Genomic DNA, 144179 nt, shown 5'->3' on the forward strand with positions numbered 1-144179 from the left:
CCTCTTTCCCCTCACTCACCTCCTCTTTCTCCTCACCCACTCTCCCCCTCCCTCACCCACTCTCCCCCTCCCTCACCCCACCTCCCCCTCCCTCACTCCACTCTCCCTCTCCTCAACCCACTCTCCCTCTTTCTCCTCACCCTCTCCCCCTCCCCACTCACTCCACTCTCATCTTCACTCTCTTCCCTTTCTCCTCCCTCACCCTCCACCCCACACCCTCTTCCCCACACCCACTTCCCTCTTCCACATCCACTCTCCATCTTTCTCCTCACCCACTCCCCCTCCCTCCCTCACCCTCACCCTACCCTCACTCACTCTCCCCCTCCCTCTTTCTCCTCACCCAATCTCCCCTCCCTCACCCACCCCTCCCTCACTCCCTCTCCCTCTTTCTCCTCACCCACTCTCCCTCTTTCTCCTCACCCTCTCCCCCTCCCTCACTCACTCTCCACTCTCACTCACTTTCCCTTCTCCTCCCTCACTCTCCCCCTCCCTCCCTCCCTCACCCACTCTTCCCCTCACTCACTCTCCCTCTTCTCCTCACCCACTCTCCCCCTCCCTCACCACTCTCCCCCTCCCTCACCCACTCCCTCCCTCACCCTCTTTCTCCTCACCCACTCTCCCTCTTCCTCCACACCCTCTCCCCCTCCCTCACTCACCCTCTTTCCCCTCACTCACTCTCCACTCTTCTCCTCACCCACTCTCCCTCTTTCTCCTCACCCACTCTCCCCCTCCCTCACCCACTCTCCCCCTCCCTCACCCACTCTCCCCCTCCCTCACTCACTCCCTCTCCCTCTTTCTCCTCACCCACTCTCCCTCTTTCTCCTCCCCTCTCCCCCTCCCTCACTCACTCTCCCTCTCTCACTCACTTTCCCTTTCTCCTCCCTCACTCTCCCCCTCCCTCACTCACTCTCCCTCTTTTTCCTCACCCACTCTCCTTTCTCCTCACCCTCTTTCCCCTCTCCCACTTTCCTCTTTCTCCTCATCCACTCTCCATCTTTCTCCTCACCCTCTCCCCCTCCCTCCCTCACCCTCTCTCCCTACCCTCACTCACTCTCCCCCTCCCTCTTTCTCCTCACCCACTCTCCCCCTCCCTCACCCACTCCCTCCCTCACTCCCTCTCCCTCTTTCTCCTCACCCACTCTCCCTCTTTCTCCTCACCCTCTCCCTCACTCACTCTCCCTCTCTCACTCACTTTCCTTTCTCCTCCCTCACTCTCCCCCTCCCTCCCTCACTCACCCTCTTCCCCTCACTCACTCTCCCTCTTTCTCCTCACCCACTCTCCCCCTCCCTCACCCACTCCCTCCCTCACCCTCTTTCTCCTCACCCACTCTCCCTCTTTCTCCTCACCCTCTCCCCTCTCTCACTCACTCTCCCTCTCTCACTCACTTTCCCTTCTCCTCCCTCACTCTCCCCCTCCCTCCCTCTCCCCCTCTCCCTCCCTCACTCTCCCCCTCCCTCCCTCACTCACCCTCTTTCCCCTCACTCACTCTCCCTCTTTCTCCTCACCCACTCTCCCCCTCCCTCACCCACTCCCTCCCTCACCCTCTTTCTCCTCACCACTCTCCCTCTTTCTCCTCACCCTCTCCCCCTCCCTCACTCACTCTCTCTCACTCACTTTCCCTTTCTCCTCCCTCACTCTCCCCCTCCCTCCCCCTCCTCACCCCCTCCCTCCTCACTCTCCCCCTCCCTCCCTCACTCACCCTCTTTCCCCTCACTCACTCTCCCTCTTTCTCCTCACCCACTCTCCCCTCCTCACCCACTCTCCCCCTCCCTCACCCACTCCCTCCCTCACCCTCTTTCTCCCTCCCTCCCTCCCTCTCCCCCTCTCCCTCCCTCACTCTCCCCCTCCCTCCCTCACTCTCCCCCTCCCTCCCTCACTCTCCCCCTCCCTCCCTCACTCTCCCCCTCCCTCACTCTCCCCCTCCCTCACTCACTCTCCCCCTCCCTCCCTCACTCTCCCCCTCCCTCCCTCACTCACCCTCTTTCCCCTCACTCACTCTCCCTCTTTCTCCTCACCCACACTCCCCCTCCTCACCCACTCCCTCCCTCACCCACTCCCTCCCTCCCGCACCCTCTTTCTCCCTCCCTCCCTCCCTCTCCCCCTCTCCCTCCCTCTCCCCCTCTCCTCCCTCACTCTCCCCCTCTCCCTCCCCACTCACTCTCCCCCTCTCCCTCCCTCACTCTCCCCCTCCCTCCCTCACTCTCCCCCTCCCTCCCTCACTCTCCCCCTCCCTCCCTCACTCTCCCCTCACTCTCTCACCCTCTTTCCCCTCACTCACACTCCCTCTTTCTCCTCACCCTCTCTCCCCCCCCACGTGTTCCCGGGGCGATGATGTCACAGAGGGGTGCGTGCTGTGCGTGATGGCGTGTTTCCGGTGTGTGTGTGCGGGCGGGTGGGGTTGAGGGCGGACTGTGAGCGGGTGCGAGCGCTGCCGAGAGCGAGAGAGAGGGAGAGCCGAGCCGAGCCGAGCGGAGCGGAGCGGCGGCAGAGAGAACGGAGCTGGGTCCTGCGGCGGAGAGAGTGCGGTGTGGAGCCGACCTAACGACACAGAGTGAGTGAGCTCCGGGCTCCGGGCTCCGGGCGGGGGGGCCGCGGTCCGAGACCCGCCACAGCCGTTGGTTTGATGGCGACATCCGGGCACCTGCGCTCCCGCCGCATTGTGAGCAGCGGCCGCGAGGGCGGGGCGGGCCCTGTGGGGCACGTGACCCCGCCCGCTCACAGGCCCCGCCCACCGACCACAGGCCCCTCCCCTTCCTGAAACCCCGCCCCCTCCCCTTCCTGAAACCCCGCCCCCCTCCCCCCCCCCCCCCCTCCCCCCCCCCCCACTGCTCTCTCTCCCCCCCCCCACTGCTCTCTCTCCCCCCCCCCCACTGCTCTCTCTCTCTCCCCCCCCCCCACTGCTCTCTCCCCCCCCCCCCCCACTGCTCTCTCCCCCCCCCCCCCCACTGCTCTCTCCCCCCCCCCCCACTGCTCTCTCTCCCCCCCCCCCCCACTGCTCTCTCTCCCCCCCCCCCCACTGCTCTCTCCCCCCCCCCCCACTGCTCTCTCTCTCTCCCCCCCCCCACTGCTCTCTCCCCCCCCCCCCCACTGCTCTCTCCCCCCCCCCCCCACTGCTCTCTCCCCCCCCCCCCCCCACTGCTCTCTCTCCCCCCCCCCCCCCCACTGCTCTCTCTCCCCCCCCCCCCCACTGCTCTCTCTCCCCCCCCCCCCACTGCTCTCTCTCCCCCCCCCCCCCCACTGCTCTCTCTCCCCCCCCCCACTGCTCTCTCTCCCCCCCCCCCACTGCTCTCTCTCTCCCCCCCCCCCACTGCTCTCTCTCTCCCCCCCCCCCCCACTGCTCTCTCTCCCCCCCCCCCCCACTGCTCTCTCTCCCCCCCCCCCCCCACTGCTCTCTCTCCCCCCCCCCCCCACTGCTCTCTCTCCCCCCCCCCCCCACTGCTCTCTCTCCCCCCCCCCCCCTGCTCTCTCTCCCCCCCCCCCCCCCACTGCTCTCTCTCTCTCTCCCCCCCCCCCACTGCTCTCTCTCTCCCCCCCCCCCCACTGCTCTCTCTCTCCCCCCCCCCCCACTGCTCTCTCTCTCCCCCCCCCCCCACTGCTCTCTCTCTCTCCCCCCCCCCACTGCTCTCTCTCTCCCCCCCCCCACTGCTCTCTCTCTCTCCCCCCCCCCCCCACTGCTCTCTCTCTCTCCCCCCCCCCACTGCTCTCTCTCTCTCCCCCCCCCACTGCTCCTCTCTCTCCCCCCCCCCCCACTGCTCTCTCTCTCTCCCCCCCCCCCACTGCTCTCCCCCCCCCCCCCCACTGCTCTCCCCCCCCCCCCCCCACTGCTCTCCCCCCCCCCCCCCACTGCTCTCTCTCTCCCCCCCCCCCCACTGCTCTCTCTCTCTCCCCCGCCCCCCCACTGCTCTCTCTCCCCCCCCCCCCACTGCTCTCTCTCCCCCCCCCCCCCCCACTGCTCTCTCTCTCTCCCCCCCCCCCCACTGCTCTCTCTCCCCCTCCCCCCCACTGCTCTCTCTCCCCCCCCCCCACTGCTCTCTCTCCCCCCCCCCCACTGCTCTCTCTCCCCCCCCCCACTGCTCTCTCTCCCCCCCCCCCCCACTGCTCTCTCCCCCCCCCCCCACTGCTCTCTCCCCCCCCCCCCCCCCCCCACTGCTCTCTCCCTCCCCCCCCCCACTGCTCTCTCCCTCCCCCCCCCCACTGCTCTCTCTCTCCCCCCCCCCACTGCTCTCTCTCCCCCCCCCACTGCTCTCTCTCCCCCCCCCACTGCTCTCTCTCCCCCCCCCACTGCTCTCTCTCCCCCCCCCACTGCTCTCTCTCTCCCCCCCCCCCACTGCTCTCTCTCCCCCCCCCCCACTGCTCTCTCTCCCCCCCCCCCCCACTGCTCTCTCTCCCCCCCCCCCCCACTGCTCTCTCTCCCCCCCCCCCCACTGCTCTCTCTCCCCCCCCCCCCCACTGCTCTCTCTCCCCCCCCCCACTGCTCTCTCTCCCCCCCCCCCCACTTCTCTCTCCCCCCCCCCCCACTGCTCTCTCTCCCCCCCCCCACTGCTCTCTCTCCCCCCCCCCACTGCTCTCTCTCCCCCCCCCCCCACTGCTCTCTCTCCCCCCCCCCCCACTGCTCTCTCTCCCCCCCCCCCCCACTGCTCTCTCTCCCCCCCCCCCCCCACTGCTCTCTCTCCCCCCCCCCCCCACTGCTCTCTCTCCCCCCCCCCCCCACTGCTCTCTCTCCCCCCCCCCCCACTGCTCTCTCTCCCCCCCCCCCCACTGCTCTCTCTCCCCCCCCCCCCACTGCTCTCTCTCCCCCCCCCCACTGCTCTCTCTCCCCCCCCCCCACTGCTCTCTCTCCCCCCCCCCCACTGCTCTCTCCCCCCCCCCCCACTGCTCTCTCCCCCCCCCCCACTGCTCTCTCTCTCTCCCCCCCCCCCACTGCTCTCTCTCTCCCCCCCCCCCACTGCTCTCTCTCCCCCCCCCCCCCCACTGCTCTCTCTCCCCCCCCCCCACTGCTCTCTCTCTCTCTCCCCCCCCCCCACTGCTCTCTCTCTCCCCCCCCCCCCACTGCTCTCTCTCCCCCCCCCCCCCACTGCTCTCTCTCCCCCCCCCCCCACTGCTCTCTCTCCCCCCCCCCCCCCACTGCTCTCTCTCCCTCCCCCCCCACTGCTCTCTCTCCCCCCCCCCACTGCTCTCTCTCCCCCCCCCCACTGCTCTCTCTCCCCCCCCCCCCACTGCTCTCTCCCCCCCCCCCCCACTGCTCTCTCTCTCTCCCCCCCCCCACTGCTCTCTCTCTCCCCCCCCCCACTGCTCTCTCTCCCCCCCCCCCCCACTGCTCTCTCTCCCCCCCCCCCCCACTGCTCTCTCTCTCTCTCCCCCCCCCCACTGCTCTCTCTCTCCCCCCCCCCCCACTGCTCTCTCTCCCCCCCCCCCCCACTGCTCTCTCTCCCCCCCCCCCCCCCCCCACTGCTCTCTCTCTCTCCCCCCCCCCCCCCACTGCTCTCTCTCCCCCCCCCCCCACTGCTCTCTCTCTCCCCCCCCCCACTGCTCTCTCTCTCCCCCCCCCCCCCCACTGCTCTCTCTCTCTCTCCCCCCCCCCCCCACTGCTCTCTCTCCCCCCCCCCCCACTGCTCTCTCTCTCTCTCCCCCCCCACTGCTCTCTCTCTCTCTCCCCCCCCCACTGCTCTCTCTCCCCCCCCCCCCCACTGCTCTCTCTCCCCCCCCCCCCCACTGCTCTCTCTCTCTCTCCCCCCCCACTGCTCTCTCTCCCCCCCCCCCCCCACTGCTCTCTCTCCCCCCCCCCCCCACTGCTCTCTCTCTCTCCCCCCCCCCCCACTGCTCTCTCCTCTCCCCCCCCCCCCCACTGCTCTCTCTCTCTCCCCCCCCCCCCACTGCTCTCTCTCTCCCCCCCCCCCCACTGCTCTCTCTCTCCCCCCCCCCCCCACTGCTCTCTCTCTCCCCCCCCCCCCACTGCTCTCTCTCTCCCCCCCCCCCCACTGCTCTCTCTCTCCCCCCCCCCACTGCTCTCTCTCTCCCCCCCCCCACTGCTCTCTCTCTCCCCCCCCCCCCCACTGCTCTCTCTCCCCCCCCCCCACTGCTCTCTCTCCCCCCCCCCCACTGCTCTCTCTCTCCCCCCCCCCCCACTGCTCTCTCTCTCCCCCCCCCCCCACTGCTCTCTCTCCCCCCCCCCCCACTGCTCTCTCTCCCCCCCCCCCCCACTGCTCTCTCTCCCCCCCCCCCCACTGCTCTCTCTCCCCCCCCCCCCACTGCTCTCTCTCCTCCCCCCCCCCACTGCTCTCTCTCCCCCCCCACTGCTCTCTCTCCCCCCCCCCCCACTGCTCTCTCTCTCCGCCCCCCCCCCACTGCTCTCTCTCTCCCCCCCCCCCCCACTGCTCTCTCTCTCCCCCCCCCCCCCACTGCTCTCTCTCTCCCCCCCCCCCCCCCACTGCTCTCTCCCCCCCCCCCCACTGCTCTCTCCCCCCCCCCCCACTGCTCTCTCCCCCCCCCCCCACTGCTCTCTCTCCCCCCCCCCACTGCTCTCTCTCTTCCCCCCCCCCTTCCCCCCCCATCCCCCCCCCTTCCCCCCCCATCCCCCCCCCACTGCTCTCTCTCTCCCCTCCCCCCACTGCTCTCTCTCTCCCCCCCCCCCCCCCCACTGCTCTCTCTCTCCCCCCCCCCCCCACTGCTCTCTCTCTCCCCCCCCCCCCCCCACTGCTCTCTCCCCCCCCCCCCCACTGCTCTCTCTCTTCCCCCCCCCTTCCCCCCCCATCCCCCCCCTTCCCCCCCCATCCCCCCCCCACTGCTCTCTCTCTTCCCCCCCCCCCCCCCACTGCTCTCTCTCTCCCCCCCCCCCACTGCTCTCTCTCTCCCCCCCCCCCCCCCCACTGCTCTCTCTCTCCCCCCCCCCCACTGCTCTCTCTCCCCCTCCCCCACTGCTCTCTCTCCCCCCCCCCCCCCACTGCTCTCTCTCCCCCCCCCCCCCCACTGCTCTCTCTCTCTCTCCCCCCCCACTGCTCTCTCTCTCTCCCCCCCCCACTGCTCTCTCTCTCCCCCCCCCCCCCCCCCCACTGCTCTCTCTCTCTCCCCCCCCCCCCACTGCTCTCTCTCTCCCCCCCCCCCCCACTGCTCTCTCTCTCCCCCCCCCCCACTGCTCTCTCTCTCCCCCCCCCCACTGCTCTCTCTCTCCCCCCCCCCACTGCTCTCTCTCTCCCCCCCCCCCCACTGCTCTCTCTCCCCCCCCCCCACTGCTCTCTCTCCCCCCCCCCCACTGCTCTCTCTCCCCCCCCCCACTGCTCTCTCCCTCCCCCCCCCCCCACTGCTCTCTCTCTTCCCCCCCCCCCACTGCTCTCTCTCCCCCCCCCCCCACTGCTCTCTCTCCCCCCCCCCCACTGCTCTCTCTCCCCCCCCCCCCCACTGCTCTCTCTCCCCCCCCCCCCCACTGCTCTCTCTCCCCCCCCCCCCCACTGCTCTCTCTCCCCCCCCCCACTGCTCTCTCTCCCCCCCCCCCCTGCTCTCTCTCCCCCCCCCCCCCCACTGCTCTCTCTCCCCCCCCCCCACTGCTCTCTCTCTCCCCCCCCCCCCCACTGCTCTCTCTCTCCCCCCCCCCCCCCCCACTGCTCTCTCCCCCCCCCCCCCACTGCTCTCTCTCTTCCCCCCCCCCTTCCCCCCCCATCCCCCCCCCACTGCTCTCTCTCCCCCCCCCCCACTGCTCTCTCTCCCCCCCCCCCCCACTGCTCTCTCTCCCCCCCCCCCCACTGCTCTCTCTCTCCCCCCCCCCCCCACTGCTCTCTCTCTCCCCCCCCCCCCACTGCTCTCCCCCCCCCCCCCCACTGCTCTCCCCCCCCCCCCCCACTGCTCTCTCCCCCCCCCCCCCACTGCTCTCTCCCCCCCCCCCCCACTGCTCTCTCCCCCCCCCCCCCACTGCTCTCTCTCCCCCCCCCCCCCCCACTGCTCTCTCCCCCCCCCCCCCCACTGCTCTCTCTCCCCCCCCCCCCCCACTGCTCTCTCCCCCCCCCCCCCCACTGCTCTCTCCCCCCCCCCCCCACTGCTCTCTCCCCCCCCCCCCCACTGCTCTCTCTCCCCCCCCCCCCACTGCTCTCTCTCTCCCCCCCCCCCCACTGCTCTCTCCCCCCCCCCCCCCCCACTGCTCTCTCTCTTCCCCCCCCCCTTCCCCCCCCCATCCCCCCCCCACTGCTCTCTCTCTCCCCCCCCCCCCCACCCCACTGCTCTCTCTCTCCCCCCCCCCCCCACTGCTCTCTCTCTCCCCCCCCCCCCCCACTGCTCTCTCTCTCCCCCCCCCCCACTGCTCTCTCTCTCCCCCCCCCCCCCCCCACTGCTCTCTCTCTCCCCCCCCCCCCCCACTGCTCTCTCTCTCCCCCCCCCCCCCCACTGCTCTCTCTCTCCCCCCCCCCCCCCCACTGCTCTCTCTCTCCCCCCCCCCCCCCACTGCTCTCTCTCTCCCCCCCCCCCCCCCACTGCTCTCTCTCTCCCCCCCCCCCCCCCCCCCACTGCTCTCTCTCTCCCCCCCCCCCCACTGCTCTCTCTCTCCCCCCCCCCCCACTGCTCTCTCTCTCCCCCCCCCCCCCACTGCTCTCTCTCCCCCCCCCCCCCCCCACTGCTCTCTCTCCCCCCCCCCCACTGCTCTCTCTCTCCCCCCCCCCCCCCCACTGCTCTCTCTCTTCCCCCCCCCCCACTGCTCTCTCTCTCCCCCCCCCCCCCACTGCTCTCTCTCTCCCCCCCCCCACTGCTCTCTCTCTCCCCCCCCCCCCACTGCTCTCTCTCTCCCCCCCCCCCCCCTGTTCTCTCTCTCCCCCCCCCCCACTGCTCTCTCTCTCCCCCCCCCCCCACTGCTCTCTCTCTCCCCCCCCCCCCACTGCTCCTCTCTCTCCCCCCCCCCCACTGCGCTCTCCCCCCCACTGCGCGCCCCCCCCCCCACTGCGCCCCCACTGCGCCCCCCCCCCCCACTGCGCCCCCCCCCCACTGCGCCCCCCCCCCCACTGCTCTCCCACTGCTCTCCCCCCCCCCCCACTGCTCTCCCCCCCCCCCCCCACTGCTCTCCCCCCCCCCCCACTGCTCTCCCCCCCCCCCCCCCACTGCTCTCCCCCCCCCCCCCCCCCCCACTGCTCTCCCCCCCCCCCCCCCCCCACTGCTCTCCCCCCCCCCCCCCCCCACTGCTCTCCCCCCCCCCCCCCCACTGCTCTCCCCCCCCCCCCCCCCCACTGCTCTCCCCCCCCCCCCCCCCCCCCCCCCCCCCACTGCTCTCCCCCCCCCCCCCCCCCCCCACTGCTCTCCCCCCCCCCCCACTGCTCTCCCCCCCCCCCACCGCTCTCCCCCCCCCCCCCCACTGCTCTCCCCCCCCCCCCCCACTGCTCTCTCCCCCCCCCCCCCACTGCTCGTCCCCCCCCCCCACTGCTCTTCCCCCCCCCCCACTGCTCTCCCCCCCCCCCCCCCACTGCTCTCCCCCCCCCCCCCCCCACTGCTCTCCCCCCCCCCCCCCCCCCCACTGCTCTCCCCCCCCCCCCCCCCCCACTGCTCTCCCCCCCCCCCCCCCCACTGCTCTCCCCCCCCCCCCCCCCCCACTGCTCTCCCCCCCCCCCCCCCCCCACTGCTCTCCCCCCCCCCCCCACTGCTCTCCCCCCCCCCCCCCCCCCACTGCTCTCTCCCCCCCCCCCCCCACTGCTCTCCCCCCCCCCCACTGCTCTCCCCCCCCCCCCCCCCACTGCTCTCCCCCCCCCCCCCCCCCACTGCTCTCCCCCCCCCCCCCACTGCTCTCCCCCCCCCCCCCCACTGCTCTCCCCCCCCCCCCCCCCCACTGCTCTCCCCCCCCCCCCCCCACTGCTCTCCCCCCCCCCCCCCCCACTGCTCCCCCCCCCACTGCTCTCCCCCCCCCCCCACTGCTCTCCCCCCCCCCACTGCTCTCCCCCCCCCCCACTGCTCTCCCCCCCCCCCCCCCCACTGCTCTTCCCCCCCCCCCCACTGCTCTTCCCCCCCCCCACTGCTCTTCCCCCCCCCCCACTGCTCTTCCCCCCCCCCCACTGCTCTTCCCCCCCCCCCACTGCTCTTCCCCCCCCCCCCACTGCTCTTCCCCCCCCCCCCCACTGCTCTTCCCCCCCCCCCACTGCTCTTCCCCCCCCCCCCCCACTGCTCTTCCCCCCCCCCCCCACTGCTCTTCCCCCCCCCACCCCACTGCTCTTCCCCACCCCACTGCGCTCTCCCCCCCCCACTGCGCTCTCCCCCCCCCACTGCGCTCTCCCCCCCCACTGCGCTCTCCCCCCCCCACTGCGCTCTCCCCCCCCCACTGCGCTCTCCCCCCCCCCACTGCGCTCTCCCCCCCCCCCCCCCCCCACTGCGCTCTGCCTCCCCCCCCCCCCCCCCACTGCTCTCCCCCCCCCCCCCCCCCCCGACTGCTCTCCCCCCCCCCCCCCCCCCGACTGCTCTCCCCCCCCCCCCCCCCCCACTGCTCTCCCCCCCCCCCCCCCCACTGCTCTCCCCCCCCCCCCCACTGCTCTTCCCCCCCCCCCCCACTGCTCTTCCCCCCCCCCCCACTGCTCTCCCCCCCCCCCCACTGCTCTCCCCCCCCCCCCCCCCCCCCACTGCTCTCCCCCCCCCCCCACTGCTCTCCCCCCCCCCCCCACTGCTCTCCCCCCCCCCCCACTGCTCCCCCCCCCCCACTGCTCTCCCCCCCCCCCCCCCCCACTGCTCTCCCCCCCCCCCCCCCACTGCGCTCCCCCCCGCCCCCCCACTGCGCTCCCCCCCCGCCCCCCCACTGCGCTCCCCCCCCCGCCCCCCCCACTGCGCTCTCCCCCCCCGCCCCCCCACTGCGCCCTCCCCCCCCCCCCCCCGACTGCTCTCCCCCCCCCCCCCCCCCCCGACTGCTCTCCCCCCCCCCCCCCCCCCCCGACTGCTCTCCCCCCCCCCCCCCCCGACTGCTCTCCCCCCCCCCCCCCCACTGCTCTCCCCCCCCCCCCCCCACTGCTCCTCCCCCCCCCCCCCCCACTGCTCTCCCCCCCCCCCCCCCACTGCGCTCCCCCCCCAGGTCTCTATCCCCCCCCCCCAGGTCTCTATCCCCCCCCCCCCAGGTCTCTATCCCCCCCCCCCCAGGTCTCTATCCCCCCCCCCCCAGGTCTCTATCCCCCCCCCCCCCCAGGTCTCTTTCCCCCCCCCCCCCCCGCGTTCTCCACTCCCCCCCCCCCCCCCTCTCTTTTCTCTCCCCCCCCCCCCCCCCCCCAGGTCTCTTACTCCCCCCCCCCCCTGGTCTCTTCTCCCCCCCCCCCCCCCCCAGGTCTCTTTTCCCCCCCCCCCCTCCAGGTCTCTTTTCCCCCCCCCCCCCTCCAGGTCTCTTTTCCCCCCCCCCCTCCAGGTCTCTTTCCCCCCCCCCTCCAGGTCTCTTTCCCCCCCCCCCCCCCTCCAGGTCTCTTTCCCCCCCCCCCCCCTCTCCAGGTCTCTTCCCACCCCCCCACCCAGGCCTCTTCCCCCCCCCCCCCCCCCCACCCCAGGTCTCTCCCCCCCCCCCCCCCCCAGGTCTCTCTCCCCCCCCCCCCCCCCCGGTCTCTCCTCCCCCCCCCCCCAGGTCTCTTCCCCCCCCCCCCCAGGTCTCTTCCCCCCCCACTGCGCTCTCCCCCCCCCCCCCCCACTGCGCTCTCCCCCCCCCCCCCCCCACTGCACCCCCCCCCCCCCACTGCGCCCCCCCCCCACTGCGCCCCCCCCCCCCACTGCGCCCCCCCCCCCACTGCACCCCCCCCCCCCCCACTGCGCCCCCCCCCCCACTGCGCCCCCCCCCCACTGCGCCCCCCCCCCCACTGCGCCCCCCCCCCACTGCGCCCCCCCCCCCCACTGCGCCCCCCCCCCCCACTGCGCCCCCCCCCCCACTGCGCCCCCCCCCCCCACTGCGCCCCCCCCCCCACTGCGCCCCCCCCCCCACTGCGCCCCCCCCCCCACTGCGCCCCCCCCCCACTGCGCCCCCCCCACTGCGCCCCCCCCCACTGCGCCCCCCCCCCACTGCGCCCCCCCCCCACTGCGCCCCCCCCCACTGCGCCCCCCCCCCACTGCGCCCCCCCCCCACTGCGCCCCCCCCCCCACTGCGCCCCCCCCCCACTGCGCCCCCCCCCCACTGCGCCCCCCCCCCACTGCGCCCCCCCCCCACTGCGCCCCCCCCCCCACTGCGCCCCCCCCCCCACTGCGCCCCCCCCCCCCACTGCGCCCCCCCCCCCCCCACTGCGCCCCCCCCCCACTGCGCCCCCCCCCCACTGCGCCCCCCCCCCCACTGCGCCCCCCCCCCACTGCGCCCCCCCCCCACTGCGCCCCCCCCCACTGCGCCCCCCCCCCAGGTCTCTTTCTCCCCCCCCCCCCCCCCCAGGTCTCTTTCTCCCCCCCCCCCCCCCCCCAGGTCTCTTTCTCCTTCTCCCCCCCCCCCCCCCCAGGTCTCTTTCTCCTTCTCCCCCCCCCCCCCTGGTCTCTTTCTCCTTCTCCCCCCCCCCCCCAGGTCTCTTCCTCCCCCCCCCCCCCCAGGTCTCTTCCTCCCCCCCCCCCCCCCAGGTCTCTTCCTCCCCCCCCCCCCCCCCAGGTCTCTTCCCCCCCCCCCCCCCCCCCCCCAGGTCTCTTCCCCCTCCCCTCCCCCCCTCAGACACCCCCCCCCCCCCCCCCACCGAGCAGTGTGCTTGTCCTTGATCAGTTCCAGAATTGTGAATGTGACGCTGGGCTCGGAGAATGATGGCGTGCTGGGATTTACTGGCCCCTCCTCTGGAGGGAGAGCATGCTGATGCCTGTGTGATATTGTTGTTTTGTTTCCTTGTGTTTTTCAATCCTATCACTTTTGTGTATTATCATTCATTCCATTCAGACTTCTGTCCTTCAGTATGAGGGTGTTACTACTTTCTCCCTCCCCACTCTCCCCTGTGGCTCATTTAGCAGATATTCTGTGGCAGTGGAAGTTATGCTAAACGCTGGTTAGGCCTCAGCTGGAGGATTGAGTCCAGTTCCGGGCACCACACTTTAGGAAAGATGTGAAGGCCTTAGAGAGGGTGCAGAAGAGATTTACTAGAATGATTCCAGGGATGAGGGACTTCAGTTATGTGGGGAGACTGGATGGAGAGAAATTTGTTGAGTGTATTCAGGAGGAATTTCTCATTCAGTGTGTGGATGGCCTGACTAGAGAGGGGCAAAACTTGACCTCCTCTTGGGAAATAAGGAAGGGCAGGTGACAGAAGTGTTAGTGAGGGATCACTTTGGGACCAGTGATCATAATTCCATTAGTTTTAAGATAGCTATGGAGAAGGATAGGTCTGGCCCAAAAGTTAAAATTCTGAATTGGAAAAAGGCCAATTTTGATGGTATTAGACAGGAACTTTCAGAAGTTGATTGGGAGAGTCTGTTGGCAGGCAAAGGGACGTCTGGTAAGTGGGAGGCTTTCAATAGTGTGTTAACCAGGGTTCAGGGTAAGCACATTCCTTATAAAGTGAAGGGCAAGGCTGGTAGAAGTAGGGAACCTTGGATGACTCGGGAGATTGAGGCACTAGTCAAAAAGAAGAAGGAGGCATATTTTTTTTTTTTATTCGTTCACGGGATGTGGGCGTCGCTGGCAAGGCCGGCATTTATTGCCCATCCCTAATTGCCCTCGAGAAGCTGGTGGTGAGCCGCCTTCTTGAACCGCTGCAGTCCGTGTGGTGACGGTTCTCCCACAGTGCTGTTAGGAAGGGAGTTCCAGGATTTTGACCCAGCGACAATGAAGGAACGGCGATATATTTCCAAGTCGGGATGGTGTGTGACTTGGAGGGGAACGTGCAGGTGGTGTTGTTCCCATGCGCCTGCTGCCCTTGTCCTTCTAGGTGGTAGAGGTCGCGGGTTTGGGAGGTGCTGTCGAAGAAGCCTTGGCGAGTTGCTGCAGTGCATCCTGTGGATGGTGCACACTGCAGCCACAGTGCGCCAGTGGTGAAGGGAGTGAATGTTTAGGGTGGTGGATGGGGTGCCAATCAAGCGGGCTGCTTTATCTTGGATGGTGTCGAGCTTCTTGAGTGTTGTTGGAGCTGCACTCATCCAGGCAAGTGGAGAGTATTCCATCACACTCCTGACTTGTGCCTTGTAGATGGTGGAAAGGCTTTGGGGAGTCAGGAGGTGAGTCACTCGCCGCAGAATACCCAGCCTCTGACCTGCTCTCGTAGCCACGGTATTTATATGCTGGTCCAGTTAAGTTTCTGGTCAATGGTGACCCCCCAGGATGTTGATGGTGGGGAATTCTGCGATGGTGATGCCGTTGAATGTCAAGGGGAGGTGGTTAGACTCTCTCTTGTTGGAGATGGTCATTGCCTGGCACTTGTCTGGCGCAAACCTTACTTGTCACTTATCAACCCAAGCCTGAATGTTGTCCAGATTTTGCTGCATGCGGGCTCGGACTGCTTCATTATCTGAGGGTTGCGAATGGAACTGAACACTGTGCAATCATCAGCGAACATCCCCATTTCTCACGTTATGATGAAGGAAAGGTCATTGATGAAGCAGCTGAAGATGGTTGGGCCGAGGACACTGCCCTGAGGAACTCATAGAGTCATAGAGTTATACAGCACGGATAGAGGCCCTTCGGCCCATCGTGTCCGCGCCGGCCATCAGCCCTGTCTACTCTAATCCCATACTCCAGCATTTGGTCCGTAGCCTTGTATGCTATGGCATTTCAAGTGCTCATCCAAATGCTTCTTAAATGTTGTGAGGGTTCCTGCCTCCACAACCCTTTCAGGCAGTGAGTTCCAGACTCCAACCACCCTCTGGGTGAAAACGTTCTTTCTCAAATCCCCTCTAAACCTCCCGCCTTTTACCTTGAATCTATGTCCCCTTGTTATAGAACCCTCAACGAAGGGAAAAAGCTCCTTAGTATCCATCCTATCTGTGCCCCTCATAATTTTGTACACCTCAATCATGTCCCCCCTCAGCCTCCTCTGCTCCAAGGAAAACAAACCCAATCTTCCCAGTCTCTCTTCATAGCTGAAGCGCTCCAGCCCTGGTAACATCCTGGTGAATCTCCTCTGCACCCTCTCCAAAGCGATCACATCCTTCCTGTAGTGTGGCGACCAGAACTGCACACAGTACTCCAGCTGTGGCCTAACCAGTGTTTTATACAGCTCCATCATAACCTCCTTGCTCTTTATATTCTATGCCTCAGCTAATAAGGCAAGTATCCCATATGCCTTCTTTACCACCTTATCTACCTGTTCCGCCGCCTTCAGGGATCTGTGAACTTGCACACCAAGATCCCTCTGACCCTCTGTCTTGCCTAGGGTCCTCCCATTCATTGTGTATTCCCTTGCCTTGTTAGTCCCTCCAAAGTGCATCACCTCGCACTTTTCCGGGTTAAATTCCATTTGCCACTGTTCCGCCCATCTGACCAACCCATCTATATCGTCCTGCAGACTGAGGCTATCCTCCTCGCTATTTACCACCCTACCAATTTTTGTATCATCAGCGAACTTACTGATCATACCTTTTACATTCATATCCAAGTCATTAATGTAGACCACAAACAGCAAGGGACCCAGCACCGATGCCTGTGGTACCCCACTGGCCACAGGCTTCCAGTCACAAAACTGGAAGCCTGTGGCCAGTGGGGTACCACACCCTCTGCCTTCTGCCACTAAGCCAGTTTTGTATCCAAAGTGCCAAGGCACCCTGGATTCCATGGGCTCGTACTTTCTTGACCAGTCTCCTGTGAGGGACTTTATCGAAGGCCTTACTGAAATCCATGTATACCACATCCACTGCGTTACCCTCATCCACACGCCTAGTCACCCCCTCAAAAAATTCAATCAAATTAGTCAGACATGATCTTCCCTTGACAAAGCCATGCTGACTATCCCTGATTAATCCTTGCTTCTCCAAGTGGAGACTAATTTTGTCCTTCAGAATTTTTTCCAATAATTTTCCTACCACTGATGTTAGGCTCACTGGCCTGTAGTTCCCCGGTTTTTCCCTCCTCCCCTTCTTGAATAATGGTACTACATTAGCGGTTCTCCAGTCCTCTGGCACATCCCCTGTGGCCAGAGAGGTTCTGAATATATGTGTCAGAGCCCCCGCAATCTCCTCCTTTGCCTCACACAGTAGCCTGGGATACATTTCGTCCGGGCCTGGGGATTTATCCATTTTTAGGCCTGCTAAAACCGCCAATACCTCCTCCCGCTCGATGTTAATATGTTCGAGTATATCACAGTCCCCCTGCCGTATTTCTATGTCTACATCGTCCTTCTCCATAGTGAAAACAGATGCAAAAAAGTCATTAAGAACCCCTCCTACATCTGCCGGCTCCACACACAGATTGCCATTTTTGTCCCTAATGGGCCCTATTTTTCCCTAGTCATTCTCTTACCCTTAATATACTTATAAAACATCTTAGGATTTTCCTTTATTTTGCCCCTCCTTGATCTCCTAATTCTTTTTTAAGTATCCCCCTGCACTTTTTGTACTCCTCTAGGGCTTCCTCCGTCTTTAGCCTTTTGTATCTGCCAAAAACTCCTGCAGCAATGTCCTGGGGCTGAGATGATTGGGCTCCAACAACCACTACCATCTTCCTTTGTGCTGGGTATGGCTCCAGCCACTGGAGAGTTTTCCCCCTGATTCCCATTGACTTCAATTTTACTTGGGCTCCTGGGTGCCATACTCGGTCAAATGCTGCCCTGATGTCAAGAGCAGTCACTCTCACCTCACCTCTGGAATTCAGCTCTTTTGTCCATGTTTGGATCAAGGCTGTAATGAGGTCTGGAGCCGAGTGGTCCTGGCGGAACCCAAACTGAGCATCGGTGAGCAGGTTATTGGTGAGTAAGTGCTGCTTGATAGCACTGTCGACGACACCTTCCATCACTTTGCTGATGATTGAGAGTAGACTGATGGGGCGGTAATTGGCCGGATTGGATTTGTCCTGCTTTTTGTGAACAGGACATACCTGGGCAATTTTCCACATTGTCGGGTAGATGCCAGTTTTGTAGCTGTACTGGAACAGCTTGGCTAGAGGCGCGGCTAGTTCTGGAGCACAAGTCTTCAGCACTACAGCCGGGATGTTGTCGGGGCCCATAGCCCTTGTTATATCCAGTGCACTGAGCCATTTCTTGATATCACGTTAACTGAGTGGCTTGCTCGGCCATTTCAGAAGGCGATTAAGAATCAACCACATTGCCGTGGGACTGGAGTCACATAGATAGGCCAGACCGGATAAGGACGGCGGGTTTCCTTCCCTGAAGGACATTCGTGAACCAGATGGGTTTTTACGATGGGCTGCATCTGAACAGGAAGGAAGCTAATGATCAGTCAGGAAGTGGATAATGACTTAAACTAGGAAGTAGCGAAAAATAAAAACAATCGGAGCAAGGGGAGAAGATAGAAATTGAGGAGGTAAATATACAAATAGAAAAGAATTTAGCAAAAAGGATAGCATGCAAAAGGAATAAAGGGAGAAGAGGAGGAAAGTCAAACTGACCAGTCAATGGCAGGGAACAGACTGGATAAAACAGAGTTCATTGTACAAAAACCAAATCAAGGGAAAAGGAGTAGTTTAAATATAAACAAAATAAAGATAACGCCTGTATTCCAGAGCTCAGGGTGTGGGAAATACACCAGGCAATTAGAAGCAATTATGTCTTGGGAAGATATCGATTTAATAGAAACCTGGCCACAAACTGGACAGGGGGAGAAGTGAACATATCGAGTTGTAATATGTTTAGGAGGGACAGAATAGGTCAGAGGAGGATGAGGTGTGGCCGTATTGGTGAATGAGGGAATGTGCTGTAGAAAGGAATGATGGACAGCTTCAGGCATAGTCAGTATGGATAAAGATCAAAAATAAAAGAGGATTGTTCCACTCGTGGGGCTGTACTGCAGGTTCCCTAACTCTGGAAGGGAAAGGGAAGAGAGGAAATCTCTGGGCCGATCAGTGAGACAAGGAGGAATAACAGAATGATTGTCCAAGGAGATTTTAATGACCAGTCGTTGATGGGAGGAAATGGAGAAAAGGGAATGGAATTCCTAACGTATGTAGGATTCATTCCTCGAGCAGTGTGTTATTTGGCCTACAACAGGAGAAGCAGTGCTAGATCTGGTTCTGAGTAATGAAATAGGTCATATAGATGGGTTAAATGTGGGAGAACATCTCTTTCTTTGCATCCTACAACTATCCAATAGTCCCATTATCCCCTCTCCCCATCCCATCCCTATCCAATAGTCCCATTATCCCCTCTCCCCATCCCATCCCTATCCAATAGTCCCATTATCCCCTCTCCCCATCCCATCCCTATCCAATAGTCCCATTATCCCCTCTCCCCATCCCATCCCTATCCAATAGTCCCATTATCCCCTCCCCCCATCCCATCCCATCCCTATCTGGCATCTTGTTATTCCATTGGATTCTAGCCCTTGAGCCTGTAGCTCCCTGAGTTATTTGTTTGCCCCTTTTATTAAAGATTTGGCCTGCGTTAGGCCCGCTCCGATCCTCGGGCACTGATTCTTGAAAGGTAGTGAGGGATCTCTCTATCCATTTCAGTAAGTCCCCTGTTTCATGCCAATCCGGACTTAGTGTCGAGTGTTCCTGTCACCGCCACACCCTGTCAGTGATGGTTTCATCCATTTCCCAGTCCATCCACACTCCCCCCTTCTTTCACTCCAAGTTCTTGGTCCAGCTCCTCTCCTGGCTGGGGGTTCGTGGCAGACACCCGCAGTCAGTGCCCCCTCCCCTCCCACCCGCAGTCAGTGCCCCCTCCCCTCCCACCCGCAGTCAGTGCCCCCTCCCCTCCCACCCGCAGTCAGTGCCCCCTCCCCTCCCACCCGCAGTCAGTGCCCCCTCCCCTCCCACCCGCAGTCAGTGCCCCCTCCCCTCCCACCCGCAGTCAGTGCCCCCTCCCCTCCCACCCGCAGTCAGTGCCCCCTCCCCTCCCACCCGCAGTCAGTGCCCCCTCCCCTCCCACCCGCAGTCAGTGCCCCCTCCCCTCCCACCCGCAGTCAGTGCCCCCTCCCCTCCCACCCGCAGTCAGTGCCCCCTCCCCTCCCACCCGCAGTCAGTGCCCCCTCCCCTCCCACCCGCAGTCAGTGCCCCCTCCCCTCCCACCCGCAGTCAGTGCCCCCTCCCCTCCCACCCGCAGTCAGTGCCCCCTCCCCTCCCACCCGCAGTCAGTGCCCCCTCCCCTCCCACCCGCAGTCAGTGCCCCCTCCCCTCCCACCCGCAGTCAGTGCCCCCTCCCCTCCCACCCGCAGTCAGTGCCCCCTCCCCTCCCACCCGCAGTCAGTGCCCCCTCCCCTCCCACCCGCAGTCAGTGCCCCCTCCCCTCCCACCCGCAGTCAGTGCCCCCTCCCCTCCCACCCGCAGTCAGTGCCCCCTCCCCTCCCACCCGCAGTCAGTGCCCCCTCCCCTCCCACCCGCAGTCAGTGCCCCCTCCCCTCCCACCCGCAGTCAGTGCCCCCTCCCACCCGCAGTCAGTGCCCCCTCCCACCCGCAGTCAGTGCCCCCTCCCACCCGCAGTCAGTGCCCCCTCCCACCCGCAGTCAGTGCCCCCTCCCACCCGCAGTCAGTGCCCCCTCCCACCCGCAGTCAGTGCCCCCTCCCACCCGCAGTCAGTGCCCCCTCCCACCCGCAGTCAGTGCCCCCTCCCACCCGCAGTCAGTGCCCCCTCCCACCCGCAGTCAGTGCCCCCTCCCACCCGCAGTCAGTGCCCCCTCCCACCCGCAGTCAGTGCCCCCTCCCACCCGCAGTCAGTGCCCCCTCCCACCCGCAGTCAGTGCCCCCTCCCACCCGCAGTCAGTGCCCCCTCCCACCCGCAGTCAGTGCCCCCTCCCACCCGCAGTCAGTGCCCCCTCCCACCCGCAGTCAGTGCCCCCTCCCACCCGCAGTCAGTGCCCCCTCCCCTCATTGTTTCTCCGCTCCATCCACATGCTTCCACCTGATCTGCACCCTGACTTCTAATCAACCAGTCTTTTGCATGAATGGGATTCAGGATTATTAGAAATGCAGCAAGGGAATACTGTGGATAGGTTGGCTAGATGGGCTGAAGGGAATACTGTGAGTAAGTGGGCTGAAGGTATCTTGCTTGAAACTCTTGCTATATTTCCGATTAAAGGTTTGCCCTTTGCCCGGTCTCTGAATGAGCCCCCCCCATTGTTGAACACGCTCCGTCTCTGAGATTGTAACCTTCAGGTCTCCTCTTTTATTTCAAAGACTCCAGTATTCAATCATTTCCCCCAGTGCCGAGACTGGTGTGTTATTTTGTACTTCGCCCCTCCCTCCTGTGGTCATTTCCAGCTACTGAGGCACTCCTGGGCTGGGAGCCCTCTCCCTTACCCCCCCCACCCCCTCTCCCCACGCGCCCGCCCCCCGGCGCCCTCGCTCCACCTCCCCCGCACTCGTGTTGTAGCGACCGATTTTTGTCTCCACTGTGTCTGGGCTGAACAGTTGCCTGCGCTACACGACTTCTGTGTGGGAGGAGTTACAGCCCGGCATCCAGCTGAGCAGCACTGACCTGCTGAGTAAGAGAAGGGTAATGGTGTATAGGAGGCAGCAACTGTGGTGTGCAGGAGGGGTGACCTGTCTCCTCAGTCCTGCCCGTGCCCAGTCAACGTGATGGATTTACTGCGTTGACCTTCGATTGGAGCGGTCTTGTTTTGCCCTGTGATGTGAACAATTGCGGCACCATTCTGAGCTCTTGTGCAGCTTTCTGAGGAGGACGTTGAACAGACAGCTGCCTGTGAGCCCCCAGGGGAGCGCTGTCTCTCTAATACCTGCTCACAGAGCCTGAGGGATCACCAGGAGGCGTTGTGTTGCGTATCCCTCGTGAGCAAACGAGCTGCATCTCATGAGACTGTATCTGTGCCGAATGGTCAATGGGCTACAAGCTGCCAACAGGAGTGGGCCAGGGGCCCTGTATTAATGCCAGGAATACCCTGGGCTGTACTCGCACCCTTCACAGGCCTCCTCCCGATATCTCCACCATCACAGAAGCCAGTCTTCAGCCAATTCGATTCACTCCACGTGATATCAAGAAACGGCTGAGTGCACTGGATATAACAAGGGCTATGGGCCCCAACAACATCCTGGCTGTATGCTGAAGACGTGTGGTCCAGAACTAGCTGCACCTCGAGTCAGACTGTTCCAGTACGGCTACAACTTTGGCATCTGTCCGACAATGTGGAAAATTGCTCAGGTATGTCCTGTCCACAAAAAGCAGGACAAATCCAATCCGGCCAATTACCGCCCCATCAGTCTACTCTCAAATCATCAGCAAGGTGATGGAAGGTGTCGTCGACAGTGCTATCAAGCGGCACTTACTCACCAATAACCTACTCACCGATGCTCAGTTTGGGTTCCGCCAGGACCACTTTGCTCCAGACCTCATTACAGCCTTGGTCCAAACATGGACAAAAGAGCTGAATTCCAGAGGCGAGCTGAGAGTGACTGCCCTTGACATCAAGGCAGCATTTGACCAAGTGTGGCACCAAGGTGCCCTAGTAAAATTGAAGTCAATGGGAATCAGGGGGAAAACTCTCCAGTGGCTGGAGTCATACCTAGCACAAAGGAAGATGGTATTGGTTGTTGGAGGCCAATCATCTCAGCCCCAGGATATCGCTGCAGGAGTTCCTCAGGGCAGTGTCCAAGGCCCATCCGTCTTCAGCTGCTTCATCAATGACCTTCCCTCCATCATAAGGTCAGAAATGGGGATGTTCGCTGATGATCGCACAGTGTTCAGTTCCATTCGCAACCCCTCAAATAATGAAGCAGTCCGAGCCCGCATGCAGCAAGACCTGGACAACATCCAGGCTTGGGCTGATGAGTGGCAAGTAACTTTCGCGCCAGACAAGTGCCAGGCAATGACCATCTCCAACAAGAGAGAGTCTAACCACCTCCCCTTGACGTTCAACGGCATTACCATCGCCGAATCCCCCACCGTCAACATCCTGGGGGTCACAATTGACCAGAAACTTAACTGGACCAGCCATATAAATATTGTGGCTACAAGAGCAGGTCAGAGGCTGCGTATTCTGCAGCGAGTGACTCACCTCCTGACTCCCCAAAGCCTTTCCACCATCTACAAGGCACAAGTCAGGAGTGTGATGGAATACTCTCCACTTGCCTGGATGAGTGCAGCTCCAACAACACTCGAGAAGCTCGACACCATCCAGGACAAAGCAGCCTGAACATTCACTCTCTTCACCACCGGCGCACTGTGGCTGCAGTGTGTACCATCCACAGGATGCACTGCAGCAACTCGCCAAGGCTTCTTTGACAGCACCTCCCAAACCTGCGACCTCTCCCACCTAGAAGGACAAGAGCAGCAGGCACAAGGGAACAACACCACCTGCACGTTCCCCTCCAAGTCACACACCATCCCGACTTGGAAATATATCGCTGTTCCTTCATCGTCGCTGGGTCAAAATCCTGGAACTCCCTTCCTAACAGCACTGTGGGAGAACCTTCACCACACGGACTGCACCGGTTCAAGAAGGCGGCTCACCACCACCTTCTCAAGGGCAATTAGGGATGGGCGATAAATGCCGGCCTCGCCAGCGGCGCCCACATCCCATGGACGAATTTTTAAAAAAATCTCCGAATAGACTGGAACTAGCACTGACCGACAGCCAGCTCCCTAGTTGTAGCAGGTGTGCTGGCGATGGAGGACAAGTTGTAATGTGAGCAGACCCAGGAGGGGCCTGCATGGGTTCCTGGTGCATGCTTACCATTCCTGTGAATCAGGTCGGTCTCCAGCCACTGCGGAGTTTTTCCATTGACCCCAGTTTTACTTGGTGCCGTGCTCGATCACATTCTGCAGCTATTCCCACCTCTCTATTGAGTTATCGGCAACTTACAATCCCACTGAAAAAAATGACAAATCTTTATCAAGCTCTAGGGATTGCAGGATGATCCTTGCTGTTATTACTGGTAATCGATGGAACTGGTATGAAGTGTATCGAAGGTGCTTTAACTTGCACAGCTTATCTGATGTTGCCCAGCTGATGGCCTAAAGTAGGAGCGGGTTGGATGGGGTCAGTCAGTGTTCTCAGAAAGTGGTCAGAATTTTGCACAGCAGCGTTAATTTTGTACTTTGAGCGAGCAGTTGATGTCTGGGATTGGACTGTAAGTTTTCCGTGTGTTTTTCTGTTTAAATAGGTAGCAAAAATGAAAGACCCAAGTCAGAGCAATAAGGTTGCGAGCATCAACAGTGACGAAGTGGTCCTGAACGGTCACTCACATGATGAGGATAATCCTTTTGCTGAGTACATGTGGATGGAAAATGAAGAGGAATTCAATAGACAGGTGAGAGCCAAAGGGGCTCTTTCTAAATTCTTTATTCCATTGTTACAGTTCAGACTTTCACACATTGCTTTCTTGGCCTGACCTTTCCATAGATGGACCAAACTCCTGATCAGCTAAAATCGGTTTCTTTTTCTTTGTTTTACAGAAGTAACATAAGCCAGCTCCAGCAGTTAATCTTGATTGGGTGTTAGAATTGACACTGTGCATAGTTCTGTCACAGTGTGGAAATTTCATACACTCACCCAGATTGCTAAATGCTAAAATGACTCAACAAATTAATGTACACTCTAACATACACGTAAGTAAAGATATTGGCTACGTACTATACATGACCGGGATTTTACAATATGTTCATCTCAAAGCCCACTGAGACACTAATTCTCACCGTCCTGTTTAATAGTCTTTTGCTGTATTGCTGCAGTCTTTAGTCTGAACATCAGCATTTATACAAACCTGAGGACAAATTTCCTGCACTTGTCACATTCTTTCTCAACCTGTCTGCAGCCTTTGACACGGTTGACCACACCATCCTCCTCCAGTGCCTCTATTTCATTGTCCAGCTGGGTGGGACTGCGCTCACCTGGTTCCATTCTTATCCCTTCAGTTGTAGCCAGAGAATTTCCTGCAATGGCTTCTCTTGATTCTTCTATGATTCTTCCCACTCCTGTTACCTCTGGAGTCCCCCGAGGATCTATCCTTGGCCCCCTCCTATTTCTCATCTACATGCTGCCCCTCGGCGACATCATCCAAAAACACGTCAGGTTCCACATGTACACTGATGACACCCAGCTCTACCTCACCACCACCTCTCTCGACCCCTCCACTGTCTCTCATTTGTCACACTGCTTCTCCGACATCCAGTATTGGATGAGCAGAAATTTCCTCCAGTTAAAAATTGGGCAGACCGAAGCCATTGTCATTGGTCCCCGCCACGAACTCTGTTCCCTAGGCCACCGACTCCATCCCTCTCCTTGGCCACTGACTGAGGCTGAATCAGACCGTTCCACAACCTTGGTGTCCTATTTGACCCTGAGATGAGCTTCCGACCACATATCCTCTCCATCACCAAGATCGCCTACTTCCACCTCCGTAACATCGCCCGTCTCCGCCCCGCCTCAGCTCATCTGCTGCAGAAACCCTCATCCATGCCTTTGTTACCTCCAGACTGGACCATTCCAATGGTCTCCTGGCCGGCCTCCCGTCTTCCACCCTCCCTAAACTTCAGCTCATCCAAAACTCTGCTGCTCGTATCCTGTTCACCCATCACCCCTGTGCTCACCGACCTACTTTGGCTCCAGGTCTGGGAACACCTCAATTTTAAAATTCTCATCCTTGTTTTCAAATCCCTCCATGGCCTCGTCCCTCCCTATCTCTGTAACCTCCTCCAGCCCTACAACTCTCTGAGATCTCTGCACTCCTCCAATTCTTGCCTCTTGTGCATCCCCGATTTTAATCATTCCACCATTGGTGGCCGTTCCTTCAGCTGCCTCGGCCCAAAGCTCTGGAATTCCCTCCCCAAACCTTTCCTCCCTCTACTTCTCTCCTCTCCTTTAAGATGCTCCTTAAAACCTACCTTTTTGACCAAGCTTTTGGTCACCTGTCCTAATACCACTTTCTCAGGCTCAGTGTCAGTTTTTGACTGATTACTCTCCTGTGAAGTGCCTTAGGATGTTTCCGATGTTAAAGGTGCTATATAAATGCAGATTGATTGTTGCCCCTGTCTGATACCAACCGGTAACATTGTGTATTGTTACAAATCTTGCACAGGGCTTGTATTTCCTGTCTGTAAACCTTCTTATTTTCATGCATTTGTGTCAACATTTCAGCTGCTATGTCAACAAGCTGTGACTTTGGAGGGAGCTTCTGCAATCTCAATTCTGTTGTCATCTTGGACAGATAAAGCTTCTATTAATCACTTCATTAGTATCTATAAACTGAACTCCAGATGCAGCCCACTGTCAGCCATGATAGGATACACCATTTCACTCTGTTGAGGACCATTCAAAGAGCTTTCTTTAACTAATTGGTCACGAGGGGAAGGCAGTTGATCCCTTCTCAGATATGGGTTCATTCAGTCATTGAAAGCTCAGAACAAACCCTTTTCATAAACCCCTGACTAGGCACTGCTGACCATTTCATACTGTATTTATTATTTATTAAATTTGATACATGGGGCATGCATCCCGTTGAAAGCTCATCTTAAGTCCCTGTTACCCCAGTAGGTTGATCTTTAATAGGTATTTTCAGTGCTAAAGGTGTCACACTGTGTGACACACAATAAAGTTAGTGCAATCTCCTGCCAATGTACACTATTTGGCCACAGGGTTCCCCTAAATCGTTTAAAATGCTTTCTGAATTTTTTTTTTGGCCACCGCAGTAACTGAAATTTCTAATGCCCAAAATAAGGGATTAAAAACTTTTTTAAAAAAATACATATTTCACAAAAAACAGATTAAATTTATCGTTGAAGTGTTGTTTATATCTTTTAATGCATTCTGAACATTTTTACTTTAGGCCTCAGCCTCTCTCAAGTGATATTTTCCTACTTTTGCCCAGAGCTTCTGGCGCTGTGACTGTGGCGCTGTGACTGTGGCGCTGTGACTGTGGCGCTGTGACTGTGGCGCTGTGACTGTGGCGCTGTGACTGTGGCGCTGTGACTGTGGCGCTGTGACTGTGGCGCTGTGACTGTGGCGCTGTGACTGTGGCGCTGTGACTGTGGCGCTGTGACTGTGGCGCTGTGACTGTGGCGCTGTGACTGTGGCGCTGTGACTGTGGCGCTGTGACTGTGGCGCTGTGACTGTGGCGCTGTGACTGTGGCGCTGTGACTGTGGCGCTGTGACTGTGGCGCTGTGACTGTGGCGCTGTGACTGTGGCGCTGTGACTGTGGCGCTGTGACTGTGGCGCTGTGACTGTGGCGCTGTGACTGTGGCGCTGTGACTGTGGCGCTGTGACTGTGGCGCTGTGACTGTGGCGCTGTGACTGTGGCGCTGTGACTGTGGCGCTGTGACTGTGGCGCTGTGACTGTGGCGCTGTGACTGTGGCGCTGTGACTGTGGCGCTGTGACTGTGGCGCTGTGACTGTGGCGCTGTGACTGTGGCGCTGTGACTGTGGCGCTGTGACTGTGGCGCTGTGACTGTGGCGCTGTGACTGTGGCGCTGTGACTGTGGCGCTGTGACTGTGGCGCTGTGACTGTGGCGCTGTGACTGTGGCGCTGTGACTGTGGCGCTGTGACTGTGGCGCTGTGACTGTGGCGCTGTGACTGTGGCGCTGTGACTGTGGCGCTGTGACTGTGGCGCTGTGACTGTGGCGCTGTGACTGTGGCGCTGTGACTGTGGCGCTGTGACTGTGGCGCTGTGACTGTGGCGCTGTGACTGTGGCGCTGTGACTGTGGCGCTGTGACTGTGGCGCTGTGACTGTGGCGCTGTGACTGTGGCGCTGTGACTGTGGCGCTGTGACTGTGGCGCTGTGACTGTGGCGCTGTGACTGTGGCGCTGTGACTGTGGCGCTGTGACTGTGGCGCTGTGACTGTGGCGCTGTGACTGTGGCGCTGTGACTGTGGCGCTGTGACTGTGGCGCTGTGACTGTGGCGCTGTGACTGTGGCGCTGTGACTGTGGCGCTGTGACTGTGGCGCTGTGACTGTGGCGCTGTGACTGTGGCGCTGTGACTGTGGCGCTGTGACTGTGGCGCTGTGACTGTGGCGCTGTGACTGTGGCGCTGTGACTGTGGCGCTGTGACTGTGGCGCTGTGACTGTGGCGCTGTGACTGTGGCGCTGTGACTGTGGCGCTGTGACTGTGGCGCTGTGACTGTGGCGCTGTGACTGTGGCGCTGTGACTGTGGCGCTGTGACTGTGGCGCTGTGACTGTGGCGCTGTGACTGTGGCGCTGTGACTGTGGCGCTGTGACTGTGGCGCTGTGACTGTGGCGCTGTGACTGTGGCGCTGTGACTGTGGCGCTGTGACTGTGGCGCTGTGACTGTGGCGCTGTGACTGTGGCGCTGTGACTGTGGCGCTGTGACTGTGGCGCTGTGACTGTGGCGCTGTGACTGTGGCGCTGTGACTGTGGCGCTGTGACTGTGGCGCTGTGACTGTGGCGCTGTGACTGTGGCGCTGTGACTGTGGCGCTGTGACTGTGGCGCTGTGACTGTGGCGCTGTGACTGTGGCGCTGTGACTGTGGCGCTGTGACTGTGGCGCTGTGACTGTGGCGCTGTGACTGTGGCGCTGTGACTGTGGCGCTGTGACTGTGGCGCTGTGACTGTGGCGCTGTGACTGTGGCGCTGTGACTGTGGCGCTGTGACTGTGGCGCTGTGACTGTGGCGCTGTGACTGTGGCGCTGTGACTGTGGCGCTGTGACTGTGGCGCTGTGACTGTGGCGCTGTGACTGTGGCGCTGTGACTGTGGCGCTGTGACTGTGGCGCTGTGACTGTGGCGCTGTGACTGTGGCGCTGTGACTGTGGCGCTGTGACTGTGGCGCTGTGACTGTGGCGCTGTGACTGTGGCGCTGTGACTGTGGCGCTGTGACTGTGGCGCTGTGACTGTGGCGCTGTGACTGTGGCGCTGTGACTGTGGCGCTGTGACTGTGGCGCTGTGACTGTGGCGCTGTGACTGTGGCGCTGTGACTGTGGCGCTGTGACTGTGGCGCTGTGACTGTGGCGCTGTGACTGTGGCGCTGTGACTGTGGCGCTGTGACTGTGGCGCTGTGACTGTGGCGCTGTGACTGTGGCGCTGTGACTGTGGCGCTGTGACTGTGGCGCTGTGACTGTGGCGCTGTGACTGTGGCGCTGTGACTGTGGCGCTGTGACTGTGGCGCTGTGACTGTGGCGCTGTGACTGTGGCGCTGTGACTGTGGCGCTGTGACTGTGGCGCTGTGACTGTGGCGCTGTGACTGTGGCGCTGTGACTGTGGCGCTGTGACTGTGGCGCTGTGACTGTGGCGCTGTGACTGTGGCGCTGTGACTGTGGCGCTGTGACTGTGGCGCTGTGACTGTGGCGCTGTGACTGTGGCGCTGTGACTGTGGCGCTGTGACTGTGGCGCTGTGACTGTGGCGCTGTGACTATACCTAATTTCCAAAAAGGCACAGCACCATCCAGTCAGCTGTACTGCTGGGATATTTTTCTCTGCTTATTAGCACTTTTCTGCCCTGCAGCTTTTCTTCAAATAATTTTGACAAGAGGGGACAAATATCATGAGCTTGATTGAGCTAAATCTGGCATTGAGTGTGCTTTTTAAAAACATGTGAGAAAAGAGCAACAGTGTTGTCATTATACACCTCTTGTAGATTTTACTTTGTGTCCTATAAACTTCAAAAAGTGTATTAAACTGAGGGTGGAGATGTTGAGAGACGGGTGTGTGTGACAAAGAGATGGAACAGAGAGAGGAGAGGGGCGGGGGCGGAGGAGAGGAGAGGGGCGGGGCAGGGGAGGGAAGAGAAGAGGAGCGGACGGAGGAGAGAGGAGCGTGCAGGTGAGAGAACGATGGGATGGAGAGGAAGGGAGAGACAGAATGTGTCTTAATGTTATTTCAATTTGTAAATAAGAAGCAGTTGAATTTTGAAGCAAATTCAATATCTCCACCTGTGTTTTGTTGATAGAAAAGGTCTGTGCTCACTGCATACACCTGTGATGGAGAGGCATGGTGGACGGTGGATGGATGGATGTAGACAGACAGTGTTTTGTCCTCATTCTAATTTGACTTTTTTTTTAAAAAGTTGCAATTTGAAAGCGTACATGGCCTCAGAGGGAAGGATAGAGGAGGGCTGGAAGGAACCTGGTTGTGGGGGCCTCTTGTCTCTTGGTACCCACCCTTGGGGAGTGAATGGGAGGTGTTAGTGGATGGAGAGTTCAGGATGAGATGGAGATTCAAAGGGGAAAAGTTTGGGGTAGGAACAGGAGTGAGGGAGTGGTAGGAAGGGGAATGGGTATTGGGAGGATGAAGGGAAGCTCCTCACAGGCACCACCCCACGTGCAGCCTGTAGCTGGGGGCAGAGCTCTCCCCACAGGCACCACCCCACGTGCAGCCTGTAGCTGGGGGCAGAGCTCTCCTCACAGGCACCACCCCACGTGCAGCCTGTAGCTGGGGGCAGAGCTCTCCCCACAGGCACCACCCCACGTGCAGCCTGTAGCTGGGGGTAGTGGCTCCATTCACCATCAAACCATGTAACCCTCCACCTGCCAACCAAAAGGAGAGTTAAGAGAGGGAGGTGCGGCAGAGAGAATCAGTGACATCAATGCAGTGAGACAGTAGGAGACTGTGCAAATTGTCTGACTTGCCTCTGGCCTCCCATGGTGGGGGATCAACTGGTAATCTTCTGAAAATTAAATCGTACAAATGAAGAGTGGTGACATCGCCTTGCCTTCTGGCAAACATGTTTGCGTATGTGAGCGGCACTGGCAAGAACTTAGACAAATCCAATCCGGCCAATTACCGCCCCATCAGTCTACTCTCAATCATCAGCAAAGTGATGGAAGGTGTCATCGACAGTGCTATCAAGCGGCACTTACTCACCAATAACCTGCTCACCGATGCTCAGTTTGGGTTCCGCCAGGACCACTCGGCTCCAGACCTCATTACAGCCTTGGTCCAAACATGGACAAAAGAGCTGAATTCCAGAGGTGAGGTGAGAGTGACTGCCCTTGACATCAAAGTTTGTGGAGGATGGTTTGTGAATGAATGAATCGAGGTTCATTCTCTGGGGTAGGGAAGCGATATTGCAGAGGTGGAAGGAAGCAATCTTGATGATGGTTCGAAGCTCAACACTGCGTTGAACAGGACGCAGGTTTTGCATCGTCAGATTGACCGCAGGAGAATGTCTGGGGAGGGGATGGAATGTGAGGCAAGGGAGGGGATGGAATGCGTGGCTCGGGAGCAGATTTCATGTTGACTTGTCGAACAGGCAGTGTGACAGGACGCAGGGGGAATGGGTTGCAAGTACTTGGTAGCGAGGGAGTGCTGGGTACCATCAGTGTGCGTATGGAAGCTGACGCTGTGAATGTGGACCATGTCACCGCTGGGCAGGGTGGAGATGAGGAAGAGCAGGTGCTCGTTGGGAGATGACAGTGTGTGGTGGGGAGAAGGAGAAGCCAGCACTGGAGATACACTGGCTGTGTTTGGACAGATTGGGGTGGTAATCCAAAAGGGGAGTGGCAGGGAGCTGGGTAACAGCGGAGAGATGGTGTGAGGCAGATGCATCAGTTGACGATATCAGGATGTGCACAGTATGGTCCCAGTTATATAAGATCCATTCAAGTCGTCGGGTAGTACAGTCTCAGTACTATCAGCAAGGCAGCAGCTGATTGGAAGGATTCAGGCAGGGAGTTCTGGGAGGTGAGAATATGTTCAAAGATCATGGAAAGGAAACAGAGACATGGGGAGTAATTGGAGGGGACGATGGGGAATGGGGTGTGAAGGGATCAGGGTGTTATTGATGTGGGGAAGGAGTTGGTGTGAGTGAGGGGGGATCAGGATGTTTTTGGGGGGAAGGAGTTGGTGTGAGTGAGGGGGGGATCAGGATGTTTTTGGGGGGAAGGAGTTGGTGTGAGTGAGGGGGGGATCAGGATGTTTTTGGGGGGAAGGAGTTGGTGTGAGTGAGGGGGGGATCAGGATGTTTTTGGGGGGAAGGAGTTGGTGTGAGTGAGGGGGGATCAGGATGTTTTTGGGGGGAAGGAGTTGGTGTGAGTGAGGGGGGGATCAGGATGTTTTTGGGGGGAAGGAGTTGGTGTGAGTGAGGGGGGGATCAGGATGTTTTTGGGGGGAAGGAGTTGGTGTGAGTGAGGGGGGGATCAGGATGTTTTTGGGGGGAAGGAGTTGGTGTGAGTGAGGGGGGGATCAGGATGTTTTTGGGGGGAAGGAGTTGGTGTGAATGAGGGGGGGATCAGGATGTTTTTGGGGGAAGGAGTTGGTGTGAGTGAGGGGGGATCAGGATGTTTTTGGGGGGAAGGAGTTGGTGTGAGTGAGGGGGGGATCAGGATGTTTTTGGGGGGAAGGAGTTGGTGTGAGTGAGGGGGGGTCAGGATGTTTTTGGGGGGAAGGAGTTGGTGTGAGTGAGGGGGGGATCAGGATGTTTTTGGGGGAAGGAGTTGGTGTGAGTGAGGGGGGGATCAGGATGTTTTTGGGGGGAAGGAGTTGGTGTGAGTGAGGGGGGGATCAGGATGTTTTTGATGGGGGGAAGGAGTTGGTGTGAGTGAGGGGGGGATCAGGATGTTTTTGGGGGGAAGGAGTTGGTGTGAGTGAGGGGGGATCAGGATGTTTTTGGGGGGAAGGAGTTGGTGTGAGTGAGGGGGGATCAGGATGTTTTTGGGGGGAAGGAGTTGGTGTGAGTGAGGGGGGATCAGGATGTTTTTGGGGGGAAGGAGTTGGTGTGAGTGAGGGGGGGATCAGGATGTTTTTGGGGGGAGGAGTTGGTGTGAGTGAGGGGGGGATCAGGATGTTTTTGGGGGGAAGGAGTTGGTGTGAGTGAGGGGGGATCAGGATGTTTTTGATGGGGGGAAGGAGTTGGTGTGAGTGAGGGGGGATCAGGATGTTTTTGGGGGGAAGGAGTTGGTGTGAGTGAGGGGGGGATCAGGATGTTTTTGGGGGGAAGGAGTTGGTGTGAGTGAGGGGGGGATCAGGATGTTTTTGGGGGGAAGGAGTTGGTGTGAGTGAGGGGGGGATCAGGATGTTTTTGGGGGGAAGGAGTTGGTGTGAGTGAGGGGGGATCAGGATGTTTTTGGGGGGAAGGAGTTGGTGTGAGTGAGGGGGGGATCAGGATGTTTTTGGGGGGAAGGAGTTGGTGTGAGTGAGGGGGGGATCAGGATGTTTTTGGGGGGAAGGAGTTGGTGTGAGTGAGGGGGGATCAGGATGTTTTTGGGGGGAAGGAGTTGGTGTGAGTGAGGGGGGGATCAGGATGTTTTTGGGGGGAAGGAGTTGGTGTGAGTGAGGGGGGATCAGGATGTTTTTGGGGGGAAGGAGTTGGTGTGAGTGAGGCGGGGATCAGGATGTTTTTGGGGGGAAGGAGTTGGTGTGAGTGAGGGGGGGATCAGGGTGTTTTGGGGGGAAGGAGTTGGTGTGAGTGAGGGGGGGATCAGGATGTTTTTGGGGGGAAGGAGTTGGTGTGAGTGAGGGGGGATCAGGATGTTTTGGGGGGAAGGAGTTGGTGTGAGTGAGGGGGGGATCAGGATGTTTTTGGGGGGAAGGAGTTGGTGTGAGTGAGGGGGGGATCAGGATGTTTTTGGGGGAAGGAGTTGGTGTGAGTGAGGGGGGGATCAGGATGTTTTTGGGGGGAAGGAGTTGGTGTGAGTGAGGGGGGGATCAGGATGTTTTTGGGGGGAAGGAGTTGGTGTGAGTGAGGGGGGGGGTCAGGATGTTTTTGGGGGGAAGGAGTTGGTGTGAGTGAGGGGGGATCAGGATGTTTTTGGGGAGAAGGAGTTGGTGTGAGTGAGGGGGGGATCAGGATGTTTTTGGGGAGAAGGAGTTGGTGTGAGTGAGGGGGGATCAGGATGTTTTTGGGGAGAAGGAGTTGGTGTGAGTGAGGGGGGGATCAGGATGTTTTTGGGGGCAAGGATGTTTTTGGGGGGAAGGAGTTGGTGTGAGTGAGGGGGGGATCAGGATGTTTTTGGGGGGAAGGAGTTGGTGTGAGCGAGGGGGGGATCAGGATGTTTTTGGGGGGAAGGAGTTGGTGTGAGTGAGGGGGGGATCAGGATGTTTTTGGGGGCAAGGAGTTGGTGTGAGTGAGGGGGGGATCAGGATGTTTTTGGGGGGAAGGAGTTGGTGTGAGCGAGGGGGGGATCAGGATGTTTTTGGGGGGAAGGAGTTGGTGTGAGTGAGGGGGGGATCAGGATGTTTTTGGGGGGAAGGAGTTGGTGTGAGTGAGGGGGGGATCAGGATGATTTTGATGGGGGAAGGAGTTGGTGTGAGTGAGGGGGGGATCAGGATGTTTTTGGGGGGAAGGAGTTGGTGTGAGTGAGGGGGGGATCAGGATGTTTTTGGGGGGAAGGAGTTGGTGTGAGTGAGGGGGGGATCAGGATGTTTTTGGGGGGAAGGAGTTGGTGTGAGTGAGGGGGGGATCAGGATGTTTTTGGGGGGAAGGAGTTGGTGTGAGTGAGGGGGGGATCAGGATGTTTTTGGGGGGAAGGAGTTGGTGTGAGTGAGGGGGGGATCAGGGTGTTTTTGGGGGGAAGGAGTTGGTGTGAGTGAGGGGGGGATCAGGATGTTTTTGGGGGGAAGGAGTTGGTGTGAGTGAGGGGGGGATCAGGATGTTTTTGGGGAGAAGGAGTTGGTGTGAGTGAGGGGGGGTTCAGGATGTTTTTGGGGGGAAGGAGTTGGTGTGAGTGAGGGGGGGATCAGGATGTTTTTGGGGGGAAGGAGTTGGTGTGAGTGAGGGGGGGATCAGGATGTTTTTGGGGAGAAGGAGTTGGTGTGAGTGAGGGGGGGTTCAGGATGTTTTTGGGGGAAAGGAGTTGGTGTGAGTGAGGGGGGATCAGTGTGTTTTTGATGGGGGGAAGGAGTTGGTGTGAGTGAGGGGGGGGTCAGGATGTTTTTGGGGGGAAGGAGTTGGTGTGAGTGAGGGGGAGATCAGGATGTTTTTGGGGGGAAGGAGTTGGTGTGAGTGAGGGGGGATCAGGATGTTTTTGGGGAGAAGGAGTTGGTGTGAGTGAGGGGGGGATCAGGATGTTTTTGGGGAGAAGGAGTTGGTGTGAGTGAGGGGGGATCAGGATGTTTTTGGGGAGAAGGAGTTGGTGTGAGTGAGGGGGGGTTCAGGATGTTTTTGGGGGGAAGGAGTTGGTGTGAGTGAGGGGGGTTCAGGATGTTTTTGGGGGGAAGGAGTTGGTGTGAGTGAGGGGGGATCAGGATGTTTTTGGGGAGAAGGAGTTGGTGTGAGTGAGGGGGGGATCAGGATGTTTTTGGGGGGAAGGAGTTGGTGTGAGTGAGGGGGGGATCAGGATGTTTTTGGGGGGAAGGAGTTGGTGTGAGTGAGGGGGGGATCAGGATGTTTTTGGGGGAAGGAGTTGGTGTGAGTGAGGGGGGGATCAGGATGTTTTTGGGGGGAAGGAGTTGGTGTGAGTGAGGGGGGATCAGGATGTTTTTGGGGGGAAGGAGTTGGTGTGAGTGAGGGGGGGATCAGGATGTTTTTGGGGGGAAGGAGTTGGTGTGAGTGAGGGGGGGATCAGGATGTTTTTGGGGGGAAGGAGTTGGTGTGAGTGAGGGGGGGATCAGGATGTTTTTGGGGGGAAGGAGTTGGTGTGAGTGAGGGGGGGATCAGGATGTTTTTGGGGGAAGGAGTTGGTGTGAGTGAGGGGGGGATCAGGATGTTTTTGGGGAGAAGGAGTTGGTGTGAGTGAGGGGGGTTCAGGATGTTTTTGGGGGAAAGGAGTTGGTGTGAGTGAGGGGGGGATCAGTGTGTTTTTGATGGGGGGAAGGAGTTGGTGTGAGTGAGGGGGGGATCAGGATGTTTTTGGGGGGAAGGAGTTGATGTGAGTGAGGGGGGGATCAGGATGTTTTTGGGGGGAAGGAGTTGGTGTGAGTGAGGGGGGGTTCAGGATGTTTTTGGGGGGAAGGAGTTGGTGTGAGTGAGGGGGGGTTCAGGATGTTTTTGGGGGGAAGGAGTTGGTGTGAGTGAGGGGGGGATCAGGATGTTTTTGGGGGGAAGGAGTTGGTGTGAGTGAGGGGGGGATCAGGATGTTTTTGGGGGGAAGGAGTTGGTGTGAGTGAGGGGGGGATCAGGATGTTTTTGGGGGGAAGGAGTTGGTGTGAGTGAGGGGGGGATCAGGATGTTTTTGGGGGGAAGGAGTTGGTGTGAGTGAGGGGGGGGATCAGGATGTTTTTGGGGGGAAGGAGTTGGTGTGAGTGAGGGGGGGATCAGGATGTTTTGGGGGGAAGGAGTTGGTGTGAGTGAGGGGGGATCAGCATGTTTTTGGGGGGAAGGAGTTGGTGTGAGTGAGGGGGGGATCAGGATGTTTTGGGGGAAGGAGTTGGTGTGAGTGAGGGGGGATCAGGATGTTTTTGGGGGGAAGGAGTTGGTGTGAGTGAGGGCGGATCAGGATGTTTTTGGGGGGAAGGAGTTGGTGTGAGTGAGGGGGGGTTCAGGATGTTTTTGATGGGGGGAAGGAGTTGGTGTGAGTGAGGGGGGGATCAGGATGTTTTTGGGGGGAAGGAGTTGGTGTGAGTGAGGGCGGATCAGGATGTTTTTGGGGGGATGGAGTTGGTGTGAGTGAGGGGGGGATCAGGATGTTTTTGGGGGGAAGGAGTTGGTGTGAGTGAGGGGGGGGGATCAGGATGTTTTTGGGGGGAAGGAGTTGGTGTGAGTGAGGGGGGAATCGGGATGTTTTTGGGGGGAAGGAGTTGGTGTGAGTGAGGGGGGATCAGGATGTTTTTGGGGGGAAGGAGTTGGTGTGAGTGAGGGGGGGATCAGGATGTTTTTGGGGGGAAGGAGTTGGTGTGAGTGAGGGGGGGATCAGGATGTTTTTGGGGGGAGGAGTTGGTGTGAGTGAGGGGGGATCAGGATGTTTTTGGGGGGAAGGAGTTGGTGTGAGTGAGGGGGGGATCAGGATGTTTTTGGGGGGAAGGAGTTGGTGTGAGTGAGGGGGGATCAGGATGTTTTTGGGGGGAAGGAGTTGGTGTGAGTGAGGGGGGGATCAGGATGTTTTTGATGGGGGGAAGGAGTTGGTGTGAGTGAGGGGGGGATCAGGATGTTTTTGGGGGGAAGGAGTTGGTGTGAGTGAGGGGGGGATCAGGATGTTTTTGGGGGGAAGGAGTTGGTGTGAGTGAGGGGGGGATCAGGATGTTTTTGGGGGGAAGGAGTTGGTGTGAGTGAGGGGGGTTCAGGATGTTTTTGGGGGGAAGGAGTTGGTGTGAGTGAGGGGGGGATCAGGATGTTTTTGATGGGGGGAAGGAGTTGGTGTGAGTGAGGGGGGTGATCAGGATGTTTTTGGGGGGAAGGAGTTGGTGTGAGTGAGGGGGGATCAGGATGTTTTTGGGGGGAAGGAGTTGGTGTGAGTGAGGGGGGATCAGGATGTTTTTGGGGGGAAGGAGTTGGTGTGAGTGAGGGGGGGATCAGGATGTTTTTGGGGGGAAGGAGTTGGTGTGAGTGAGGGGGGGATCAGGATGTTTTTGGGGGGAAGGAGTTGGTGTGAGTGAGGGGGGGATCAGGATGTTTTTGATGGGGGGAAGGAGTTGGTGTGAGTGAGGGGGGATCAGGATGTTTTTGGGGGGAAGGAGTTGGTGTGAGTGAGGGGGGGATCAGGATGTTTTTGGGGGGAAGGAGTTGGTGTGAGTGAGGGGGGGGATCAGGATGTTTTTGGGGGGAAGGAGTTGGTGTGAGTGAGGGGGGGATCAGGATGTTTTTGATGGGGGGAAGGAGTTGGTGTGAGTGAGGGGGGATCAGGATGTTTTTGGGGGGAAGGAGTTGGTGTGAGTGAGGGGGGGATCAGGATGTTTTTGGGGGGAAGGAGTTGGTGTGAGTGAGGGGGGGATCAGGATGTTTTTTGGGGGAAGGAGTTGGTGTGAGTGAGGGGGGTTCAGGATGTTTTTGGGGGGAAGGAGTTGGTGTGAGTGAGGGGGGATCAGGATGTTTTTTGGGGGAAGGAGTTGGTGTGAGTGAGGGGGGGATCAGGATGTTTTTGGGGGGAAGGAGTTGGTGTGAGTGAGGGGGGGATCAGGATGTTTTTGGGGGGAAGGAGTTGGTGTGAGTGAGGGGGGGATCAGGATGTTTTTGATGGGGGAAGGAGTTGGTGTGAGTGAGGGGGGTGATCAGGATGTTTTTGGGGGGAAGGAGTTGGTGTGAGTGAGGGGGGATCAGGATGTTTTTGGGGGGAAGGAGTTGGTGTGAGTGAGGGGGGGATCAGGATGTTTTTGGGGGAAGGAGTTGGTGTGAGTGAGGGGGGTTCAGGATGTTTTTGGGGGGAAGGAGTTGGTGTGAGTGAGGGGGGGATCAGGATGTTTTTGATGGGGGGAAGGAGTTGGTGTGAGTGAGGGGGTGATCAGGATGTTTTTGGGGGGAAGGAGTTGGTGTGAGTGAGGGGGGATCAGGATGTTTTTGGGGGGAAGGAGTTGGTGTGAGTGAGGGGGGATCAGGATGTTTTTGGGGGGAAGGAGTTGGTGTGAGTGAGGGGGGGATCAGGATGTTTTTGGGGGGAAGGAGTTGGTGTGAGTGAGGGGGGGATCAGGATGTTTTTGGGGGGAAGGAGTTGGTGTGAGTGAGGGGGGGATCAGGATGTTTTTGATGGGGGGAAGGAGTTGGTGTGAGTGAGGGGGGGATCAGGATGTTTTTGGGGGAAGGAGTTGGTGTGAGTGAGGGGGGATCAGGATGTTTTTGGGGGGAGGAGTTGGTGTGAGTGAGGGGGGGATCAGGATGTTTTTGGGGGGAGGAGTTGGTGTGAGTGAGGGGGGGATCAGGATGTTTTTGGGGGGAAGGAGTTGGTGTGAGTGAGGGGGGGATCAGGATGTTTTTGATGGGGGAAGGAGTTGGTGTGAGTGAGGGGGGGATCAGGATGTTTTTGGGGGGAAGGAGTTGGTGTGAGTGAGGGGGGGATCAGGATGTTTTTGGGGGGAAGGAGTTGGTGTGAGTGAGGGGGGGATCAGGATGTTTTTGGGGGGAAGGAGTTGGTGTGAGTGAGGGGGGGATCAGGATGTTTTTGGGGGAAGGAGTTGGTGTGAGTGAGGGGGGGATCAGGATGTTTTTGGGGGGAAGGAGTTGGTGTGAGTGAGGGGGGATCAGGATGTTTTTGGGGGGAAGGAGTTGGTGTGAGTGAGGGGGGGATCAGGATGTTTTTGGGGGTAGGAGTTGGTGTGAGTGAGGGGGGATCAGGATGTTTTTGGGGGGAAGGAGTTGGTGTGAGTGAGGGGGGGATCAGGATGTTTTTGGGGGGAAGGAGTTGGTGTGAGTGAGGGGGGGGGTCAGGATGTTTTTGGGGGGAAGGAGTTGGTGTGAGTGAGGGGGGGATCAGGATGTTTTTGATGGGGGGAAGGAGTTGGTGTGAGTGAGGGGGGGATCAGGATGTTTTTGATGGGGGGAAGGAGTTGGTGTGAGTGAGGGGGGGATCAGGATGTTTTTGGGGGAAGGAGTTGGTGTGAGTGAGGGGGGGATCAGGGTGTTTTTGGGGGGAAGGAGTTGGTGTGAGTGAGGGGGGGATCAGGATGTTTTTGGGGGGAAGGAGTTGGTGTGGGTGAGGGGGGATCAGGATGTTTTTGATGGGGGGAAGGAGTTGGTGTGAGTGAGGGGGGGATCAGGATGTTTTTGGGGGGAAGGAGTTGGTGTGAGTGAGGGGGGATCAGGATGTTTTTGGGGGGAAGGAGTTGGTGTGAGTGAGGGGGGGATCAGGATGTTTTTGATGGGGGGAAGGAGTTGGTGTGAGTGAGGGGGGGATCAGGATGTTTTTGATGGGGGGAAGGAGTTGGTGTGAGTGAGGGGGGATCAGGATGTTTTTGGGGGGATGGAGTTGGTGTGAGTGAGGGGGGGATCAGGATGTTTTTGGGGGGAAGGAGTTGGTGTGAGTGAGGGGGGGATCAGGATGTTTTTGGGGGGATGGAGTTGGTGTGAGTGAGGGGGGATCAGGATGTTTTTGGGGGGATGGAGTTGGTGTGAGTGAGGGGGGATCAGGATGTTTTTGGGGGGATGGAGTTGGTGTGAGTGAGGGGGGATCAGGATGTTTTTGGGGGGATGGAGTTGGTGTGAGTGAGGGGGGATCAGGATGTTTTGGGGGGAAGGAGTTGGTGTGAGTGAGGGGGGATCAGGATGTTTTTGGGGGGATGGAGTTGGTGTGAGTGAGGGGGGGATCAGGATGTTTTTGGGGAGAAGGAGTTGGTGTGAGTGAGGGGGGATCAGGATGTTTTGGGGGGAAGGAGTTGGTGTGAGTGAGGGGGGGATCAGGATGTTTTTGATGGGGGGAAGGAGTTGGTGTGAGTGAGGGGGGGATCAGGATGTTTTTGCTGGGGGGAAGGAGTTGGTGTGAGTGAGGGGGGATCAGGATGTTTTTGGGGGGAAGGAGTTGGTGTGAGTGAGGGGGGGATCAGGATGTTTTTGGGGAGAAGGAGTTGGTGTGAGTGAGGGGGGGATCAGGATGTTTTGGGGGGAAGGAGTTGGTGTGAGTGAGGGGGGGATCAGGATGTTTTTGATGGGGGGAAGGAGTTGGTGTGAGTGAGGGGGGGATCAGGATGTTTTTGGGGGGATGGAGTTGGTGTGAGTGAGGGGGGATCAGGATGTTTTGGGGGGAAGGAGTTGGTGTGAGTGAGGGGGGGATCAGGATGTTTTTGGGGGGAAGGAGTTGGTGTGAGTGAGGGGGGGATCAGGATGTTTTGGGGGGAAGGAGTTGGTGTGAGTGAGGGGGGGATCAGGATGTTTTTGGGGGGAAGGAGTTGGTGTGAGTGAGGGGGGATCAGGATGTTTTTGGGGCGAAGGAGTTGGTGTGAGTGAGGGGGGGATCAGGATGTTTTTGGGGCGAAGGAGTTGGTGTGAGTGAGGGGGGGATCAGGATGTTTTTGGGGGGAAGGAGTTGGTGTGAGTGAGGGGGGGATCAGGATGTTTTTGATGGGGGGAAGGAGTTGGTGTGAGTGAGGGGGGGATCAGGATGTTTTTGGGGGGAAGGAGTTGGTGTGAGTGAGGGGGGGATCAGGATGTTTTTGGGGGGAAGGAGTTGGTGTGAGTGAGGGGGGGATCAGGATGTTTTTGGGGGGAAGGAGTTGGTGTGAGTGAGGGGGGGATCAGGATGTTTTTGGGGGGAAGGAGTTGGTGTGAGTGAGGGGGGATCAGGATGTTTTTGGGGGGAAGGAGTTGGTGTGAGTGAGGGGGGGATCAGGATGATTTTGGGGGGAAGGAGTTGGTGTGAGTGAGGGGGGGATCAGGATGTTTTTGATGGGGGGAAGGAGTTGGTGTGAGTGAGGGGGGGATCAGGATGTTTTTGGGGGGAAGGAGTTGGTTTGAGTGAGGGGGGATCAGGGTGTTTTTGGGGGGAAGGAGTTGGTGTGAGTGAGGGGGGATCAGGATGTTTTTGGGGGGAAGGAGTTGGTGTGAGTGAGGGGGGATCAGGATGTTTTTGGGGGGAGGAGTTGGTGTGAGTGAGGGGGGGATCAGGATGTTTTTGGGGGGAAGGAGTTGGTGTGAGTGAGGGGGGGATCAGGATGTTTTTGGGGGGAAGGAGTTGGTGTGAGTGAGGGGGGGATCAGGATGTTTTTGATGGGGGGAAGGAGTTGGTGTGAGTGAGGGGGGGATCAGGATGTTTTTGGGGGGAAGGAGTTGGTGTGAGTGAGGGGGGGATCAGGATGTTTTTGGGGGGAAGGAGTTGGTGTGAGTGAGGGGGGGATCAGGATGTTTTTGGGGGGAAGGAGTTGGTGTGAGTGAGGGGGGATCAGGATGTTTTTGGGGGGAAGGAGTTGGTGTGAGTGAGGGGGGGATCAGGATGTTTTTGATGGGGGAAGGAGTTGGTGTGAGTGAGGGGGGTCAGGATGTTTTTGGGGGGAAGGAGTTGGTGTGAGTGAGGGGGGGATCAGGATGTTTTTGGGGGGAAGGAGTTGGTGTGAGTGAGGGGGGATCAGGATGTTTTTGATGGGGGGAAGGAGTTGGTGTGAGTGAGGGGGGATCAGGATGTTTTTGGGGGAAGGAGTTGGTGTGAGTGAGGGGGGGATCAGGATGTTTTTGATGGGGGAAGGAGTTGGTGTGAGTGAGGGGGGGATCAGGATGTTTTTGATGGGTGAAGGAGTTGGTGTGAGTGAGGGGGGGATCAGGATGTTTTTGATGGGGGGAAGGAGTTGGTGTGAGTGAGGGGGGATCAGGATGTTTTTGGGGGGAAGGAGTTGGTGTGAGTGAGGGGGGATCAGGATGTTTTTGGGGGGATGGAGTTGGTGTGAGTGAGGGGGGATCAGGATGTTTTTGGGGGGATCAGGTTGTTTTTTATGGGGGTAAGGAGTTGGTGTGAGTGAAGGGGGATCAGGTTGTTTTTTATGGGGGTAAGGAGTTGGTGTGAGTGAGGGTGGGATCAGGATGTTTTTGGGGGGATGGAGTTGGTGTGAGTCAAGGGGGATCAGGTTGTTTTTTATGGGGGTAAGGAGTTGGTGTGAGTGAAGGGGGATCAGGTTGTTTTTTATGGGGGTTAGGAGTTGGTGTGAGTGAGGGGGGATCAGGATGTTTTTGGGGGGATGGAGTTGGTGTGAGTGAAGGGGGATCAGGTTGTTTTTTATGGGGGTAAGGAGTTGGTGTGAGTGAAGGGGGATCAGGTTGTTTTTGATGGGGGAAGGAGTTGGTGTGAGTGAAGGGGGATCAGGTTGTTTTTTATGGGGGTAAGGAGTTGGTGTGAGTGAGGAGGGATCAGGAGTTGGGCCTTGTATTCGCGATGAGCTTGTCAAAAGGTTTGGTGAGAGAGAAGCTGCAGGGTGAATCGGGATTTGATTCAGAATGTGTTGGAAAGGGCCAAATTTGGCATGAGGAAGGGGAGGTGCGACAGAGGGAGCTCTGCCGATGGTCCTAATCTCAGATGCAAGAAAGCGGATGAGCTTTTCGCTCTTGGTGTTGGTGGTTGGGGTAGAGGGGTTGGGTCATGGTGTTGCTCTGGAGAGTTGAAGCGCAGAGACATCCTTGCTGTTGAGGATGTCTCTGCGCTACAGGAAAGATAGAGCAGGAGGTAAGAGAGGAGGGGGAGTTGCGTTCTTGATTTGGGAGAACATCACGGCAGTCGTGAGAGGGGATATATCCGAGGGTTCGCCCACTGAGTCGATATGGGTAGAACTGAAAAATAAGAAGGGAGAGATCACTTTGATAGGATTGTACTCCAGACCCCCAAATAGTCAACGGGAAATTGAGGAGCAAATATGTAAGGAGATTACAGACAGCTGCAAGAAAAATAGGGTGGTAATAGTAGGGGACTTTAACTTTCCCAACATTGACTGGGACAGCCATAGCATTCGGGGCTTGGATGGAGAGAAATTTGTTGAGTGTATTCAGGAGGAATTTCTCATTCAGTATGTGGATGGCCTGACTAGAGAGGGGGCAAAACTTGACCTCCTCTTGGGAAATAAGGAAGGGCAGGTGACAGAAGTGTGAGTGAGGGATCACTTTGGGCCAGTGATCATAATTCCATTAGTTTTAAGATAGCTATGGAGAAGGATAGGTCTGGCCCAAAAGTTAAAATTCTAAATTGGGGAAAGGCCAATTTTGATGGTATTAGACAGGAACTTTCAGAAGTTGATTGGGAGAGTCTGTTGGCAGGCAAAGGGACGTCTGGTAAGTGGGAGGCTTTCAAAAGTGTGTTAACCAGGGTTCAGGGTAAGCACATTCCTTATAAAGTGAAGGGCAAGGCTGGTAGAAGTAGGGAACCTTGGATGACTCGGGAGATTGAGGCACTAGTCAAAAAGAAGAAGGAGGCATATGACATGCATAGGCAGCTGGGATCAAGTGGATCCCTTGAAGAGTGTAGAGATTGCCGGAGTAGAGTTAAGAGAGAAATCAGGAGGGCAAAAAGGGGATATGAGATTGCTTTGGCAGATCAGGCAAAGGTGAATCCAAAGAGCTTCTACAAATACATAAAGGGCAAAAGGGTAACCAGGGAGAGAGTAGGGCCTCTTAAGGATCAACAAGGTCATCTATGTGCGGAACCACAAGAGATGGGTGAGATCCTAAATGAATATTTCACATCGGTATTTACGGTTGAGAAAGGCATGGATGTTAGGGAACTTGGGGAAATAAATAGTGATGTCTTGAGGAGTGTACATATTACAGAGAGGGAGGTGCTGGAAGTCTTAACGCGCATCAAGGTAAATAAATCTCCGGGACCTGATGAAATGTATCCCAGGACGTTATGGGAGGTTAGGGAGGAAATTGCGGGTCCCCTAGCAGAGATATTTGAATCATCCACCGCTACAGGTGAGGTGCCTGAAGATTGGAGGGTAGCAAATGTTGTGCCTTTGTTTAAGAAGGGCGGCAGGGAAAAGCCTGGGAACTACAGACCGATGAGCCTGACATCTGTAGTGGGTAAGTTGTTAGAGGGTATTCTGAGGGACAGGATCTACAGGCATTTGGAGAGGCAGGGACTGATTAGGAACAGTCAGCATGGTTTTGTGAGAGGAAAATCATGTCTCACGAATTTGATTGAGTTTTTTGAAGGGCTAACCAAGAAGATAGATGAGGGCTGTGCAGTAGACGTGGTCTACATGGACTTCAGCAAAGCATTTGACAAGGTACCGCATGGTAGGTTGTTACATAAGGTTAAATCTCATGGGATCCAAGGTGAGGTAGCCAATTGGATACAAAATTGGCTTGACGACAGAAGACAGAGGGTGGTTGTAGAGGGTTGTTTTTCAAACTGGAGGCCTGTGTCCAGCGGTGTGCCTCAGGGATCGGTGCTGGGTCCGCTGTTATTTGTTATTTATATTAATGATTTGGATGAGAATTTAGGAGGCATGGTTAGTAAGTTTGCAGATGACACCAAGATTGGTGGCATTGTGGACAGTGAAGAAGGTTATCTAGGATTGCAACGGGATCTTGATAAATTGGGCCAGTGGGCCGATGAATGGCAGATGGAGTTTAATTTAGATAAATGTGAGGTGATGCATTTTGGTAGATCGAATCGGGCCAGGACCTACTCCGTTAATGGTAGGGCGTTGGGGAGAGTTATAGAACAAAGAGATCTGGGAGTACAGATTCATAGCTCCTTGAAAGTGGAGTCACAGGTGGATAGGGTGGTGAAGAAGGCATTCGGCATGCTTGGTTTCATTGGTCAGAACATTGAATGCAGGAGTTGGGATGTCTTGTTGAAGTTGTACAAGGCATTGGTGAGGCCACACTTGGAGTACTGTGTGCAGTTCTGGTCACCCTATTATAGAAAGGATATTATTAAACTAGAAAGAGTGCAGAAAAGATTTACTAGGATGCTACCGGGACTTGATGGTTTGACTTACAGGGAGAGGTTAGACAGACTGGGACTTTTTTCCCTGGAGAGTAGGAGGTTAAGGGGTGATCTTATAGAAGTCTATAAAATAATGAGGGGCATAGATAAGGTAGATAGTCAAAATCTTTTCCCAAAGGTAGGGGAGTCTATAACGAGGGGGCACAGATTTAAGGTGAGAGGGGAGAGATACAAAAGGGTCCAGAGGGGCAATTTTTTCACTCAAAGGGTGGTGAGTGTCTGGAACGAGCTGCCAGAGGCAGTAGTAGAGGCGGGTACAATTTTGTCTTTTAAAAAGCATTTGGACAGTTACATGGGTAAGATGGGTATAGAGGGATATGGGCCAAGTGCAGGCAATTGGGACTAGCTTAATGGTATAAACTGGGCGACATGGACATGTTGGGCCGAAGGGCCTGTTTCCATGTTGTAACTTCTATGATTCTATGATGTTCCGTGACTGGTTGGAGGATTTGGTTGAGGGGAATGAATCTGTCACTGAAGATCTCTCCCAGTTCTGCGGCAGGTTCTGATCTTGGACTTACAGGAATGATGATGGAGAGTGTACCAGGGACCAGCAGGGGTGGGAGGCAGAGAGGTGTCACAGAAGGAGTTTAGCAGCAGAATTGTGATGGGTTGGATGACCAGATGGAGGGAGTTGAGAGTTTGAGAATGAACTGGTGATGGAGCTGCACAGCTGTGAGAATTTTTTGAGGAATGGATGGTGAGGGCTGTGAGGTTATGGGATTGTGGGGGGATGTTGGCAGTGAGGGAAATGAGGAGAGTGGTCAGAGATCACCTTGTTGGTGTTGAAGTCCTTGGAGGGGGATTGGCCTGAGAAATGGTGAGGCCAACTGGCTGGACATGATGTGGGTGGTTGTGGGTTCTGTGACAGGTGAGATTCATTGAGGAGAGGAGGGGGCTTGGGGACTATTATCTCTGAATTGAGCCTGTCCTGTAGTTCTGTGTGTGGTCCTGCACACATTACAAGTCCAGAACATGGGTGTTGTCTAACTGGTGTCTGTTGGGCACCTGCTGCCCTGTGTGACAGCGACCGTAAGTATTGCAATAACTGAGAGCTCTTTCTGTTCAGCTGCCAGTCATTTAGATGGAGCAGTCCTCATCTCCTTTGCTTGCTCCACCTCCCCTTCTTTCTCTTTCTTCCCCCTCCCCCTCTCATTCAAGAACTTGGTTCATTCTCAGACATTAAATCCTTAGGGTGGCTTGTCCTCATGGCTGCCTCCTCCTCCTTCCAAGTTTAGGCAGTAGCTGAATACTTTTACCAATCAAATGTTGCTTGTACCATATCATTGGCTGCCAGAAGGTAAGTACCTTCTCATTGGGCCTGTATATTCCCTCACAGATCCTTGCCCTACCTGGTACTCGTAACCTCACACTGCAGTTATACCAGGGCTTATGTGTCTGCCGTGTGCTCCAAACTCTTCTGTGTCTGTTCTGCTGCACCATAGAAATTTACGGAACAGAAGTAGGCCATTTGGCCCAACTTGTCTGCGCCAGCTGTTTGCCAATTCCCTTTCCCCACAGCTCCTATCTTCCTCTGCTTCATTTATTTATCCAATTCTTCCTTCAAGGATGCCTGTGGCAAAGTATTCCATGTTCCAACCCTCTGTGTAACGAAATTTCTCCCAACCTCTCTCCTCACTCTCTGTGACAATTTTAAATTGACGACCTGTCATCACTGACTCCCAAACCAGAGGAAAGAGTTTTTCTCGATTCACCCTATTATAGAAAGGTTACATCACAGAAGGAAGACATTCGCCAAGCCCATGCTGGCTTTCTGCAAGAGCAATCCAACTAGTCCCACTCCCCCGCCCTTTCCCCGTAGCCCTGCAAATTTTTTCCTTTCAAGTACTTATCCAGTTCCCTTTTGAAGGCCATGATTGAATCTGCCTCCACCACCCCCTCGGGCAGTGCATTCCAAATCCTAAACACTTGCTGTGTAAAAAAAAGTTTTTCCTCATGTCACTTTTGGTTCTTTTGCCAATCACCTTAAATCTATGTCCTCTGGTCCTTGACCCTTCCACCAATGGGAACAGTTTCTCTATCTACTCTGTCTAGACCCTTAATGATTTTGAATACCTCTATCAAATCTCCTCGCAACCGTCTCTGTTCCAAGGAGAACAAGCCCAGCTTCTCCAGTCTATCCACGTAACTAAAGTCCCTCATCCCTGGAACCATTCTAGTAAATCTCTTCTGCATCCTCTTGAAGGTCTTCACATCTTTCCTAAAGTGCGGTGCCCAGAACTGGACACAATACTCCAGTTGTGGCCGGACCAGTGTTTTATAACGGTTCTTCATAACATCCTTGCTTTGGTACTCTATGCCTCTATTAAACCCCTCCTAATTTTAAAAAGCTGCATTAAATCTCCCCTTGTCCTCCTCTGCTCCAATGAGAACAGTCCCAGTATCTCGAGTAGTGTTCATGTCTGTGATCCGGAGAGAGCAGCCACGCACTTGTTCTGTGGATTTCTCTGACCAGGCCCCTCTCTCCGACACTACATCCTCTATATCTGTGAAGCAATTCGAATGGTGAGTCCTGTCGAATCCTGCAGTCTCTCTCTAGAACCGAATAAAAGGCAAGGTGACTTGTGATGCCCAGTGATGGGAATTCTGCTCATCGTGGTTATCATTAAACCCTCCCATCAGTCCAGTGATAGGTACATGGTGCATGGTGGTGGCAAGCTGTTTTGTGTAGTCCTGCTGAATGTGTGTGACCAACTGGGACATAAAACTCATCCCCTGATCTGACTGAGTTGCCCTGGGAACCTACCCCGGGAGCCGACTGCCCCCAATTAATCCGTGCCACCCCTTTCAACGGGCTTGTTAATGGGTTCGATGATTTGGTTCATGAGCTCCTTTTAATGCCTTACAGCTGAGCTGGGGCAGCACGAGCAATTGCAGTCTTTCTGCTTCATTATGGCTTTGAGTGGTTACATGACCGCTCCATCCTGTGGGTTTGGATTGTGCGTTGAGTTCGTGCTGTCAGCCTGATTTGTCACAATGTGCTGAGCCTCAAATGCTTGACCCGGGCCCCCAGGACAGCTGACTTTGGGGATTTACATCTCTCCCCGCACTTCTTGTGGTGAGTTACTCCAGTGGCTCTTCAGCCAGATATATCCCCGAGTTCAGCCTAGGGAAGCCCTTGCCAGTGTATGGCACCATTCACTGTTGTGTCAGGTTAACTCAGCTTTCCAGCTCTTGCCTGTCTCTCCACATTAAGATCACCCAGGCAGCTCCTGACACTCATTCACCTCCCTCCTTCACACCCTTCGCACTAGATATTGGGCAATGCTGGCCTGCACCAAAACGGGTCGGCGAGAGGCACACCCGATATTGGGGCTCGGGTCCTGTTAACGAGCTGTGGATGCACCCTGGACGTCCCAAGGCAGCTCACCGGTGAATTGGCATTGGATTTCGGGCCGTTGTCAGAGTGGTGGGGTGGGTGGGGGGAGCCGAGCGGGTGGGAGGGTGGAGGCCGACCGGGAGGGAGGAGGAGGTGCCGAGCAGAAGGGGAGGAGGCCCGAGCAGGTGGGAGGAGGCAAGCGGGAGGGAGGGGGCCAGTTACAATCTTCCGCACTGCAGTGGAGCCGGGAGGAGCACTTTTAAAAAAAAAAATACGTTTAAGGACTCACTGGTTCGGCTGCACGTGGACCACATTTTCCTGAACGCTGCAGGCCTGGTGCCGGCTATGTTCAGGGTTAGCCCAATTTTGCAAAGAGGGCCTGAGACAGGTGTTGCATTTCTTTGCATTTCCAAAGGGCCTAACGCCGGTTTCTGGCGCGGGCCCTGGACATCTCTTTTTCTGCCTTTTCCAATATGGCGGGCGGCGCACTTCTGGCATGGAATGTGGCTTGCGTCCTGCCCGCCATATTGGACATTTTGCCTGCTTTACACCTCTCGTCCTAGGCCCGTGAGTCTCTGCACTCTGACAATAGACACTGACCATTCCACTTTAGATGAAGGTTTGAGAGATGAGCCTACACTCTACAATACTCATTCCTCCTGTTTACTGGTCTCAGTTCTCTCTAACTAAGGTCGTGAGCTTCAACATTCTAAAACCTATGTCTACATGAGTCTGATGCAAGGTCAAAGCAGCTGTTTGTGTCTTGATCTGTACAATATCTCGGATCTGCTTGTGAGAATACAGCAAGTGCTTGACTGCTGAATGCTGGTCCTGGCCTCCCTCTCCAGATCTCCGTATCTCAGTGTTCAAGATTTCGGATCTGCCTTGGTTATTCTATTTAATACTCGTGCCACAGTCTTGTGTTCAGGAATGAGTCCTGCATGACTCAATATTGAACAGTAAGACAGTGTAACCCGGGGAGTAACAATGGGGACTCCGCTGTGATGTGATCTGGGTGTGTGTCTTCCGCACATGCCCTCATGTTCAGTTCTCCAACCTTTCAGTAGATGGACTGAAACACATTTTGGTGAGTTGAGTCCTTACATGAATCATTAAGCTGCTTTATTTTACTGTCTGCAAATCAACATGCAGAGTAACAGTTGTAAATAAACCTCAATTTTCACTTCTCTTCTTGCAAAATGCACAAACCATGCACCCTGTCACTTTCTCGGGCTGATTTGCTTGTTTGTGGCATTCCCTTTCATTCTAGAAACGGATCTCCTCTCTCTCCTGCACCTTCACTCTCAGCTCCAGGCCCAGGCCTATACCTCGTGGTCCCTGGCTTAAAACCTGGCCGACTGCCTCATGTTCTCTTGCCACCATTGCGGGAAGTGGAAGGGTAAAGCTGCTAACCCCTTCCCCATTCAGGGATTCACCAGTAGGCTCCCCCTCCCCCTCCTCCTCCCCAAGACACTCTTCCTGGGAGCTGAGGTGAATGGAGAGGTCCCCTCCACAATATGTCAGTGTTTTTGTTAGACCACCTGAGGCAAGATGACAAATTGCTCCATGTCCCCTGGTGGTTGTGGAAAGAGATGTGGACAAGCATTTCATTTGGTGTGTTGTGATGTGTCCGTTTCCCTCTCACACTTCTTCCTCTCCATCTGTTAAAATACACACTCAATTTACATCGTATCTGAAATAAGCTTTTGAAATGTGCCCTCTAGCTTTTCTTCAATTAATTACATAAAACAACTAAATAGATTTTATTAGAAATCTCTCAGTCTCCATCATTCAGCTAGATGAAATGTTACTGGTGTAGCTGTGCACACTGAACATGCCCAGACTGCTGGATCTACCCTCGGCAAACCGCTATCATTTTGGGTAACGATATCAAATCCAGCTCCAGGCTTTTAGGAGAGGCTGAGGCCTCGATGTAAAAACTTTAACAAAGGTATTTAAAGACACCAAAACAAAACAATTCCGTGGGTAAATTTAATCATGTTACAGTGAAATGTATTAATATTGGAATTTCTTATTTTGTTTAAAAATTTATATTTTGGAAATTATAAATTTCAGTAAATGAGAAGAGTTGCAGATGAAAATATCTTCCTTTTTTTTCATTTTGAGTGATTCGATGAGTTCATCAACCATCCGTGAAAGGCAAATGTTTCCGTGTGGCTGGGTGACCATGCAATGTTAATATGGGCAGTCTGCATGTTAAATGATGACAGGAAGTGGGTACACAGAAAGGCTTTTGACCCTGGCCAGGATCGATCTCCTGGTGTAGCCCACAGTGACTCACAGGATGCCTTCTCCAACACAACGGCTCTTCTGTCGTTCTTTTTTTTTACCAGGGAGGAGTGAGGAGCAGGACAACATTGTAGAGCTGAGATGGACGAGGAACAGGCCTTTCTGTGCCAGACCTGTCACCGAGACAGACCAGTGGGAAGCACAGTTCAATATTGACATTGATTTTTGCAGCACAGCCAGCAGGAGGGCAGGGAGCAGGACCCCATGGGCCCCAGTTTGTACAGTTTTAGCAGGGGACCATTTTTAGTAGTTTTGTGCAATTATAAAACAAAGACTACCATTTATACAGTGCATTTCACAACCTCAGGACATCTCCAACTGCTTTACAGCTAATGAACAACTTTTTGAAGTGTAGTCACTGTTGTAATGTGGAAACTGTTGAAACGCGGCAACCCAATTTGCGCACAGCAAGATCCCACAAATAGCAATGTGATAAATGACCAGAGAATCTGTTTTAGTGATGTTGGTTGAGGGATAAATATTGACCAGAACACCGGGGAGAACTCCTCTGCTCAAAATAGTGTCGTGGGATCTTTTACGTCCACCTGAGAGGATAGACGGGGCCTCGGTTTAACATCTCATCCGAAAGACGGCGCCTAGAACAGTGCAGCGCTCCCTCAGTACCGCCCCTCCGACGGGGCAGCGCTCCCTCAGTACCGCCCCTCCGACGGGGCAGCGCTCCCTCAGTACCGCCCCTCCGACGGGGCAGCGCTCCCTCAGTACCGCCCCTCCGACAGGGCAGCGCTCCCTCAGTACCGCATTAGGAGAGTCAGCTGAGATTATGGGCTCAAGTCTCTGGAGTGACACTTGAATCCACAAGTGTCTGACTCAGAGGCGAGATTGCCACCCACTGCGCCACGGCTGACAATTGATGATGGGTGGGCCCAATTTTAATAGTTTTATATTGTTACCCCAGCGCTCCCACTCTTCCCCCTCCGCCCCCTGGCTCTCCCTCCACCTCCTTCCCCGCTCCCCGCCCCGAGTTGAGTGTCATTGCTGACGGCCCTTTTGTTAGTGCGGACTGTACTCTACTGCCCCGCTGGTCACTTCTCCTTTATTGGCCCGTGTATTCTTAGTATTGTGATTTGTTTGGTTTGTTCCCATTGAAACGTTTTAACAGCCTGACTGGTCTGTGTGGAGCATTGATTGTCCCACTGCCACTAACTGCACCCTAGTCCTGTCACCCACCGTGTTGAGATGCCTGACTGTTTCCATGGGGAGGTCCCATCACTTACATTCTCAACAGGAGGGGAGGGACAGGACGGGAGTGGGAAGGGGAAGGGACGGGACGGGAAGGGATGGGGCGGGGACGGGATGGCGGACTGTACTTTGTTTGTGATCTAGGTGTTTTCCTTCCGGCCGTGACCCTGATTGCCGTCATACATAACGATCATACTGTGTACTACGCAGTACTGGGTCTCTACACTCAACTTGCAGTTCTAGAACACTTCCGGATGGCAAAAGTGCTTTGTGCCCAATGAAGTGTTGTTTGGGAAAACATGGCAGTTGATGTCTGCACACAGCCAGTGAAAAGACCAGGTGATCAGGAGAAGCCCTGCTTCTCTTCGAATAGTGCCATGGGATTTGTGATGCTTACTTGAATAGGCAGATGGCCCTCAGTTTCATCTGAAGGAAGGACCTGTGTCAGTGGAGCACTTGATCAGGACTGACTCCTGGAGTGGGGCTTGATCCCACCATCTGCTGGCTCAGAGAGCTCTGTGCTGCACTCAGCTCATCAGCCTGTCTTGTCCAAGCCTCCAGAGTCCATTCACAGACAGTTACTCATGTTCTCCAGCTATTGTTGAGGTCAGGTGGTTGATTGGACATAGAATCATAGAATGGTTACAGCACAGAAGGAGGCCATTCGGCCCGTCGAGCACGTGCCGGCTCTCTGCAAGAGCAGTCCAGCTAGTCCCATTCCCCTGCTCTTTCCCCTTAGCCCTGTAGATTTTTTCCCTTCAAGTACTTATCCAATTCCCTTTTGAAGGCCATGATTGAATCTGCCTCCACCACCCCCTCAGGCAGTGCATTCCAGATCCTAACCACTTGCTGTGTAAAAAAGTTTTCCTCATGTCACCTTTGGTTCTTTTGCCAATCACCTTAAATCTATGTCCTCTGGTTCTTGACCCTTCTGCCAATGGGAACAGTTTCTCTCTATCTACTCTATCTAGACCCCTCAGGATTTTGAATACCTCTATCAAACTTCCTCTCAACCTTCTCTGCTCTAAGGAGAATAGCCCCAGCTTCTCCAGTCTATCCACGTAACTAAAGTGAAGTCCCTCATCCCTGGAACCATTCTGTACCATCTCTAAGGCCTTTACATCCTTCCTAAAGTGCGGTGCCCAGAATTGGACACAATACTCCAGTCGTGACCGAACCAGTTCATGACTTCCATACTTTTGTACTCTATGCCTCTATTTATAAAGTCCAGGATCCCGTATGCTTTTTTAACCGCTTTCTCAACCTGCCCTGCCACCTTCAACGACCTGTGCACATATACCCCCAGATCTCTCTGTTCCTGCACCTCTTTTAGAATGGTACCATATATATCAAGAAAAGCAGTGGTCCCACCACTGACCCCTGGGGAACACCACTGTGCACCTCCCTCCTGTCCAAAAAACAACCGTTCACCAGTACTCTCTGTTTCCTGTCATTTAGCCAATTTTGTATCCCTGCCACTGCCCCCTTTATTCCATGGGCTTCAACTTTGCTGACAAGTCTATTATGTGGCACTTTATCAAACGCCTTTTGGAAGTCCAGAAACACCACATCAACTGCATTGCCCTCATCAAAAAACTCAATCAGATTAGTTAAACAAGATTTGCCTTTAACAAATCCGTGCTGGCTTTCCTTTATTAATCCACACTTGTCCAAGTGACTGTTAATTCTGTCCCGGATTATCGTTTCTAAAAGTTTCCCCACCACCGAGGTTAAACTGACTGACTTGTAGTTGTTGGGTTTATCCTTACATCCTTTTTTGAACAAAGAATTTACAATTCTCCAGTCCTCTGGCACCATCCCTGTATCTAAGAATGATTGGAAGATTGTGGCCAGTACCTCCACAATTTCCACCCTTACGTCCCTCAGCAACCTAGGATGCATCCCATCCGGACCGGGTGATTTATCTACTTGAAGTACAGCTAGCCTTTCTAATACCAACTCTTTATCAATTTTCACCACACCCAGTATCTCAACTACCTCCTCTTTTACTGTGACTTTGGCAGCATCTTCTTCCTTGGTAAAGACCGATGCAAAGTACTCATTTGGATTCCAATTTACCTGGGCCAGATCTGTTCTTAACCCACTGAAATTGGTCCTCCTCCAATTAAGTATTTTTACTGTAAATGCTCCTTGTTCTTTTCCATAATTATTCTAAACCTTATGATACTTTGATCACTGTTCCCTAAATGTTCCCCCACTGACATTTGCTCCACTTGGCCCACCTCATTCCCCAGAACCGGATCCAGCAATGCCTCCTTCCTCGTTGGGCCAGAAACATACTGATCAAGAAAGTTCTCCTGAACACGCTTCAGAAATTCAGGGCTTCAGAAATTCAGGACTTCAGAAAAGTGCTCCTGGAGTTCAGTCTGAACTGAGATGCACAGAAAAACCCACTTCTCATGTCCATAATACCTTTGGAGGTAATCAGTTCTGGTCAAAGTAACGACTATTCTGGGAAATGAGTCTCTAACACCGTGCTAATGAGGAGGAACATGCATCTTCTGCAACCTTAGCTGCGCTAACACTTCGCTGCCTGCGACATCGGACCGACTCACGACCCATCTCACCGTCTAAATACAAAAGAAAAATGTTGCCAGTGCTGGAAATCTGAAATAAAAACTGTGGTGCTACAAACACCCAGCAGGGTCAGGCAGCATCTGTGGAGAGATCAGACAGTTGAATGTTGTGGCTGTGTAACTGTTCACTAGAACCCTACGTGTATTGGTGCTGAAGGACCGCCTCTGTATTTACACAAGCTGCAAAATATATAATCCCATTCACACCAGGACCAAATTATTAAATGGCTCACTTTGAGCACACTCACCTCTGGGTCAGGATATCATGGGGTTCAAGCCCCACTCCCAGACTTGGACAGTCCAGTGCAGTACTGAGGGAGCACTGCATTGTCGGAGGGTCAGTACTGAGGGAGCACTGCATTGTCAGAGGGTCAGTACTGAGGTAGCGCTGCATTGTCGGAGGGTCAGTACTGAGGGAGTGCTGCACTGTCGGAGGGTCAGTACTGTGGGAGTGCTGCACTGTCGGAGGGTCAGTACTGACGGAGCGCTGCACTGTCGGAGGGTCAGTACTGAGGGAGTGCTGCACTGTCGGAGGGTCAGTACTGAGGGAGTGCTGCATTGTCGGAGGGTCAGTACTGAGGGAGCGCTGCACTGTTGGAGGTCAGTACTGAGGGAGTGCTGCATTGTCGGAGGGTCAGTACTGAGGGAGGCTGCACTGTTGGAGGTCAGTACTGAGGGAGTGCTGCACTGTCGGAGGGTCAGTACTGAGGGAGTGTCGCACTGTCGGGGGATCGGTACTGAGGGAGTGTCGCACTGTCGGGGGGACGGTACTGAGGGAGTGTCGCACTGTCGGAGGGTCAGTACTGAGGGAGTGTCGCACTGTCGGGGGGGTCAGTACTGAGGGAGTGTCGCACTGTCGGGGGATCGGTACTGAGGGAGTGTCGCACTGTCGGGGGGACGGTACTGAGGGAGTGTCGCACTGTCGGGGGGGTCAGTACTGAGGGAGCGCCACACTGTCGGGGGCTCAGTACTGAGGGAGCGCCGCACTGTCGGAGGGTCAGTACTGAGGGAGCGCCGCACTGTCGGAGGGTCAGTACTGAGGGAGCGCCACACTGTCGGGGGCTCAGTACTGAGGGAGCGCCACGCTGTCGGAGGGTCAGTACTGAGGGAGCGCCGCACTGTCGGGGGGGTCAGTACTGAGGGAGCGCCGCACTGTCGGGGGGTCAGTACTGAGGGAGCGCCACACTGTCGGGGGGTCAGTACTGAGGGAGCGCTGCACTGTCGGAGGGTCAGTACTGAGGGAGCGCCACACTGTCGGGGGGTCAGTACTGAGGGAGCGCCACACTGTCGGGGGGTCAGTACTGAGGGAGCGCCACACTGTCGGGGGGGTCAGTACTGAGGGAGCGCCGCACTGTCGGGGGGGTCAGTACTGAGGGAGCGCCGCACTGTCGGGGGGTCAGTACTGAAGGGAGCGCCGCACTGTCGGGGGGTCAGTACTGAGGGAACGCCGCACTGTTGGAGGGTCAGTACTGAGGAAGTACTGCACTGTCGGAGGTGCTGTCTTTCGGATGAGACGTTAAACCTGGCCTGCCCTCTCCACAAAAAATCCCACAGCAATTTCTGAGAAAATATGGGAGTTGTACTGGTGTCTTAATCAACATTTATCCATCAACAAACATCACTAAAATATATTATCTGGTCTTCTTTTTCATTGCCATTTGTGGGACCTTGCTGTGCGCATCATGGCTGCCACATTACAACAGCGGCTACACTTCAAAAACTACCTCATTGGCTGTGAAGCACTTTGGGACAGCCTGAGGTCATGAAACTTGGTGTTTAAAGATGCAAGGCTTTGATTCTAAATTGTAAACAATTTTACAACACCAAGTTATAGTCCAGCAATTTTATTTGAAATTCGCAAGCTTTCGGAGGCTTCCTCCTTCCTCAGCTGAATGTTGTGGAAATTCACCTGAGGAAGGAGGTAGCCTCCGAAAGCTTGTGAATTTCAAATAAAATTGTTTACAATTGTCAACCCCAGTCCATCACCGGCATCTCCACATCATTGATTCTAAATGGTGGTGAGGCAGATATGTTGGTGTCCAAGTGGAATCGATCTTGGATATATAAAGGTGAACCTGTGCGGACAGTACGATATCGTTTTGTTTCCCAGCTCCCTGTCTGACATTGTAATGTAATAAACTTCAAACACATATGTTTGGTGACTGACCATTTCACACCGCTTAGGCCAATTTATCTTACAAGAGAATTGATGAATTATCTTCATCAGAATGAGGTAATTGAGTCTTTTAAAGTACAGCCCAAAGGCTGAGTCTGATCCCTGCTCAGTGAAAACCCAGAGCAAAGCACTTTTCCTAATGAAATCTATACTGATGAACATTTTATAGATACAGTCCTTACCAGTGAAACCACAGCACCAAGTGTGTGATGTGATTCCCTTCTAGTGCTTAGAATATGTGCATCTACCAACCCGCTGGGCTTGGACGAAATTCGAGCCGTCCTGGGCCATCCCTCCTTGCCCCGGGCAGTCCCGTCTCAGTGAAATCTATAGCTCACAAACCGGGGATACGTCAGTATGTTGCTGCTCCAACAAGCACATTCTCACGTCACCCCGAGACGTGGATGTGGGAAGGTATCTACCTATCAGGAAGTGTGGATGAGATGGCAGCTCGGTCAGAGCTCAATTTATTTGATGTGTTGTGTGACCGAGAGCTAACTGCTGACTAGTTTGTGTAGTAAGAAAGAACAAGAGAAGAGGGAATGCTCAAAGTGTTGTCAATGATTCCCTCTTCAAATAAGTGACTTATTTCTGCCCTGGTTCAGGTAGGGATAGGCCGGGCTGAGTCAGGTACAACTGGATCTTCGAACAGAGACGGTTGCGAGGAGATTTGATAGAGGTATTCAAAATCATGAAGGGTCTGGACAGAGTAGATAGAGAGAAACTGTTCCCATTGGTGGAAGGGTCAAGAACCAGAGGGCATAGATTTAAGGTGATTGGCAAAAGAACCAAAGGTGACATGAGGAAAAACTTTTTTACACAGCGAGTGGTTAGGATCTGGAATGCACTGCCCGAGGGGGTGGTGGAGGCAGATTCAATCATGGCTTTCAAAAGGGAACTGGATAAGTACTTGAAAGTAAAATTGTGCAGGGCTACGGGGATAGGGCGGGGGAGTGGGACTAGCTGGATTGCTCTTGCAGAGAGCCAGCATGGACTCGATGGGCTGAATGGCCTCCTTGATTCTATGATTCAAGTCGTGGGGAAGTGCGGCTTTAAATGGCGTTCTCAGGAACTGCACGTATCAATGTGTGTCAGCTTGGCTCCGTTGGTAGTGCCCTCGCCTCTAAGTCAGAAGGTTGGGGTTTCAAACCCCTCCAGCACTTGTGCCACCCTTTCATGTGCTGTGTTTTCAGAGAAGCTGTCTTTTCGTTTGAGGCATTAATCAGCGATCCTGTTTGTTAATTCCAGTGTTCGGGGGGCATTAAACAGAGATCCTGTCTGTTAATTCCAGTGTTCAGGGGGCATTAATCAGAGATCCTGTCTGTTAATTCCAGTGTTCGGGGGTATTAGCAGCGATCCTGTCTGTTAATTCCAGTGTTCGGGGGGCATTAATCAGAGATCCTGTCTGTTAATTCCTGTGTTCGGGGGGTGTTAGCAGCGATCCTGTCTGTTATTTCCAGTGTTCGGGGGGCATTAATCAGAGATCCTGTCTGTTAATTCCAGTGTTCAGGGGGCATTAATCAGAGATCCTGTCTGTTAATTCCTGTGTTCGGGGGGTGTTAGCAGCGATCCTGTCTGTTATTTCCAGTGTTCGGGGGGCATTAATCAGAGATCCTGTCTGTTAATTCCAGTGTTCGGGGGGCATTAATCAGAGATCCTGTCTGTTAATTCCAGTGTTCGGGGGGTATTAGCAGCGATCCTGTCTGTTAATTCCAGTGTTCGGGGGGTATTAGCAGCGATCCTGTCTGTTAATTCCAGTGTTCGGGGGTATTAGCAGCGATCCTGTCTGTTAATTCCAGTGTTCGGGGGGTGTTAGCAGCGATCCTGTCTGTTAATTCCAGTGTTCAGGGGGTGTTAGCAGCGATCCTGTCTGTTAATTCCAGTGTTCGGGGGGTATTAGCAGCGATCCTGTCTGTTAATTCCAGTGTTCGGGGGTATTAGCAGCGATCCTGTCTGTTAATTCCTGTGTTCAGGGGGTGTTAAAGATCTTGTGATACTACTGGGGAAAGAGCAGGGAGTTCTCCTGATGTCCTGACCAACAAACACCACCAAAGAACACTTAGTTGGCCCTTCGCCTCGTTGTTGATTGTGGAGACAGCATTTGCTGCGTAAGAACATGAAAAGCAGTGCCATGTCTGTCCTCGAGACATGAAGGTTCTGTGGGCCACCTGGGTTACCCCGGGCAGTGTCACGAGAGATCGGCACTCCGCAGTATCTCACCGTGTTCTTCAGTGCTCAGTGTGTACACAGTATAAGGCCACGTGATGTTCGGGTCTAGTCAGCTGTTGTCAGGCTCTCCGCAACTTTCCCTTCACACCTGCAAAATCAGGCCCGAAGCAAGTTAGAGAGACACCTGCTGTCTCTCTCTGTCTCTCTTCCCACCCCCCGCCCCGGTGTCTCGCTCCAGTTTAGTTGAGAGGATTTGATGGTAGATAAGCACTGGTGAACATTTAAAGAAATAATTAATAATTCTCAACAAATATACCTTCCCTTAAGAAATATAAACTCCACGGGAAAAGTGATCCAACCGTGGCCAGCAAGAGAAGTTAAGGTTGAAAGAAGAGGCTTACAATGTTACCAAAAAGAGTAATAAGCCTGAGGATTTTAGAAATCAACATAAGGATGACCAAGAAATTGATAAAGATGGAGAAAATTGAATATGAGAGTAGAAAGAAATATAAAAACAGATTGTAAGAGCTTCTACAAGTATATAAAAAGGAAGAGAGTAACAAAGGTAAACGTTGGTCCCTGAGAGGCTGAGACAGGAGAAATTATAATGGGGAATCAGGAAATGGCAGATGCGTTAAACAAATATTTTGTATCTGTCTTCACAGTAGAAGACACAAAAATCATTCCAGAAATAGTGGGGAACCAAGGATCTAATTAAGATCAGTAGAGAAAAAGTACTGGAGAAATTAATGGGACTAAAAGCCGATAAATCCCCTGGACCTGATGGCCTCCTTCCAAGGATTCTAAAAGAGGTGGCTGCAGAGATAGTGGATGCATTGATTGTGATCTTCCAAAATTCCATAGATTCTAGAACGGTCCCAGTGGATTGGAAGGTAGCAAATGTAACCCCACTATTCAAGAAAGGAGGGAGAGAGAAAACAGGGAACTACAGGCCAGTTAGCCTGACATCAGTCGTCGGGAAAATGCTGGAATCCATTATTAAGGAAGTGGTAACAGGGCATTTAGAAAATCATAACATAATTAGGCAGAGTCAACATGGTTTTATGAAAGGGAAATCATGTTTGACAAATCTGAGAGTTTTTTGAGGATGTATCTAGCAGGGTAGATAAAGGGGAATCGGTGGATATGGTATATTTGGATTTTCAAAAGGCATTCGATAAGGTGCCACAGGAAAGGTTGTTACACAAGATAAGGACTCATGGGGTTGGGGGTAATATATTAGCATGGAGAGAGGATTGGTTAACGGACAGAAAACAGAGAGTAGGGATAAACGGGTCATTTTCAGGTTGGCAGGTTGTAACTAGTCGGGTGCCGCAAGGATCAGTGCTTGGGCCTCAGCTATTTACAATCTATATTAATGACTTAGAAGAAGGGACCGAGTGTAATGTACCCAAGTTTGCTGACGATACAAAGCTAGGTGGGAAAGTAAGCTGTGAGGAGGACACAAAGTCTGCAAAGGGATATAGACGGGTTAAGTGAGTGGGCAAGAAGGTGGCAGATGGAGTATAATGTGGGGAAATGTGAGGTTATTCACTTTGGTAGGAAGAATAGAAAAACAAAATTTTTTTTTTAAAAGGTGAGATATTAAGAAATGTTGCTAATCAGAGGGATTTGGGTATCCTGCTACACGAATCACAGAAAGTTAGCAAGCAATTAGGAAGGCAAATGTTACGTTAGCCTTTATTGCAAAGGGCTTGGGGTATAAGAGTAAGGCGGTCTTGCTGCAATTATATAGGGCTCTGGTGAGATCACACCTGGAGTACTGTGTACAGTTTTGGTCTTGCCTTAGAAGCGGTGCAACGCAGGTTCATTAGATTAATTCCTGGGATGAGAGGGTTGTCCTATGAGGAGAGATTGAGTAGAATGGGCCTATACTCTCTGGAGTTTAGAAGAATGAGAGGTGATCTCATCGAAACGTGTAAAATTCTTAGACGGCTTGACAGGGTAGATGCTGAGAGACTGTTTCCCCTGGCTGGAGAGTCTAGAACCAGGGGACATCGTCTCAGGATAAGGAGTCGGCCATTTAGGACTGAGATGAGGAAACATTTCTTCACTCAGAGGATTGTGAACCTTTGGAATTCACTACTCCAAAGGGCTGTGGATGCTCAGTCATTGTGTATATTCAAGGCTGAGAGCGATTAGTTTTTTTTTAGACACGAAGGGAATCAAGGAATATGGGGATCAGGCGGGAAAGTGGAGTTGAGGTCGAAGATCAGCCTTGATCTGATTGAATGGCGGAGCAGGCTCGAGGGGCTGAATGGCCTACTCCTGCAACCAGCTGAATATAGAAAGTTCAGAGAGGAAGTGAAAATGGAAATAAGAGGGGCAAAGTATGAGACTAGACTGGGGGCTAACATAAAAGGGAATCCAAAAGTCATATCCAAATAGGCATATAAACAGTAAACGGGTAACAATAGGAGGGGTGGGACCAAAAAGGAGATCTACGCATGGAGGCAGAGGGCATGGCTGAGGTACTAAATGAGCATTTTGCATCTGCCAAGGAAAAAGATGCTGCCAGAGTCACAGTAAGAGGAGGTAGTTCAGATACTGGATGGGCTAAAAATTGATAAAGAGGAGGTACTAGAAAGGCTAGCTGTAATTAAAGTAGATAAGTCACCCGGTCCGGATGGGATGCATCCTAGGTTGCTGAGGGAAGTAAGGGTGGAAATTGCGGAGGTTCTGGCCATAATCTTCCAAACATCCTTAGATACGGGGATGATGCCAGAGGACTGGAGAATTGCAAATGTTACACCCTTGTTCAAAAAAGGGTGTAAGGATAAACCCAGCAACTACAGGCCAGTCAGTTTAACCTCAGTGGTGGGGAAACTTTTAGAAACGATAATCTGAGACAGAATTAACAGTCACTTGGACAAGTGTGGATTAATTAAGGAAAGCCAGCACGGATTTGTTAAAGGCAAATCTTGTTTAACAAACCTGATAGAGTTTTTTGATGAGGTAACAGAGAGGGTCGATGAGGGCAATGCAGTCCATGTGATGTATATGGACTTTCAAAAGGCGTTTGATAAAGTGCCACATAATAGACTTGTCAGCAAAGTTGAAGCCCATGGAATAAAGGGGGCAGTGGCAGGGATACAAAATTGGCTAAGTGACAGGAAACAGAGAGTTGTGGTGAACGGTTATTTTTCAGACAGGAGGGAGGTGTACAGTGGTGTTCCCCAGGGGTCGGTGCTGGGACCACTGCTTTTTTTGTTATTTTTTAATGACTTGGACTTGGGTGTACAGAGTACAATTTCAAAATGACACGAAACTTGGAAGTGTAGTAAACAGTGAGGAGAATAGTGATAGACTTCAAGATGATATAGACAGGCTGGTGGAATGGGCAGACACGTGGCAGATGAAATTTAACACAGAGAAGTGTGAAGTGATACATTTTGGTCAGAAGAATGAGGAGAGGTAATATAAACTGGAGGGCACAATTCTAAAGCGGGTGCAGGAACAGAGAGATCTGGTGGTATGTGTGCACAAATCATTGAAGGTGACAGGGCAGGTTGAGAAAGCGGTTAAAAAAGCATACGGGATCCTGGGCTTTATAAATAGAGGCATCGAGTACAAAAGCAAGGAAGTCATGATGAACCTTTATAAAACACTGGTTCGGCCACAACTGGAGGATTGAGGGCGCAGAAGAGATTTACTGGAATGATTCCAGGGATGAGGGACTTCAGTTACATGGATAGACTGGAGAAGCTGGGCTTGTTCTCCTTGGAACAGAGACGGTTGAGAGGAGATTTGATAGAGGTATTCAAAATCATGAAGGGTCCAGACAGAGTAGATAGAGAGAAACTGTTCCCATTGGTGGAAGGGCCAAGAACCAGAGGGCATAGATTTAAGGTGATTGGCAAAAGAACCAAAGGCGACATGAGGAAAAACTTTATTACACAGCAAGTGGTCAGGATCTGCCTGAGGGGGTGGTGGAGGCAGATTCAATCGTGGCCTTCAAGAGGGAATTGGATAAAGTACTTGAAGGGAAAAAATTTGCAGGGCTACAGGGATAGGGCGGGGGAGTGGGACTAGCTGGATTGCTCTTGCATAGAGCCGGCACAGACTCGATTTCTTATGTTATATTATTTGCTGCTGTGAGTATAGTTCAGAGTAAAGCGAGGCTAAAACTGTTGAAGCTGTGAGATGCACTGTTGTGGAGGCTGAAAGTTAAACAAAGCAGCTCCCTCTGCAGCTACAGGTGAACATAGTTCATCTGTTCAGCACTGTGCTACCTCATCAATTCCTAGAGCATCTTTCCGGTCTCAGGACATCCCAAAACACTTCACAGCCAATCAATTACTTTTTGAACGGTGGTTTCATAAACAACCATGGCAGCCATTCCACAGAGCGAGGTTCGTGTTCTGTTAATCTGGTGTTAATGATGGCAATTGATGAAGGAAAGTTGGCCCAGGATTCCAGGGGACCTCCCTGATCTGGGCAGACGGGGCCTCGGTTTAACATTTCATTTGAAAGGTAACACCTCTGACAGTGCAGCACTCCCTCAGTACTGACCCTCCAACAGTGCAGCACTGCCTCAGTACTGCCCCTCCGACGGTGCAACGCTCCCTCAGTACTGACCCTCCGACGGTGCAGTGCTCCCTCAGTACCGACCCTCCGACGGTGCAGCGCTCCCTCAGTACCGACCCTCCGACGGTGCAGCCCTCCCTCGGTACCGACCTTCCTACAGTACAGCCCTCCCTCAGTATTGGACTTCCTAGAGTACAGCCCTCCCTCAGTACTGGCCTTCCTACAGTGCAGCCCTCCCTCAGTACTGACCCTCCGACAGTGCAGCGCTCCCTCAGTACTGACCCTCCGACAGTGCAGCGCTCCCTCAGTACTGACCTTCCTACAGTGCAGCGCTCCCTCAGTACTGACCTTCCTACAGTGCAACACTCCCTCAGTACTGACCCTCCAACAGTGCATCGCTACCTCAGTATTGACCCTCGGAAGTCCCCCTCCCCCGATACAATCGAGGTCCCCCTCCCCTGATCCCTCAGTACTGCCCCTCCGGCGGTGCAGCGCTCCCTCGGTACTGTCCCTCCGGCGGTGCAGCGCTCCCTCGGTACCAACCCTCCGACGGTGCAGCGCTCCCTCGGTACCGACCCTCCGACGGTGCAGCCCTCCCTCAGTACCGACTCTCCGACAGTGCAGCGCTCCCTCAGTACCGACCCTCCGACAGTGCAGCGCTCCCTCAGTACCGACCCTCCGGCGGTGCAGCGCTCCCTCAGTACCGACCCTCCGACGGTGCAGCGCTCCCTCGGTACTGCCCTTGATGACTAACAACCTATGGGCTTATGTCTGGACTGGGGCTGGAAATCACGAACTTCTGACTGAAGCGACAGTGATCCAGATCCCCATAGAATAATCCTGGTCCTGTGTAATGAGTCAGGATTAATTAATAATGTCCTAGTTAAGGATCCCCTTGGAACGAGCGACCACAACATGGTTGAATTCCATATCCAATTAGAGGGTGAGAAGGTTGATTCTCAAACAAGCGTACTGAGCTTGAATAAAGGAGACTATGATGGTATGAGAGCGGAATTGATTAAAGTGGACTGGGAAAATAGATTAAAGGGTAAGACGGTACATGAGCAGTGGTGTTCATTTAGGGAGTTATTTTACAACTTTCAAAATAAATATATTCCACTGAGGAAAAAAGGGTGTAAAAGAAATGACAGCCATCCGTGGCTAAGTAAAGAAATCAAGGATAGTATCCGACTAAAAACAAGGACATATAAGGTAGCCAAACTTAGTGGGAGGATAGAAGATTGGGAATTCTTCAAAAGACAGCAAAAAGTAACTAAAGGATTGATTAAGAAAGGGAAGTTAGATTATGAAAAGAAATTAGCAAAAAATATAAAAACAGATAGCAAGAGTTTCTATAGTTATATAAAAAGAAAAAGGGTGGCTAAGGCAAACATAGGTCCCTTAGAGGATGAGACCGGGAAATTAATGGTGGGAAACATGGAGATGGCAAAAATGCTGAACAAATATTTTGTTTCAGTCTTTACGGTAGAGGACACTAAGAATATCCCAACACTGGACAAACAGGGGACTCTCGGGGGGGAGGAGCTAAATACGATTAAAATCACTCAGGAGATGGTACTCAGTAAAATAATGGGACTCAAGGCGGATAAATCCCCTGGACCTGATGGCTTCCATCCTAGGGTCTTGAGGGAAGTGGCAGTAGGGATTGTGGATGCTTTGGTGATAGTTTTCCAAAATTCCCTGGACTCAGGAGAGGTCCCGGCAGATTGGAAAACTGCTAATGTAACACCGTTATTTAAAAAGGGTAGCAGGCAGAAGGCTGAAAATTATAGGCCAGTTAGCTTAACATCTGTGGTGGGTAAAATTTTGGAGTCTATTATTAAGGAGACAGTAACGGAACATTTAGATAAGCATAATTTAATAGGACAAAGTCAGCATGGCTTTGTGAAGGGGAAGTCATGTCTGACAAATTTGCTTGAGTTCTTCGAGGATATAACGTATAGGGTGGATAAAGGGGAACCAGTGGACATAGTGTATTTAGACTTCCAGAAGGCATTCGACAAGGTGCCACATAAAAGATTATTACTTAAGATAAAAAATCACGGGATTGGGGGTAATATTCTGGCATGGGTGGAGGATTGGTTATCGAACAGGAAGCAGAGAGTTGGGATAAATGGTTCATTTTCGGACTGGCAACCAGTAACCAGTGGTGTTCCACAGGGGTCGGTGCTGGGTCCCCAACTCTTTACAATCTATATTAACGATTTGGAGGAGGGGACCGAGTGCAACATATCAAAATTTGCAGATGATACAAAGATGGGAGGGAAAGTAGAGAGTGAGGAGGACATAAAAAACCTGCAAGGGGATATAGACAGGCTGGGTGAGTGGGCGGAGATTTGGCAGATGCAATATAATATTGGAAAATGTGAGGTTATGCACTTTGGCAGGAAAAATCAGAGAGCAAGTTATTTTCTTAATGGCGAGAGACTGGAAAGTACTGCAGTACAAAGGGATCTGGGGCAAGAAAATCAAAAAGTTGGTATGCAGGTGCAGCAGGTGATCAAGAAAGCCAACGGAATGTTGGCTTTTATTGCTAGGGGGATAGAATATAAAAACAAGGAGGTATTGCTGCAGTTATATAAGGTATTGGTGAGACCGCACCTGGAATACTGCATACAGTTTTGGTCTCCATACTTAAGAAAAGACATACTTGCTCTCGAGGCAGTACAAAGAAGGTTCACTCGGTTAATCCCGGGGATGAGGGGGCGGACATATGAGGAGAGGTTGAGTAGATTGGGACTCTACTCATTGGAGTTCAGAAGAATGAGAGGCGATCTTATTGAAACATATAAGATTGTGAAGGGTCTTGATCGGGTGGATGCAGTAAGGATGTTCCCAAAGATGGGTGAAACTAGAACTAGGGGGCATAATCTTAGAATAAGGGGCTGCTCTTTCAAAACTGAGATGAGGAGAAACTTCTTCACTCAGAGGGTGGTAGGTCTGTGGAATTTGCTGCCCCAGGAAGCTGTGGAAGCTACATCATTCGATAAATTTAAAACAGAAATAGACAGTTTCCTAGAAGTAAAGGGAATTTAGGGGTTATGGGGAGCGGGCAGGAAATTGGACATGAAGCTGAGTTCGGATCGGTCAATGCCCTGTGGGTGGCGGAGAGGGCCCAGGGGCTATGTGGCCGGGTCCTGCTCCGACTTCTTGTGTTCTTTAGATTTGTGGTTGGGATCAGATCAGCCATGATCTTATTGAATGGCGGAGCAGGCTCGAGGGGCCGATTGGCCTACTCCTGCTCCAATTTCTTATGTTCTTATGTTCTTATGTGGTGACCACACTGATCCAATTCCATATTCAATGGTCACAGTCTCTCGATGGACACTTGTGATGAATTGTTCCCTGTTCTAAAAACCCTCGGTGTGAAAATATTCCTTCTAACTTTCCCCTTCATTACCCTGGTGATGACCCTCAGTCTATGCCCCTAGTTAAAGATTCATCAGCTAGTGGGAACAATCCCTCACTGATTACCCTCTCAAAGTGTTTCAGAATTTCGAAAACCTCTGTTCAACTGAAAAAAGTAAGCCTTTCTTTATAACCCTTACCTCTCATTCTAGGTATTATTCTCGGGAATCGTCACTCTTCACTTTCCAATACCCTAACACCCTTCCTGCAATGGGGAGCCCAGAACTGAACTCTGATTGTCGTCCAATCGATGTATTGCCCAAATTCACCACTTTCCTGTTTCTGTATTCAGTGTTCCTTAGTACAACAACAACTTTCATTTATGTAGCACCTTTAACGTAGTGAAACATCCACAGGGCGCTTCACTGGAGCGATTATCAGACACAATTTGACACTGAGCCACATAAGGAGATATTAGGACAGGAGACCAAATGCTTGGTCAAAGAGGTAGTTTTTAAAGTGCATCTTAAAGGAGGAGAGAGAGAGGTAGAGAGGTTTAGGGAGGGAATTCCAGAGCTTAGGGCCTCGGCAGCTGAAGGCATTGTCACCAATGGTGGCATGAAGAAAATCGGGGATGCGCAAGAGTTAGAGGAATGCAGAGATCTCTGAGTGTTGCAGGGCTGCAGGAGGTTACAGAGATAGGGAGGGGCGAGGCCATGGAGGGATTTGAAAACAAGAATGGGAATTTTAAAATCGAGGTGTTGGTGGACTGGGAACCAGTGCAATTCCACTTGTCTTTTCCACCAACAGTTCAGTGTATCAGCACCCTTAGGTATCTGTCACTCCACTCTGTTAACCTAACTGTCACACACTTCTCTGACCAATGCTCAGTTGTGCTTATTTAAAGTTTACAGCTGAAATATGAACCTTGGGTTTGGTTCAGAATGGATTGCATTTTCCCAACTGGTAAGGACTCTTTTTCTTTGGCCCATCTAGATTGTAGAAGAATTATGGGAGGAGGAGTTCATCGAGCGCTGCTTTCAGGAGATGCTAGAGGAGGAAGAGGAGCATGAATGGTTTATTCCAGCACGGGATCTGCCCCAGACCATTGAGCAGATCCAAGACCAACTCAACGGGCTCGTCATCAGCAGCAATGGATCGGTGGAGGACCTTGTGGTAAGGATATCCTCACTGGGTGAAGAAGGGTACAGGGGCCGCGCGCGCGTCTCTCTCTATCTATCTCTCTATCTATCTATCTATCTCTCTATCTATCTATCTATCTCATATATATACTGACTATTAATGATCAGACAGAGGAACATAGAAACAGGAGTAGGCCATTCAGCCCCTCGAGTCTGTTCTGCCATTCTATTAAATCATGGCTGATCTGTATCTTAACTCCAACTACCCACCTTGGTTCATAACCCTTAATACCTTTGCCAAATGAAAATCTGGCAATCTCAGTATTGAAATTTTCAATTGACCCCCAGCCTCAACAACTTTTTTGGGGGGGGGAGTGTTCCAGATTTCCACTCCCCTTTGCGTGAAGAAGTGTTTCCTGACATCACCCCTGAACGGCCGAGCTCTAATTTTAAGTTATGTCCCCTTGTTCTGGACTCCCCCACCAGAGGCAATAGTTTCTCTCTATCTACCCGATCAAATCCTTTAATCATCTGAAACACCTCAATTAGATCACCCCTTCATCTTCTATACGCAAGAGAATACAAACCTAGTCTATGCAACCTGTCCTCGTAATTTAACCATTTTAGCCTTGTTATCTGGTGAATCTGCGCTGCACCTCCTCCAAGGCCAATATATCCTTCCTGAGGTGCGGTGCCCAGAACTGAACACAGTCTCTCCAGATGGGGTCTAACCAGAGCTGTGAAAAACTGTAACATAACTTCCACACCTTGATATTCCAGCCCCCGAGATAAAGGCCAACATTCCACTAGACATTTGAATTATTTTTTGTTCCTGTCCACTTGATTTTAGTGATTTCTGTACTTGGACCCCTAAATCACTCTGCTCCTCGACAGTCCCTGGCTTCTTGCCATTTAGAAAATACTCTGATTTATCTTTCTTAGGTCCAAAGTGGATGACCTCACACTTTTCCCACATTGAACTCCATCTGCCACAGTTTTGCCCACTCATTTAATCTATCAATGACCCTTTGTAACTTTCTGCTCCCATCTACACTACTTACTGTGCCGCCTAACTTAGTGTCATCAGCAAACTGGGATGAAGGAATAGAGCGCCGTATATCCAAGTCATTTATAAATATAGTGAAAAGCTGTGGCCCAGTACAGATCCTGGGGGACACCACTAGTCACATCCTGACAATTTGAGTCCATACCCTTTATCCCCACTCTCTGTCTCCTACTTCCTAACCAATTCCCTGTCCAAGCCAATAGGTTGCCTCCAATTCCGTGCGCTGTCATTTTTTGATGACAGTGTCTGATGTGGAACCTTCTAGAAGTCTATTTAAATAACATCCATAGACATTCCCTTATCTATCACGTTGGTTACCTCCTCAAAAAATTTAGCTAGGTTCGTTAGACGTGATTTGCCCTTCACAAATCCATGCTGGCTCTCTCTGATCAGCTCAAATTTGTCTCTGCTCAATTCTCTGTCTCTCACTGTGTCTCTGTCTCTCTGTGTGTCTCTCTCTCTCTCTCTCTCTCTCTCTCTCTCTCTCTCTGTGTCTCTCTCTCTCTCTCTGTGTCTCTCTCACTCTCTGTCTCTCTCTCTCTGCGTGTGTCTCTCTCTCTCTGTCTCTCTCTCTCTCTCTCTCTCTCTGTGTCTCTCTCTCTCTCTCTCTCTCTGTCTCTCTCTCTCTGTCTCTCTCTCTCTCTCTGTCCAATTCTCTTTCTCTGTCTCTGTCTCTCTCACTCTGTCCCTATCTCTCACTGCCTCTGTTTCTCTCACACTTTCTATGCACATTATTTTCTTTCAGTTTAAGTAATAGTCCCTTCCATTTCTCTACATTGAATTCCATCTGCCACCTGTCTGCCCAATTCCCAAGTATATTCAGATCCTCCTGTAGCTTATCCTGTTTAGCTTCGGAGTCTACCACCTTCATTAGCTGTGTATCATTTTCAAATTTAGCCACTGTGCTTGTGACTGAGCTCCAGATCATTGATAAAGATATTAAACAAAAGAGGTCCCAAAGCAGCCCCCTGTGGGACCCCACTGGTAACATTCTCCCCAGCTGGTGACAGTCCCTCGACCCCCACCCCCTGGGTTCCATCAACCAGATATGTACCCAACATGTAACAGGACGTTGGATCCAGACACTGCATTAGTTTGGCTTGATAGCACTGTCGACGACACCTTCCGTCACTTTGCTGATGATTGAGAGTAGACTGATGGGGCGGTAATTGGCCGGATTGGATTTGTCCTCCTTTTGTGGACAGGACATACCTGGGCAATTTTCCACGTTGTCGGGTAGATGCCAGTGTTGTAGCTGTACTGGAACAGTTTGGTTAGAGGCGCGGCTAGTTCTAGAGCACAAGTCTTCAGCACTACAGCCGGGATGTTGTCGGGGCTCATAGCCTTTGCTGTATCCAGTGCACTCAGCCATTTCTTGATATCATGTGGAGTGAATCGAATTGGCTGAAGACTGGCTTCTGTGATGATGGGGATATCGGGAGGAGGCCGAGATGGATCATCCACTCGGCACTTCTGGCTGAAGATGGTTGCAAATGCTTCAGCCTTGTCTTTTGCACTCACGTGCTGGACTCCGCCATCATTGATGGGGATGTTTACAGAGCCTCCTCCTGCCGTTATTTGTTTAAGTATCCAGCACCATTCGCGAACTGGATGTGGCAGGACTGCAGAGCTTTGATCTGATCCGTTGGCTGTGGAATCGCTTAGCTCTTTCTGTGGCATGTTGCTTCCGCTGTTTAGCATGCATGTAGTCCTGAGTTGTAGCTTCACCAGGTTGGCACCTCATTTTTAGGTACGCCTGGTGCTGCTCCTGACATGCTCTTCTACACTCCTCATTGAACCAGGGTTGATCCCCTGGCTTGTTGGTAATGGTAGAGTGAGGAATATGCCGGGCCATGAGGTTGCAGATTGTGGTGGAATACAATTCTTCCTTCTATGGTTCTGGCAACACTTTGAGTAAGATGTTCACAGGACAGTTGAGTATACGGAACAGACTTTAGTCATACGGAGCTTGAGCAACTGCTGGCGTCACTGCAGTGTATCCGCGAGGCCGAGAGCTACGTGGATAGCACGTTTCAGAAGGTGGTCACCCCGCAGCTTAAGAGAGTGCAGGCAGAGAGGGACTGGGTTACCGCCAGACAGACAAGGAGGACCAGGCAGGAAGTGCATGAGTCCCTTGGGGCATCTTGCTCTCTAACCAAATACTGCTGAGGGAGAGGGTTCCTCTGCAGAATGCAGCCAGAGCCAAGTCCACAGCAACGTGGGTGACTCAGCTGTACGAGAGGGAGAGAAGAAAGGTCAAGAGAGCAATAGTAATAGGGGATTTTATAGTTAGGGGAACAGACAGGCGTTTCTGCGGCCGCAGACGGGATTCCAGGATGATATGTTGCCTCCCCGGTGCCAGGATCAAGGATGCCACTGAGCGGCTGCAGAACATTCTGGAGGGGGAGGGTGAACAGCCAGAGGTCGTGGTCCATATTGGTACCAATGACATAGGTAGAAAGAGGGATGAGGTCCTGCAGGAAGAGGTTAGGGAGCTAGGAAAGAGATTAATAAGCAGGACCCCAAAGGTAGTAATCTCCGGATTACTCCCGGTGCCATGCTCCAGTGAGTATAGAAATAGGAGGATAGAGCAGATGAATGCGTGGCTGGAGAGATGGTGCAGGAGGGAGGGCTTTAGATTCGTGGGGCATTGGGACCAGTTCTGGGGGAGGTGGGACCTGTACAGGCCGGACGGGTTGCACCTCAACAGGGCCGGGACCAATATCCTCGCGGGGAGGTTCACTAGGGCTGTGGGGGAGGGTTTAAACTAATTTGGCAGGGGTATGGGCACCAGGATGTAGCATTGGAAAGGAGAAACAAGGGGCACAAAAGACTGGGAGAGACAGATAGCACTAGAGTAAGAAATAGTACAGTATTAGATGGAGCCAGACTAAAAGATAGTACAAGAAAGTCTAAGACTGGTTTACAGTGCATGTGTGTAAACACACGAAGTGTGGTAAATAAGGTTGGTGAACTGTAGGCACAAATAGCCACATGGGAAAATGATGTCATGGCGATAACGGAGACCTGGCTCAATAAGGCAGGATTGGATACTAAATATTCCTGGGTACAAGGTGTTCAGGAAAGAGAGGGAAGGAAAGAAAGGAGGGGGGTGGCAGTATTGATTAAGGAGAATATTGCAGTGCTGGAGAGAGAGGATGTCCTTAAAGGGTCAAGGACAGAATTTATTTGGTTGGAGTTAAGAAACAATAGAGGTGCCATTACACTACTGGGTGAATCCTATAGGCCACCAACTAGTGGGAAGGAGATAGAGGAGCAAATTTGCAGGGAAATTGCAGAGAGGTGCAAGAACTATAGTGTTGTGATAATGGGGGACTTCAACTATCCTAATATAGACTGGGAAAGTAATAGTGTAAAGGGCAGAGAGGGGGAGGAATTTCTGAAGTGTGTTCAGGAGAACTTTCTTGTTCAGTATGTTTCCAACCCAACGAGGAAGGAGGCATTGCTGGATCTGGTTCTGGGGAATGAGGTGGGTCAAGTGGAGCAAGTGTCAGTGGGGGGGGGGATCATTTAGGGAACAGTGATCATAATATGATAAGGTTTAGAATAGTTATGGAAAAGGACAAGGAGCAATCTCGAGAAAAAATACTCAATTGGAGGAGGGCCAGTTTCAGTGGGATGAGAACGGATCTGGCCCAGGTAAACTGGAATCAAAGATTGGCAGGCAAAACTGTGATCAAACAATAGGCAGCCTTTAAAGAGGAGATGGTTCGGGTACAGTCTAGGTACATTCCCACGAGAGGGAAAGGTAGGGTAACTAAAGCCAGAGCTCCCTGGGTGATGAAAGAGATAGAGAGTAAGATGAAGCAGAAAAAGGGGACATATGACAAATGTCAGGTTGATAATACAAGTGAGAACCAGGCTGAATATAGAAAGTTCAGAGGGGCAAAGAGAGAGTATGGGAATAGACTGGCAGCCAACACAAAAGGGAATCCAAAAGTCTTCAATAGGCATATAAATAGTAAACGGGTAGTAAGAGGTGGGAGGGAACGATTAGGGACCAAAAAGGAGATCTACTCATGGAGGCAGAGGGCATGGCTGAGGTACTAAATGAGTACTTTGCATCTGTCTTTACCAAGGAAGAAGATGCTGCCAGAGTCACAGTAAGAGGAGGTAGTTGAGACACTGGATGGGCTAAAAATTGATAGAGGAGTGCAAGAAAGGCTAGTTGTAATTAAAGTAGATAAGTCACCCGGTCCGGATGGGATGCATCCCAGGTTGCTGAGGGAAGTAAGGATGGAAATTGCAGAGGTTCTGGCCATAATCTTCCAAACATCCTTAGATACGGGGGTGGTGCCAGAGGACTGGAGAATTGTAAATGTTACACTCCTGTTCAAAAAAAGGTGTAAGGATAAACCCAGCAACTACAGTTTAACCTCGGTGGTGGGGAAACTTTTAGAAACGATAATCCGGGACAGAATTAACAGTCACCTGGACAAGTGTGGATTAATTAAGGAAAGCCAGCACAGATTTGTTAAAGGCAAATCTTGTTTCTTGATTAAGTTTTTTGATGAGGTAACAGAGAGGGTCAAAGAGGGCAATGCAGTCGATGTGGTGTACTGTGGCTGCAGTGTGTACCATCCACAGGATGCACTGCGGCAACTCGCCAAGGCTTCTTCGACAGCACCTCCCAAACCCGCGACCTCTATCACCTAGAAGGACAAGGGCAGCAGGCACAAGGGAACAACACCATCTGCACGTTCCCCTCCAAGTCACACACCATCCCGACTTGGAAATATATCGGCCGTTCCTTCATCGTCGCTGGGTCAAAATCCTGGAACTCCCTTCCTAACAGCACTGTGGGAGAACCGTCACCACACGGACTGCAGCGGTTCAAGAAGGCGGCTCACCACCACCTTCTCAAGGGCAATTAGGGATGGGCAATAAATGCTGGCCTCGCCAGCGACGCCCACATCCCATGAACGAATAAAAAAAATATGGACTTCCAAAAGGCGTTTGATAAAGTGCCACATAATAGGCTTGTCATTAGTGTTGAAGCCCATGGAATAAAGGGGCCAATGGCAGCATGGATACAAAATTGGCTAAGTAATAGGAAACAGAGAGTAGTGGTGAACGGTTGTTTTTTGGACTGGAGGGAGGTGTATAGTGGTGTTCCCCAGGGGTCAGTGCTGGGACCACTGCTTTTCTTGATATTTATTAATGACTTGGGTGTACAGGGCACAATTTCAAAATTTGTAGATGACACAAAACTGTAAAGAACAGTGAGGAGGATAGTGATAGACTTCAAGAGGACATGGACAGGCTGGTGGAATGGGCGGACAGGTGGCAGGTGAAATTCAACGCAGAAATGTGCGAAGTGATACATTTCGTTAGGAAGAACGAAGAGAGGCAATATAAACTAAAGGGTACAGGAACAGAGAGATCTGGGGGTATATGTGCACAAATCGTTGAAGGTGGCAGGGCAGGTTGAGAAAGCGGTTAAGAAAACAAACGGGGTCCTGGGCTTTATAAATAGCGACATAGAGTACAAAAGCAAGGAAGTCATGTTGAACCTTCATAAAACACTGGTTCAGCCACAACTGGAGTATTGTGTCCAGTTCTGGGCACTGCACTTCAGGAAAGATGTGAAGGCCTCAGAGAGGATGCAGAAGAGATTTACTAGAATGATTCCAGGGATGAGGGACTTCAGTTACATGGATAGACTGGAGAAGCTGGGCTTGTTCTCCTTGGAACAGAGAAAGTTGTGAGGAGATTTGATAGAGGTATTCAAAATCATGAAGGGTCCAGACAGAGTAGATAGAGAGAAACTGTTCCCATTGGTGGAAGGGTCAAGAACCAGAAGGCATAGATTTAAGGTGATTGGCAAAAGAACCAAAGGTGACATGAGGAAAAACGTTTTTACACAGCGAGTGTTTAGGATCTGGAATGCACTGCCCGAGGGGGTGGTGGAGGCAGATTCAATCATGGCCTTCAAAAGGGAACTGGATAAGTACTTGAAAGGAAAAAATTTGCAGGACTACGGGGAAAGGGCAGGGGAGTGGGACTAGTTGGATTGCTCTTGCATGGAGCCGGCGTGGACTCAGTGGGCCGAATGATGCTATGATTGTCCCTAAAAGTTTCCCCCCCACTGACATTAGGCTGACTGGCCTGTAATTGCTGGGTTTATCCCTTTCTCCATTTTTGAACAGGGGTGTAACATTTGCAATTCTCCAGTAATTTGACATTATCCCCATATCTAAGGAGGATTGGAAGATTGTGGCCAGAGCCTCCGCAATGTCCATCCTTACTTCCCTCAGTAACCGAGGATGCATCCCATCTGGACCGGGTAACTTTTGTACTTTGAGTTCTGCCAATCTTTTAAGTGTAACCATAGAACCATAGAAAAGATACAGCACAGAAGGGGGCCGTTCGGCCCATCGTCTCCGCGCCGGCTCAAAGAACAAGCAGGTGCCCATTCCAATCCCACTTTCCAGCACCTGGTCCATTGCCCTGCAGCTTACAGCACTTTAGTTGCAGGTCCAGGTACTTTTTAAAAGAGTTGAGAGTCCCTGCCTCCACCACCAATTCGGGCAGCAAATTCCATACACCCACCACCCTCTGGGTAAAAAAGTTCTTCCTCGTGTCCCCTCTAATCCTTTTCCTTAGCTGTCCTCTTCTTCTAAATGAACTGATAAAACATCTTTGGGTTTTCTTTAATCTTACGAACCAATATTTTTTCATGCCCTCTCTTTGCTTTCCTTATTTCCTTTTTTACGTCATCCCTGTACTTTTTATACTCCTCTAGGCTTTCTGCAGTATTTAGTTTTCTGTGACAGTCATAAGCTTTCTTTTTCTGCTTTATCTTGCCCTGTATACTTCGAGACAACCAGGGGGTTCTAGATTTGGCAGTGCCACCTTTTTTCTTTGAGGGGACGTGTCTACAATGTACCCGTAGAATTTCACTTTTTAGAGCCTCCCACGGGCTTGCCACTGATTTCTCCTCAAGTAGTTGTGTCCAGTCCACTTTTGCCAAATCACCTCATAGTTCTGTAAAATTTGCCTTCCCCCAATTTTTTAAAAATTCATTCACGGGATGTGGGCGTCGCTGGCGAGGCCAGCATTTATTGCCCATCCCTAATTGCCCTTGAGAAAGTGGTGGTGAGCCGCCTTCTTGAACCGCTGCAGTCAGTGCTGTTAGGAAGGGAGTTCCAGGATTTTGACCCAGCGACGATGAAGGAACGGCGATATATTTCCAAGTTGGGATGGTGTGTGACTTGGAGGGGAACGTGCAGGTGGTGTTGTTCCATGTACCTGCTGCCCTTGTCCTTCTAGGTGGTTTGGGAGGTGCTGTCGAAGAAGCCTTGGCGAGTTGCTGCAGTGCATCCTGTGGATGGTGCACACTGCAGCCACAGTGCGCCGTTGGTGAAGGGAGTGAATGTTTAGGGTGGTGGATGGGGTGCCAATCAAGCGGGCTGCCTTGTCCTGGATGGTGTCAAGCTTCTTGAGTGTTGTTGGAGCTGCACTCATCCAAGCAAGTGGAGAGTATTCCATCACACTCCTGACTTGTGCCTTGTAGATGGTGGAAAGGCTTTGGGGAGTCAGGAGGTGAGTTACTCGCCACAGAATACCCAGCCTCTGACCTGCTCTTGTAGCCACAGTATTTATGTGGCTGGTCCAGTTAAGATTCTGGTCAATGGTGACCCCCAGGATTTTGATGGTGGGGGATTCGGCGATGGTAATGCCGTTGAATGTCAAGGGGAGGTGGTTAGACTCTCTCTTGTTGGAGATGGTCATTGCCTGGCACTTGTCTGGCACGAATGTTACTTGCCACTTATCAGCCCAAGCCTGGATGTTGTCCAGGTCTTGCTGCATGCGGACACGGACTGCTTCATTATCTGAGGGGTTGCGAATGGAACTGAACACTGTGCAATCATCAGCGAACATCCCCATTTCTGACCTTATGATGGAGGGAAGGTCATTGATGAAGCAGCTGAAGATGGTTGGGCCTAGGACACTGCCCTGAGGAACTCCTGCAGCAATGTCCTGGGGCTGAGATGATTGGCCTCCAACAACCACTACCATCTTCTTTTGTGCTAGGTATGACTTGAGCCACTGGAGAGTTTTCCCCTGATTCCCATTGACTTCAATTTTACTAGGGCTCCTTGGTGCCACATTGAGTCAAATGCTGCCTTGATGTCAAGGGCAGTCACTCTCACCTCACCTCTGAAATTCAGCTGTTTTGTCCATGTTTGGACCAAGGCTGTAATGAGGTCTAGAGCCGAGTGATCCTGGTGGAACCCAAACTGAGTATCGGCGAGCAGGCTGTTGGTGAGTAAGTGCCGCTTGATAGGACTGTCGACGACACCTTCCAACACTTTGCTGATGATTGAGAGTAGACTGATGGGGCGGTAATTGGCCGGATTGGATTTGTCCTGTTTTTTTGTGGACAGGACATACCTGGGCAATTTTCCACATTGTCGGGTAGATGCCAGTGTTGTAGCTGTACTGGAACAGTTTGGCTAGAGGCACAGCTAGTTCTGGAGCACAAGTCTTCAGCACTACAGCCGGGATGTTGTTGGGGCCGTAACCTTTGCTGTATCCAGTGCACTCAGCCGTTTCTTGATATCATGTGGAGTGAATCGAATTGGCTGAAGACTGGCTTCTGTGATGGTGGGGATATTGGGAGGAGGCCGAGATGGATCATCCACTCGGCACTTCTGATTTAACGTTTACTCCTGATTTAACTCTGTCCCTTTTCTATAATAATGCTAAAACTAATTGAATTGTGGTCACTATCACCAATATAGTCACCCACTGTCACTTCACCCACTTGCCCATCTTCATTTCCCAGGACTAAATCGAGAATTGCATCCCCTCTTGTTGGGCTTGTCACAAACTGGCTAAAAAAGTTCTCCTGGACACCGATCAAGAATTTTGCACCCTCTGTGCCCCTCACACTGTTTGAATCCCAGTTGATGTTAGGGTGGTTGAAGTCCCCGACTATTATTGCCCTCTTATTTTTACACTCAGAAATTTGCCGACATATTTGTTCTTCTATCTCCCTTTCGCTATTCAGGGGTCGATAGTACACTCCGAGTAGTGTGACTCCCCCTTTTTTATTTCTTAGCTCAACCCGTATGGCCTCGATTGATGATCCATTTACAATATCATCCCTTCTCACAACTGTAATTGATTCTTTAACCAATTATGCTACCCAGCCTCCTTTTTTATCACCCACTCTATCCTGCCTGAAAACTCTATATCCAGGCATATTGAGCTGTCAATTTTTTTTTCATTTATGGGATGTGGGGGTCGCTGTCAAGGCCAGCATTTATTGCCCATCCCTAATTGCTTTGAGAAGGTGGTGGTGAGCCGCCTTCTTGAACCGCTGCAGTCCGTGTGGTGAAGGTTCTCCCACAGTGCTGTTAGGTAGGGAGTTCCAGGATTTTGACCCAGCGACGATGAAGGAACAACGATATATTTCCAAGTCGGGATGGTGTGTGACTTGGAGGCGAACATACAGATGGTGATGTTCCCATGTGCCTGCTGCCCTTGTCCTTCTAGGTGGTAGAGGTCGCGGGTTTGGGAGGTGCTGTCAAAGAAGCCTTGGCGAGTTGCTGCAGTACATCCTGTGGATGGTACACACTGCAGCCACGGTGCGCTGGTGGTGAAGGGAGTGAATGTTTAGGGTAGTGGATGGGGTGCCAATCAAGCAGGCTGCCTTGTCCTGGACGGTGTCGAGCTTCTTGAGTGTTGTTGGAGCTACACTCATCCAGGCAAGTGGAGAGTATTCCATCACACTCCTGACTTGTGCCTTGTAGATGGTGGAAAGGCTTTGGGGAGTCAGGAGGTGAGTCACCTGCCACAGAATACCCAGCCTTTGACCTGCTCTTGTAGCCACAGTATTTATGTGGCTGGTCCAGTTAAGATTCTGGTCAGTGGTGATCCCCAGGATGTTGATGGTGGAGGATTCGGCGATGGTAATGCCGTTGAATGTCAAGGGGAGGTGGTTCGACTCTCTGTTGTTGGAGATGGTCATTGCCTGGCACTTGTCTGGCACGAATGTTACTTGCCACTCATCAGCCCAAGCCTGGATGTTGTCCAGGTCTTGCTGCATGCGGGCTCGGACTGCTTCATTATCTGAGGGGTTGCGAATGGAACTGAACACTGTGCAATCATCAGCGAACATCCCCATTTCTGACCTTATGATGGAGGGAAGATTATTGATGAAGCAGCTGAAGATGGTTGTGCCTAGGACACTGCCCTGAGGAACTCCTGCAGCAATGTCCTGGGGCTGAGATGATTGGCCTCTGACAACCACTACCATCTTCCTTTGTGCTAGGTGTGACTCCAGCCACTGGAGAGTTTTCCCCCTGATTTCCATTGACTTCAATTTTACTCGGGCTCCTTGGTGCCACACTCGGTCAAATGCTGCCTTGATGTCAAGGGCAGTCACTCTCGCCTCACCTTTTTTTTTCTTCGTTCACGGGATGTGGGCGTCGCTGGCAAGGCCAGCATTTGTTGCCCATCCCTAATTGCCCTTGAGAAGGTGGTGGTGAGCCGCCTTCTTGAACTGCTGCAGTCCGTGTGGTGACTGTTCTCCCACAGTGCTGTTAGAATTCAGCTCTTTTGTCCATGTTTGGACCAAGGCTGTAATGAGATCTGGATCCTGGCGGAACCCAAACTGAGTATCGGTGAGCAGGTTATTGGTGAGTAAGTGCCACTTGATAGCACTGTCGACGACACCTTCCATCACTTTGCTGATGATAGAGAGTAGACTGATGGGGTGGTAATTAGCCGGATTGGATTTGTCCGATTTTTTGTGGACAGGACATACCTGGGCAATTTTCCACATTGTCGGGTAGATGCCAGTGTTGTAGCTGTACTGGAACAGCTTGGCTAGAGGCGCGGCTCGTTCTGGAGCACAAATCTTCAGCGCTACAGCCGGGATGTGGTCGGGGCCCATAGCCTTTGTTGTATCCAGTGCACTCGGCCGTTTCTTGATATCATGTGGAGTGAATCGAATTGGCCGAAGACTGGCTTCTGTGATGGTGGGGATATCGGGACCAGGCCGAGATGGATCATCCACTTGACACTTCTGGCTGAAGATGGTTGCAAATGCTTCAGCCTTGTCTTTTGCACTCACGTGCTGGACTCCGCCATCATTGAGGATGGGGATGTTTACAGAGCCTCCTCCTCCTGTTAGTTGTTTAATTGTCCACCACCATTCACGACTGAATGTGGCAGGACTGCAGAGCTTTGATCTGATCCGTTGGTTGTGGAATCGCTTAGCTCATTCTATAGCATGTTGCTTCCGCTGTTTAGCATGCATGTAGTCCTGAGTTGTAGCTTCACCAGGTTGGCACCTCATTTTTCGGTACGCCTGGTGCTGCTCCTGACATGCTCTTCTACACTCCTCATTGAACCAGAGTTGATCCTCTGGCTTGTTGGTAATGGTAGAGTGAGGAATATGCCGGGCCATGAGGTTACAGATTGTGCTGGAATACAATTCTGCTGCTGCTGATGGCCCACAGCACCTCATGGATGCCCAGTTTTGAGCTGCTCGATCTGTTCTGAATCTATCCCATTTAGCACGGTGGTAGTTCCACACAACACGTTGGATGGCGCCCTCAGTGCGAAGACGGGACTTCGTCTCCACGAGGACTGTGCGGTGCTCACTCCTACTAATACTGTCATGGACAGATGCATTTGCGACAGGTAGATTGGTGAGGACGAGGTCAAGTCGGTTTTTCCCTCGTGCTGGTTCGCTCACCACCCTTCAGGACTCGGCCAGCTACCGAGCCACTCTTGGTGATGGACATTTAAGTCCCCCACCCAGAGTATATTCTGTGCCCTTGCTACCCTCAGTGCTTCCCCCAAGTGGTGCTCAACATGGAGGAGGACTGATTCATCAGCTGAGGGAGGGCGGTAGGTGGTAATCAGCAGGAGGTTTCCTTGTCCATCTTTGACCTGATGCCATGAGGTTTCATGGGGTCCAGAGTCAATGTTGAGGACTCCCAGGGCCACTCCCTCCTGACTGTATATCACTGCACCACCACCTCTGGTCGGTCTGTCCTGCCGGTGGGACAGGACATACCCAGGGATGGTGATGGAAGAGTCTGGGACGTTGGCTGAAAGATATGATTCTGTGAGTCTGGCTATGTCGGGCTGTTGCTTGACTAGTCTGTGGGACAGCTCTCCCAATTTTGGCCCCCAGGTGTTAGTGAGGAGGACCTTGCAGGGTCCCCCTCTTTAAGCCAGGTTTCCATTGTAGCAATGATATCATGCTGCCTTGTGTCTATCTGTGCCCTTAGCTCATCTGCTTTGTTTGTCATATTCTTTGCATTGAAGTACATACCCTTTAACCCTGTCAAATTCCTGTGCTGAACACTATTTAACCTTTGCTTCTTTTGCCTTTCTGAGTTGCTAACTACGTCACTAACTGCTTTTCTACTTCCCGTTTCCTGCTCTGAATTTGTCCTGTCTGTACCTGCCCTTTGGTTCCCATCCCCCTGCCATACTAGTTTAAACCCTCCCCAACAGAACTAGCAAATGCCCCCGCGAGGATATTGGTCCTGGTTCTGCTTGGGTGCAACCCGTCCAGCTTGTACAGGTCTTTCCCAGAATCAGTCCCAATGCCTCAGGAATTTAAACCCCTCCCTCCTACACCATCTCTCAAGCCACGCATTCACCTGGTCTATTCTCCTATTTCTGCTCTCGCTGGCACGTGGCACTGGGAGTAATCCTGAGATTACTACCTTAGAGGTCCTGCTTTTTAATTTATTTCCTAACTCCCTATATTCTGCTTGCAGGGCCTCATCCCTTTTTTTTAACCGACGTCGTTGATATTTTTATCCTATCCAATATCACTACTACCTCCTCCTTTACTGCTACAATGACAGCATCCTCTTCTCCGGTGAAGACCGATGCAAAGTATTCATTTAGTGCCTCAGCCATGCCCTCTGCCTCCACAAGAAGATCTCTTTTTTAGTCCCTAATCGGTCCCACCCTTCCTTTGACGACCCTTTTATTATTTATATGTTTATAAAAGGCTTTTGGGTTCCCTTTTATGTTAGCTGCTAATCTATTCTCATACTCTCCCTTTGCCTCTCATTCCCTTTTTAGATCTCCTCTGTACTTTCTGTATTCAGCCTGGTTCTCTACTGTATTATGAACCTTACATTCGTCATAAGCCTCCTTTTTCTATTTCATTTTAATCTCTATATCTTTAGTCATCCAGGGAGCTCTAGCTTTGAATGCCCTTCCTTTCCCCCTCGTAGGAATGTGTCTACTCTGTACCCGAACCAACTCCTCCTTGAAGGCCTCCCATTGATCAATTACTATTTTGCTGACCAATTTTTGATTCCAATCCACCAGGGCAAGATCCTTTTTTAACTCTCTGAAATGAGCCCTCCTCCAGTTAAGTATTTTCACATTTGATTGTTCCTCGTCCTTTTCCAGAACTGTTCTAAACTTAATGATATTATGATCACTGTTCCCCAAATGCTCCCCCACTGAAACATGCTCCACCTGCCCCACTTCATTCCCCAGAACTAGATCCGGCACTGCTTCCTTCCTCGTTGGGCTGGAAACACACTGATCAAGAAAGTTCTCTTGTACACATTTCAGGAATTCCTCCCCCTCTTTACCCTTTACACTGTTACTGTCCCAGTCTATATTGGGATAATTGAAGTCCCCCATTATCACTACTCTATAGTTCTTGCATCTTTCTGTAATTTGCCTGCAAATTTGCCCCTCTATCTCCTTCCCACTATTTGGTGCCCTATAGTGTACATCCAGTAGTGTAATAGATCCTCTATTGTTCCTTAATTCTAACCAAACAGATTCTGTCTTTGACCCTCAGATACATCATCCCTTTCCAGTGCTGTAATAGTTTCTTCAATTAATACTGCCACCAGCCCCCCCTCTCTTTCTTTCCTTCCCTATCTTTCCTGAATATCTTGTAGACTAACTTGATTGAGTTTTTTGATGAGGTGACAGAGAGGGTCAATGCAGTTGATGTGGTGCATATGGACTTTCAAAAGGCACTTGATAAAGTGCCGCACAGTAGGCTTACCATCAAGACTGCGGCCCATGGAATAAAATGGGGCAGTAGCAGCATGAATACAGAATTGGCTAAGTGACAGAAAAGAGAGTAGTGGCGAACTGTTGTTTTTCGGACTTGAGGGAGGTGTATAGTGGTTTTCCCCAGGGGTTGGTGCTTGGACCACTGCTTTTCTTGATGTATGTTAATGACTTGGACTTAGATGTACAGTGCACAATGTCAAAATTTGCAGATGACACAAAACTTGGAAGGGTAGTGAACAGTGAGGAGGATCGTGATAGACTTCAAGAGGATATCGACAGGCTGGTGGCATGGGCAGACACGTGGCAGATTAAATTCAATGCAGAAAAATGCGAAGTGATACATTTCGGTAGGGAGAACGAGGAGAGGCAATATATAACTCGAGGGCACAACTCTAAAAGGGGTACAGGAACAGAATGATCTGTGGGTATTTGTGCACAAATCGTTGAAGGTGGCAGAGCAGTTTGAGAAAGCGGTTAAATAAGCATACGGGATCCTGGGCTTTATAAATAGAGGCATAGAGTACAAAAGTATGGAAGTCATGATGAACCTTTATAAAACACTGGTTCGGCTACAGCTGGAGGATTGTGTCCAATTCTGGGCACTGCACTTCAGGAAAGATGTGAAGACCTTCGAGAGGGTGCAGAAGAGATTTACTGGAATGATTCCAGGGATGAGGGACTTTTGTTACGTGGATAGACTGGAGAAGCTGGGCTTGTACTCCTTGGAGCAGAGAAGGTTGAGAGAAGATTTGATCGAGGTATTCAAAATCACGAAGGGTCTGGACAAAATAGATAGAGAGAAACTGTTCCCAGTGGTGGAAGGGTCAAGAACCAGAGGACATAGATTTAAGGTGATTGGCAAAAGAACCAAAGGTGACATGAGGAAAAACGTTTTTTACACAGCGAGTGTTTAGGATTTGGAATGCACTGCCCGAGGGGGTGGTGGAGGCAGATTCAATCATGGCCTTCAAAAGGGAACTGGATAAGTACTTGAAAGGAAAAAAATTTGCAGGGCTACGGGGAAAGGGCGGGGGAGTGGGACTAGCTGGATTGCTCTTGCATGGAGCCGGCGTGGACTCGATGGGCCAAATGGCCTCCTTGCATGCTGTAACCTTTCTATGATTCTTGCCAGGTATATTAAGTACCCATCTTCCCCTTCTTTGAGCCTGGTCTCTGTTATTGCCTCTATATCATAGTCCCATGTGGTGACCTTTGCCTGCAGCTCACCAACCTTTATCACACTATGTGCATTTACACACATGCACTCTAAACTCATCTTAGACTGCCTTGCATTTGCCCCCTATCTGATCCCTCCTATTTCTGAAATATTTTTTATTCTAGTGTTACCTGTCTCTCCCAGTCCTCTGTGCACCTTGTTTCTCCTCTCTAATGTTTCATCCTGGAGCCCATCCCCCTGCCAAATTAGTTTAAACCCTTCCCCACAGCATTAGTGAACCTCCCCGCGAGGATATTGGTCCCAGCTCTATGGAGGTGCAACATTCCATTTTGAACAGATCCCTCCTGCCCTAGAACTGGTCCCAATGCCCCAGGAATCTGAAGCCCTCCCTCCTGCATTCTCCAGCCATGCATTAATCTATCTTCTCCCACTATTCCTATACTCACTAACGCGTGGCACTAGGAATAACCCAGAGATTATTACCTTTCATGGTTAACTAGTTCCAGACTTTGTGATTTAGCTGTCTCCTGACCTTTGCAAGGACAGCTTGTTTTCCCCAATTGTAACAGACATCTATTCTATGCTATGGTTAATTGATCCCTCTGCTTATATTTGTTACACTTCTTCGACAGCACCTCCCAAACCAGCGACCTCTACCACCAAGAAGGACAAGGGCAGCAGGCGCATGGGAACAACACCACCTGCACGTTCCCCTTCAAGTCACACACCATCCCGACTTGGAAATGTATCGCCGTTCCTTCATTGTCGCTGGGTCAAAATCCTGGAACTCCCTTCCTAACAGCACTGTGGGAGAACCGTCACCACACGGACTGCAGCGGTTCAAGAAGGCAGCTCACCACCACCTTCTCGAGGGCAATTAGGGATGGGCAATAAATGCCGGCCTTGCCAGCGAAGCCCACATCCCGTGAACAAATAAAAAAAAACTAATCGCTAAAGTTACAAAGAACTGCAAAGAATGTACAGCACAGAAACAAGCCATTCGGCCCAACAGATCTATGCTGGTGTTTATGCTCCACACGAAGCTCCTCCCACCCCTCTTCATCTCACCCTGTCAACATATCCTTCTATTCCTTTCTTCCTCGTGTTTATCTAGCTTCCCCTCAAATGTATCTGTGCTATTCACCTCAACTACTCCTGATAGTAGCGAATTCCACATTCTAACCACTCCCTGGATGAAGAAGTTTCTTCTGAATTCCCTATTGGATTTATTAGTGACTGTCTTATATTTATGGCCTCTAGTTCTGGTCTCCCCACAAGTGGAAACATTTTCTCTACATCTACCCTATCAAACCTTTTCATACTCTTAAAGACCTCTATCAGGTCACCCCTTAGCCTTCACTTTCCCAGAGAAAAGAGTCCCAACCTATTCAATCTTTCCTGAAGGTACAACCTCTCAATTCTGGTATCATCCGAGTAAATCTTTTTTGCACTTTCTCCAGTGCCTCTAACTTTTTTATAGTGTGGAGACCAGAAATATTCACAGTACTCCAAATGTGGTTCTGTACAAGTTTAGCATAACTTCTCTGCTTTTCAATCTATCCGTCCAGAAATGAACCCCAGTGGTTTGCTTTTTTTTAATGGTCTTATTAACAACCTGTGTCACTACTTTCAGTGATTTGTGAGATCCCTCTGCTCCTCGACCCCATTTAGACTCTTATTATCCAAGGATTATGTGGCCTCCTCATTATTCCTACCAAAATGTACCACCTTACATTTATCGAAATTGAAATCCATTTGCCAAATCCATTACCCATTCTGCAAGTTTATTAATGTCTTCCTGTATTTTGTCGCAGTCCTCCTCAGTATTAACTATACCCCCCAATTTGGTGTCATCTGCAAATATTGAAATTGTTCTTCCGATTCCGGAGTCCAAATCGTTGATGTAAATTGTGAACAACAGTAGTCCCAGCACCAATCCCTGTGGAACACCATTTCCCATCTTTTGCCAGTCTGAATAGCTACCCTTAACCCCTACTCTCCATTTTCTGTTTTGTAGCCAGCTTGCTATCTATTCTGCTACTTGTCCCCTGACTCCACATGCTCTGATCTTAGTCATGAGTCTACTATGTGGGACCTTATCGAAGGCCTTTCAAAAATCCAAATATATTACATTTTTCTTTATTATTCGTTCATGGGATGTGGGCGTCGCTGGCGAGGCCAGCATTTATTGCCCATCCCTAATTGCCCTTGAGAAGGTGCCCTTGAATCGCTGCAGTCCGTGTGGTGACGGTTCTCTCACAGTACTGTTAGGAAGGGAGTTCCAGGATTTTGACCCAGCGACGATGAAGGAACGGCGATATATTTCCAGGTCGAGATGGTTTGTGACTTGGAGGGGAACGTGCAGGTGGTGGTGTTCCCATGTGCCTGCTGCTCTTGTCCTTCTAGGTGGTAGAGGTCGCAGGTTTGGGAGGTGCTGTCGAAGAAGCCTTGGCGAGTTGCTGCAGTGCATCCTGTGGATGGTACACACTGCAGCCACGGTGCGCCGTTGGTGAAGGGAGTGAATGTTTAGGGTGGTGGATGGGGTGCCAATCAAGCGGGCTGCTTTGTCCTGGATGGTGTCAAGCTTCTTGAGTGTTGTTGGAGCTGCACTCATCCAAGCAATTGGAGAGTATTCCATCGCACTCCTGACTTGTGCCTTGTGTATGGTGGAAAGGCTTTGGGGAGTCAGGAGGTGAGTCACTCGCCGCAGAATACGCAGCCTCTGACCTGCTGTCGTAGCCACAGTATTTATATGGCTGGTCCAGTTAAGTTTCTGGTCAATGGTGCCCCCTAGGATGTTGATGGTGGTAATGCCGTTGAATGTCAAGGGGAGGTGGTTGGACTCTCTCTTGTTGGAGATGGTCATTGCCTGGCACTTATCTGGCGCAAATGTTACTTGCCACTTATCAGCCCAAGCCTGGATGTTGTCCAGGTCTTGCTGCATGCAGGCTCGGACTGCTTCATTATTTGAGGGGTTGCGAATGGAACTGAACATTGTGCAGTCATCAGCGAACATCCCCATTTCTGACCTTATGATGGAGGGAAGGTCATTGATGAAGCAGCTGAAGATGGTTGGGCCGAGGACACTGCCCTGAGGAACTCCTGCAGCAATGTCCTGGGGCTGAGATGATTGGCCTCTGACAACCACTACCATCTTCCTTTGTGCTAGGTATGACTCCAGCCACTGGAGAGTTTTCCCCCTGATTCCCATTGACTTCAATTTTACTCGGGCTCCTTGGTGCCACATTGAGTCAAATGCTGCCTTGATGTCAAGGGCAGTCACTCTCACCTCACCTCTGGAATTCAGCTCTTTTGTCCATGTTTGGACCAAGGCTGTAATGAGGTCTGGAGCCGAGTGGTCCTGGCTGAACCCAAACTGAGCATCGATGAGCAGGTTATTGGTGAGTAAGTGCCGCTTGATAGCACTGTCGACGACACCTTCCAACACTTTGCTGATGATTGAGAGTAGACTGATGGGGCGGTAATTGGCCGGATTGGATTTGTCTTGCTTTTTGTGGACAGGACATACCTGGGCAATTTTCCACATTGTCGGGTAGATGCCAGTTTTGTAGCTGTACTGGAACAGCTTGGCTCGAGGCACAGCTAGTTCTGGAGCACAAGACTTCAGCACGACAGCTGGGATGTTTCGGGGCCCATAGCCTTTGCCAGTGCACTCAGCCGTTTCTTGATATCACATCTACTGCATTGCCCTTGTCTACTCTTTCTGTTACTTCTTCAAAGAGTTCAGTAAGGTTGGTCAAGCATGACGTTCCCTTTTGAAATCCGTGCTGACTATTCTTTATTACTGCAGCATGTGGGAGTTTGTGGAGACCAGTGAGATCCGAGCAACCACATCTGCAGTAAGTGTCTGCAACTCAAGGAACTTCGGCTCAGAGTTGTTGAGCTGGAGTCCAAGTTGCAGACATTGCGATGCATCAGGGAGGGGGGAGAGTTATCTGGACACTTTGATCCAGGAGGCAGTCACACTCCTTAGGTTGGGTAGTAGTTTAGATTTGGTCTGTGGCCAGGGACAGGAGGATGTGACTGTGAGTCAGGCAGGTATGGGGACCCAGGATCTAGTGGTGGAGGAGCCTCAGCCTTTGACCTTGTCAAACAGGTACGAGGTACTTGCTACCTGTATGGATGAGATCAAAGACTGCAGGGAGGATGGGCAAACTGACCACGGCACCATGGTACAGGAGGCCATTCAATGGGGGGAGTAAAAAGGAATATGGTAGTGGCAGGGGATAGTATAGTCAGGGGTCTAGAAACTGTTCTCTGCAGTCGCGACCAGGAGTCCCTAAGGCTGTGTTGCCTGCCTGGTGCCAGGGTTAAGGGCATCTCCTCGCGGATGGAAAAGAACTTGGAGCATGAGGGGGAGGATCCAGTTGTCGTGGTCCGCGTAGGAACTAGGAATGAGGTTCTGAGGCTCTTTATCTGAATGTACGAAGCATTTGTAACAAGACTGATGAATTAGTGGCACAAAGAGAGATAAATGGGTTTGATCTAATAACCATTACAGAGACATGGTTGCAAGATGATCAAGGTTGAGAACTAAATATTCCAGGGGACTTGACGTTTCGAAAGGACAGGCAGAATGGGAAAGGGGGGGAGATGGGGTAGTCCTGATAATAAAGGATGACATAAGGACAGTGGTGAATTAGTGGCACAAATAGAGATACATGGGTTTGATCTAATAGCTATCTTGGCTGAGGATCAGGGAGTAGAATCGGTCTGGGTGGAAATAAGAAATAACAAGGGGCAGAAAACACTGATGGTAGTTTATAGGCCCCCTAACAGTAGCTATACTGTTGGACTGGGTGTTAATCATGAAATAATAGGAGCTTGTAACAAAGGTAATGCAATAATCGTGGGAGACTTTAATCTTCATATTGACAGGCCAAAGCAAATTGGCAAAGGCAGTCTGGAGGACAAGTTCATGGAATGTATTCGAGACAGTTTCCTGGAGCAATACGTCATGGAACCAACCAGGGAACAGGCTATTTTAGATCTGGTGTTGTGTAATGCGACAGGGTTAATTAGTAATCTCACAAAGGATCCTCTGGTGAAGAGTGATCATAATATGATAACATTTCAAGTGGAGTTTGAGAATGACGTACTTAAGTCCGAAACTAGAGTCTTAAACTTAAATAAAGCCAATTACATAGGTATGAGGGGCGAGTTGGCTAATGTAGATTGGGAGATTAGATTAAAAGGTATGTCGATAGATTAGCAATGGCAAACATTTAAAGAAATGTTTCAATATTCTCAACAAATATACATTCCATTGAGAAATAAAATCTCCACGGGAAAAGTGATTCATCTGTGGCTAACTAAAGAAGTTAAGGATAGTGTTAGATTAAAAGAAGAGGCCTATAATGTTGCCAAGAAGAGTAGTAAGCCTGAGGATTGGGAGAGTTTTAGAAACCAGCAAAGGATGACCAAAAAATTGATAAAAAGGGAGAAAATAGAATATGAGAGTAAACTAGCAAAAAATATAAAAACAGATTGTAAGAGCTTCTACAAGTATGCAAAAAGGAAGAGAGTAGCAAAGGTAAACATTGGTCCCCTAGGGGCTGAGACAGGAGAAATTATAATGGGGAATCAGGAAATGGCAGATGCGTTAAACAAATATTTTGTATCTGTCTTCAAAGTAGAAGACACAAAAAGCATACCAGAAATAGTGGGAAACCAAGAGTCTAATGAGAGTGAGGAACTTAAAGTAATTAAGATCAGTAGAGAAAAAGCACTGGAGAAATTAACGGGACTAAAAACTGATAAATCCCCTGGACCTGATGGCCTCCTTCCAAGGATTCTAAAAGAGGAGGCTGCAGAGATAGTGGATGCATTGGTTATGATCTTCCAGAATTCCCTAGATTCTAGAATGGTCCCAGTGGATTGGAAGGAAGCAAGTGTAACCCCGCTATTCAAGAAAGGAGGGAGAGTGAAAACAAGGAACTACAGGCCAGTTAGCCTGACATCAGTCGTCGGGAAAATGCTGGAATCCATTATTAAGGAAGTGGTAACAGGGCATTTAGAAAATCATAACATAATTAGGCAGAGTCAACATGGTTTTATGAAAGGGAAATCATGTTTGACAAATCTGAGAGTTTTTTGAGGATGTATCTAGCAGGGTAGATAAAGGGGAATCGGTGGATATGGTATATTTGGATTTTCAAAAGGCATTCGATAAGGTGCCACAGGAAAGGTTGTTACACAAGATAAGGGCTCATGGGGTTGGGGGTAATATATTAGCATGGAGAGAGGATTGGTTAACGGACAGAAAACAGAGAGTAGGGATAAACGGGTCATTTTCAGGTTGGCAGGTTGTAACTAGTGGGGTGCCGCAAGGATCAGTGCTTGGGCCTCAGGCAAGAAGGTGGCAGATGGATTATAATGTGGGGAAATGTGAGGTTATTCACTTTGGTAGGAAGAATAGAAAAACAGAATATTTTTTCAATGGTGAAAAACTATTAAATGTTGGTGTTCAGAGAGATTTGGATGTCCTTGTACAAGAAACACAAAAAGTTAGCATTCAGCTACAGCAAGCAGTTAGGAAGGCAAATGGTATGTTGGCCTTTATTGCAAGGAGGTTGGAGTACAAGAGTAAGGAAGTCTTGCTACAATTATACAGGGTTTTAGTGAGACCTCACCTGGAGTACTGTGTACAGTTTTGGTCTTAGAGGCAGTACAGCGAAGGTTCATTAGATTGATTCCTGGGATGAGAGGGTTGACCTATGAGGGGAGATTGAGTAGAATGGGCCTATACTATCGCGTTTAGAAGAATGAGAGGTGATCTCATCGAAACATATAAGATTCTGAGGTGTTTGACAAGGTAGATGCTCGGAGTCTAGAACGAGGGGGCTTGGTCTCAGGATAAGGGGTCGGTCGTTTAAGACTGAGATGAGGAATTTCTTCACTCAGTGGGTTGTGAATCTTTGGAATTCTCTACCCCAGAGGGCTGTGGATGCTCAGTCGTTGAAAATGTTCACGGCTGAGAGAGATTTTTGGACTCGAGGCGAATCAAGGGATATGGGGATCAGGCGGGAAAGTGGAGTTGAGGTCGAAGATCAGCCATGATCTGATTCAATGGCGGAGCAGGCTCAAGGGGCCATATGGCCTACTCCTGCTCCTATTTCTTATGTTGTTATTATATTTTCGGTTACTAGATGTTTCTCTGTTACATCTTTCCTGCCACTGACGTTAAGCTAATTGGTCTACAATTCCCTGGACTTGTTGTATCTCCCTTTTTAAAGGAATAATAATAGAAAGATAAGGCAGGTTAATGTGTGGCTAGAGACATGGTGCAAGAGGGAGGGCTTCAGATTCTTGGGGCATTGGGACCAGTTCTGGGGCAGGAGGGACCTGTTCAAGATGGACAGGTTGCACCTCAACAATATCCTCATGGGGAGGTTCACTAGTGCTGTGGGAGAGGGTTTAAACTAATTTAGCAGGGGTATGAGCACCAGGATGTAGCATTAGAAAGGAGAAATAAGATGCACAAGGGATTGGGAGAGACAGATAGCACTAGACTAAGAAATCGTACGGTATTAGATGGGGTCAGACCAAGAGAGAATACAAGAAGGTCTAAGATAGGTTTACGGTACATGTGTGTAAACACACGAAGCGTGGTAAATAAGGTTGGTGAGCTGCAGGCGCAAATAACCACATGGGAATACGATGTCATGGTGATAACAGAGACCTGGCTCAAAAAAGGGCAGGATTGGGTACTAAATATTCCTGGATACAAGGTGTTCAGGAAAGATAGGGAAGGGAAGAAAGGAGGGGGGTGGTGGCAGTATTGATTAAGGAGAATATTGCAGCACTGGGGAGAGAGGATGTCCTGGAGGGGGCAAGGACAGAATCTATTTGATTAAAGTTAAGAAACAATAGAGGTGCCATTACACTACTGGGTGTATTCGATAGGCCACCAACTAGTGGGAAGGAGATAGAGGAGCAAATTTGCAGGGAAATTAGAGAGTTGCAAGAGCCATAGAGTTGTGATAATGGGGGACTTCAACTATCCTAATATAGACTGGGATAGTAATAGTGTAAAGGACAAAGAGGGGGAGGAATTTCTGAAGTGTGTTCAGGAGACCTTTCTGGATCAGTATGTTTCTGGCCCAACGAGGAAGGAGGTATTGCTGGATCTGGTTCTGGGGAATGAGGTGGGTCAAGTGGGGGAACATTTAGGGAACAGTGATCATAGTATTATAAGGTTTAGAATAGTTATGGAAAAGGACAAGGAGCAATCTAGAGTAAAAATATTTAATTGGAGGAGGGCCAGTTTCAGTGGGATGAGAACGGATCTGGCCCGGGTAAATTGGAATCAAAGATTGGCAGGCAAAACTGTGATCAAACAATGGGCGGCCTTTAAAGAGGAGATAGTTTGGGTACAGTCTAGGTACATTCCCACGAGGGGGAAAGGTAGGGCAACTAAAGCCAGAGCTCCCTGGATGACGAAAGAGATAGAGTAAGATGAAGCAGAAAAAGGGGGTGTATGACAGATGTCAGGTTGATAATACAAGTGAGAACCAGTCTGAAAATAGAAAATACAGAGTGGAAGGAAGGACAGGAAGCTAGGAAAAGGTGGAGGGGTAGCTCTGTTAATTAAGGATGACATGAGTATAAGAGAGAGAAATGATCTTAGTTCTAAAGACCAAGATGTAGAATCAGTTTGGGTAGAAATAAGAAATAGTAAAGGCAAGAAGTCACTTGTGGGACTAGTTTATAGGCCCCATAACAGTAACCACACTGTAGGACAGGGTATACAGGAAGAAATAATGGGGGCTTGTGAGAAAGGAACAGTAATAATCTACATATAGATTGGAAGAATCTGATTGACAAAGGTAGCCTGGAAGATGAGTTCATGGAGTGCTTTCAGGATAGTTTCTTAGAGCAGCACGTTCTAGTGCCAATCAGAGAGCAGGCTATTCTAGATCTGGTAATGTGTAATGAGACGGGATTAATTAATGACCTCATTGTAAAGGAGCCTCTAGGCAGCAGTGATCACAATATGATTGAATTTCGCATTCAGTTTGAGGGAGAGAAGAGTAAGTCTTAGACTAGTGTTTTAAACTTAAATAAGGGCCATTATGAGGGCATGAAGACAGAGCTGGCTAAAGTCAACTGGGAACTTCGGTTAAGGGATAGGTCAGTAGAGATGCAGTGGCAGACATTTAATGAGATATTTCATTACACACAGCGAAGATACATTCCAGTGAGAAAGAAAGACTCTAGGGGAAGGACGTACTAACTAAGGAAGTTAAAGATAGTATCAAATTGAAAGAAAAAGCACACAATTCCGTGAAGATTAGTGGCAGGTCAGAAGACTGGACAGAATATAAAAAACAGCAAAGAATGACTAAAAGAATAATAAGGAGGGAGAGATTAGAGTACGAGAGAAAGCTAGCTAGAAATATAAAAACAGATAGTAAGGAAAAGAGTAAGTAAAGTGAGCATTGGTTCTCTAGAGAGTCTGGGGAATTAATAATGGAGAATAAGGAAATGACGGATGAATTGAACAGATATTTTGCATCAGTCTTCACTGTAGAGGATACAAATAACATGCCAGAAATAATTGTGAATCAAGAGGTGAAAGGGAGGGAGGAACTTAAAACATTTACAATCACCAGGGAAAGGGTTCTGAAAAAATTATTAGAACTAAAAGCTGACAAGTCCCCAGGTCCTGACTGACTTCATCCCAGGGTCTTAAAAGAAGTGGCTGCAGAGATAGTGGATGCTAGATGGGAAAATGCTAGAATCTATTATTAAAGAGGTTATAGCAGGGCACTTAGAAAATCTCAATGCAATCAGGCAGAGTCAACACGGCTTTGTGAAACGGAAATAGTGTTTGACGAATTTATTAGAGTTCTTTGAGGAAGTAACAAGCAACGTGGATAAAGGGGATCCTGTGGATGTGGATTTCCAGAAGGCTTTTGACAAGGTGCCACATCAAAGGCTACTACACAAAATAAGAGCTCCTGGTGTAGGGGGTAACATATTTGCACAGATAAAGGATTGGTTAGCTAACAGGAAACAGAGAGTAGGCATAAATGGGTCATTTTCAGGTTGGCAAGATGTAACGAGTGGAGTGCCACAGGGATCAGTGCTTGGGCCTCAACTATTTACAATCTATATCAATGACTTGGATGAAGGGACTGAATGTATGGTTGTTAAATTTGCTGATGACACAAAGGTAGGTAGGAAAGTAAGTTTGTGAAGAGGATATAAGGAGTCTGCAAAGGGATATAGATAGGTTAAGTGAGTGGGAAAAAATTTGGCAGATGGAGTATAATGTGGGAAATGTGAACTTGTCCACTTTGGCAGGAGGAATAGAAAAGTAGTATATTGTTTAAATGGAGAGAGATCGCAGAACTCTGAGGTACAGAGGGATCTGGGTGTCCTAGTACATGAATCACAAAAAGTTAGTATGCAGGTACAGCAAGTGATTAGGAAAGTAAATGGAATGTTGTCATTTATTGCAAGGGGAATGGAATATAAAAGTAGAGATGTTTTGCTCCAGTTGTGCAGGGCATTGGTGAGACCACATCTAGAATACTGTGTGCAGTTTTGGTCTCTTTATTTAAGAAAGGACATAATTGCTTTGGAGGCAGTTCAGAGAAGGTTCACTCGACTGATTCCTGGGATGAGGGGATTATCTTATGAGGAAAGGTTGGACAAGTTGGGCCTGTATACACTGGAGTTTAGAAGAATGAGAGGTGATCTCATTGAAACATATAAGATCCTGAGGGGACTAGAAGAGGTAGATGGTGAGAGGATGTTTCCCCTTGTGGGAGAGACTAGAACTAGGGGCCACAGTTTAAAAATAAGGGGTCTCCCATTTAAGACAGAGATGAGGAGAAATTTTTTCTCTCAGAGGGTCGTGAGTCTGTGGAACTCCCTTCCCCAGAGAGCGGTGGAGGCAGGGTCATTGAATATTTTTAAGGCTGAGTTAGATAGATTCTTGATTAACAAGGGAGTCAAAGGTTATAGTAGGTAGACGGGAAAGTAGAGTTGAGGTCAAATGGCACAGCAGGCTCGAGGGGCCGAATGGCCTACACCTGCTCTTAATTCGTATGTAAGTGAAAAAGGCAATAAGAGGGGCAGAGAGAGAGATTATGAGAATAGACTGGCGGCCAACATAAAAGGGAATCCAGAAGTCTTCTATAGGCATCTAAATAGTAAACGGGTGGTAAGAGGAGGGGTGGGGCCGATTAGGGACCAAAAAGGAGATCTACTCGTGGAGGCAGAGGGCATGGCTGACCTACGAAATGAGTACTTTAGCAGCATCTTCCTTGGTAAAGACAGGTACAAAGTCACAGTAAAAGAGGAGGTAGTTGAGATACTGGATGGGCTAAAAATTGATAAAGAGGAGGTACTAAAAAGTCTAGCTGTACTTAAAGTAGATAAATCACCCGGTCCGGATGGGATGCATCCTAGGTTGCTGAGGGAAGTCAGGGTGGAAATTATGGAGGTACTGGCCATAATCTTAGATACGGGGGTGGTGCCAGAGGACTGGAGAATTGTAAATACAATTGCAAATGGAGCTTCTACAAATACATAAAGGACAAAAGAGTAACTAGGGAGAGGGTAGGGCCTCTTGAGGATCAACAAGGTCATCTATGTGCGGAACCACAAGAGATGGGTGAGATCCTAAATGAATATTTCACATCTGTATTTACGGTTGAGAAAGGCATGGATGTTAGGGAACTTGGGGAAATAAATAGTGATGTCTTGAGGAGTGTACATATTACAGAGAGGGAGGTGCTGGAAGTCTTAACGCGCATCAAGGTAGATAAATCTCCGGGACCTGATGAAATGTATCCCAGGACGTTATGGGAGGTTAGGGAGGAAATTGCGGGTCCCCTAGCAGAGATATTTGAATCATCGACAGCTACAGGTGAGGTGCCTGAAGATTGGAGGGTAGCAAATGTTGTGCCTTTGTTTAAGAAGGGCGGCAGGGAAAAGCCTGGGAACTACAGACCGATGAGCCTGACATCTGTAGTGGGTAAGTTGTTAGAGGGTATTCTGAGAGACAGGATCTACAGGCATTTGGAGAGGCAGGGACTGATTAGGAACAGTCAGCATGGTTTTGTGAGAGGAAAATCATGTCTCACAAATTTGAGTTTTTTGAAGGGTGACCAAGAAGATAGATGAGGGCTGTGCAGTAGACGTGGTCTACATGGACTTCAGCAAAGCCTTTGACAAGGTACCGCATGGTAGGTTGTTACATAAGGTTAAATCTCACGGGATCCAAGGTGAGGTTGCCAATTGGATACAAAATTGGATTGACGACAGAAGATAGAGGGTGGTTGTCGAGGGTTGTTTTTCAAACTGGAGGCCTGTGACCAGCGGTGTGCCTCAGGGATCGGTGCTGGGTCCACTGTTATTTGTTATTTATATTAATGATTTGGATGAGAATTTAGGTGGCATGGTTAGTAAGTTTGCAGATGACACCAAGATTGGTGGCATTGTGGACAGTGAAGAAGGTTATCTAGGATTGCAACGGGATCTTGATAAACTGGGCCAGTGGGCCGATGAATGGCAGATGGAGTTTAATTTAGATAAATGTGAGGTGATGCATTTTGGTAGATCGAATTGGGCCAGGACCTACTCCGTTAATGGTAGGGTGTTGGGGAGAGTTATAAAACAAAGAGATCTGGGAGTACAGGTTCATAGCTCCTTGAAAGTGGAGTCACAGGTGGATTAGAGTACAAAAGTAAGGAAGTCATAATGAACCTTCATAAAACACTGGTTTGGCCACAACTGAAGTGGGCACCTCACTTTAGGAAAGATGTGAAGGCCTTAGAGAGGGTGCAGAAAAGATTTACTGGAATGATTCCAGGGATGAGGGACTTCAGTTACGTGGATAGACTGGAGAAACTGTTCCCATTGGTGGAAGGGTCGAGAACCAGAGGACACAGATTGAAGGTGATTGGCAAAAGAACCAAAGGCAACATGAGGAAAACTTTTTTACACAGCGAGTGTTTAGGATCTGGAATGCACTGCCTGAGGGGGTGGTGGAGGCAGATTCAATCATGGCCTTCAAAAGGGAACTGGATAAGTCCTTGAAGAGAAAAAATTTGCAGGGCAACAGGGAAAGGGCGGGGGAGTGGGACCATTTGGATAGCTCTTACGAAGAGCAGGCACAGGCTTGATGGGCCGAATGGCCTCCTTCTGTGCTGTAACCATTCTATGATTCTATGTACATTAACTGTCCTCCAGTCCTCTGGCAATATTCCCTTTTCTAATGAATTTTTATAGATATGCAATAATGCCTCTGCTATCTCCTCCCTAACGTCTTTTAAATTTCACGAATGCAATCCATCCAGACCAGGGGTTTTATCCTTTCTAGGTTTGATTAGTTTATCAATTATCTCCCCTCTTTCTATCTTGAATGTCTTTACATCTTTTTTGATCTCTTAAAGTTATACATTAATCCCTCATGGTCGATGTTCGTTCCAGTCAAGTATTTCCTTGCAGATGATAAGGTGACATCTGGAGCAGAACAGGACTCAATTCTCCCCTCACTCACAGGCAGCAGGCTACAGCTCCGTCTCTTCTCTCCTGTCCAGGCAGCCTGTTGCCCTTTCGACCAGTTATGTTATGGTTATGCAGTTCAGTTTGATTATTAACTCTTAACTCTCCAACATGTCCATCAAAGGGTATTGAGTGATTTGGAGCAAGGAGGGTAACTGGAGTTAAGATACAAATCAGCCACAATCTAATTGAATGATGGACCAGGCTCGAGGGGCTGAATGGCCTCCTCCTGCTCCTGTGTTCCTAGAATGATGTTGAAATGTCAAAGTGCACGGATCCCAATCTGCTTATTGGGTATTGCAGCCTTTTCCCGGGGGGGGAATAACTTGCGATCTGCTGCCTTCTTTTCTAGACCAAGAGCAACTTGAACCCCAATGCGAAGGAGTTTGTTCCTGGGATGAAGTACTGAAGCTGACTATGGAGGCCTGTGTTGGTGGATGTAGCACAATCTCCACACTGTGAAGCCAGTATTAGAGGAACCAGTAGTAGAAGCTCCCTTCTCTATCACTGTGTTACACTCGTGCATTGCCAAAGTTTTCACTTAGTGTTGCATGCTAAATAAATGTACCGAGACTGTTATTATTCAATAACTTGCTTCTAGTCGTTGACTGACGAAAAAAAAAAATTAAAATGGAACCTTAAAAGTGCACCAGAGAGGGAGGACCAGCCAGCACCTGCCGGGGGAAGCTATTCCGAGCCCTATCCAACGTACGACCACTTCCTGCCGTGTGTTGCCAAATAAATGGTGGGATTGGATATTTGCCTGTGGCCGAGTGGGGACCTGAGGTTTCGGGCTCGGTCCTCCTCTTGCTCGTACTCCGCCCAGTGACTGGCTGGAAGCAGGAGCATTGTCCACCAGGAGCTGCTCAGACTGTGGATACACATTCCCAGGGAACCTTGGAGCACAAAGCCCCAGTGTAAACACTGATGTATTTAGTTAGTTCAGGACTTGGGAAGTGAATGGGTGTGGGAAGTATTCCAGTGTATGGTAACTGGGCAATAGCTGAAAACAGACACAGATCTACACACGGAGGCCCTGACACAGGTGCCCACGTCTTGTATTGACAGGGTTCTGACATATCGAGTTATTGAGGATTTTTCATAAAGCCCCTCCATCATTATTGGGAGGAGGTGCTGGTGCTCGGACTTCAGGTGAACAAAGGACTGGTGACCATTTCAGTCCTCGTTTGCCTGTTGACATGATTAGTGCGCATTCTACACGGGAAATTGATGTACACCATTTTACCCATGGTTTGAGTGAAATTGCGCAAATTGGTCCTGGATGTGGGGCGAAAAACAGACCAACCGCATCCGCCTCACAGAGTTTTGCTGCAGGGAATCCTGGAGACACTGAGCCTCTCTTCAATTGATCAGTCTGCTCCAACTGTGCCAGTGGGACTGCCGTCAGTCGGACAGTCGATGCCACACAGTGTGGGGTGACACTGACTCACAGTCCATGTTCCACGGTGTGGGGTGACACTGACACACAGTCCATGTTCCACGGTGTGAGGTGACACTGACTCACAGTCCATGTTCCACGGTGTGAGGTGACACTGACTCACAGTCCATGTTCCCCGGTGTTTGGTGACACTGACTCAGTCCATGTTCCACGGTGTGAGGTGACACTGACTCACAGTCCATGTTCCACGGTGTTTGGTGACACTGACTCACAGTCCATGTTCCACGGTGTGAGGTGACACTGACTCACAGTCCATGTTCCACGGTGTGGGGTGACACTGACTCACAGTCCATGTTCCACGGTGTGAGGTGACACTGACTCACAGTCCATGTTCCACGGTGTGAGGTGACACTGACTCACAGTCCATGTTCCACGGTGTTTGGTGACACTGACTCACAGTCCATGTTCCACGGTGTGAGGTGACACTGACTCACAGTCCATGTTCCACGGTGTTTGGTGACACTGACTCACAGTCCATGTTCCACGGTGTTTGGTGACACTGACTCACAGTCCATGTTCCACGGTGCAGGGTGACACTGACTCACAGTCCATGTTCCACGGTGTGGGGTGACACTGACTCACAGTCCATGTTCCATGGTGTTTGGTGACACTAACACACAGTCCATGTTCCACGGTGTTTGGTGACACTGACTCACAGTCCATGTTCCACGGTGTGAGGTGACACTGACTCACAGTCCATGTTCCACGGTGTGGGGTGACACTGACTCACAGTCCATGTTCCACGGTGTGAGGTGACACTGACTCACAGTCCATGTTCCACGGTGTTTGGTGACACTGACTCACAGTCCATGTTCCACGGTGTGAGGTGACACTGACTCACAGTCCATGTTCCACGGTGTGAGGTGACACTGACTCACAGTCCATGTTCCACGGTGTAGGGTGACACTGACTCACAGTCCATGTTCCACGGTGTGGGGTGACACTGACTCACAGTCCATGTTCCACCGTGTTTGGTGACACTGACTCACAGTCCATGTTCCACGGTGTGGGGTGACACTGACTCACAGTCCATGTTCCACGGTGTGAGGTGACACTGACTCACAGTCCATGTTCCCCGGTGTAAGGTGACACTGACTCACAGTCCATGTTCCCCGGTGTTTGGTGACACTGACTCACAGTCCATGTTCCACGGTGTGAGGTGACACTGACTCACAGTCCATGTTCCCCGGTGTGGGGTGACACTGACTCACAGTCCATGTTCCACGGTGTTTGGTGACACTGACTCACAGTCCATGTTCCACGGTGTTTGGTGACACTGACTCACAGTCCATGTTCCCCAGTGTGGGGTGACACTGACTCACAGTCCATGTTCCCCGGTGTTTGGTGACACTGAATCACAGTCCATGTTCCACGGTGTGAGGTGACACTGACTCACAGTCCATGTTCCCCGGTGTGGGGTGACACTGACTCACAGTCCATGTTCCACGGTGTGGGGTGACACTGACACACAGTCCATGTTCCACGGTGTTTGGTGACACTGACTCACAGTCCATGTTCCCCGGTGTGGGGTGACACTGACTCACAGTCCATGTTCCACGGTGTGGGGTGACACTGACTCACAGTCCATGTTCCCCGGTGTGGGGTTACACTGACTCACAGTCCATGTTCCACGGTGTTTGGTGACACTGACTCACAGTCCATGTTCCACGGTGTGAGGTGACACTGACTCACAGTCCATGTTCTGCGGTGTGGGGTGACACTGACTCACAGTCCATGTTCCACGGTGTGAGGTGACACTGACTCACGGTCCATGTTCCACTGTGTTTGGTGACACTGACTCACAGTCCATCTTCCACGGTGTGAGGTGACACTGACTCACAGTCCATGTTCTGCGGTGTGGGGTGACACTGACTCACAGTCCATGTTCCACGGTGTTTGGTGACACTGACTCACAGTCCATGTTCCACGGTGTTTGGTGACACTGACTCACAGTCCATGTTCTGCGGTGTGGGGTGACACTGACTCACCGTCCATGTTCCCCGGTATTTGGTGACACTGACTCACAGTCCATGTTCCAGGGTGTGGGGTGACACTGACTCACAGTCCATGTTCCACGGTGTGAGGTGACACTGACTCACAGTCCATGTTCCACGGTGTGAGGTGACACTGACTCACAGTCCATGTTCCACGGTGTGAGGTGACACTGACTCACAGTCCATGTTCCACGGTGTGACGTGACACTGACTCACAGTCCATGTTCCACGGTGTGAGGTGACACTGACTCACAGTCCATGTTCCACGGTGTGACGTGACACTGACTCACAGTCCATGTTCCCCGGTATTTGGTGACACTGACTCACAGTCCATGTTCCCCGGTGTGGGGTGACACTGACACACAGTCCATGTTCCACGGTGTGAGGTGACACTGACTCACAGTCCATGTTCCACGGTGTGAGGTGACACTGACTCACAGTCCATGTTCCACGGTGTGAGGTGACACTGACTCACAGTCCATGTTCCACGGTGTGGGGGGACACTGACTCACAGTCCATGTTCCACGGTGTGAGGTGACACTGACTCACAGTCCATGTTCCACGGTGTGGGGTGACACTGACTCACAGTCCATGTTCCACGGTGTGGGGTGACACTGACTCACAGTCCATGTTCCACGGTGTGGGGTGACACTGACTCACAGTCCATGTTCCACGGTGTGAGGTGACACTGACTCACAGTCCATGTTCCACGGTGTTTGGTGACACTGACTCACAGTCCATGTTCCACGGTGTTTGGTGACACTGACTCACAGTCCATGTTCCACGGTGTGAGGTGACACTGACTCACAGTCCATGTTCCACGGTGTGGGGTGACACCGACTCACAGTCCATGTTCCCCGGTGCGGGGTGACACTGACTCACAGTCCATGTTCCACGGTGTGGGGTGACACTGACTCACAGTCCATGTTCCCCCGTGTGAGGTGACACTGACTCACAGTCCATGTTCCCCCGTGTGAGGTGACACTGACTCACAGTCCATGTTCCACGGTGTGGGGTGACACTGACTCACAGTCCATGTTCCACGGTGTGAGGTGACACTGACTCACAGTCCATGTTCCACGGTGTGGGGTGACACTGACTCACAGTCCATGTTCCACGGTGCGGGGTGACACTGACTCACAGTCCATGTTCCACGGTGTGGGGTGACACTGACTCACAGTCCATGTTCCACGGTGTGGGGTGACACTGACTCACAGTCCATGTTCCATGGTGTGGGGTGACACTGACTCACAGTCCATGTTCCATGGTGTGGGGTGACACTGACTCACAGTCCATGTTCCATGGTGTGAGGTGACACTGACTCACAGTCCATGTTCCATGGTGTGAGGTGACACTGACTCACAGTCCATGTTCCACGGTGTGGGGTGACACTGACTCACAGTCCATGTTCCACGGTGTGAGGTGACACTGACTCACAGTCCATGTTCCACGGTGTGAGGTGACACTGACTCACAGTCCATGTTCCATGGTGTGGGGTGACACTGACTCACAGTCCATGTTCCACGGTGTGGGGTGACACTGACTCAGTCCATGTTCCCCGGTGTGAGGTGACACTGACTCACAGTCCATGTTCCACGGTGCAGGGTGACACTGACTCACAGTCCATGTTCCACGGTGTGGGGTGACACTGACTCACAGTCCATGTTCCACGGTGTGAGGTGACACTGACTCACAGTCCATGTTCCATGGTGTGGGGTGACACTGACTCACAGTCCATGTTCCACGGTGTGGGGTGACACTGACTCAGTCCATGTTCCCCGGTGTGAGGTGACACTGACTCACAGTCCATGTTCCACGGTGCAGGGTGACACTGACTCACAGTCCATGTTCCACGGTGTGAGGTGACACTGACTCAGTCCATGTTCCCCGGTGTGAGGTGACACTGACTCACAGTCCATGTTCCACGGTGTGAGGTGACACTGACTCACAGTCCATGTTCCACGGTATTTGGTGACACTGACTCACAGTCCATGTTCCACGGTGTTTGGTGACACTGACTCACAGTCCATGTTCCACGGTGTGGGGTGACACTGACTCACAGTCCATGTTCCCCGTGTGAGGTGTCACTGACTCACAGTCCATGTTCCACGGTGTGGGGTGACACTGACTCACAGTCCATGTTCCCCGTGTGAGGTGTCACTGACTCACAGTCCATGTTCCACGGTGTGAGGTGACACTGACTCACAGTCCATGTTCCCCGTGTGAGGTGTCACTGACTCACAGTCCATGTTCCACGGTGTGAGGTGACACTGACTCACAGTCCATGTTCCACGGTGTGAGGTGACACTGACACACAGTCCATGTTCCACGGTGTGAGGTGACACTGACTCACAGTCCATGTTCCACAGTGTGGGGTGACACTGACTCACAGTCCATGTTCCCCGGTGTTTGGTGACACTGACTCACAGTCCATGTTCCACGGTGTGGGGTGACACTGACTTACAGTCCATGTTCCACGGTGTGAGGTGACACTGACTCACAGTCCATGTTCCACGGTGTGGGGTGACACTGACTTACAGTCCATGTTCCACGGTGTGGGGTGACACTGACTCACGGTCCATGTTCCACTGTGTTTGGTGACACTGACTCACAGTCCATGTTCCACGGTGTGGGGTGACACTGACTCACAGTCCATGTTCCACGGTGTGGGGTGACACTGACTCACAGTCCATGTTCCACGGTGTGAGGTGACACTGACACACAGTCCATGTTCCCAGGTGTTTGGTGACACTGACTCACAGTCCATGTTCCACGGTGTGAGGTGACACTGACTCACAGTCCATGTTCCACGGTGTGAGGTGACACTGACACACAGTCCATGTTCCACGGTGTTTGGTGACACTGACACACAGTCCATGTTCCACGGTGTGGGGTGACACTGAGTCACAGTCCATGTTCCACGGTGTGAGGTGACACTGACACACAGTCCATGTTCCCCGGTGTGAGGTGACACTGACTCACAGTCCATGTTCCCCGGTGTGAGGTGACACTGACTCACAGTCCATGTTCCCCGGTGTGGGGTGACACTGACTCACAGTCCATGTTCCACGGTGTTTGGTGACACTGACTCACAGTCCATGTTCCACGGTGTTTGGTGACACTGACACACAGTCCATGTTCCACGGTGTGGGGTTACACTGACTCACGGTCAATGTTCCCCGGTGTTTGGTGACACTGACACACAGTCCATGTTCCACGGTGTGAGGTGACACTGACTCACAGTCCATGTTCCACGGTGTGAGGTGACACTGACTCACAGTCCATGTTCCACGGTGTGGGGTGACACTGACTCACAGTCCATGTTCCACGGTGTGGGGTGACACTGACTCACAGTCCATGTTCCATGGTGTGAGGTGACACTGACTCACAGTCCATGTTCCATGGTGTGAGGTGACACTGACTCACAGTCCATGTTCCATGGTGTGAGGTGACACTGACACAGAGTCAATGTTCCACGGTGTTTGGTGACACTGACTCACAGTCCATGTTCCATGGTGTGAGGTGACACTGACTCACAGTCCATGTTCCACGGTGTGGGGTGACACTGAGTCACAGTCCATGTTCCACGGTGTGAGGTGACACTGACACACAGTCCATGTTCCACGGTGTGGGGTGACCCTGACTCACAGTCCATGTTCCACGGTGTGAGGTGACACTGACTCACAGTCCATGTTCCACGGTGTGAGGTGACACTGACTCACAGTCCATGTTCCATGGTGTGAGGTGACACTGACTCACAGTCCATGTTCCACGGTGTGAGGTGACACTGACTCACAGTCCATGTTCCACGGTGTGAGGTGACACTGACTCACAGTCCATGTTCCACGGTGTGAGGTGACACTGACTCACAGTCCATGTTCCATGGTGTGAGGTGACACTGACTCACAGTCCATGTTCCACGGTGTGAGGTGACACTGACTCACAGTCCATGTTCCACGGTGTGAGGTGACACTGACTCACAGTCCATGTTCCACGGTGTGAGGTGACACTGACTCACAGTCCATGTTCCACGGTGTGAGGTGACACTGACTCACAGTCCATGTTCCACGGTGTGGGGTGACACTGACACACAGTCCATGTTCCCCGGTGTGGGGTGACACTGACTCACAGTCCATGTTCCACGGTGTGAGGTGACACTGACTCACAGTCCATGTTCCCTGGTGTTTGGTGACACTGACTCACAGTCCATGTTCCATGGTGTGAGGTGACACTGACTCACAGTCCATCTTCCACGGTGTGAGGTGACACTGACTCACAGTCCATGTTCCCCGGTGTGAGGTGACACTGACTCACAGTCCATGTTCCCCGGTGTGGGGTGACACTGACTCACAGTCCATGTTCCCCGGTGTGAGGTGACACTGACTCACATTCCATGTTCCACGGTGTTTGGTGACACTGACTCACAGTCCATGTTCTGCGGTGTGGGGTGACACTGACTCACAGTCCATGTTCTGCGGTGTGGGGTGACACTGACTCACAGTCCATGTTCCCCGGTATTTGGTGACACTGACTCACAGTCCATGTTCCAGGGTGTGGGTTGACACTGACTCACAGTCCATGTTCCACGGTGTGAGGTGACACTGACTCACAGTCCATGTTCCCTGGTGTTTGGTGACACTGACTCACAGTCCATGTTCCCCGGTGTTTGGTGACACTGACTCACAGTCCATGTTCCATGGTGTGAGGTGACACTGACTCAGTCCATGTTCCCAGGTGTGGGGTGACACTGACTCACAGTCCATGTTCCCCGGTGTGGGGTGACACTGACTCACAGTCCATGTTCCCCGGTGTGGGGTGACACTGACTCACAGTCCATGTTCCACGGTGCAGGGTGACACTGACTCACAGTCCATGTTCCCCAGTGTGAGGTGACACTGACTCACAGTCCATGTTCCACGGTGTGAGGTGACACTGACTCACAGTCCATGTTCCACGGTGCAGGGTGACACTGACTCACAGTCCATGTTCCCCGGTGTGAGGTGACACTGACTCAGTCCATGTTCCACGGTGTGGGGTGACACTGACTCACAGTCCATGTTCCCCGGTATTTGGTGACACTGACTCACAGTCCATGTTCCACGGTGTGGGGTGACCCTGACTCACAGTCCATGTTCCACGGTGTGAGGTGACACTGACTCACAGTCCATGTTCCACGGTGTGGGGTGACACTGACTCACAGTCCATGTTCCACGGTGTGGGGTGACACTGACTCACAGTCCATGTTCCACGGTGTGAGGTGACACTGACTCACAGTCCATGTTCCACGGTGTGAGGTGACACTGACTCACAGTCCATGTTCCACGGTGTGAGGTGACACTGACTCACAGTCCATGTTCCACGGTGTGAGGTGACACTGACTCACAGTCCATGTTCCAGGGTGTGGGGTGACACTGACTCACAGTCCATGTTCCACGGTGTGAGGTGACACTGACTCACAGTCCATGTTCCCCGGTGTTTGGTGACACTGACTCACAGTCCATGTTCCACGGTGTGGGGTGACACTGACTCACAGTCCATGTTCCCCGGTGTGAGGTGACACTGACTCACAGTCCATGTTCCACGGTGTGGGGTGACACTGAGTCACAGTCCATGTTCCACGGTGTGAGGTGACACTGACACACAGTCCATGTTCCACGGTGTGGGGTGACCCTGACTCACAGTCCATGTTCCACGGTGTGAGGTGACACTGACTCACAGTCCATGTTCCACGGTGTGAGGTGACACTGACTCACAGTCCATGTTCCACGGTGTGAGGTGACACTGACTCACAGTCCATGTTCCACGGTGTGAGGTGACACTGACTCACAGTCCATGTTCCACGGTGTGGGGTGACACTGACACACAGTCCATGTTCCCCGGTGTGGGGTGACACTGACTCACAGTCCATGTTCCACGGTGTGAGGTGACACTGACTCACAGTCCATGTTCCCTGGTGTTTGGTGACACTGACTCACAGTCCATGTTCCATGGTGTGAGGTGACACTGACTCACAGTCCATCTTCCACGGTGTGAGGTGACACTGACACACAGTCCATGTTCCACGGTGTTTGGTGACACTGACACACAGTCCATGTTCCACGGTGTGGGGTGACACTGAGTCACAGTCCATGTTCCACGGTGTGAGGTGACACTGACACACAGTCCATGTTCCCCGGTGTGAGGTGACACTGACTCACAGTCCATGTTCCCCGGTGTGAGGTGACACTGACTCACAGTCCATGTTCCCCGGTGTGGGGTGACACTGACTCACAGTCCATGTTCCACGGTGTTTGGTGACACTGACTCACAGTCCATGTTCCACGGTGTTTGGTGACACTGACACACAGTCCATGTTCCACGGTGTGGGGTTACACTGACTCACGGTCAATGTTCCCCGGTGTTTGGTGACACTGACACACAGTCCATGTTCCACGGTGTGAGGTGACACTGACTCACAGTCCATGTTCCACGGTGTGAGGTGACACTGACTCACAGTCCATGTTCCACGGTGTGGGGTGACACTGACTCACAGTCCATGTTCCACGGTGTGGGGTGACACTGACTCACAGTCCATGTTCCATGGTGTGAGGTGACACTGACTCACAGTCCATGTTCCATGGTGTGAGGTGACACTGACTCACAGTCCATGTTCCATGGTGTGAGGTGACACTGACACAGAGTCAATGTTCCACGGTGTTTGGTGACACTGACTCACAGTCCATGTTCCATGGTGTGAGGTGACACTGACTCACAGTCCATGTTCCACGGTGTGGGGTGACACTGAGTCACAGTCCATGTTCCACGGTGTGAGGTGACACTGACACACAGTCCATGTTCCACGGTGTGGGGTGACCCTGACTCACAGTCCATGTTCCACGGTGTGAGGTGACACTGACTCACAGTCCATGTTCCACGGTGTGAGGTGACACTGACTCACAGTCCATGTTCCATGGTGTGAGGTGACACTGACTCACAGTCCATGTTCCACGGTGTGAGGTGACACTGACTCACAGTCCATGTTCCACGGTGTGAGGTGACACTGACTCACAGTCCATGTTCCACGGTGTGAGGTGACACTGACTCACAGTCCATGTTCCATGGTGTGAGGTGACACTGACTCACAGTCCATGTTCCACGGTGTGAGGTGACACTGACTCACAGTCCATGTTCCACGGTGTGAGGTGACACTGACTCACAGTCCATGTTCCACGGTGTGAGGTGACACTGACTCACAGTCCATGTTCCACGGTGTGAGGTGACACTGACTCACAGTCCATGTTCCACGGTGTGGGGTGACACTGACACACAGTCCATGTTCCCCGGTGTGGGGTGACACTGACTCACAGTCCATGTTCCACGGTGTGAGGTGACACTGACTCACAGTCCATGTTCCCTGGTGTTTGGTGACACTGACTCACAGTCCATGTTCCATGGTGTGAGGTGACACTGACTCACAGTCCATCTTCCACGGTGTGAGGTGACACTGACTCACAGTCCATGTTCCCCGGTGTGAGGTGACACTGACTCACAGTCCATGTTCCCCGGTGTGGGGTGACACTGACTCACAGTCCATGTTCCCCGGTGTGAGGTGACACTGACTCACATTCCATGTTCCACGGTGTTTGGTGACACTGACTCACAGTCCATGTTCTGCGGTGTGGGGTGACACTGACTCACAGTCCATGTTCTGCGGTGTGGGGTGACACTGACTCACAGTCCATGTTCCCCGGTATTTGGTGACACTGACTCACAGTCCATGTTCCAGGGTGTGGGTTGACACTGACTCACAGTCCATGTTCCACGGTGTGAGGTGACACTGACTCACAGTCCATGTTCCACGGTGTGGGGTGACACTGACTCACAGTCCATGTTCCCCGGTGTTTGGTGACACTGACTCACAGTCCATGTTCCATGGTGTGAGGTGACACTGACTCAGTCCATGTTCCCAGGTGTGGGGTGACACTGACTCACAGTCCATGTTCCCCGGTGTGGGGTGACACTGACTCACAGTCCATGTTCCCCGGTGTGGGGTGACACTGACTCACAGTCCATGTTCCACGGTGCAGGGTGACACTGACTCACAGTCCATGTTCCCCAGTGTGAGGTGACACTGACTCACAGTCCATGTTCCACGGTGTGAGGTGACACTGACTCACAGTCCATGTTCCACGGTGCAGGGTGACACTGACTCACAGTCCATGTTCCCCGGTGTGAGGTGACACTGACTCAGTCCATGTTCCACGGTGTGGGGTGACACTGACTCACAGTCCATGTTCCCCGGTATTTGGTGACACTGACTCACAGTCCATGTTCCACGGTGTGGGGTGACCCTGACTCACAGTCCATGTTCCACGGTGTGAGGTGACACTGACTCACAGTCCATGTTCCACGGTGTGGGGTGACACTGACTCACAGTCCATGTTCCACGGTGTGGGGTGACACTGACTCACAGTCCATGTTCCACGGTGTGAGGTGACACTGACTCACAGTCCATGTTCCACGGTGTGAGGTGACACTGACTCACAGTCCATGTTCCACGGTGTGAGGTGACACTGACTCACAGTCCATGTTCCACGGTGTGAGGTGACACTGACTCACAGTCCATGTTCCAGGGTGTGGGGTGACACTGACTCACAGTCCATGTTCCACGGTGTGAGGTGACACTGACTCACAGTCCATGTTCCCCGGTGTTTGGTGACACTGACTCACAGTCCATGTTCCACGGTGTGGGGTGACACTGACTCACAGTCCATGTTCCCCGGTGTGAGGTGACACTGACTCACAGTCCATGTTCCACGGTGTGGGGTGACACTGAGTCACAGTCCATGTTCCACGGTGTGAGGTGACACTGACACACAGTCCATGTTCCACGGTGTGGGGTGACCCTGACTCACAGTCCATGTTCCACGGTGTGAGGTGACACTGACTCACAGTCCATGTTCCACGGTGTGAGGTGACACTGACTCACAGTCCATGTTCCACGGTGTGAGGTGACACTGACTCACAGTCCATGTTCCACGGTGTGAGGTGACACTGACTCACAGTCCATGTTCCACGGTGTGGGGTGACACTGACACACAGTCCATGTTCCCCGGTGTGGGGTGACACTGACTCACAGTCCATGTTCCACGGTGTGAGGTGACACTGACTCACAGTCCATGTTCCCTGGTGTTTGGTGACACTGACTCACAGTCCATGTTCCATGGTGTGAGGTGACACTGACTCACAGTCCATCTTCCACGGTGTGAGGTGACACTGACTCACAGTCCATGTTCCCCGGTGTGAGGTGACACTGACTCACAGTCCATGTTCCCCGGTGTGGGGTGACACTGACTCACAGTCCATGTTCCCCGGTGTGAGGTGACACTGACTCACATTCCATGTTCCACGGTGTTTGGTGACACTGACTCACAGTCCATGTTCTGCGGTGTGGGGTGACACTGACTCACAGTCCATGTTCTGCGGTGTGGGGTGACACTGACTCACAGTCCATGTTCCCCGGTATTTGGTGACACTGACTCACAGTCCATGTTCCAGGGTGTGGGGTGACACTGACTCACAGTCCATGTTCCACGGTGTGAGGTGACACTGACTCACAGTCCATGTTCCACGGTGTGGGGTGACACTGACTCACAGTCCATGTTCCCCGGTGTTTGGTGACACTGACTCACAGTCCATGTTCCATGGTGTGAGGTGACACTGACTCAGTCCATGTTCCCCGGTGTGGGGTGACACTGACTCACAGTCCGTGTTCCCCGGTGTGGGGTGACACTGACTCACAGTCCATGTTCCCCGGTGTGGGGTGACACTGACTCACAGTCCATGTTCCACGGTGCAGGGTGACACTGACTCACAGTCCATGTTCCCCAGTGTGAGGTGACACTGACTCACAGTCCATGTTCCACGGTGTGAGGTGACACTGACTCACAGTCCATGTTCCACGGTGCAGGGTGACACTGACTCACAGTCCATGTTCCCCGGTGTGAGGTGACACTGACTCAGTCCATGTTCCACGGTGTGGGGTGACACTGACTCACAGTCCATGTTCCCCGGTATTTGGTGACACTGACTCACAGTCCATGTTCCACGGTGTGGGGTGACCCTGACTCACAGTCCATGTTCCACGGTGTGAGGTGACACTGACTCACAGTCCATGTTCCACGGTGTGGGGTGACACTGACTCACAGTCCATGTTCCACGGTGTGGGGTGACACTGACTCACAGTCCATGTTCCACGGTGTGAGGTGACACTGACTCACAGTCCATGTTCCACGGTGTGAGGTGACACTGACTCACAGTCCATGTTCCACGGTGTGAGGTGACACTGACTCACAGTCCATGTTCCACGGTGTGAGGTGACACTGACTCACAGTCCATGTTCCAGGGTGTGGGGTGACACTGACTCACAGTCCATGTTCCACGGTGTGAGGTGACACTGACTCACAGTCCATGTTCCCCGGTGTTTGGTGACACTGACTCACAGTCCATGTTCCACGGTGTGGGGTGACACTGACTCACAGTCCATGTTCCCCGGTGTGAGGTGACACTGACTCACAGTCCATGTTCCACGGTGCAGGGTGACACTGACTCACAGTCCATGTTCCCCGGTGTGAGGTGACACTGACTCACAGTCCATGTTCCCCGGTGTGAGGTGACACTGACTCACAGTCCATGTTCCACGGTGCAGGGTGACACTGACTCACAGTCCATGTTCCCCGGTGTGGGGTGACACTGACTCACAGTCCATGTTCCAGGGTGTGAGGTGACACTGACTCACAGTCCATGTTCCACGGTGTGAGGTGACACTGACTCACAGTCCATGTTCCACGGTGTGAGGTGACACTGACTCACAGTCCATGTTCCAGGGTGTGAGGTGACACTGACTCACAGTCCATGTTCCACGGTGTTTGGTGACACTGACTCACAGTCCATGTTCCACGGTGTGAGGTGACACTGACTCACAGTCCATGTTCCACGGTGTGAGGTGACACTGACTCACAGTCCATGTTCCACGGTGTGAGGTGACACTGACTCACAGTCCATGTTCCACGGTGTGAGGTGACACTGACTCACAGTCCATGTTCCACGGTGTGAGGTGACACTGACTCACAGTCCATGTTCCACGGTGTTTGGTGACACTGACTCACAGTCCATGTTCCACGGTGTGAGGTGACACTGACTCACAGTCCATGTTCCACGGTGTGGGGTGACACTGACTCACAGTCCATGTTCCACGGTGTGAGGTGACACTGACTCACAGTCCATGTTCCACGGTGTGAGGTGACACTGACTCACAGTCCATGTTCCACGGTGTGAGGTGACACTGACTCACAGTCCATGTTCCACGGTGTGAGGTGACACTAACTCACAGTCCATGTTCCACGGTGTTTGGTGACACTGACTCACAGTCCATGTTCCACGGTGTGAGGTGACAGTGACTCACAGTCCATGTTCCCCGGTGTGAGGTGACACTGACTCACAGTCCATGTTCCCCGGTGTGAGGTGACACTGACTCAGTCCATGTTCCCCGGTGTGAGGTGACACTGACTCACAGTCCATGTTCCCCGGTATTTGGTGACACTGACTCACAGTCCATGTTCCACGGTGTGGGGTGACACTGACTCACAGTCCATGTTCCCCGGTGTGAGGTGACACTGACTCACAGTCCATGTTCCCCGGTGTGAGGTGACACTGACTCACAGTCCATGTTCCACGGTGTGGGGTGACACTGACTCACAGTCCATGTTCCCCGTGTGAGGTGACACTGACTCACAGTCCATGTTCCACGGTGTGAGGTGACACTGACTCACAGTCCATGTTCCACGGTGTGGGGTGACACTGACTCACAGTCCATGTTCCACGGTGTGAGGTGACACTGACTCACAGTCCATGTTCCACGGTGTGGGGTGACACTGACTCACAGTCCATGTTCCACGGTGTGGGGTGACACTGACTCACAGTCCATGTTCCACGGTGTGGGGTGACACTGACTCACAGTCCATGTTCCCCCGTGTTTGGTGACACTGACTCACAGTCCATGTTCCACGGTGTGGGGTGACACTGACTCACAGTCCATGTTCCACGGTGTGGGGTGACACTGACTCACAGTCCATGTTCCACGGTGTGAGGTGACACTGACTCACAGTCCATGTTCCACGGTGTGAGGTGACACTGACTCACAGTCCATGTTCCACGGTGTGAGGTGACACTGACTCACAGTCCATGTTCCACGGTGTGGGGTGACACTGACTCACAGTCCATGTTCCACGGTGTGAGGTGACACTGACTCACAGTCCATGTTCCACGGTGTGGGGTGACACTGACTCACAGTCCATGTTCCACGGTGCAGTGTGACACTGACTCACAGTCCATGTTCCACGGTGTGAGGTGACACTGACTCACAGTCCATGTTCCACGGTGTGAGGTGACACTGACTCACAGTCCATGTTCCACGGTGTGGGGTGACACTGACTCACAGTCCATGTTCCACGGTGCAGTGTGACACTGACTCACAGTCCATGTTCCACGGTGTTTGGTGACACTGACTCACAGTCCATGTTCCACGGTGCAGGGTGACACTGACTCACAGTCCATGTTCCACGGTGTGGGGTGACACTGACTCACAGTCCATGTTCCACGGTGTGAGGTGACACTGACTCACAGTCCATGTTCCACGGTGTTTGGTGACACTGACTCACAGTCCATGTTCCACGGTGTTTGGTGACACTGACTCACAGTCCATGTTCCACGGTGTGGGGTGACACTGACTCACAGTCCATGTTCCACGGTGTGAGGTGACACTGACTCACAGTCCATGTTCCACGGTGTGAGGTGACACTGACTCACAGTCCATGTTCCACGGTGTTTGGTGACACTGACTCACAGTCCATGTTCCACGGTGTGAGGTGACACTGACACACAGTCCATGTTCCACGGTGTTTGGTGACACTGACACACAGTCCATGTTCCCCGGTGTGGGGTGACACTGACTCACAGTCCATGTTCCACGGTGTGAGGTGACACTGACACACAGTCCATGTTCCACGGTGTTTGGTGACACTGACACACAGTCCATGTTCCCCGGTGTGGGGTGACACTGACTCACAGTCCATGTTCCACGGTGTGGGGTGACACTGACTCACAGTCCATGTTCCACGGTGTGGGGTGACACTGACACACAGTCCATGTTCCATGGTGTGAGGTGACACTGACTCACAGTCCATGTTCCATGGTGTGAGGTGACACTGACTCACAGTCCATGTTCCACGGTGTGGGGTGACACTGACTCACAGTCCATGTTCCACGGTGTGGGGTGACACTGACTCACAGTCCATGTTCCACGGTGTGGGGTGACCCTGACTCACAGTCCATGTTCCACGGTGTGAGGTGACACTGACACACAGTCCATGTTCCATGGTGTGGGGTGACACTGACTCACAGTCCATGTTCCACGGTGTGGGGTGACACTGACTCACAGTCCATGTTCCACGGTGTGGGGTGACACTGACTCACAGTCCATGTTCCACGGTGTGAGGTGACACTGACACACAGTCCATGTTCCCCGGTGTGGGGTGACACTGACTCACAGTCCATGTTCCACGGTGTGGGGTGACACTGACTCACAGTCCATGTTCCATGGTGTGAGGTGACACTGACTCACAGTCCATGTTCCACGGTGTGGGGTGACACTGACTCACAGTCCATGTTCCACGGTGTGGGGTGACACTGACTCACAGTCCATGTTCCACGGTGTGGGGTGACACTGACTCACAGTCCATGTTCCACGGTGTGAGGTGACACTGACTCACAGTCCATGTTCCATGGTGTGAGGTGACACTGACTCACAGTCCATGTTCCACGGTGTTTGGTGACACTGACTCACAGTCCATGTTCCATGGTGTGAGGTGACACTGACTCACAGTCCATGTTCCACGGTGTGGGGTGACACTGACTCACAGTCCATGTTCCACGGTGTGGGGTGACACTGACTCACAGTCCATGTTCCACGGTGTGAGGTGACACTGACACACAGTCCATGTTCCCCGGTGTGAGGTGACACTGACACACAGTCCATGTTCCACGGTGTGAGGTGACACTGACACACAGTCCATGTTCCACGGTGTTTGGTGACACTGACACACAGTCCATGTTCCCCGGTGTGGGGTGACACTGACTCACAGTCCATGTTCCACGGTGTTTGGTGACACTGACTCACAGTCCATGTTCCACGGTGTTTGGTGACACTGCCTCACAGTCCATGTTCCACGGTGTTTGGTGACACTGACTCACAGTCCATGTTCCACGGTGTGGGGTGACACTGACACACAGTCCATGTTCCACGGTGTGGGGTGACACTGACTCACAGTCCATGTTCCACGGTGTGGGGTGACACTGACTCACAGTCCATGTTCCACGGTGTGAGGTGACACTGACTCACAGTCCATGTTCCCCGGTGTGAGGTGACACTGACTCACAGTCCATGTTCCCCGGTGTTTGGTGACACTGACTCACAGTCCATGTTCCCCGGTGTGGGGTGACACTGACTCACAGTCCATGTTCCCCGGTGTGGGGTGACACTGACTCACAGTCCATGTTCCACGGTGTGAGGTGACACTGACTCACAGTCCATGTTCCCCGGTGTTTGGTGACACTGACTCACAGTCCATGTTCCCCGGTGTGGGGTGACACTGACTCACAGTCCATGTTCCACGGTGTGAGGTGACACTGACTCACAGTCCATGTTCCCCGGTGTTTGGTGACACTGACTCACAGTCCATGTTCCACGGTGTGGGGTGACACTGACTCACAGTCCATGTTCCACGGTGTGGGGTGACACTGACTCACAGTCCATGTTCCACGGTGTGGGGTGACACTGACACACAGTCCATGTTCCACGGTGTGAGGTGACACTGACTCACCGTCCATGTTCCACGGTGTGAGGTGACACTGACTCACAGTCCATGTTCCACGGTGTGGGGTGACACTGACACACAGTCCATGTTCCACGGTGTGGGGTGACACTGACTCACAGTCCATGTTCCACGGTGTGGGGTGACACTGACACACAGTCCATGTTCCACGGTGTGAGGTGACACTGACTCACAGTCCATGTTCCACGGTGTGAGGTGACACTGACTCACAGTCCATGTTCCCCGGTGTGGGGTGACACTGACTCACAGTCCATGTTCCATGGTGTGAGGTGACACTGACTCACAGTCCATGTTCCACGGTGCAGGGTGACACTGACTCACAGTCCATGTTCCACGGTGTGGGGTGACACTGACACACAGTCCATGTTCCCCGGTGTGGGGTGACACTGACTCACAGTCCATGTTCCACGGTGCAGGGTGACACTGACTCACAGTCCATGTTCCACGGTGTGGGGTGACACTGACACACAGTCCATGTTCCACGGTGTGAGGTGACACTGACTCACAGTCCATGTTCCACGGTGTTTGGTGACACTGACTCACAGTCCATGTTCCACGGTGTTTGGTGACACTGACACACAGTCCATGTTCCACGGTGTGAGGTGACACTGACTCACAGTCCATGTTCCACGGTGTGAGGTGACACTGACACACAGTCCATGTTCCACGGTGTTTGGTGACACTGACTCACAGTCCATGTTCCACGGTGTGAGGTGACACTGACTCACAGTCCATGTTCCACGGTGTGAGGTGACACTGACACACAGTCCATGTTCCACGGTGTTTGGTGACACTGACTCACAGTCCATGTTCCACGGTGTTTGGTGACACTGACTCACAGTCCATGTTCCACGGTGTGGGGTGACCCTGACTCACAGTCCATGTTCCACGGTGTGGGGTGACACTGACTCACAGTCCATGTTCCACGGTGTGGGGTGACCCTGACTCACAGTCCATGTTCCACGGTGTGGGGTGACACTGACTCACAGTCCATGTTCCACGGTGTGGGGTGACACTGACTCACAGTCCATGTTCCACGGTGTTTGGTGACACTGACTCACAGTCCATGTTCCACGGTGTTTGGTGACATTGACTCACAGTCCATGTTCCCCGGTGTTTGGTGACACTGACTCACAGTCCATGTTCCACGGTGTTTGGTGACACTGACACACAGTCCATGTTCCAGGGTGTGGGGTGACACTGACACACAGTCCATGTTCCACGGTGTGGGGTGACACTGACTCACAGTCCATGTTCCACGGTGTGGGGTGACACTGACTCACAGTCCATGTCCCACGGTGTGGGGTGACACTGACTCACAGTCCATGTTCCACGGTGTGGGGTGACACTGACTCACAGTCCATGTTCCCCGGTGTGGGGTGACACTGACTCACAGTCCATGTTCCACGGTTTGGGGTGACACTGACTCACAGTCCATGTTCCACGGTGTGGGGTGACACTGACTCACAGTCCATGTTCCCCGGTGTGGGGTGACACTGACTCACAGTCCATGTTCCACGGTGTGGGGTGACACTGACTCACAGTCCATGTTCCACGGTGTTTGGTGACACTGACACACAGTCCATGTTCCACGGTGTGAGGTGACACTGACTCACAGTCCATGTTCCACGGTGTTTGGTGACACTGACACACAGTCCATGTTCCACGGTGTGAGGTGACACTGACTCACAGTCCATGTTCCATGGTGTTTGGTGACACTGACTCACAGTCCATGTTCCCTGGTGTTTGGTGACACTGACTCACAGTCCATGTTCCATGGTGTTTGGTTGCACTGACTCACAGTCCATGTTCCACGGTGTGAGGTGACACTGACTCACAGTCCATGTTCCCCAGTCTGGGGTGACACTGACCCACAGTCCATGTTCCCCGGTGTTTGGTGACACTGACTCACAGTCCATGTTCCACGGTGTGAGGTGACACTGACTCACAGTCCATGTTCCCCAGTCTGGGGTGACACTGACCCACAGTCCATGTTCCCCGGTGTTTGGTGACACTGACTCACAGTCCATGTTCCATGGTGTGGGGTGACACTGACACACAGTCCATGTTCCACGGTGTTTGGTGACACTGACTCACAGTCCATGTTCCACGGTGTGAGGTGACACTGACTCACAGTCCATGTTCCACGGTGTGAGGTGACACTGACTCACAGTCCATGTTCCACGGTGTGAGGTGACACTGACTCACAGTCCATGTTCCACGGTGTGAGGTGACACTGACTCACAGTCCATGTTCCACGGTGTGAGGTGACACTGACTCACAGTCCATGTTCCCCGGTGTTTGGTGACACTGACTCACAGTCCATGTTCCACGGTGTGAGGTGACACTGACTCACAGTCCATGTTCCCTGGTGTTTGGTGACACTGACTCACAGTCCATGTTCCCTGGTGTTTGGTGACACTGACTCACAGTCCATGTTCCCTGGTGTTTGGTGACACTGACTCACAGTCCATGTTCCACAGTGTGAGGTGACACTGACTCACAGTCCATGATCCCCAGTCTAGGGTGACACTGACTCACAGTCCATGTTCCACGGTGTGAGGTGACACTGACTCACAGTCCATGTTCCCCGGTGTGAGGTGACACTGACTCACAGTCCATGTTCCACGGTGTGAGGTGACACTGACTCACAGTCCATGTTCCACGGTGTGGGGTGACACTGACTCACAGTCCATGTTCCACGGTGTGGGGTGACACTGACTCACAGTCCATGTTCTACGGTGTGAGGTGACACTGACCCACAGTCCATGTTCCCCAGTGTGAGGTGACACTGACTCACAGTCCATGTTCCACGGTGTGGGGTGACACTGACTCACAGTCCATGTTCTACGGTGTGGGGTGACACTGACTCACAGTCCATGTTCCCCAGTCTAGGGTGACACTGACTCACAGTCCATGTTCCACGGTGTGAGGTGACCCTGACTCACAGTCCATGTTCCACGGTGTGAGGTGACCCTGACTCACAGTCCATGTTCCACGGTGTAGGGTGACACTGACACACAGTCCATGTTCCCCGGTGTGAGGTGACCCTGACTCACAGTCCATGTTCCACGGTGTGAGGTGACCCTGACTCACAGTCCATGTTCCACGGTGTGGGGTGACACTGACTCACAGTCCATGTTCCACGGTGTGAGGTGACACTGACTCACAGTCCATGTTCCATGGTGTGAGGTGACACTGACTCACAGTCCATGTTCCACGGTGTTTGGTGACACTGACTCACAGTCCATGTTCCATGGTGTGAGGTGACACTGACTCACAGTCCATGTTCCACGGTGTGGGGTGACACTGACTCACAGTCCATGTTCCACGGTGTGGGGTGACACTGACTCACAGTCCATGTTCCACGGTGTGAGGTGACACTGACACACAGTCCATGTTCCCCGGTGTGAGGTGACACTGACACACAGTCCATGTTCCACGGTGTGAGGTGACACTGACACACAGTCCATGTTCCACGGTGTTTGGTGACACTGACACACAGTCCATGTTCCCCGGTGTGGGGTGACACTGACTCACAGTCCATGTTCCACGGTGTTTGGTGACACTGACTCACAGTCCATGTTCCACGGTGTTTGGTGACACTGCCTCACAGTCCATGTTCCACGGTGTTTGGTGACACTGACTCACAGTCCATGTTCCACGGTGTGGGGTGACACTGACACACAGTCCATGTTCCACGGTGTGGGGTGACACTGACTCACAGTCCATGTTCCACGGTGTGGGGTGACACTGACTCACAGTCCATGTTCCACGGTGTGAGGTGACACTGACTCACAGTCCATGTTCCCCGGTGTGAGGTGACACTGACTCACAGTCCATGTTCCCCGGTGTTTGGTGACACTGACTCACAGTCCATGTTCCCCGGTGTGGGGTGACACTGACTCACAGTCCATGTTCCCCGGTGTGGGGTGACACTGACTCACAGTCCATGTTCCACGGTGTGAGGTGACACTGACTCACAGTCCATGTTCCCCGGTGTTTGGTGACACTGACTCACAGTCCATGTTCCCCGGTGTGGGGTGACACTGACTCACAGTCCATGTTCCACGGTGTGAGGTGACACTGACTCACAGTCCATGTTCCCCGGTGTTTGGTGACACTGACTCACAGTCCATGTTCCACGGTGTGGGGTGACACTGACTCACAGTCCATGTTCCACGGTGTGGGGTGACACTGACTCACAGTCCATGTTCCACGGTGTGGGGTGACACTGACACACAGTCCATGTTCCACGGTGTGAGGTGACACTGACTCACCGTCCATGTTCCACGGTGTGAGGTGACACTGACTCACAGTCCATGTTCCACGGTGTGGGGTGACACTGACACACAGTCCATGTTCCACGGTGTGGGGTGACACTGACTCACAGTCCATGTTCCACGGTGTGGGGTGACACTGACACACAGTCCATGTTCCACGGTGTGAGGTGACACTGACTCACAGTCCATGTTCCACGGTGTGAGGTGACACTGACTCACAGTCCATGTTCCCCGGTGTGGGGTGACACTGACTCACAGTCCATGTTCCATGGTGTGAGGTGACACTGACTCACAGTCCATGTTCCACGGTGCAGGGTGACACTGACTCACAGTCCATGTTCCACGGTGTGGGGTGACACTGACACACAGTCCATGTTCCCCGGTGTGGGGTGACACTGACTCACAGTCCATGTTCCACGGTGCAGGGTGACACTGACTCACAGTCCATGTTCCACGGTGTGGGGTGACACTGACACACAGTCCATGTTCCACGGTGTGAGGTGACACTGACTCACAGTCCATGTTCCACGGTGTTTGGTGACACTGACTCACAGTCCATGTTCCACGGTGTTTGGTGACACTGACACACAGTCCATGTTCCACGGTGTGAGGTGACACTGACTCACAGTCCATGTTCCACGGTGTGAGGTGACACTGACACACAGTCCATGTTCCACGGTGTTTGGTGACACTGACTCACAGTCCATGTTCCACGGTGTGAGGTGACACTGACTCACAGTCCATGTTCCACGGTGTGAGGTGACACTGACACACAGTCCATGTTCCACGGTGTTTGGTGACACTGACTCACAGTCCATGTTCCACGGTGTTTGGTGACACTGACTCACAGTCCATGTTCCACGGTGTGGGGTGACCCTGACTCACAGTCCATGTTCCACGGTGTGGGGTGACACTGACTCACAGTCCATGTTCCACGGTGTGGGGTGACCCTGACTCACAGTCCATGTTCCACGGTGTGGGGTGACACTGACTCACAGTCCATGTTCCACGGTGTGGGGTGACACTGACTCACAGTCCATGTTCCACGGTGTTTGGTGACACTGACTCACAGTCCATGTTCCACGGTGTTTGGTGACATTGACTCACAGTCCATGTTCCCCGGTGTTTGGTGACACTGACTCACAGTCCATGTTCCACGGTGTTTGGTGACACTGACACACAGTCCATGTTCCAGGGTGTGGGGTGACACTGACACACAGTCCATGTTCCACGGTGTGGGGTGACACTGACTCACAGTCCATGTTCCACGGTGTGGGGTGACACTGACTCACAGTCCATGTCCCACGGTGTGGGGTGACACTGACTCACAGTCCATGTTCCACGGTGTGGGGTGACACTGACTCACAGTCCATGTTCCCCGGTGTGGGGTGACACTGACTCACAGTCCATGTTCCACGGTTTGGGGTGACACTGACTCACAGTCCATGTTCCACGGTGTGGGGTGACACTGACTCACAGTCCATGTTCCCCGGTGTGGGGTGACACTGACTCACAGTCCATGTTCCACGGTGTGGGGTGACACTGACTCACAGTCCATGTTCCACGGTGTTTGGTGACACTGACACACAGTCCATGTTCCACGGTGTGAGGTGACACTGACTCACAGTCCATGTTCCACGGTGTTTGGTGACACTGACACACAGTCCATGTTCCACGGTGTGAGGTGACACTGACTCACAGTCCATGTTCCATGGTGTTTGGTGACACTGACTCACAGTCCATGTTCCCTGGTGTTTGGTGACACTGACTCACAGTCCATGTTCCATGGTGTTTGGTTGCACTGACTCACAGTCCATGTTCCACGGTGTGAGGTGACACTGACTCACAGTCCATGTTCCCCAGTCTGGGGTGACACTGACCCACAGTCCATGTTCCCCGGTGTTTGGTGACACTGACTCACAGTCCATGTTCCACGGTGTGAGGTGACACTGACTCACAGTCCATGTTCCCCAGTCTGGGGTGACACTGACCCACAGTCCATGTTCCCCGGTGTTTGGTGACACTGACTCACAGTCCATGTTCCATGGTGTGGGGTGACACTGACACACAGTCCATGTTCCACGGTGTTTGGTGACACTGACTCACAGTCCATGTTCCACGGTGTGAGGTGACACTGACTCACAGTCCATGTTCCACGGTGTGAGGTGACACTGACTCACAGTCCATGTTCCACGGTGTGAGGTGACACTGACTCACAGTCCATGTTCCACGGTGTGAGGTGACACTGACTCACAGTCCATGTTCCACGGTGTGAGGTGACACTGACTCACAGTCCATGTTCCCCGGTGTTTGGTGACACTGACTCACAGTCCATGTTCCACGGTGTGAGGTGACACTGACTCACAGTCCATGTTCCCTGGTGTTTGGTGACACTGACTCACAGTCCATGTTCCCTGGTGTTTGGTGACACTGACTCACAGTCCATGTTCCCTGGTGTTTGGTGACACTGACTCACAGTCCATGTTCCACAGTGTGAGGTGACACTGACTCACAGTCCATGATCCCCAGTCTAGGGTGACACTGACTCACAGTCCATGTTCCACGGTGTGAGGTGACACTGACTCACAGTCCATGTTCCCCGGTGTGAGGTGACACTGACTCACAGTCCATGTTCCACGGTGTGAGGTGACACTGACTCACAGTCCATGTTCCACGGTGTGGGGTGACACTGACTCACAGTCCATGTTCCACGGTGTGGGGTGACACTGACTCACAGTCCATGTTCTACGGTGTGAGGTGACACTGACCCACAGTCCATGTTCCCCAGTGTGAGGTGACACTGACTCACAGTCCATGTTCCACGGTGTGGGGTGACACTGACTCACAGTCCATGTTCTACGGTGTGGGGTGACACTGACTCACAGTCCATGTTCCCCAGTCTAGGGTGACACTGACTCACAGTCCATGTTCCACGGTGTGAGGTGACCCTGACTCACAGTCCATGTTCCACGGTGTGAGGTGACCCTGACTCACAGTCCATGTTCCACGGTGTAGGGTGACACTGACACACAGTCCATGTTCCCCGGTGTGAGGTGACCCTGACTCACAGTCCATGTTCCACGGTGTGAGGTGACCCTGACTCACAGTCCATGTTCCACGGTGTAGGGTGACACTGACACACAGTCCATGTTCCCCGGTGTGAGGTGACACTGACTCACAGTCCATGTTCCACGGTGTGAGGTGACGCTGACTCACAGTCCATGTTCCCCGGTGTGAGGTGACACTGACACACAGTCCATGTTCCACGGTGTGAGGTGACACTGACTCACAGTCCATGTTCCATGGTGTGGGGTGACACTGACACACAGTCCATGTTCCCCGGTGTGAGGTGACACTGACTCAGTCCATGTTCCACGGTGTGAGGTGACACTAACTCACAGTCCATGTTCCCCGGTATTTGGTGACACTGACTCACAGTCCATGTTCCACGGTGTGAGGTGACACTGACTCACAGTCCATGTTCCACGGTGTGAGGTGACACTGACTCACTGTCCATGTTCCCCGGTGTGGGGTGACACTGACTCACAGTCCATGTTCCACGGTGTGGGGTGACACTGACTCACAGTCCATGTTCCACGGTGTTTGGTGACACTGACTCACAGTCCATGTTCCAGGGTGTGGGGTGACCCTGACTCACAGTCCATGTTCCACGGTGTGAGGTGACACTGACTCACAGTCCATGTTCCACGGTGTGAGGTGACACTGACTCACAGTCCATGTTCCAGGGTGTGGGGTGACCCTGACTCACAGTCCATGTTCCACGGTGTGGGGTGACACTGACTCACAGTCCATGTTCCAGGGTGTGGGGTGACCCTGACTCACAGTCCATGTTCCACGGTGTGGGGTGACACTGACTCACAGTCCATGTTCCAGGGTGTGGGGTGACACTGACTCACAGTCCATGTTCCACGGTGTGAGGTGACACTGACTCACAGTCCATGTTCCACGGTGTGAGGTGACACTGACTCACAGTCCATGTTCCACGGTGTGAGGTGACACTGACTCACAGTCCATGTTCCACGGTGTGGGGTGACCCTGACTCACAGTCCATGTTCCACGGTGTGAGGTGACACTGACTCACAGTCCATGTTCCAGGGTGTGGGGTGACCCTGACTCACAGTCCATGTTCCACGGTGTGGGGTGACACTGACTCACAGTCCATGTTCCACGGTGTGAGGTGACACTGACTCACAGTCCATGTTCCAGGGTGTGGGGTGACCCTGACTCACAGTCCATGTTCCAGGGTGTGGGGTGACCCTGACTCACAGTCCATGTTCCACGGTGTGAGGTGACACTGACTCACAGTCCATGTTCCAGGGTGTGGGGTGACACTGACTCACAGTCCATTTTCCACGGTGTGGGGTGACCCTGACTCACAGTCCATGTTCCACGGTGTGAGGTGACACTAACACACAGTCCATGTTCCAGGGTGTGGGGTGACCCTGACTCACAGTCCATGTTCCAGGGTGTGGGGTGACCCTGACTCACAGTCCATGTTCCAGGGTGTGGGGTGACCCTGACTCACAGTCCATGTTCCACGGTGTGGGGTGACACTGACTCACAGTCCATGTTCCCCGGTGTGAGGTGACACTGACTCACAGTCCATGTTCCCCGGTGTGAGGTGACACTGACTCACAGTCCATGTTCCCCGGTGTGAGGTGACACTGACTCACAGTCCATGTTCCCCGGTGTGAGGTGACACTGACTCACAGTCCATGTTCCCCGGTGTGAGGTGACACTGACTCACAGTCCATGTTCCCCGGTGTGAGGTGACACTGACTCACAGTCCATGTTCCCCGGTGTGGGGTGACCCTGACTCACAGTCCATGTTCCCCGGAGTAGAATTAACTGCACGTTCATTAAAAAACAAGCATTTAAAACAATAATAATTTAAGTGGCAACACTTTAAATTGCATTCCAATATCTGGTGGAAGGATCTTTCAAACTGACTAACATGGAGAACACCACTCGCAATACATTACAGCTGTTACAGTTCGGGCCGGGTGTGGGCACAGAGTACGATCCCGGTACAGTGAGGGTGTGGGTGCAGGGTACGATCCCGGTACAGTGAGGGTGTGGGTGCAGGGTACGATCCCGGTACAGTGAGGGTGTGGGTGCAGGGTACGATCCCGGTACAGTGAGGGTGTGGGTGCAGGGTACGATCCTGGTACAGTGAGGGTGTGGGCACAGGGTACGATCCTGGTACAGTGAGGGTGTGGGCGCAGGGTACGATCCTGGTACAGTGAGGGTGTGGGCACAGGGTACGATCCTGGTACAGTGAGGGTGTGGGTGCAGGGTACGATCCCGGTACAGTGAGGGTGTGGGTGCAGGGTACGATCCTGGTACAGTGAGGGTGTGGGTGCAGGGTACGATCCCGGTACAGTGAGGGTGTGGGTGCAGGGTACAATCCCGGTACAGTGAGGGTGTGGGTGCAGGGTACGATCCCGGTACAGTGAGGGTGTGGGTGCAGGGTACGATCCCGGTACAGTGAGGGTGTGGGTGCAGGGTACGATCCCGGTACAGTGAGGGTGTGGGTGCAGGGTACGATCCTGGTACAGTGAGGGTGTGGGCACAGGGTACGATCCTGGTACAGTGAGGGTGTAGGCGCAGGGTACAATCCCGGTACAGTGAGGGTGTGGGCGCAGAGTACGATCCCGATACAGTGAGGGTGTGGGCACAGGGTGCGATCCCGGTACAGTGAGGGTGTGGGTGCAGGGTGCGATCCCGGTACAGTGAGGGTGTGAGCACAGGGTACGATCCTCGTACAGTGTGGGCGCAGGGTACGATCCCGGTACAGTGAGGGTGTGGGCGCAGGGTACGATCCTGGTACAGTGTGGGCGCAGGGTACGATCCCGGTACAGTGAGGGTGTGGGCGCAGAGTACGATCCTGGTACAGTGAGGGTGTGGGCGCAGGGTACGATCCTGGTACAGTGAGGGTGTGGGCGCAGGGTACGATCCTGGTACAGTGAGGGTGTGGGCGCAGGGTACGATCCTGGTACAGTGAGGCTGTGGGCGCAGGGTACGATCCTGGTACAGTGAGGGTGTGGGCGCAGGGTACGATCCCAGTACAGTGAGGGTGTGGGCGCAGGGTACGATCCCGGTACAGTGAGGGTGTGGGCGCAGAGTACGATCCTGGTACAGTGAGGGTGTGGGCGCAGGGTACGATCCTGGTTCAGTGAGGGTGTGGGCACAGGGTACGATCCTGGTACAGTGAGGGTGTGGGTGCAGGGTACGATCCTGGTACAGTGAGGGTGTGGGCACAGGGTACGATCCTGGTACAGTGAGGGTGTGGGTGCAGGGTACGATCCTGGTACAGTGAGGGTGTGGGCGCTGGGTACGATCCTGGTACAGTGTGGGCGCAGGATACGATCCTGGTACAGTGAGGGTGTGGGTGCAGGGTACGATCCTGGTACAGTGAGGGTGTGGGCACAGGGTACGATCCTGGTACAGTGAGGGTGTGGGCACAGGGTACGATCCTGGTACAGTGAGGGTGTGGGTGCAGGGTACGATCCTGGTACAGTGAGGGTGTGGGCACAGGGTACGATCCTGGTACAGTGTGGGCGCAGGATACGATCCTGGTACCGTGAGGGTGTGGGCACAGGGTACGATCCTGGTACAGTGAGGGTGTGGGTGCAGGGTACGATCCCGGTACAGTGAGGGTGTGGGCACAGAGTACGATCCTGGTACAGTGAGGGTGTGGGTGCAGGGTACGATCCTGGTACAGTGAGGGTGTGGGCACAGGGTACGATCCTGGTACAGTGAGGGTGTGGGCGCAGGGTACGATCCTGGTACAGTGAGGGTGTGGGCACAGGGTACGATCCTGGTACAGTGAGGGTGTGGGTGCAGGGTACGATCCTGGTACAGTGAGGGTGTGGGCACAGGGTACGATCCTGGTACAGTGTGGGCGCAGGATACGATCCTGCTACAGTGAGGGTGTGGGCACAGGGTACGATCCTGGTACAGTGAGGGTGTGGGTGCAGGGTACGATCCCGGTACAGTGAGGGTGTGGGCACAGAGTACGATCCTGGTACAGTGAGGGTGTGGGTGCAGGGTACGATCCTGGTACAGTGAGGGTGTGGGCACAGGGTACGATCCTGGTACAGTGAGGGTGTGGGTGCAGGGTACGATCCTGGTACAGTGAGGGTGTGGGCACAGGGTACGATCCTGGTACAGTGTGGGCGCAGGATACGATCCTGGTACAGTGAGGGTGTGGGTGCAGGGTACGATCCTGGTACAGTGAGGGTGTGTGCACAGGGTACGATCCTGGTACAGTGAGGGTGTGGGTGCAGGGTACGATCCTGGTACAGTGAGGGTGAGGGCACAGGGTACGATCCTGGTACAGTGTGGGCGCAGGGTACAATCCTGGTACAGTGAGGGTGTGGGCACAGGGTACGATCCTGGTACAGTGTGGGCGCAGGGTACAATCCTGGTACAGTGAGGGTGTGGGTGCAGAGTACGATCCCGGTACAGTGAGGGTGTGGGCGCAGAGTACGATCCCGGTACAGTGAGGGCGGAGTGTGGGCACAGCGTACGATCCTGGTACGGTGAGGGTGTGGGCGCAGGGTACGATCCTGGTACAGTGAGGCTGTGGGCGCAGGGTACGATCCTGGTACAGTGAGGGTGTGGGCGCAGGGTACGATCCCGGTACAGTGAGGGTGTGGGTGTGGGCACAGCGTACGATCCTGGTACGGTGAGGGTGTGGGCGCAGGGTACGATCCTGGTACAGTGAGGGCGAGGTGTGGGCGCAGGGTACGATCCCGGTACAGTGAGGGTGTGGGTGCAGGGTACGATCCTGGTACAGTGAGGGTGTGGGTGCAGGGTACGATCCTGGTACAGTGAGGGTGTGGGCGCAGGATACGATCCTGGTACAGTGAGGGTGTGGGCGCAGGGTACGATCCCAGTACAGTGAGGGTGTGGGCGCAGGGTACGATCCTGGTACAGTGAGGGTGTGGGTGCAGGGTACGATCCTGGTACAGTGAGGGTGTGGGTGCAGGGTACGATCCTGGTACAGTGAGGGTGTGGGCACAGGGTACGATCCTGGTACAGTGTGGGCGCAGGATACGATCCTGGTACAGTGAGGGTGTGGGCGCAGGGTACGATCCCGGTACAGTGAGGGTGTGGGCGCAGGGTACGATCCTTGTACAGTGTGGGTGTGGGTGCAGGGTACGATCCTGGTACAGTGAGGGTGTGGGTGCAGGGTACGATCCTGGTACAGTGAGGGTGTGGGTGCAGGGTACGATCCTGGTACAGTGAGGGTGTGGGTGCAGGGTACGATCCTGGTACAGTGAGGGTGTGGGTGCAGGGTACGATCCTGGTACAGTGAGGGTGTGGGTGCAGGGTACGATCCTGGTACAGTGAGGGTGTGGGCGCAGGGTACGATCCTGGTACAGTGTGGGCGCAGGATACGATCCTGGTACAGTGAGGGTGTGGGTGCAGGGTACGATCCTGGTGCAGTGAGGGTGTGGGCACAGGGTACGATCCCGGTACAGTGATGACTCTTGAAGATAGCATGTTCCAACCAGTTTCACAGCTGTGCACTGAGGTCATGACAGGAACTGTGTAATTGTAAGTTCTTCCATTGTTTCCAGGTTGTCTCCATTCCTCCTACTTTATGGGATAGAGCGGGGCAGTGAGAACACCAAGGGTTTGAGAGAGGGCAGTAGGGTTTGAGGTGTCGAGACTTGTGAGTGAGAGGAGGCAGAGTGTGAGAATGGAGGGAAGGTGAGTCGAGATAATCTCCACGTTGCTTAGTCTGACCCTGACCAGCTGACTGGGTTCACCGTATTTAATGGGGTGACCAATCCAGGGTTACAGTGCGGAGGGGAAGGGTCCTGATTTAATGGGGTGACCCGTACCAGGGTTACAGTGCGGAGGGGAAGGGTCCTGATTTAATGGGGTGACCAATCCAGGGTTACAGTGCGGAGGTGAAGGGTCCTGATTTAATGGGGTGACCCGTACCAGGGTTACAGTGCGGAGGGGTAGGGTCCTGATTTAATGGGGTGACCCTTACCAGGGTTACAGTGCGGAGGGGAAGGGTCCTGATTTAATGGGGTGACCCGTACCAGGGTTACAGTGCGGAGGGGAAGGGTCCTGATTTAATGGGGTGACCCGTACCAGGGTTACAGTGCGGAGGGGAAGGGTCCGGATTTAATGGGGTGACCCGTACCAGGGTTACAGTGCGGAGGTGAAGGGTCCTGATTTAATGGGGTGACCAATCCAGGGTTACAGTGCGGAGGTGAAGGGTCCTGATTTAATGGGGTGACCAATCCAGGGTTACAGTGCGGAGGCGAAGGGTCCGGATTTAATGGGGTGACCAATCCAGGGTTACAGTGCGGAGGTGAAGGGTCCGGATTTAATGGGGTGACCAATCCAGGGTTACAGTGCGGAGGGGAAGGGTCCGGATTTAATGGGGTGACCCGTACCAGGGTTACAGTGCGGAGGTGAAGGGTCCGGATTTAATGGGGTGACCAATCCAGGGTTACAGTGCGGAGGTGAAGGGTCCGGATTTAATGGGGTGACCCGTACCAGGGTTACAGTGCGGAGGTGAAGGGTCCGGATTTAATGGGGTGACCCGTACCAGGGTTACAGTGCGGAGGTGAAGGGTCCGGATTTAATGGGGTGACCCGTACCAGGGTTACAGTGCGGAGGGGTAGGGTCCTGATTTAATGGGGTGACCAATCCAGGGTTACAGTGCGGAGGCGAAGGGTCCGGATTTAATGGGGTGACCCGTACCAGGGTTACAGTGCGGAGGCGAAAGGGCCGGATTTAATGGGGTGACCCGTACCAGGGTTACAGTGCGGAGGTGAAGGGTCCGGATTTAATGGGGTGACCCGTCCCAGGGTTACATTGCGGAGGTGAAGAATTTAAATGATTTATCCCCTCCTTTCATGTGGTACAGAGAAAAAAAACACTAGCTAGAAATGGCAATGATGAAGTAGAGCACAGCGACGGACTCCAAACGGGTGGAAAAGGGGACCTCTGGGCATGTTCAGGTTCTGAACTCGGTAGATTCGCTGCCATTTGTTGAATGTGGAGAGTGTTTAAGTTGAAAAAAATTGTAAAAAGTATATTTTTCCAAAAATATTTAAAAAAAATAAATAAATCTGAAGTGGAACGGATGTGTGGAGTTTGTGTTTCACTGGTCTGTTCAATGTCAATTTGTGTTTTCCGCTCTGAGTCACTGATTACTAACAGAGTCAGAATGACCCCTGACCCTTGTGAGCCCTGACTCTGTCCCGACCCTGTTATATCCTCATCCTGGCGTGTCCTGACCTGACCCTGGCGTGTCCCGACCCTGTTATATCCTCATCCTGGTGTGTCTGATTCCTGTCCTCATCCTGGTGTGTCTGATTCCTGTCCTCATCCTGGTGTGTCTGATTCCTGCCCTGACCGTGGTGTGTCCTGGACCCTGACCCGAGCGTGTCCTGACCCTGGCGTTACCAGACCCCTGACCCTGGTGGCGCCTGGTTCTGCAAGCAGGCTCTGATCACCGGAAAGGTTGGGGTTTGTTCCCTCAACTCTCTTCGGCTGTGTCTCTCAAATCAACAGAAATCAATTCCCGTCCTGAAACATGGACCGAAACCTTGATAATTATAATAGAGGGACTGTTAATATTATACACACTGACTATTAATGATGAGGTTTCAGTATTATACACACTGACTATTAATGATCGGGTTTCAGTATTATACACACCGACTATTAATGATGAGGTTTCAGTATTATACACACTGGCTATGAATGATCGGGTTTCAGTATTATACACACTGACTATTAATGATCGGGTTTCAGTATTATACACACTGACTATTAATGATCGGGTTTCAGTATTATACACACTGACTATTAATGATGAGGTTTCAGTATTATACACACTGACTATTAATGATCGGGTTTCAGTATTATACACACTGACTATTAATGATCGGGTTTCAGTATTATACACACTGACTATTAATGATGAGGTTTCAGTATTATACACACTGACTATTAATGATGAGGTTTCAGTATTATACACACTGACTATTAATGATGAGGTTTCAGTATTATACACACTGACTATTAATGATCGGGTTTCAGTATTATACACACTGACTATTAATGATGAGGTTTCAGTATTATACACACTGACGATTAATGATCGGGTTTCAGTATTATACACACTGACTATTAATGATCGGGTTTCAGTATTATACACACCGACGATTAATGATGAGGTTTCAGTATTATACACACTGACTATTAATGATCGGGTTTCAGTATTATACACACCGACGATTAATGATGAGGTTTCAGTATTATACACACTGACGATTAATGATCGGGTTTCAGTATTATACACACTGACTATTAATGATCGGGTTTCAGTATTATACACACTGACTTGTAATGATCAGGTTTCAGGATTATACACACCGACTATTAATGTTCAGGTTTCAGTATTATACACACTGACTATTAATGATGAGGTTTCAGTATTATACACACCGACTATTAATGATCGGGTTTCAGTATTATACACACTGACGATTAATGATCGGGTTGCAGTATTATACACACCGACTATTAATGATGAGGTTTCAGTATTATACACACTGACTATAAATATTCGGGTTTCAGTATTATACACACTGACTATTAATGATCGGGTTTCAGTATTATGCACACCGACTATTAATGTTCAGGTTTCCGTATTATACACACTGACGATTAATGATCGGGTTTCAGTATTATACACACTGACTATTAATGATCGGGTTTCAGTATTATACACACTGACTATTAATGATCGGGTTTCAGTATTATGCACACCGACTATTAATGTTCAGGTTTCCGTATTATACACACTGACGATTAATGATCGGGTTTCAGTATTATGCACACCGACTATTAATGTTCAGGTTTCCGTATTATACACACTGACTATAAATGTTCGGGTTTCAGTATTATACACATTGACTATTAATGATCGGGTTTCAGTATTATACGCACCGACTATTAATGAACGGGTTTTAGTCCAAAATACACTGACTATTAATGTTCGGGTTTCAGTATTATACACAGTGACTATTAATGATGAGGTTTCAGTATTATACACACTGACTATTAATGATCGGGTTTCAGTATTATACACACTGACTATTAATGATCGGGTTTCAGTATTATACACACCGACTATTAATGATGAGGTTTCAGTATTATACACACTGACTAGTAATGATCAGGTTTCAGTATTATACACACCGACTATTAATGATGAGGTTTCAGTATTATACACACTGACTATTAATGATGAGGTTTCAGTATTAGACACACTGACTATTAATGATCGGGTTTCAGTATTATACACACTGACTATTATTGATCGGGATTCAGTGTTATACACACTGACTATTATTGATGAGTTTTCAGTATTATACACACTGACGATTCATGATCGGGTTTCAGCATTATACACACTGACTATTAATGATCAGCTTTCAGTATTATACACAGTGACTATTAATGATCGGGTTTCAGTATTATACACACTGACTATAAATGATAGGGTGCACTGACGATTGATGATCGGGTTTCAGTATTATACACACCGACTATTAATGTTCGGGTTTCAGTATTGTACACACTGACTATTAATGATCGGGTTTCAGTGTTGTGCACACTGACTATTAATGATCAGGTTTCAGTATTATTCACACTGACTATTAATGATCGGGTTTTAGTGTTATACACACTGACAATTAATGATCGGGTTTCAGTGTTGTGCACACTGACTATTAATGATCAGGTTTCAGTATTATTCACACTGACTATTAATGATCGGGTTTTAGTCCAAAATACACTGACGATTAATGATTGGGTTTCAGTATTATACACACTGACTATTAATGATCGGGTTTCAGTATTATACACACTGACAATTAATGTTCAGGTTTCAGTATTATACACACCGACTATTAATGTTCAGGTTTCAGTATAAAACACACTGACTATTAATGATCGGGTTTCAGTATCATACACACTGACTATTAATGTTCAGGTTTCAGTATTATACACACCGACTATTAATGTTCAGGTTTCAGTATTTTTCACACCGACTATTAATGTTCAGGTTTCAGTATTATACACACTGACTATTAATGATGAGGTTTCAGTATTATACACACTGACGATTCATGATCGGGTTTCAGCATTATACACACTGACTAATAATGATCAGGTTTCAGTATGATACACACTGACTATTAATGATCGGGTTTCAGTATTATACACACTGACTATAAATGATCGGGTTTCAGTATTATACACAGTGACTATTAATGATGAGGTTTCAGTATTATACACACCGACTATTAATGATCGGGTTTCAGTATTATACACACTGACAATTAATGATCGGGTTTCAGTATTATACACACTGACTATTAATGATCGGGTTTCAGTATTATACACACTGACTATAAATGATCGGGTTTCAGTATTAGACAAACTGACTATTAATGATGAGGTTTCAGTATTATACACACTGACTATTAATGATCGGGTTTCAGTATTATACACACTGACAATTAATGATCGGGTTTCAGTATTATACACACTGACTATTAATGATCGGGTTTCAGTATTATACACACCGACTATTAATGATCGGGTTTTAGTCCAAAATACACTGACTATTAATGATTGGGTTTCAGTATTGTACACACTGACTAGTAATGATCAGGTTTCAGTATTATACACACTGACTATTATTGATGAGTTTTCAGTATTATACACACTGACGATTCATGATCAGCTTTCAGTATTATACACAGTGACTATTAATGATCGGGTTTCAGTATTATACTCACTGACTATTAATGATGAGGTTTCAGGAATATACACACTGACTATTAATGATCGCGTTTCAGTATTATACACACTGACGATCAATGATCGGGTTTCAGTATTATACACACTGACTATAAATGATAGGGTGCACTGACGATTGATGATCGGGTTTCAGTATTATACACACCGACTATTAATGATCGGGTTTCAGTATTGTACACTCTGACTATTAATGTTCGGGTTTCAGTATTGTACACACTGACTATTAATGTTCGGGTTGCAGTAATATACACACTGACTATTAATGATCAGGTTTCAGTATTATACACACTGACTATTAATGATGAGGTTTCAGTATTATACACATTGACTCTCAATGATCGGGTTTCAGTATTATACACTCTGACTATTAATGTTCGGGTTTCAGTATTGTACACACTGACTATTAATGTTTGGGTTTCAGTATTATACACACCAACTATTAATAATGAGGTTTCAGTATTATATACACTGACTGTTAATGATCGGGTTTCAGTATTATACACACTGACAATTAATGATCGGGTTTCAGTATTATACACACTGACTATTAATGATCGGGTTTCAGTATTATACACACCGACTATTAATAATCGGGTTTTAGTCCAAAATACACTGACTATTAATGATTGGGTTTCAGTATTATACACACTGAATAGTAATGATCAGGTTTCAGTATTATACACACTGACTATTAATGATGAGGTTTCAGTATTAGACACAGTGACTATTAATGATCGGGTTTCAGTATTATACACAGTGACTATTATTGATCGGGATTCAGTGTTATACACACTGACTATTATTGATGAGTTTTCAGTATTATACACACTGACGATTCATGATCGGGTTTCAGCATTATACACACTGACTATTAATGATCAGCTTTCAGTATTATACACAGTGACTATTAATGATCGGGTTTCAGTATTATACTCACTGACTATTAATGATGAGGTTTCAGGAATATACACACTGACTATTAATGATCACGTTTCAGTATTATACACACTGACTATCAATGATCGGGTTTCAGTATTATACACACTGACTATAAATGATAGGGTGCACTGACGATTGATGATCGGGTTTCAGTATTATACACACCGACTATTAATGTTCGGGTTTCAGTATTGTACACAGTGACTATTAATGTTCGGGTTGCAGTAATATACACACTGACTATTAATGATCAGGTTTCAGTATTATACACACTGACTATTAATGATGGGGTTTCAGTATTATACACATTGACTATCAATGATCGGGTTTCAGTATTATACACTCTGACTATTAATGTTCTGGTTTCAGTATTGTACACACTGACCATTAGTGTTCGGGTTGCAGTAATATACACACTGACGATTGATGATCGGGTTTCAGGATTATACACACCGACTATTAATGATCGGGTTTCAGTTTTATACACTCTGACTATTAATGTTCGGGTTTCAGTATTATACACACTGACTATTAATGTTCGGGTTGCAGTAATATACACACTGACTATTAATGATCGGGTTTCAGTTTTATACACTGACTATTAATGTTCGGGTTTCAGTATTGTACACACTGACTATTAATGTTCGGGTTGCAGTAATATACACACTGACTATTAATGATGAGGTTTCAGTATGATACACACCGACTATTAATGATCAGGTTTCAGTATTATTCACACTGACTATTAATGATCGGGTTTTAGTCCAAAATACACTGACGATTAATGATTGGGTTTCAGTATTATACACACTGACTATTAATGATCGGGTTTCAGTATTATACACACTGACTATTAATGTTCGGGTTGCAGTAATATACACACTGACTATTAATGTTCGGGTTGCAGTAATATACACACTGACTATTAATGATGAGGATTCAGTATTATACACACCGACCATTAATGTTCAGGTTTCAGTATTATACACACTGTCTATTAATGATCGGGTTTCAGTATTATACACACCGACTATTAATGTTCAGGTTTCAGTATTATACACACTGACTATCAATGATCGGGTTTCAGTATTATACACACTGACTATAAATGATAGGGTGCACTGACGATTGATGATCGGGTTTCAGTATTATACACACCGACTATTAATGTTCGGGTTTCAGTATTGTACACACTGACTATTAATGTTCGGGTTGCAGTAATATACACACTGACTATTAATGATCAGGTTTCAGTATTATGCACACTGACTATTAATGATGAGGTTTCAGTATTATACACATTGACTATCAATGATCGGGTTTCAGTATTATACACTCTGACTATTAATGTTCGGGTTTCAGTATTGTACACACTGACTATTAATGTTCGGGTTGCAGTAATATACACACTGACTATTAATGATCAGGTTTCAGTATTATACACACTGACTATTAATGATAGGGTGCACTGACGATTGATGATCGGGTTTCAGTATTATACACACCGACTATTAATGATCGGGTTTCAGTTTTATACACTCTGACTATTAATGTTCGGGTTTCAGTCTTGTACACACTGACTATTAATGTTCGGGTTGCAGTAATATACACACTGACTATTAATGATCGGGTTTCAGTGTTGTACACACTGACTATTAATGATGAGGTTTCAGTATTATACACACCGACTATTAATGATCAGGTTTCAGTATTATTCACACTGACTATTAATGATCGGGTTTTAGTCCAAAATACACTGACGATTAATGATTGGGTTTCAGTATTATACACACTGACTATTAATGATCGGGTTTCAGTATTATACACACTGACAATTAATGATCGGGTTTCAGTGTTATACACACTGACTATTAATGATGAGGTTTCAGTATTATACACACCGACTATTAATGATCGGGTTTTAGTCCAAAATACACTGACTATTAATGATTGGGTTTCAGTATTATACACACTGACTATTAATGATGAGGTTTCAGTATTATACACACTGACTATTAATGATGAGGTTTCAGTATCATACACACTGACTATTAATGATGTGGTTTCAGTATTGTACACATTGACTATCAATGATCTGGTTTCTGTATTATGCACACCGACTATTAATGTTCAGGTTTCAGTATTATACACACTGACGATTAATGATCGGGTTTCAGCATTATACACACTGACTATTAATAATCGGGTTTTAGTCCAAAATACACTGACTATTAATGATTGGGTTTCAGTATTATGCACACTGACTTGTAATGATCAGGTTTCAGTATTATGCACACCGACTATTAATGATCGGGTTTCAGTATTATACACACCGACTATTAATGATGAGGTTTCAGGAATATACACACTGACTATTAATGATCGCGTTTCAGTATTATACACACTGACGATCAATGATCGGGTTTCAGTATTATACACATTGACTATAAATGATAGGGTGCACTGACGATTGATGATCGGGTTTCAGTATTATACACACCGACTATTAATGATCGGGTTTCAGTATTGTACACTCTGACTATTAATGTTCGGGTTTCAGTATTGTACACACTGACTATTAATGTTCGGGTTGCAGTAATATACACACTGACTATTAATGATCAGGTTTCAGTATTATACACACTGACTATTAATGATGAGGTTTCAGTATTATACACATTGACTCTCAATGATCGGGTTTCAGTATTATACACTCTGACTATTAATGTTCGGGTTTCAGTATTGTACACACTGACTATTAATGTTTGGGTTTCAGTATTATACACACCAACTATTAATAATGAGGTTTCAGTATTATATACACTGACTGTTAATGATCGGGTTTCAGTATTATACACACTGACAATTAATGATCGGGTTTCAGTATTATACACACTGACTATTAATGATCGGGTTTCAGTATTATACACACCGACTATTAATAATCGGGTTTTAGTCCAAAATACACTGACTATTAATGATTGGGTTTCAGTATTATACACACTGAATAGTAATGATCAGGTTTCAGTATTATACACACTGACTATTAATGATGAGGTTTCAGTATTAGACACAGTGACTATTAATGATCGGGTTTCAGTATTATACACAGTGACTATTATTGATCGGGATTCAGTGTTATACACACTGACTATTATTGATGAGTTTTCAGTATTATACACACTGACGATTCATGATCGGGTTTCAGCATTATACACACTGACTATTAATGATCAGCTTTCAGTATTATACACAGTGACTATTAATGATCGGGTTTCAGTATTATACTCACTGACTATTAATGATGAGGTTTCAGGAATATACACACTGACTATTAATGATCACGTTTCAGTATTATACACACTGACTATCAATGATCGGGTTTCAGTATTATACACACTGACTATAAATGATAGGGTGCACTGACGATTGATGATCGGGTTTCAGTATTATACACACCGACTATTAATGTTCGGGTGTCAGTATTGTACACAGTGACTATTAATGTTCGGGTTGCAGTAATATACACACTGACTATTAATGATCAGGTTTCAGTATTATACACACTGACTATTAATGATGGGGTTTCAGTATTATACACATTGACTATCAATGATCGGGTTTCAGTATTATACACTCTGACTATTAATGTTCTGGTTTCAGTATTGTACACACTGACCATTAGTGTTCGGGTTGCAGTAATATACACACTGACGATTGATGATCGGGTTTCAGGATTATAGACACCGACTATTAATGATCGGGTTTCAGTTTTATACACTCTGACTATTAATGTTCGGGTTTCAGTATTATACACACTGACTATTAATGTTCGGGTTGCAGTAATATACACACTGACTATTAATGATCGGGTTTCAGTTTTATACACTGACTATTAATGTTCGGGTTTCAGTATTGTACACACTGACTATTAATGTTCGGGTTGCAGTAATATACACACTGACTATTAATGATGAGGTTTCAGTATGATACACACCGACTATTAATGATCAGGTTTCAGTATTATTCACACTGACTATTAATGATCGGGTTTTAGTCCAAAATACACTGACGATTAATGATTGGGTTTCAGTATTATACACACTGACTATTAATGATCGGGTTTCAGTATTATACACACTGACTATTAATGTTCGGGTTGCAGTAATATACACACTGACTATTAATGTTCGGGTTGCAGTAATATACACACTGACTATTAATGATGAGGTTTCAGTACGATACACACCGACTATTAATGATCAGGTTTCAGTATTATTCACACTGACTATTAATGATCGGGTTTTAGTCCAAAATACACTGACGATTAATGATTGGGTTTCAGTATTATACACACTGACTATTAATGATCGGGTTTCAGTATTATACACACTGACTATTAATGTTCGGGTTGCAGTAATATACACACTGACTATTAATGTTCGGGTTGCAGTAATATACACACTGACTATTAATGATGAGGTTTCAGTATGATACACACCGACTATTAATGATCAGGTTTCAGTATTATTCACACTGACTATTAATGATCGGGTTTTAGTCCAAAATACACTGACGATTAATGATTGGGTTTCAGTATTATACACACTGACTATTAATGATCGGGTTTCAGTATTATACACACTGACTATTAATGATGAGGTTTCAGTATTATACACAGTGACTATTAATGATGAGGATTCAGTATTATACACACCGACCATTAATGTTCAGGTTTCAGTATTATACACACTGTCTATTAATGATCGGGTTTCAGTATTATACACACCGACTATTAATGTTCAGGTTTCAGTATTATACACACTGACTATCAATGATCGGGTTTCAGTATTATACACACTGACTATAAATGATAGGGTGCACTGACGATTGATGATCGGGTTTCAGTATTATACACACCGACTATTAATGTTCGGGTTTCAGTATTGTACACACTGACTATTAATGTTCGGGTTGCAGTAATATACACACTGACTATTAATGATCAGGTTTCAGTATTATACACACTGACTATTAATGATGAGGTTTCAGTATTATACACATTGACTATCAATGATCGGGTTTCAGTATTATACACTCTGACTATTAATGTTCGGGTTTCAGTATTGTACACACTGACTATTAATGTTCGGGTTGCAGTAATATACACACTGACTATTAATGATCAGGTTTCAGTATTATACACACTGACTATTAATGATAGGGTGCACTGACGATTGATGATCGGGTTTCAGTATTATACACACCGACTATTAATGATCGGGTTTCAGTTTTATACACTCTGACTATTAATGTTCGGGTTTCAGTCTTGTACACACTGACTATTAATGTTCGGGTTGCAGTAATATACACACTGACTATTAATGATCGGGTTTCAGTGTTGTACACACTGACTATTAATGATGAGGTTTCAGTATTATACACACCGACTATTAATGATCAGGTTTCAGTATTATTCACACTGACTATTAATGATCGGGTTTTAGTCCAAAATACACTGACGATTAATGATTGGGTTTCAGTATTATACACACTGACTATTAATGATCGGGTTTCAGTATTATACACACTGACAATTAATGATCGGGTTTCAGTGTTATACACACTGACTATTAATGATGAGGTTTCAGTATTATACACACCGACTATTAATGATCGGGTTTTAGTCCAAAATACACTGACTATTAATGATTGGGTTTCAGTATTATACACACTGACTATTAATGATGAGGTTTCAGTATTATACACACTGACTATTAATGATGAGGTTTCAGTATCATACACACTGACTATTAATGATGAGGTTTCAGTATTGTATACATTGACTATCAATGATCTGGTTTCTGTATTATGCACACCGACTATTAATGTTCAGGTTTCAGTATTATACACACTGACGATTAATGATCGGGTTTCAGCATTATACACACTGACTATTAATAATCGGGTTTTAGTCCAAAATACACTGACTATTAATGATTGGGTTTCAGTATTATGCACACTGACTTGTAATGATCAGGTTTCAGTATTATGCACACCGACTATTAATGTTCGGGTTTCAGTATTATACACACCGACTATTAATGTTCAGCTTTCAGTATTATACACACTGACTATTAATGATCGGGTTTCAGTATTATACACACTGAATATTAATGTTCAGGTTTCAGTATTATACACACTGACTATAAATGATCGGGTTTCAGTATTATACACACTGACTATTAATGTTCAGGTTTCAGTATTATACACACCGACTATTAATGTTCAGGTTTCAGTATTATACACACTGACTATCAATGATCGGGTTTCAGTATTATACACTCTGACTATTAATGTTCGGGTTTCAGTATTGTACACACTGACTATTAATGTTCGGGTTGCAGTAATATACACACTGACTATTAATGATCAGGTTTCAGTATTATACACACTGACTATTAATGATCAGGTTTCAGTATTATTCACACTGACTATTAATGATGAGGTTTCAGTATTACACACAGTGACTATTAATGATCGGGTTTCAGTGTTATACACACTGACAATTAATGATCGGGTTTCAGTATTATACACACTGACTATTAATGATCAGCTTTCAGTATTATACACACTGACTATCATTGATCGGGATTCAGTGTTATACACACTGACTATTATTGATGAGGTTTCAGTATTATGCACACTGACGATTCATGATCGGGTTTCAGTATTATACACAGTGACTATTAATGATCGGGTTTCAGTATTATACACACTGACTATTAATGATCAGCTTTCAGTATTATACACAGTGACGATTAAGGATCGGGTTTCAGTATTATACTCACTGACTATTAATGATGAGGTTTCAGGATTATACACACTGACTATTCATGATCGCGTTTCAGTATTATACACACTGACTATCAATGATCGGGTTTCAGTATTATACACACCGACTAATAATGATCAGGTTTCAGTATTATACACACCGACTATTAATGATCGGGTTTCAGTATTATACACTATGACGATTAATGTTCGGGTTTCAGTATTGTACACACTGACTATTAATGTTCGGGTTGCTGTAATATACACACTGACTATTAATGATCAGGTTTCAGTATTATACACACTGACTAGTAATGATGAGGTTTCAGTATTACACGCACTGACTATTAATGATCGGGTTTCAGTATTATGCACAACGACTATTAATGATCGGGTTTCAGTATTATACACACCGACGATTAATGATTGGGTTTTAGTCCAAAATACACTTACTATTAATGATCGGGTTTCAGTATTATGCACACTGACTATTAATGATCAGGTTTCATTATTATACACACTGACTATTAATGATCGGGTTTCAGTATGATACACACCGACGATTAATGATCGGGTTTTAGTCCAAAATACACTGACGATTAATGTTCGGGTTTCAGTATGATACACACCGACGATTAATGATCGGGTTTTAGTCCAAAATACACTTACTATTAATGATCGGGTTTCAGTATAATACACACTGACAATTAATGATCGGGTTTCACTATTATACACACTGACTATTAATGATCAGCTTTCAGTATAAAACACACCGACAATTATTGATCGGGTTTCAGTATTATACACACTGACCATTAATGATCGGGTTTCAGTATTATACACACCGACTATTAATGATGAGGTTTCAGTATTATACACACTGACTATTCATGATCGGGTTTCAGTCTTATACACACCGACTATTAATGATCGGGTTTCAGTGTTATACACACTGACTATTAATGATCGGGTTTCAGTGTTATACACACTGACTATTCATGATGAGGTTTCAGTATTATACACACTGACTATTAATGATGAGGTTTCAGTATTATACACATTGACTATCAATGATCTGGTTTCAGTATTATACTCACTGACTATTAATGATGAGGTTTCAGTATTATACACATTGACTATTAATGATGAGGTTTCAGTATTAATCAGAGTGACTATTCATGATGAGGTTTCAGTATTATACACACTGACTATCAATGATGAGGTTTCAGTATTAATCAGAGTGACTATTCATGATGAGGTTTCAGCATTATACACACTGACTATTAATGATTGGGTTTTCAGTATTATACACACTGACTATTAATGATCAGGTTTCAGTATTATACACACTGACTATTAATGATCGGGTTTAAGTATTATACACACCGACGATTAATGATCGGGTTTTAGTCCAAAATACACTTACTATTAATGATCGGGTTTCAGTGTTATACACACTGACTATTAATGATCGGGTTTCAGTATTATGCACACTGACTATTAATGATCGGGTTTCAGTGTTATACACACTGACTATTAATGATCGGGTTTCAGTATTATACACACTGACTATTAATGATCGGGTTTTAGTCCAAAATACACTGACTGTTAATGATTGGGTTTCAGTGTTATACACACTGCCTATTAATGATCGGGTTTCAGTATTATACACACCGACTATTAATGATCGGGTTTTAGTCCAAAATACACTTACTATTAATGATCGGGTTTCAGTATTATACACACCGACTATTAATGATCGGGTTTCAGTGTTATACACACTGACTATTAATGATGAGGTTTCAGTGTTTTGCACACCGACTATTAATGATCAGGTTTCAGTATTATACACACTGTCTATTAATGATGATGTTTCAGTGTTATACACACTGACCAGTAATGGTCAGGTTTCAGTATTATACACACTGACTATTAATGATGAGGTTTCAGTATTATACACACTGACAATTAATGATCGGGTTTCAGTATTATACACACTGACTATTAATGATCCGGTTTCAGTATTATACACACTGACTATTAATGATCGGGTTTCAGTATTATACACACTGACTATTAATGATCGGGTTTCAGTGTTATACACACCGACTATTAATGATGAGGTTTCAGTATCATACACACTGACAATTAATGATCGGGTTTCAGTATTATTCACACTGACTATTAATGATCGGGTTTCAGTGTTATACACACTGACTATTAATGATCGGGTTTCAGTATTATGCACACTGACTATCAATGATCGGGTTTCAGTATTATACACACTGACTATTAATGATCGGGTTTCAGTGTTATACACACTGACTATTAATGATGAGGTTTCAGTATTATACACACTGACTATTAATGATCGGGTTTCAGTGTTATACACACTGACTATTAATGATGAGGTTTCAGTATTATACACACTGACTATTAATGATGAGGTTTCAGTATTTTACACACCGACTATTAATGATCGGGTTTCAGTGTTATACACACTGACTATTAATGATGAGGTTTCAGTATTATACACACTGACTATTAATGATGAGGTTTCAGTATTGTATACATTGACTATCAATGATCTGGTTTCTGTATTATGCACACCGACTATTAATGTTCAGGTTTCAGTATTATACACACTGACGATTAATGATCGGGTTTCAGCATTATACACACTGACTATTAATAATCGGGTTTTAGTCCAAAATACACTGACTATTAATGATTGGGTTTCAGTATTATGCACACTGACTTGTAATGATCAGGTTTCAGTATTATGCACACCGACTATTAATGTTCGGGTTTCAGTATTATACACACCGACTATTAATGTTCAGCTTTCAGTATTATACACACTGACTATTAATGATCGGGTTTCAGTATTATACACACTGAATATTAATGTTCAGGTTTCAGTATTATACACACTGACTATAAATGATCGGGTTTCAGTATTATACACACTGACTATTAATGTTCAGGTTTCAGTATTATACACACCGACTATTAATGTTCAGGTTTCAGTATTATACACACTGACTATCAATG

The 144179-nt window shown here is 51.2% G+C and overlaps 1 protein-coding gene across 1 annotated transcript; it reads left to right on the plus strand.

Annotated features, from left to right (window-relative positions):
* Window positions 1–2386: 2386 nt before the first annotated feature.
* Window positions 2387–97383, plus strand: LOC137314973 (polyadenylate-binding protein-interacting protein 2-like). The gene is made up of 4 exons (XM_067979929.1): window positions 2387–2552; window positions 23100–23246; window positions 66814–66993; window positions 97146–97383. Exons 2-4 carry the CDS (start codon window positions 23109–23111, stop codon window positions 97200–97202), a joined length of 375 nt encoding a protein of 124 aa, XP_067836030.1. The 5' UTR covers window positions 2387–2552; window positions 23100–23108; the 3' UTR covers window positions 97203–97383.
* The last annotated feature ends 46796 nt before the right edge of the window (window positions 97384–144179 follow it).

The sequence above is a fragment of the Heptranchias perlo genome, unplaced genomic scaffold (assembly GCF_035084215.1).
Source record: "Heptranchias perlo isolate sHepPer1 unplaced genomic scaffold, sHepPer1.hap1 HAP1_SCAFFOLD_527, whole genome shotgun sequence".
NCBI lineage: Eukaryota > Metazoa > Chordata > Chondrichthyes > Hexanchiformes > Hexanchidae > Heptranchias > Heptranchias perlo.

Coding starts and splice junctions, on each gene's coding strand:
- LOC137314973 (XM_067979929.1), top strand. CDS start 23,109: ATGAAAGACCCAAGTCAGAGCAATAAGGTTGCGAGCATCAACAGTGAC. Junction 23,247..66,813: donor AAGAGGAATTCAATAGACAG/GTGAGAGCCAAA, acceptor TGGCCCATCTAG/ATTGTAGAAGAATTATGGGA. Junction 66,994..97,145: donor GATCGGTGGAGGACCTTGTG/GTAAGGATATCC, acceptor CTTCTTTTCTAG/ACCAAGAGCAACTTGAACCC.